The 144,179-nt window shown below is 38.8% G+C and overlaps 2 protein-coding genes and 4 long non-coding RNA genes across 10 annotated transcripts; 2 read left to right on the top strand and 4 right to left on the bottom strand.

Annotated features, from left to right (window-relative positions):
• The first annotated feature begins 21,856 nt into the window (after nucleotides 1–21,856).
• LOC103436095 (uncharacterized) lies at nucleotides 21,857–29,086 on the top strand. Its single transcript, XR_003766853.2, has 4 exons — nucleotides 21,857–22,154; nucleotides 25,328–25,477; nucleotides 28,283–28,463; nucleotides 28,660–29,086. It is a non-coding gene; the product is annotated as an uncharacterized lncRNA (long non-coding RNA).
• Nucleotides 28,898–31,780, bottom strand: LOC139189698 (uncharacterized). Its single transcript, XR_011573552.1, has 6 exons — nucleotides 31,659–31,780; nucleotides 31,288–31,348; nucleotides 30,618–30,712; nucleotides 29,418–29,808; nucleotides 29,211–29,288; nucleotides 28,898–29,023 (listed from the first exon to the last, which is right to left on the bottom strand). It is a non-coding gene; the product is annotated as an uncharacterized lncRNA (long non-coding RNA).
• Nucleotides 31,781–62,132: 30,352 nt separating this feature from the next.
• Nucleotides 62,133–78,344, bottom strand: LOC103436094 (ubiquitin-conjugating enzyme E2 variant 1D-like). 5 transcript variants are annotated; one of them, XM_029088676.2, is made up of 5 exons: nucleotides 78,149–78,344; nucleotides 77,039–77,178; nucleotides 72,748–72,819; nucleotides 63,546–63,672; nucleotides 62,133–62,420 (listed from the first exon to the last, which is right to left on the bottom strand). In XM_029088676.2, exons 1-5 carry the CDS (start codon nucleotides 78,180–78,182, stop codon nucleotides 62,368–62,370), a joined length of 426 nt encoding a protein of 141 aa, XP_028944509.2. In that variant the 5' UTR covers nucleotides 78,183–78,344; the 3' UTR covers nucleotides 62,133–62,367. The 5 variants fall into 5 exon arrangements, with proteins under 5 accessions (XP_028944509.2, XP_070663759.1, XP_070663758.1 ...); XM_070807658.1 differs by having other exon boundaries at nucleotides 62,133–62,416; nucleotides 72,694–72,819; XM_070807657.1 differs by having other exon boundaries at nucleotides 72,694–72,819.
• Nucleotides 75,058–76,867, top strand: LOC139189205 (uncharacterized). The gene is made up of 2 exons (XR_011572867.1): nucleotides 75,058–76,624; nucleotides 76,663–76,867. It is a non-coding gene; the product is annotated as an uncharacterized lncRNA (long non-coding RNA).
• A 38,078-nt stretch (nucleotides 78,345–116,422) lies between the features above and the next one.
• Nucleotides 116,423–117,287, bottom strand: LOC114819559 (uncharacterized). Its single transcript, XR_003766855.2, has 2 exons — nucleotides 117,149–117,287; nucleotides 116,423–117,056 (listed from the first exon to the last, which is right to left on the bottom strand). It is a non-coding gene; the product is annotated as an uncharacterized lncRNA (long non-coding RNA).
• Nucleotides 117,288–130,898: 13,611 nt separating this feature from the next.
• Nucleotides 130,899–132,326, bottom strand: LOC139189463 (uncharacterized). Its single transcript, XM_070808419.1, has 3 exons — nucleotides 131,811–132,326; nucleotides 131,611–131,636; nucleotides 130,899–131,490 (listed from the first exon to the last, which is right to left on the bottom strand). The coding sequence occupies exons 1-3, from the start codon at nucleotides 132,324–132,326 to the stop codon at nucleotides 130,899–130,901; spliced, it is 1,134 nt and encodes a 377-aa protein (XP_070664520.1).
• Nucleotides 132,327–144,179: the final 11,853 nt, after the last annotated feature.

Below are 144,179 nucleotides of genomic sequence, written 5' to 3' on the forward strand. Positions count from 1 at the left end.
CTCTCTTCAATAGTGGTGTTTTGATTCTTTCATACTCTCCTTACTTTCCTTTTTGTCCTCTTATATGTCGATCCTCATATACTCTTCTATTAAGAAAATTCTCTCCAGATTGATGTTCATATATTCCACTGAATTGCAGCAATCAAATAATTGAGAAAAATACGTAGCTTAGATACAATATGGTGTTCTGGTTACGTTTCAAGTTTCACAACCCTTGATGGTTTCAAAATCATCTTTTCTTCCATTGCCCGTTTGCACAGGCTTCCAAGTTTGGAAGCTTGCTGCAGTTGGATTGTAGCACGGTTTTAAGGGGGAGGACTTCCTGCGGGGTTGGGAACAAATCACACAGAAATTGTGTGGTAGAGAAAATAAGAATAAATTGTTACAGTTTTTTTGTTTTCGGTTGTTGGACGTATGGAAAAATAGAAATGTAGCAGTGTTCCAAGGAGGCGGGAATTCCCCAGCAGAGGCTATCAAGCTTTTGAGTAACGAGTTCTTGAAGAATTTCAACAAAAGTCATGAGACTGCAAGAACTCGGAGATGATGAAGAGACAAAAAACAAAGAGAAAATTGCAAACAAAAAAGAAAGGGATCAAGTTGATCATACAACAACAACAACAACAAAGCCTTTTCCCACTAAGTGGGGTCGGCTATATGAATCCTAGAACGCCATTGCGCTCGGTTTTGTGTCATGTCCTCCGTTAGATCCAAGTACTCTAAGTCTTTTCTTAGGGTCTCTTCCAAAGTTTTCCTAGGTCTTCCTTTACCCCTTCGGCCCCGAACCTCTGTTCCGTAGTCACATCTTCGAACTGGAGCGTCAGTAGGCCTTTTTTGCACATGTCCAAACCACCGTAACTGATTTTCTCTCATCTTTCCTTCAACTTCGGCTACTCCTACTTTACCTCGGATATCCTCATTCACAATCTTATCATTTCTCGTGTGCCCACACATCCCACGAAGCATCCTTATCTCCGCTACACCCATTTTGTGTACGTGTTGATGCTTCACCGCCCAACATTCTGTGCCATACAACATCGCTGGCCTTATTGCCGTCCTGTAAAATTTTCCCTTGAGCTTCAGTGACCTACGACAGTCACACAACACGCCGGATGCACTCTTACACTTCATCCATCCAGCTTGTATTCTATGGTTGAGATCTCCATCTAATTCTCCGTTCTCTTACAAGATAGATCCTAGGTAGTGAAAACGGTCGCTTTTTGTGATCTTCGCTAGATTGCTCCGGTCATTAGTGTGGATAAGTATATAAATGGATAGAGATAGGAAAGCAAACACCAGATGTACGTGGTTCACCCATATTGGCTACGTCCACGAAATAGAGGAGTTCTTATTAATTGTGAAGGGTTTACACAAGTACATAGGTTCAAGCTCTCTTTTAGTGAGTACAAGTGAATGATTTAATACAAATGACATTAGGAAATATTGTGGGAGAATGATCTCGTAATCACGAAACTTCTAAGTTCTGGAGTGTGGTATCGTCTTGACTTGCCTTATCTGTCTCGTAGGTAGATGTGGCATCTTCTCTGGAAGTACTCTTCCTCCATCCAGGGGTGGTCTCTTTAACTGGTGGAGATGCACAAGGTAATGTATCAATTTCACTTGAAGCTTACTTGTAGTTTCAAGCTTGGTCAAGTGCGATACAAACCATGTAGTAGGAGTCCTCTAAGTCGCCGAGCTAGGGGATCTGCTGAAAGAGGTGACAGACAAGGTAAGCAATCAGAGCTCTAAGCAATCAGTCCCAGATCAGAACTTTGATTTCGAGTTCCGGCTGATTGTTCACATTCTCCCTATCTTGCAGGCAGCATGAAGGATAAAGAGAAGAAAAATGAGAAGAGATGATATGGGATACTTTTGCTTTTGAAAAAGTAACTTTCCACAGGCTTATTCTTGAACTGGGCTGGAGGGTTTTCTGGTTTCCTCCAGAGTATAAGGCCGACTGAAGAATTTGAGGGTCAAAACAAGTCCATCAAATCTATAGTACGTTCGACCTTGCTGATATGGGATACTTTTGCTTTTGACAGAGTAGTGGATGTATCGGCACGTGTGCTGTTACGCTTGTCTCCACATGCTTCCTTGTATCCTTCTCACTTGCCCTATATGTTCCTCAGGCAGATGTGGTATCTTCCTTGGAAGCATAAGATGTTGAAGATGAGTATTCGAGAGCAATGCCAGGTAAGTAATCAAGTAAGGGGTTCCAGGCAGTCAGTTCCTGACTGGAAGCTTGATTCCAAGTGTTGACTGATTGCTCTCTTTCTCCTTGTCTTGCAGGTAAGAACAAGGCCAAAGGAAAAGACAGGGAAAAAACATGATATGGGATACTCTTGCTTTTAACCCTGATGATATGAGATATTCTTGCTCTAGTATAGCTTGTTTGCAGAGGTATTATCGGGGGGAAAGAAAGCTGAATATTTCGAAAGGCTTCTTTGGGAGTGCCCTCTCAGATATGAGGAAGGGTTGAGCATTTTGCAGGTCTGCCTGTCTGTTGGGGATGGAGGTCAACATATATAGGAGTCTCCCTAACAACAAGTAGTAATGCTATTCCTTTACCCTGCTTGGTCATAACACGGTAGTGGGAGCTGCCAGCTTCACATGTTTTAACTCTGTCAGAGCACTTTGAAAAAGTGGTCTGTGGTATCTGGAAAGCTGATGTTGCGTGTAAAGATTACAGACAAGCTTTATCCAAGGAGATCCGGCTCTTGAAGTTGGGAAAGTGGTGCCTCTTCGGTTTTCGAACAAGCAATCCTGTCGGAGATCTGGCTCTCTAGATTCGGAGAACGATGCCTTTTCGATTTTTGAGAAAGCAATCCTGCTAGGGGTCTGGCTCTCGAGATTCGGAGAGCGGTGTCTCTTCGATTTTTGAGAAAGTAATCATGTTGGGAGTCTGGCTCTCGAGATTCGGAGGGCGGTGCCTCTTCGATTTTGGAGCAAGCAATCTTGTTGGGAGTGTTTTCTTGAATGTGAGAAAGGTTGGGCATGTTTGCTAGTCTATCTTGCCACGAAGCACAGAGGTTGACACACAGGGACTTTCCAATTATCCAGCAGTGGTACTGTTCATTTACCCTTGTGGGTAATAATATGGTAGCTAGACCTTCAAAATTTATGTGTCTAAACTTTGTTAGTGCTGTTTCTTTGCTATTCTTTTACCCTTCTTGGTCAGAGCGGTGTAGTGGTTGCTGCAAGCTTCACGTGTCTCAACTTTGTCAGAGAACTTTGGCAAAGTTATCTGTGGTACCCATGAGCTAATGTTGCGTGTGGGAAGTGGGTGATTGAACAGTAAGATTCATGTGCTTTCTACTTCACCAGAAATCTTCAACATAATGCCCATAATTTCCGCAAAGCTGACAGGTGCTGACAAGGCTGGAAAAGTAGGTGCCTCTTCGATTTCTGAGATCGGCCCTCATGGTCTATGAGCAGCCCAGCTTTTGAGAAAGCAAGCGCCTCTTCGATTTCTGAGATCGGCCTTCGTGGTCTTTGAGCAGCCCAACTTTTGAGAAAGCAAACGTCTCGTGGTCTCTGAGCAGCCCGGCTTTTGAGAAAGCAAACGCCTCTTTGATTTCTGAAGCTCCGTCAAGTGCAGATTTTTATAGAGGCTGGCATTAAGTTCCAAAGCACACTTGAATCTCCAACAGTAGAAGCTCCATTCTTGCACTTCTAAGATCTTGATTTGTCCGACCTTTTCTCTCTTCAACACCTTTGAAAATGTCTGGCCCCTCCGACCGTCGTTTTGACTTGAACCTTGTTGAAGAGGCAGCCACGCCTTTTCCAGACAACATATGGCGCCCATCCTTCGTCTCCCCTACTGGTCCTCTTACCGTTGGGGATTCCATGATGAAGAATGATATGACCGCTGCGGTAGTGGCCAAGAACCTTCTCACTCCCAAAGATAACAGACTACTTTCTAAACGGTCTGATGAGTTGGCTGTTAAGGATTCTCTGGTTCTCAGTGTTCAGTGTGCAGGTTCTGTGTCTAACATGGCCCAACGCCTATTTGCTCGAACCCGCCAAGTTGAATCATTGGCGGCTGAAGTGATGAGTCTCAAACAGGAGATTAGAGGGCTCAAGCATGAGAATAAACAGTTGCACCGGCTCGCACATGACTATGCTACAAACATGAAGAGAAAGCTTGACCAGATGAAGGAATCTGATGGTTAGGTTTTACTTGATCATCAGAGATTTGTGGGTTTGTTCCAAAGGCATTTATTGCCTTCGTCTTCTGGGGCTGTACCGCGTAATGAAGCTCCAAATGATCAACCTCTGCTGCCTCCTCCTTCTAGGGTTCTGTCCAGTACTGAGGCTCCAAATGATCCCTCTCCAGTGCCTGCTCTTTCTGGGGCTCTACCGACTGCTGAGACTTCTCCTAAGTAACCTTTGTAAAGGCTCCCTCTTGTTTGTTTATTTTGACTCATGTATATGTACATATTTGTGACTTATCGGGGATATCAATAAATAGCTTTCCTTCATTTCAACGTATTGTGTTAAATACACTAAAGCCTTCTTCGCTAAGTTCTCTGAATTTTCTTTTGTTGAAGCTTGTATGTTGAAGCTTTGTGAGTGGAGCATGTAGGTTGAGATAGTATTCCCTTAATTTCCCGAGTGAGGAAAACTTCTCGGTTGGAGACTTGGAAAATCCAAGTCACTGAGTGGGATCGGCTATATGAATCTTTGAACGCCATTATGCTCGGTCTGGTGTCATGTCCTCCGTTAGATCCAAGTACTCTAAGTCTTTTCTTAGAGTCTCTTCCAAAGTTTTCCTAGGTCTTCCTCTACCCCTTCGGCCCTGAACCTCTGTCCCATAGTCGCATCTTCTAATCGGAGCGTCAGTAGGCCTTCTTTACACATGTCCAAACCACCGTAACCGATTTTCTCTCATCTTTCCTTCAATTTCGGCTACTCCTACTTTACCCCGGATATCCTCATTCCTAATCTTATCCTTTCTTGTGTGCCCACACATCCAACGAAGCATCCTCATCTCCGCTACACCCATTTTGTGTACGTGTTGATGCTTCACCGCCCAACATTCTGTGCCATACAGCATCGCTGGCCTTATTGCCGTCCTATAAAATTTTCCCTTGAGCTTCAGTGGCATACGGCGGTCACACAACACGCCGGATGCACTCTTCCACTTCATCCATCCAGCTTGTATTCTATGGTTGAGATCTCCATCTAATTCTCCGTTCTTTTGCAAGATAGATCCTAGGTAACGAAAACGATCGCTCTTTGGTATTTCTTGATCTCCGATCCTCACCCCTAACTCGTTTTGGCCTCCATTTGCACTGAACTTGCACTCCATATATTCTGTCTTTGATCGGCTTAGGTGAAGACCTTTAGATTCCAACACTTCTCTCCAAAGGTTAGGCTTTGCATTTACCCCTTCCTGAGTTTCATCTATCAACACTATATCGTCTGCGAAAAGCATACACCAAGGAATATCATCTTGAATATGTCCTGTTAACTCATCCATTACCAACGCAAAAAGGTAAGGACTTAAGGATGAGCCTTGATGTAATCCTACAGTTATGGGAAAGCTTTCGGTTTGTCCTTCATGAGTTCTTACGGCAGTCTTTGCTCCTTGATACATATCCTTTATAGCTTGGATATATGCTACTCGTACTCCTTTCTTCTCTAAAATCCTCCAAAGAATGTCTCTTGGGACCCTATCATACGCTTTTTCCAAATCTATAAAGACCATGTGTAAATCCTTTTTCCCATCTCTATATCTTTCCATCAATCTTCGTAAGAGATAGATTGCCTCCATGGTTGAGCGCCCTAGCATGAACCCGAATTGGTTGTCTGAAACTCGTGTCTCTTGCCTCAATCTATGCTTAATGACTCTCTCCCAGAGCTTCATTGTATGACTCATTAGCTTAATACCCCTATAGTTCATGCAATTTTGTACGTCGCCCTTATTCTTATAGATAGGCACCAAAGTGCTTGTTCGTCACTCATTTGGCATCTTCTTCGTTTTCAAAATCCTATTGAAAAGGTCAGTGAGCCATGTTATACCTGTCTCTCCCAAAACTTTCCACACTTCGATTGGTATATCGTCTGGGCCTACTGCTTTTCTATGCTTCATCTTCTTCAAAGCTACAACCATTTCTTCCTTCCGGATTCGATGATAAAAAGAGTAGTTTCTACACTCTTCTGAGTTACTCAACTCCCCTAAAGAAGCACTCATTTCATGTCCTTCATTGAAAATATTATGAAAATAACCTCTCCATCTATCTTTAACCGCGTTTTCTGTAGCAAGAACCTTTCCATCCTCATCCTTGATGCACCTCACTTGGTTTAGGTCCCTTGTCTTCTTTTCCCTTGCTCTAGCTAGTTTATAGATATCCAACTCTCCTTCTTTGGTATCTAGTCGCTTATACATATCGTCATAAGCCGCTAACTTAGCTTCTCTCACAGCTTTCTTCGCCTCTTGCTTCGCTTTTCTATACCTTTCACCATTTTCATCGGTCCTATCCTTGTATAAGGCTTTACAACATTCCTTCTTAGCCTTCACCTTTGTTTGTACCTCCTCATTCCACCACCAAGATTCCTTTTGGTGTGTGGCAAAGCCCTTAGACTCTCCTAATACCTCTTTTGCTACTTTTCGGATACAACTAGCCATGGAATCCCACATTTAGCTAGCTTCCCCCTCTCTATCCCACACACACTGGGTGATTACTTTCTATTTGAAAATGACTTGTTTTTCTTCTTTTAGATTCCACCATCTAGTCCTTGGGCACTTCCAAGTCTTGTTCTTTTTTCTCACTCTTTTGATATGTACATCCATCACCAACAAGCGATGTTGATTAGCCACGCTCTCTCCTGGTATAACTTTGCAATCCTTACAAGTTATACGATCCCCTTTCCTCATTAGAAGAAAATCTATTTGTGTTTTTTACGACCTACTCTTGTAGGTGATCACATGTTCTTCTCTCTTCTTAAAGAAGGTGTTGGCTAAGAAGAGATCATATGCCATTGCAAAATCCAAGATAGCTTCCCCATCCTCGTTTCTCTCCCCAAAACCATGGCCACCTAAAAACCTCCATAGTTGCCTGTCTCTCTGCCCACGTGTCCATTTAAATCTCCTCCTATAAAGAACTTATCCGTCTGAGCAATTCCTTGCACCAAGTCTCCAAGGTCTTCCCAAAATTTCTCCTTCGAACTCATATCCAACCCTACTTGAGGTGCGTACGCACTAATCACATTGATAAGTTCTTGTCCTATTACAATCTTGATTGCCATGATTCTATCTCCTACCCTCTTGACATCTACAACATCTTGTATCAAGGTCTTGTCCACGATGATGCCAACACCGTTTCTCGTTCTATTTGTGCCCAAGTACCAAAGTTTAAACCCTAAGTTTTCTAGATCCTTTGCCTTAAGACCAACCCACTTAGTTTCTTGTAGGCACATAATATTTATCCTTCTCCTCACCATAACTTCCACTACTTCCATAGATTTTCCCGTTAAGGTTCCTATATTCCACGTTCCTAAACGCATTCTACTCTCCTGAACTCTACCCTTCTGTCCTAGCTTCTTCACCCTCCCCCGTCCAATGGAATCAAAGTACTTCTTTTGTGTGTCCCATGTAAAGTTGATAGGTGCGTATGCTCCCAAACAACTTTGAGTGGAGTCGTTCGAAAAGAAGTTTCTATGGCCCCCTTGCTCATTTAACACTGCATCCGGGTGCCTATGGAGATACAGCGACCCTTGCTCACTTATCACTGTGCTCGGGCCACACAGCGTACCACTTACGGGTGACGCCCTAGCTTTAGCGCGATTTCGTTCTGAATTCATTTTCATAAGGATTCGACGTAACTGTGGAGTGCCGGCTGTCGACTACCTGACGCCCTCCCCCTCATCATATTAAAGGAAATAAGAGTGATTGAAACATAATTAATATAAATAATTAATGACATACAACAAAGAAAAATTGAGAATTCAAGTGAGCCTACCCCCAAGCTCAGATTCCTATTTTTGGGTACGGGAACATAAGTACCATAGCCCCTAAAAGAGAACCTATAGTGTCACCTGTTGTCCCAATTTTAGCAAACATCACTAGTCCAAGTAAGGGTCTGTTGTGCTATGGGAAGGACACCAATGTGGCTTCTGTAAGCAAGCTTCGAGCCCCACAAGATTCTCCTCCTCTGAATGTGATAGAGGCACTAAGAACAGAGCTCTGTAAGCTGATGTTGGAGGAGCCCGTTTCCTCAATGCAAGAAAGACATTTTGCCCTAAACAAGAAAACCTCTAAGGGCTTGGTCGAGATGACCATTCTCGCATCCCTAGCAGGCCAACGCTCTAGATCATGACCCCACTTTCAAAGGCGATCAAAACCATGCCCCTACCAAAAAAGTTCTCCCAACCGCGGTTCAAGTCATTTTGTGGTGATTTTAACCTGAACTACCATATTATGCACTATTAGAATGCATATGGCGTTGTATAGCAACAATGATGCTTGGATATGTAAGGTGTTCCCATCCATCTTGGAGGGACTAGAGTTATTAGCTAGATCCATTGATTGCTTTGAAAGTCTGGCTAACATCTTCACCAACACTTACTCGATGTATCGTGATATGCGCAAACACCACAAGGCCATATGCAGAATGGCTCCTCAATCTAGAGATGAAAGCCTTATAACCTATATGAGGCATTTCCGTGTGCAGCTGGCAGAAGTAAAGAAGCCAGATGATCGATTGCTTACCATGGCATTCAAGCAACGCCTTTACGTCCATTCGCCCCTCTCCGTGAACAAAAGAAAGTATGACTACACCACTCTGGCAGAATGTTTTGATATCGTAGACAATCTATTGAATTGGGATGACAAAACTATTAAGATAACCGCTGAATAGGACTATGCTAAGAGGATTAACAGAAGAATGAATGATAAAGACACTCCTCCCTCTTCCCTACGTCAAGCTGGCAGAGAAGGTTGTTGAGACAAATAAGACAAACCATCAACAACATCAACAACATTCCTTCATGGCATAAAAGACCACCATCAACAACATTCCTTCATGGCATAAAAGACAAACCATGCCTTCGACGCCCAAAGCCATTCCTGAGCATCTAGCGATGAAGAACCGAATAACTATTGCTTATTCCACAAAAGCACTGGTCACGCTACTAGGAACTACCACATGTTGAGGGATTATATTGAAGAACTATTGGATTAAGGACATTGTTGAACGTCAGGAACAAAGCAAGGAAAGAGGGCTTGGTCGAACCCAAAGACAAAGACAAGTTGGACAAGCATACCTATGATGAAGATCAATGCCCGACAAAGAAGCCCACTTTTAACATAAATTGCATCTACAGGAAGACATGGAAACCTGAAAGGTGAAAAAATGACAGAACGGATCACGAGAAATTGAATACTCATCATTCTGAGATAGACCTCATTCCTCCCCCCTCCCCTTACCCGACTAATGCATTTCAATCAAATAGAGAAAGGTAATTCGAACTACATGCAATTTGATTCCCTTTTTGGGATATATAGGTTATCCATTCTAAACTCAATCGCAACACTGTCTCTGCACGAAGATAAGTCCATGGAGAACTTATCTCTCAATGCCCCACCATAGGCATATCGTCAAAATTGATCCTTAATTTAATTCCTACATTACATTATCTTTTTCATAGAACAACGCCAATGATTGATTATCCTTCCCAAAGATATGTAGGCAATCTTTCCCGAATTCAATTGTACCTGCTTGTCAATAAATCCTATTTCCTTTATTAATAAAGAAATTATGAAGTATATTTGTCTTATGTTCAATGTTTTTTTTTTTTTTTGTTTCTCTTCCTTTTTCAGTGATGCAAGGAATACCTCATCTAAACAAAGCATAAACTTTGAAAACTTCACACGATTGCAAGTTAAAAAATTCAAAGTAACATTGTCAAAAGAGTTTCTCTTAGCCCATCTCATATTAGTTGGTTAACAACTTGGGGGACTCGAATCGTAATAAGCGTGGTTACAATTGTCGAGCTACAGGCACGAGTACATGGTGCTTGACCTGTAAGTTCAATGCATCATCTTGCCTCCAGAATGTTTATACAACCAGTAAAGTTATAGGTTGTAACATTCAAACCTGGGCTCTATGCCATTTAAAGGAATAGTTGAAAGGGCGACCTGAAAATCATCCGAGGGTGGTTCTGAACTCTGACCCTGAGTATGACTAGTTCTATCTTGGACCAACATACTAAGTCAAGTATGTTATACAACATCATATGTCAGCAGGTTCGAAGATGGCAACTAGACTGAACAATCCCCAAAAGGAATTTTATCCAATGAAGCTCCAATATGCGAAAATGCTTTGACCAAGATAGTCAAGGTAGTTCGATTAGAAATGCTCAGGTTTGACGCATAAGGTCTGCCAAAAGGATTCAAAAGTGTTTCTAACCCACATGTAGGCAACCAAGTCCCCAAAGAAGTTTTGTTTATGATACCTTCCTTTTGCATCACGTTGCAAGATGTCAAGATCTTTAAACGCGGGCCAAAAAGAATAAACTGGAAGGCATTCTAGATATTAGGCAACATTATCCCAGCATTAATCTGGTCAATGCAAAAATGAAAGTACAGAGCAAGAGGTTTTCCATGGTTTTGATATTTTAATACCTGGTACCAGAGTAAGTTGGTATTTCGGATATTACGATGAATATCTCTATAGACACTAAGCTTGGGAGGTGATTTATTCCCAAATCAACATCACCAAGGGAGGCTTTTAAGCTTTATCCCAAGCCCACATGCTTACTCGTGTTCCGCTCTATCACCTACCACTTCGAAGTTAGTTTACTTCGGAATGATTGTTGGATTAAGATACGTTTTGCGACGAAGAAGCAAGAAATGAAAAAAAAATTCAAACACTCAATTGTTCAGATAAGAATCATTTAGAAAGACAAACGTTATTGGGAAAATTATGCACTGGTAAAAGAAAGCTTTGATGAAGGAAATGCTTAAGGCTCATGACCTAAGGCAAAAAAAGTTCAAGTTACGAATAGGATAGGCTCTCATCCTAGCTAAATAATAGATCGATCAAGAAGAAGAACAGACTGAACAACTACAGCTTGTCATCAGCAACCACATCCGATGCATCCCCAACCAGATTAGCTTTCTTTGATGACTCCTCAGAACCAAATGACGACTTGCTTCCCTTTGATATCGCAAGCTTTGTGCCTCAATCGTAAAAGATGAAAGTATACACAAATCAGCCTCCCAAATCTCTACTAACAAACGAGCAGAGTCCTATTCATTATGGTGATCTTAACCTGTGTAACCAGCGAGGTAGCCCTGATTGTACTTCCGGTTATTCGCCTTTTTATACAAGCTCCCTATCTCCCCAAGATTCGCTTTATTCTGCTGGAGGACTTCCATCTAGAACTTCTCCCTTTGATCCACTTCCCACCAAGTCGCGTCCAAGTCCGATTGAAAGATAAATCGGTTAACATCCCAAGAACTTTACTTGGACACCGATGATCACTCTGCCTACTCCTTAGCTTTTAATGCCTGGACCTTCACCAAATTAGTATCGTCCAAATGCCCCACTAAGGTACCCTTTTTGATGCCTCAGGCTCGTTCGGCGTATAGAAGTTCTTCGAGTTTAGAGCTCTTCTCCTGCAAGTCCCTTTCGAGATTAATCTTGCTACCTAGTTCGCTCATGTAGTCCACTTCGAGTTTGGAGAAGCAAGGCCTCCATCCAAGCATATGTACTAAAGAAGTATAGTTATAAAAAAAATTAAAAAATTAAAAAAATTAAAAAATTAAAAAAAGGAAAAAGAGAGAAACGGTGTTACAAATTGAAGAACGGTATAAAAGCTAGCCGCGTATCTAATGATCGTACACCGAGTAAGGATGAATGTGAATATAAAAATGAGATGGAAAAGCAACTAAATAGTTTAATTAAGAATGATCAAGATTAATTAATTAGTTAATAAATTATATGAAAGGTTCTTATTGGACATTTAAGTTAGTTTCGGGCTTTGAGGCCCAAAAGGGTTTTTGGTCCACAAGGCCCATTATGTTTATGTTCTATGACAACTAAAACAAAATGGGAGATTGGTGCGAAAATTACTTGACACACAAATTAAACCCTATTTGTGACAATTGTAGTAATGATATAAGTAGGGATCGTTCTAACCGGGGATTAACTAGGGGTGCTAAACACTTGACTCAAATAAATAAAACTACCTTTTAAAACACTAAGACAAACCAAAAGACTCAAAACAAGTTCAAAAGACTCCAAATACTTAAAAGCATAAAATAAGATAGATTTGAACGACTAAGACTTTAACAAAATATGGGGAGGGGGAATTGAGTTGTTTTTGACGAGATTAAATTAAATGGACAGATTATAATTAAGGGCAAAATGTAAATATGAATGCGATGAAAAATATGGATGATGGAATAGCTTAAGGGGTTCTTCTCCACACATGTCACACTTGCAATACAAGATCGATTCTCAGTTGGTCTTTCGATAAATTATGAAACTCAACACCCTAGGTTAATTAGGTCCGCTTAAATTAACCGTCAAGTTCTCCTTAAGTTAATGAATTGGATGGGTTTGCGCAACGCAATTCACAACATTCTCCAAAAGTCCTTTACGTGAAAAGCACAATAAAGATACAATCAAAGATCATTAAGCATCATGAAAACTATAAGTGTTGACGAGGCATTCGTTACTATGAAAAGCATGAAACTAGTGCCAAGAATTCATTTAACGCGATTGTTTATAAGCAACCTCCACTACTTGTGAATATAAGTTCATAACGATTAGGTGAAACTCACTTATATTCTAGCGTCATATTTATGCATGAAAATTAAGCGTGCACTCTCAATAAACATACATAAATAAGTTATCAATCAAATGGTTAAACAAATTGAATCCACAACTTATGAAATTCCAACCAAAGGTAATCAATTCATATTGCAAGCATAAACATAGTTTCGAATCACCCCCTAGCTAAAGGGTTTAGTTCCTCATACTTGCAATTAAACAAAAACAATTGATATTAAACATAGAGAAACAAAGTAGAATACACCTAGAATGCTCCAACAACTCCAATGGAATGGCTAGCACAACTCCAAGCACTCCTCCTTCTTTGCAAGCCTTGGAACTAATGGAAATGTGTATGAATTTCTATGTGTCTTCCTTGAAGGCTGAATGGTGTTTATATAGAGGTTGAAAATGAAAAGAATTTCAAGGCAATGGACATGACAACTCACGGCAAAGAAGAAAGGATGCTGCCAGCTTTGTTTTTGCATGTGTGTGTGCTGTTTTTGTGCTCTTTCCACCTAGAAACAATCATTCCAAAGCCACCCAAAGTTATAAGTGGAAGACCAACCAGAAATCCACCTCATAGTGGTCCAATTTCTGCCATTCCTTGCTGTCCATTCACTACCAAAGTTGTAGAAATCTGCCAACTCCATTCCATTGCCGTGTGTGTGTGTTTGTGTTGTCATCATCACTTCCCACTCTTCCATGCTTTAATTTCTGATTCCTTGCTGCCCATGTGGTGTGTGTGTTGCTGTTTTCTTTCCTTCTTGTTGCCCATGTGGTGTTTATACTTGCACATGCATGTTCTTCATCCATTTAGCTAGCAATAAACACATTTTCTGCCATCACATGGCAGCTATGATGTTTGAAGTTGTAGGCCAACACTTTGCACACACACATGTAGATTTCTAGCCCATTGAATCATCAAATTCGTCCATCCTCATGTCTCCATGTTTGCACCATCCAATCTTGGCCCAAAAATGCTCCAAAGTGCTCCAAAATGCACCTTCTTGCATCCTTGGCCCAAAGAACCTACAAACACACAAAAATGGCTTAAACTACTAACATAACTAAGAACTAAGAACATAAATGCACGAAAACAAACATACTAAGTCGCATAAATATGCTCCTATCAAATTCCCCCACACTTAGCTTTTGCTAGTCCTCGAGCAAAACAAAGAAACAAAACATAAGAACAAAACAAAACCTAAACCTTCCAACAATTACCTTAGGGATTTTCAATGCAACATGACATGCAAAAGATCATCATAACCACAGATTTTTGCCTTCCCTACCCTTGAGCACATACTTAATCAAAGTCACCACATACTAGTTCACATATAACCAATTAAAACGATGTTTTGAATGTAGTAACATGCCTTAGAGAATTTGCTCAATTCCTTACAAGATACACTCTTATTTTCACTCTGATTTTCTGACTACTTACCCTACACTAGATGTATGTGAGAAGATTGATGTAAACATGAAAACGAACACTCACATATGTTTATAGCAAAGAAAGAAATTTCTGGAGTTATTAAGCATGTATAGATATGATCTCATGACTGGAATGCTACTACTTAGATGCGAGAACCAGGGACACCATATGCTCGTACCAATCCCAAACTCCACATATTGAAACACATAACACTCAAGATTGAAGTTAAGGGTTGTAACGGGGTTAGGGGTGATTGGCTAACAATGAAAGGTAAGGAAACAAACGTTTTTAAAGCATAATAAGCAAAGTAATGAAATTGATGCTTAGAATTCCCTTTGAATGCAACAACTAACTTTAAACACAATGGGGTTATTCATTCAACTTTTTAGGGCCGATTTCAACTACAAACAACACTTGTGAGCCTTTCCTCACTTATTTCAAACTCTTTTTCTTTTCTTTTTTTTTTTCCTTTTTCTTTTCTAACCCGTGCCTTATTACTTTCTTTTGGCACACAAAACACAAAAATCTCATTCCCCCACACTTGTTTTCTGCATAAGGACAATCAAAAGGAATTCATTTTAAGTCATGCTTCATTATGCTTTAAAAACAAGGGTATGGATAGTCCTAATCTAGGCTAGGTAAGGGAAATGTGGTTTAACAAAGAAAACAGGCTAAACAAGGCTCAACGGGGTTAAACTTAAACAAATATGCACGGGATAAGCTTTTTGGCTCTAGTTCACTATACAACTTCATCTTGAATATGTGTTATGCAAATCAATGTCATGCTTTGAATGGAACGGGCATAAGTTCTAGTATTTGGAACTAAATGATGAAACGCCTTCTAAGTAGCAACCAAGCAAAGAATGATGAGATCATGCAACGACTTTAGAAAACAAAAATGCACAGATTAATAACTCTTCAAAGAACGTATTAGGCTCAAGTCTCTCAAGGTTGTAGTGTTAGTTTGAGTTCCTTCCTTCAAGCATGTTACAAAAACTGATTTTTTTCTTTGTGATTACATGTGAATTCGTAAACTATAACTATAACCAAGCATAAATCAAGAGCATATCAAACTTCCATCCATGTTTATAACTTTCTTTAACAGTCATGCAATTAAAAACCAAATCCTCATTATTTGTGTTGGAAGGTACCCTAAGACACAAACAAACACACAAAAACAACTCTTTTTGGCTTTTTCAAAACAATTTTTTTCAAATTTTTGTCAAATTTTCGGATTTTTATGTCAAAACATACTAACATGCTTAAAAACACACTAAAAACACTTAAAACAGCAAGAAACAACATTGTAAGTGATAGGTGAATAAAATCACACGAAAATCATGCAACAGCAACTTGTTTACCCCCCCACACTTAAATCTAACATTGTCCTCAATGTTTCAAACATAAACTCACACAAAAGCAAACAAACAAACAACGAGGAAACATGATAAACATGGCAAAGTAAAAGCAACAGAGAGGAGGGTTAAAGAACGCAAACACCTGGTTTTGGAGTCGGAAATTCCTAGGTCTTCTTTATTTCCATGGGTTGCCTCCATCACTAATGAGAACTCTAGGCATGCCAAACCTAGCAAAGATATTAGTTTTCACAAAATCTGCAACAACCTTTGAATCGTTAGTCCGGGTGGCTTTGGCTTCCACCCATTTGGAAACATAATCAACAGCTAGCAAGATATAAGTGAAACCAAAAGATGGAGGGAAAGGACCCATGAAATCTATACCCCAATGTCAGAAAACACTATAATGCAAATAAAAATAAAATAAATAAATAATAAGAAACAAAATAAAGCAATTGGACTGAAAACTTCCCTAGTTTGCAGTAAAACCAAGCGATGACCCCCCAAGCTAAAATTCTGCAATCAACTTCAAGGGTGGAAATAACCAAAAGTTCCTACAAAGAAAAGAAATAATTCAGTTTAGTAACACAAGAAAATATAAAAAAAATGCAAACGAAAAATTGAAAATCACGATAAAAGACAATGAATAGAACTAATAAGTGATCATTGGTCGTGCTTGTTGACTTTCCACAGCTTTCCTCTTGAACAGGGTGACACTTAGCTTTTTACTTGCAAGTGATGATTTGATGATATTGTACGGCGAAGCTTTGCTCTTTGGTGATGTTGCAGTTCCTTATTTGTTCTCCAAGCAGATGTGGCAGCTTCTCTAGTTCTTCAGCTCGGACTCCTTCCGCTGGGATGATTGTGCAAGCTGCATTCTTCTCTGCTTGTTTCTTCTGTACGTTGTCTCCACATGCTGTTGGTATCATTTTCGCTTGCCTTATCTGTTCTTCAGGTAGATGTGGCAACTTCTTTGGAAGTACATCAGCAGTGGAAGACGAGTACTCGAGAGCAATTTCTCCATGTCCTGCAGGTTAGAACAAAGACAAGGAAAAGGACATGGAGAATGCATGATATGAGATACTCTTGCTTTCAACCTTTATGATATGAAATACTTTTGCTCTGGATGGGTTGTTTGCAGGGGTATCCCAGGGAATGAGGAATACAGTGTGACTCGAGAGGGTTCTTTGGGAATGCATTCTCGGAGATGAAGAAGTGCTGAGAGGGTGTGCCTTTGCTGTGGAAGGCGAAGGTAAATACTTATAGGACTTTTCTTCACAACCGGAACTATTCTCTCACTCATTGTCGGCAGCCGGTGGATGGATGAATAGTACAAATTACGCGCTTTCTGACAAAGCTGCCCGTAATTTTCGCAAAGCTGCCAGTTGCATGTGACGAGTGACGACACGTCTAGACAAATTGATCTTTTGAAATCCGGGGTTCGGCTCGTGGTTTCTGAGCAAGCCCATTTTTTGAGAAATGAAACGCCTCTTTTGAGAAAAGAATCCGGCTTTTGAGAAAGGAGCCCCGACTCTTCGATTTGCGAGAGGACGCTTCTCTGAGGAGCGCCTATTTGATTTCTTCTTTTTATAGAGGCGTTAATTTTGTTCCACAACACACTTGAGCTCCCTCCTGTAAACACTCCCTCCTGTAAACTTCCAAAATCTTAATCAGTCCGACTCTCTTCTTTCTTCACCACCTTCAGAAAATGTCTGGCCCTTCCGATCGTCGTTTTGACTTGAACATTGGTGAAGAGGCAGCTCCGCCTTCACTAGACAACATATGGCGCCCATCCTTCATATCCCCTACCGGTCCTCTTACCGTTGGGGATTCGGTGATGAAAAATGACATGACCGCTGCGGTGGTGGCCCGGAACCTTGTCACCCCAAGAGATAACAGACTGCTCGCTAGACGGTCTGATGAATTGGCGGTTAAGGAGTCTCTGGCTCTTAGCGTGCAGTGTGCGGGTTCTGTGTCCAACATGGCCCAACGCCTATTTGCTCGAACCCGTCACGTTGAATCGTTGGTGGCTGAAATACAGAGTCTCAAAGAGGAGATTAGAGGACTCAAGCATGAAAATAAACAATTGCACAAACTTGCACACAGTTATGCCACAAACATAAAGAGGAAAATTGACCAGCTGCAGGAAAATGATGGTCAGATTTTACTTGATCACCGGAGGTTTGTGGGTTTGTTCCAACCGCATCTGCCTTCGTCTTCTGGGGCGGCACCGCGTAGTGAAGCTCCAACTGATCAACCTCCGATACCTCCTCCTTCCGTGGCCCCGCCGACTGCTGAAGCTCCGCCGACTACTGAAGCACCACCTGACCAATGAAAGCTATTAGTTTACACATCATTGTAAAATATGGTTACTTTTAATGTATTTTTTTTTTTTTTTTTTTTTTTTTTTGAATCAATGTAAAATATGTAAATCAATGTAAAAAGACTTTGTTTAACCTTCCCCCACACTTAAACTAAATAACACAAACTCACAGAAATCAACCAAATAACACAACTAACTGAACAAAACAAAATGAAAGCAGTAAAGATAAGGGTGTAAGAATGCAAATCTGATTTGGTTAGCGATTCCAAAGTCTCCCTTCGTTGAATGCTTGGGTTGCCTCCCAAGAAGCGCTTGATTTAACGTCTTTAGCCGGACGAATCTTTCCTTTAAACTCCCATCGGCTCCAAAGCATGGAATTTATCTTTTAATGGGAGGTGATACTTGAAATGATTCGGCAATGGTTTAAATTCAAGAGTGGGTGCCTGAATCATCAAAATCAGAAACATGTTAGTATAAGTTAAAATTAAATTTGGAGAAGATGGCTTACTTTCTTTTTCCGACATAAACTCAATGACAAACACCACATTTGTGAACATTTCTGGGACTTTGAACTTGGCCAGGTTTACTATGATGGTTGTGGCGTGTCCCGTGTCATCAAACTCAACTGCTTTGGGCTTGATTGTCTCATGCACAGCCTCTTGGATGTATTCTTGATATGCTTCAACCACTTCATTCTCTTGAATCCCTTTTCTTGGTGTGCAAGGTTCTTTGAACGTTTCAATACCATCGGGAACTTGTTTTGGTGCACCAAGAATTAGGATATCACTTTGCACCTTTGGAAGAGCTTCCACAATGTCTTTTTCACTCTCTTTGATATTTGGAATCAAAAACCTGCAAGGACAAAGGACATTCGGTGGAATAATGTTAGAATGAAGTGAATTAGAACTTCCTCACCTGAGTTGGATGACATAGGGATTTGAGGAGCTTGCAGCAAGAATTCTTCTAAACTGCCCAGGTCGTCCTCCTCCTCTTCTGCTTGCAGCAGCAATTCATCCATGTTCGGGCTGTGTTTGGATGGTTCTGGGACAGCTTCATCCTTCATGTCACCTTCCAAAGTGATAGCTTCATCGATTTCAACTTCTGCCTTTGAATTTGCAATGTTTGAGTTGGAAAGTTCACTTTGATCTCGAATCTATGCCATGAATTCCACAATCTGCCCAACTTGCATTTCCAATTCGTCCACTCTTTTGACTCGGTCTTGCATCTCCTGGTTTTGATTTTCTACTCCCTGATTCAAAGAGGTGAGTAACTTATTAAGTGTATCATTATCCAAGGATGTACCTGAATTGAATTGGGTTGATTGTTGTGGTGGCTGTGACGGTTCATATGGCCACTGATAGAACTCTTCCGATGGCGGCAATTGTTCTTCTTTTCGTAAACCCTGCGCCACAGAAATTAGTCCTTCAAGAGTTTCATTATAATTCATGGGCATACTTTGATTTGATTGGAATTGTTGTGGGGGATGCTGTGGTGGCTGCATAGGTCTTGAATAGAACTCGTCTTGCTGCCAATATCCACCTTGTTGAAATTGTTGAGGTTCATCCCACATATAATCTGAATTACCTCTCCAATCTGAATTGTAAGCGTTGGAAAATATGTTGCCCCTTGATTGGTTATGGCCTTGATATCCCCAAACATCTTCATTTGCATAAAATTGAGGACTTTGATAACCTTGCCCATAGGGCACATCAAATGTAGGGACACTTGGCATTGTGGTCCGTTCGGCATTATGAGTCAATTGAGCAGTGAGCTGTGCCAATTGAGCTTGAATGGTCGCAAGTGCCATATCTCGCTCCATTTGTACCTAAAATCAAAGGAAGAAAAATAAATCAAATATCAAAAGTAACACAAAACAAGGAAAACAAAACTAAGTCAGAAACTAAAACAAAAACAAACTAAACAAAAAGAAAAGAACCAAGGGATTAGCAAAGTTTGCTAATCCCCGGCAACGGCGCCAAAATTTGGTGCGAAAATTACTTGACACACAAATTAAACCCTATTTGTGACAATTGTAGTAATGATATAAGTAGGGATCGTTCTAACCGGGGATTAACTAGGGGTGCTAAACACTTGACTCAAATAAATAAAACTAACTTTTAAAACACTAAGACAAACCAAAAGACTCAAAACAAGTTCAAAAGACTCCAAATACGTAAAAGCATAAAATAAGATAGATTTGAACGACTAAGACTTTAACAAAATATGGGGAGGGGGAATTGAGTTGTTTTTGACGAGATTAAATTAAATGGACAGATTATAATTAAGGGCAAAATGTAAATATGAATGCGATGAAAAATATGGATGATGGAATAGCTTAAGGGGTTCTTCTCCACACATGTCACACTTGCAATACAAGATCGATTCTCAGTTGGTCTTTCGATAAATTATGAAACTCAACACCCTAGGTTAATTAGGTCCGCTTAAATTAACCGTCAAGTTCTCCTTAAGTTAATGAATTGGATGGGTTTGCGCAACGCAATTCACAACATTCTCCAAAAGTCCTTTACGTGAAAAGCACAATAAAGATACAATCAAAGATCATTAAGCATCATGAAAACTATAAGTGTTGACGAGGCATTCGTTACTATGAAAAGCATGAAACTAGTGCCAAGAATTCATTTAACGCGATTGTTTATAAGCAACCTCCACTACTTGTGAATATAAGTTCATAACGATTAGGTGAAACTCACTTATATTCTAGCGTCATATTTATGCATGAAAATTAAGCGTGCACTCTCAATAAACATACATAAATAAGTTATCAATCAAATGGTTAAACAAATTGAATCCACAACTTATGAAATTCCAACCAAAGGTAATCAATTCATATTGCAAGCATAAACATAGTTTCGAATCACCCCCTAGCTAAAGGGTTTAGTTCCTCATACTTGCAATTAAACAAAAACAATTGATATTAAACATAGAGAAACAAAGTAGAATACACCTAGAATGCTCCAACAACTCCAATGGAATGGCTAGCACAACTCCAAGCACTCCTCCTTCTTTGCAAGCCTTGGAACTAATGGAAATGTGTATGAATTTCTGTGTGTCTTCCTTGAAGGCTGAATGGTGTTTATATAGAGGTTGAAAATGAAAAGAATTTCAAGGCAATGGACATGACAACTCACGGCAAAGAAGAAAGGATGCTGCCAGCTTTGTTTTTGCATGTGTGTGTGCTGTTTTTGTGCTCTTTCCACCTAGAAACAATCATTCCAAAGCCACCCAAAGTTATAAGTGGAAGACCAACCAGAAATCCACCTCATAGTGGTCCAATTTCTGCCATTCCTTGCTGTCCATTCACTACCAAAGTTGTAGAAATCTGCCAACTCCATTCCATTGCCGTGTGTGTGTGTTTGTGTTGTCATCATCACTTCCCACTCTTCCATGCTTTAATTTCTGATTCCTTGCTGCCCATGTGGTGTGTGTGTTGCTGTTTTCTTTCCTTCTTGCTGCCCATGTGGTGTTTATACTTGCACATGCATGTTCTTCATCCATTTAGCTAGCAATAAACACATTTTCTGCCATCACATGGTAGCTATGATGTTTGAAGTTGTAGGCCAACACTTTGCACACACACATGTAGATTTCTAGCCCATTGAATCATCAAATTCGTCCATCCTCATGTCTCGATGTTTGCATCATCCAATCTTGGCCCAAAAATGCTCCAAAGTGCTCCAAAATGCACCTTCTTGCATCCTTGGCCCAAAGAACCTACAAACACACAAAAATGGCTTAAACTACTAACATAACTAAGAACTAAGAACATAAATGCACGAAAACAAACATACTAAGTCGCATAAATATGCTCCTATCAGAGATTACCCTAGGGAACTAAGGGAAGGCGGCCTTGGTGAGTTGGTTTGCATAATTTCAAGTTGCCACTCATGTTTGAGGGATTATTAAAAGGAAGTTATATGCAAAAGCTCATTGTTTTCTTTGGAGAAAGGAGAAACATTTCACTCTCTCTTTCTCTACAAGGAGGCCGGCCATACCTAGGAGAGTTTATTAGCATCAAACTTCTCCTAGGTAATCTATCTTATCTTTACACTACATCATTGGTGTAGAGACTTAGAGGCACCAAGCCTTTGGTGCTTTTGGAGTTCATTTCTTCGCATCCTCAAGGAGCAAAGGAGAATCAAGGGAGCAAAAATCACAAAGAAGAACCAAGGAGCTAAGAGGCGACTTAAAGGCCCTCTACTTGGGTGAATCCCTTGTGTAAACAAGGATGAGCTTTAAGGGTAATGAATCTCAAAATCCTTTATTCTCTTTCATATTGTTAAAGAGTCTTGTGGTTCACCATTCACTAGGCTTTGAAAGTCATGGGTTTTAGGATTGTTTTTTAGTGCATACTTACTTTAAAGTGTTATATGTATGCTTGTATGCTCAAATATTCTTGTATGTTTTTAGTTAGGACAAAAGAATTAAATTACGAGTAGTTTGATCAAAGGTTCTTCGTAATATGAGCAAATATTTGTGATATTCTATCTTTTGGTGGTCGAAGTTCCCTATGTGATCATCTTCTTAAAGTTGTAGAGCTTCGCTCTCACTTTCAGACATATTCATACTTTTCACAGCATAGCAGCGAGATATGGCTTGATCACGTTTAATATCCTTTACTTCATCACATGCAGCATATCAAAGTAGCTAGCGGTACAATGATGGAATTTCTCACATCTTGTAAAGCCAATTTTGGCCCAAGATGGCCTTATTCGGAGTCAGATAGTCCATGATATGGAAGTATACTATAATGTTATAGGGTTTCACCTGAACTGCTAGCTTAACTGTCCCGACTAATCGAACTTGAGTACCCACGAACGTATGTAGAGTAATCTTACTTTGATTGATACAATCTAGAATTCTCATCCTCTCTGCTGCTTTTTCAAACATGAGGTTAACTCCATACCCATTATATATTAGCACTTGGTTAACCATCGCACTTGAGATCTGAACCTTTATAACCAGGGTGTTAACATAATGAGAGTGCACATCTTCCAACTATTAATCAGAGAACATCAAAGATATTGGAATAAATCAGGAGTGGTTTGTTGTGTCATTTTCCATACTGCATTCATTATTTTTTTCTGGTGTTGCCTCGATACTTATGTTGCCCATAAATGCAGTTGATATTAAGGGTTAGCTTCTTAGCTAGTTGTCGATCATCTTCCTCGAAGTGAATTCAGAGTTGTCCATCTTAACCCTGTCATTCATTTCAATAGGATCCTCCATCTAGGCCTTTGGTTTCATGAACTCCCAAGAATATCTCTGATCAAGCAGCTCCTCGTTGTGATCGAGAAGCATTCCGAAATTTTGAGTAGTGTGCTCAGAGGATTGGTGGAAAGATTAGTATTCATTACGATTTTACTTGACTAAATGATCAGTAAGAGGTTTGGGCATTTTAAGAAAAGGCTTTTCCTTGATGCTATAAAGGATGTTGTTGACTTTGGTATTCAAAGCAGTGTATTTCTTTGGATGAGACGAAGTTGACCTATCCATACTTCGTCTCTTGTCATTCTAACGGGAAAAAGGAGGCGAAGTCTTCTATTCATCACTTTTTTAAATTGTACCTCCCATCTTGGTTTGAGGCGAATTTTTTTTTTAGCTCTATCATCTCAGTCGAAAATGTCATCAGCTTTTTGGTCGAGTGGAATAATTACATTTCTTCTACCTTTGCAATAGGACAGAGGTGAATGGCTACAACCTTGCTGATCTTGGGGAACACTTTGCTAGAGAGTTGATTTTGAGCGTTAATTGGTGCATCCTTAGGGTTATTACAGTTCAATGGTATGCGCCGCTCTTAGTTTTCAAATGACTCTGGATCGACATTCCTAATAACCACAAGGAAGGCTTTTGCAGTATCCAAGGGATTAAGATTGCATTGAATCCGAATCCCCTTGCAGAGGTATGACTTACAGTCCAACCATGTTGAGTGTGAGCTTGGTGTTGGGGTTAGAACAAGCATCATCATAATAAGTTATTTGTCCGAGGTTATTGTACTCAAGTTACTAAGTCTGAAGAGATGCACTTGGGTTTGGAGAGTGACTCTACGAGCATTATCTAGGGATTTTATGTACCCTTCTTAGTTAACAAAGTGCGAACGGTTCTCAGGGTAAGAAACCTTTGAAATCTTCTAAAGATCAATGATAGAGGCACTAATCTTCATCAGAGTCTCCCAAATCTAGCCCATGGTGTGGGGAGCTTTGCCATCAGGACGTTATTGTTTGTCAAAACGACAGAGGTGTTAAGAGGTTAATTATTTCCACCCTTGGTATGGGCGTTAGAGCTCCTAGAACTATCTTTAGCAGGCATGCCGATTTAGTAGAGTGATTTGGTCGGGAAAATATGAGTTCAGCTCTTAATGAAAGTACTAATTGTTGGAATCAAATTTGCGCACCACCACATATAGATGAGCTACACAAGTCAAGCTAACTGTAAGAAAGAAAGCAACCATGAATTGTCTTAAGGTACAATATGATACCAACCAAAGATTGTTAGATCCCACATCGCCCAAGGGAGTGGATCCTCTATGCCTTATATGTGCATGCTCACTTCCTTTAGCACGAGGCCTTTTGGGAGCTCACTAGCTTCAAGTTCCATCGGAACTTCGAAGTTAAGTGAGAAAAGGGTCAAAGCATTCCCAGGATGGGTGACCCACTGTGAAGTTTTGCTCGCGTGAGTTCTCAAAAATAAAACCGTGAGGGCGTGGTTGGGGCTCAAAGAGGACAATATCGTGCTACATCGGAGTTGAGCCCGAGATGTGGTGGATCTCGAGTTGAGATGTGACAAAGACTCTTCAACGATCAAGGTAGTAAGCAATATTGAGTCTCAAGTCGTGGGCAATACAATAAGCAAGGAGTATGCAAGAATGAATTGCGTTACCAAAGTTATTCCCTAGATGAGAGTATTTATACTAGTCGGGAAATGGACCTTTTAGGATATGGAATCCGTATTAAACTGGGAGAATCCAAGAGGGTATCTAGGATTACATATTATTTTCTCTTAGAAGTGCAATATGAGTAAAGTTGTTGAGTTCATGAACGGACTTCTAAAGTACATGTATTCTGACCTATCTTACTCCAATCTTGAAAAATCATGGTCCCTCATCCCATTAATGACCAATATATACTTTCCAAAAATGTTTGGAGGAAAATGAAAATGAATAAAGGCATTGAATAAATTAGACAGAAATGATTTTTGCACTTATTTTTTTGTTCCTGATTACTTTTTAATTTTATTTTAACCTTTAGATTCAATAAGTAAGGGAATAATTTAGACATAAAAGCAAGGGGATGAGTGGATAGCAAAAAACAGGAGTGCAAAAATCATTTTTTCAAAACTTTATCCAGCCCACAGATTTAAACCCACTGTTTATTTTCAAAACCAGTTCTAAAGAATTCCATTGCATCTATTAAAGGACCGAAGACGCAATTTGTTAGTGCACAATTTCACTGAAAAAAGACGCTACTTATAGAGGCTAATGAAGGGCAAGACGAAACTGCAGATGCTTCTGGTTATCAATTTTCTAGCATACAAATTTCTAAATCGGATTGATGATTTACCAGAGGTACATGTTCAATAATAAAAATATTATCACTCTTTTTTGTTCTTTTTTTAACTTATGGATTAAAATTTTAATAATGTGCATTGTAATGATATTACTTTGTTTCCTGCAATTGCTTTCAACAATTTTATTTTTCTTTTGAACGTGTTTATATTATTGCTTCATGAAGGTGAAATGAAAAAAAATGTATGATTTGAAAACATAGGACTTGTTTGATGTCCATTTTGTCTTTGGTTTTTCATTTTTGTGGTAGAATCAGAGAGGAAATACAATAGAGAATTTGAGTGTATTGTAAATGGCGGTGGTGGTGGTGAGGCTATAGGGCGATGGGGGTTGTGGTGGTGAAGGTGGTGGTGGTGAAATGGCAGGTGGTGAAAGGTGGAGGGTGGAGGTGGAAGTGGTGCAATTGGGTTGAAGGTGTTAAGTTTGTTCTAATAAGGGGCAATTTTTTATTTTATTTTTTATTTTTTGGGAAAGAGGAAAATTGTAAAGTAAAATAAACACAAATAATGTTTTGAATAATAAACGGCATTAGATATGGATATTGATGCCATTTACAAAAAATTAATGACAATGTTAGATGGATTAAAATTTTTATATATCTATATAGAAAAATCAAGAACAACAAGAAACATAAATGTTATTATTATTTTTCATTCTATTGGTATAAGATGAATGTTTTTTTAACTAAAAATAGAAATAAGAGAAATTTTATTTGAACCCATATAACCTTTTTCTGCACCTAACTTACTCTTTGCACCCTTTTGATTTTTAACCAAACTACCAATATCTCTCTAACCCCAAATTTACTGCCTAAAATACCCTCACAAACCCAATTCAACATGTAAATTTATCATTTACACCCACATAATTTTTAATCCTATTACATTATGAAATGTATTGGAGCGGTTCATCCTCAAGTTTCCTCAAGTCCAAAAGCTTAATTTTCTTCTCTTTCCCAGATTTCACCATTAGAGGGCCATTATGGTGGAATGCAATTGCAAAGACGACTCCCTTGTGACACAGAAGTCTAAGTAGAGGACTAGAGCTTGTAGGCTTCCACATGAAAACTGTACCAAGTGATTGACCTATAGGGAAAAAGATTCTCTCCAGATCTCTCCCTCTAAAGCCCATTGATCAAGTGATCCGAGCCTTTAAAATTTGATCAAACGGCTAAAAACAGAGAAGTTAGTAAAAACTTTTAAAAGCTATAATAATTTTTAGTCATTGGATCTAATTTTTAGAGACCTAGATCACTTGATCCGTGATCTTTGGAATGAGAAATCCAGAGAGGATCTCTTTCCGACCCAAAGCAACAAACCCATTATAGGGGTTCGCCTGCATTGCATCGCATCAGTCCATTAGACATACATGTATTCACCACCTCGAATCGCATCCGCATCTCCTTTTCTGTCTTCTTTAGCCTCCTTTTCCCTCTCCTTCCAACTCTCGTACGACTTTGGTGCCAATTGATGTAAATAGAAATTACTAAAGCCCCTTGATATGTTGGATTAATAAGAGTTCAACAATGCCGAAGCCTTGAGAAAATTCTGAAAAAAAATGCCTAAATATTGAAGAATCATAGCCACTAAACTTAACGGATGATATTTTGTGTATATCCGAAAAATTTAGGATGAGGGAGGAAGGAAGAGATGGGAAGGGAACAGATGGCAGCAGCAGAGAAAAAGAATAAAAATATAATATAAAAAGTTTGAAATTTGACCCAAAGAAAAGCAAACTGAATCGAAAAGTCCTTGCAATGTCTAAGTCCTTTTGGTGTTTTGGGTTGCAAAGAGATACCGGGAGAATGTCTGCAACAATTCATTGTTGCATAAAGTTTAACAAACCATGGAAGATTGATTAAAAAAAAATTGAAACCCAAAGACTCATCTTCTAAAATCTAAAAAATTTGAAATCAAATGAATAACAAATCCATAAATCGAGTTATATCTTAGTTGAAGGATTCAAAACTTTAAATCACCATCCATCAATAAAAAAGCTTGCCTTTCTCTATAAGAGGTATTAGGGTTTTAGGCGGAATGAACGTAAGATAAACAATGAGTGATGACAAGGTTTAATTATTATAGTTTGTGGGCTTATTGATAAATTTGAGTTTTATTATTAATTTTATTTTGTACTTAATAGTAATTAAGCAATCGGGTAAAAAAGACAATTAACATTAAAATTTAAGTTAGATGTAGAAAGATATTACATGAGTTTAAATAAAATTTCTCGATGCTAAATGCAGCCTCCAATACTAGTTGGGTCCAAGAGTTTTTATTTTATTTTATTTATTTTATTTTTAATATTTTTCATATATTTCTATTTTTAGTTTTGTACATTTTTTTAATTTTGTTCAAATAATTTTTTTCTTTTAGATTTAATTTCTACCTATGTATTTTAATTTCATTATACGCTAGCTCATGTTTTTAACCTTGATTTGTATTCCATAATTTTAAGTTTTAAGATGTACTCATATTTTTAAATTAGTTTGTACCCACATATACTTGTTGCTTAATGTACTCACGCTAATTATATGTATTTATTTTATGTTTAAAATATATTAATAGTTATTTTAAAAATATTAATAATTGCGTGTACACATTGTTTTTTGCAAGAACTATATATGTATGTGAAGAACATTATTACTCTGTTGTTGATTTTTAAGTAATTATTACAATGATGTTAAGGACTTTCATCAAAATATTTAAACAAACATGATTTTAGTTTAACAACTTAGTTGACCAAGGACCGAAAAGAAGGTTAATTCTATCATTAACAAATTAATGTATCTTGGATTAATTACAGTTAATTACTTTGCCTAGTAAAAGTGAACACCACTCTGGGGACACGGAGGGATCCAAAATGCAGTTTTGCCATCATATTCCAACTGGAAAGCGATTCCGATCACTCAGTGATGCAAAGAAGTGGATGAAAGCACATGAATTAACTTATGCTCAATTTGAGTAATTGCATACCCAGACTTAAGGTAAATGCTTAAAGAGTTTTTCTTAGGCAATCGGGAAGCCTGAAAAAGGTGATTTTCAACCGTTGATGTGTGCGCATAAATTATTTATATGTAGAAGTAATTTGCTGCAAAACATCCATTTACATTGTTGTTGACAATATTCACGTACGTACCTAAATGATTACGATGTTATTGCATGTTTTCACTTGCTTCACAGAGTTCTAAACCCGCACAAAATAGCACTAGAAGAACAAGGAGAAAAGCAATTCAGGTTCCCGATCATATGAAGAATCGATGGCTCGAAACTTTTCTATCTGCGGCAGCTGCCAATCTTCAAAATTTATGAAGCTTGAGAATGATTCTAATCTAGTTCATGGCCCATTAGATGTAGAAGGCGCTCTGGTGGGATCCTCACCTATATCAAAGGTTTAGAAGGCCTTTGTCCTATCTATTAGACAATGGACGCCTTTCATTCCAATCTTCCTATTTGTTGTTCGGAAAAATAGTTGATAACTAGCAATGAATGCCCGCTCAATGCTGTGGGTTTGAAAGAAGAGTGCAATATCTTGAAACAAATGTAACTGCAAAGGAAAATAGCAGTTTGCATCATTGAATTGAACTAAAAACATAGTAATGCCATTAAATCTCTCCTCTCAGAATTACATGGTTCGTTGTAAATAGTAGAATTCAACTAAATACTTTCAATAAGAACAACTGAAGGCATGCATCTAAATGGTAATATTGTTAATTACCAATCAATTTCCTCACATTTATTATCAAATGCAAATGCATCATCATACCACCTCTGTTGTTGCATATCCTCATCACCAGCAAGTTGATCTCCTCCTGGAAACAAAACCCCCCAAATCATTAAAACAAAATTTGCACAGAAAACCAATTTGGAAAATTTACAATCCTAAAGACATAATATTCAAACCAAAAAATGACCAACACAAAATTGGCCAAAAAACTCACCAAGAAACCCAATCTTTTCTAGGAAAAAGATTTTCTTTGAATATGCACCAGATTTGCGGTTTTCAGAAGATTTTCTCGTTAGTAGTTTCTGAGAGAACTGAGCAGCTGTTCAACTGAAGGTTGCAATTCGAAATGGAAGTTGTTTTGAGGGAAATGGAAGGTGAGGTTTCTGTTTTTGTCATGGCCATCTTAATAGTTGGTCCAAAAGATGTAGGCCATGCAATAAGAAACAAGAAAGATACAGATTAACCCTTATGGTGGCTAGAGGCCGCAGTACCTGCGAGTCAAAGATGGGGAACGATGTCTCCATATCGTGTGAATACTTCTTCAAATCCATTACAATGTTGCTCGTCCTCATAGAAGTTGAAGACGTCCTAATCATGTGTAGATGCTGCAAAAATATATATGAAAGTTGTCATTCACTTGATCCAAATGGTAGTTCTACATAGACATAATGTAGAAGACAAAACAGAAGGAAACAAATATTGTAGCAGCATAAGTTCAATAATTGCAGCAAGCAAACAAACAGAAACTTTACTCACTTTCAAAATCCAAATCACAAAATGAAACAAATTGAATGAACTATGAAAGAAAATTTATTCACTGAATTAGAATCAAACTAATGAAATTGAATTGAACAAAACCTTTACTCAAATTTATTGAATGGTGTTTATGAAATGTAAAGAGAATGTTACTCACATAAAATATTAAGCACACGTCCATACACACCATCTTCTCTTGTCTGTCTCAAATCAAGTTCCTTTTTATACAGGTTCTCACCAAATCAAACCCAAAAGCTCCTTTTGTTACATAGACCAATTTCATCCACCAAAAAATTTTGCACCGCCCATGAAAATTAAGCATTGACTCACTAAGAAGAATATGGACAAAGACAGAGGGGATACAGGGTGGATGAGATTAGAAGGAATAGACACGGATAAAAAATTATAAATTTAAAAAATAAAATCATACGAAGAGATCGTCTAACAACTAATGACAAAGGAGGGGAACGGGTTAAGAGCATGTGACCTTTCCTTGGCATAAATTTGTACATGCAAGTTTAATTCCAATGAAACAAATACGTGAGTAAAGCAAAAGACATCAAGGCTCCATGTACTGTTTTATAATTATCACAATCTGCTGATACAATACCTAAGATATTTTAGACATAAAGATTTTCATATAAATAAAGCACCTCACCTAAACAATAACTGAGGTTGTGGTATTTGAACCAAGTAGGTAGATGCTTTGCAAGGTCTTCTTCAATACCATCTCATATTCCCTTTCCATTTTTCCTGTATGATACAATAAATAAAATTAAGGACCCTTTTTAGAGATTAGGAGGGAACAAATAGATATAATGGGACGTAAGAAAGCACAAACTTGTCAAAAATAATTTATTATTTTCAATTTGATTTAACTTTCCAAATGAAGCAAACCCCCAAGATAACCAAGCAATTCAAACAATCCCTATACAATTGACAAAGACAATTTGAAAAGAAAAAATCTATATTAATCAAAAATACAGATGAAAGCATGGTTAAGATGTATTCTATGTCAAAAAACCTTTACTTTCATAATCTAAATCCAAAAAAAAGGTTGCGAGGGATCTATTAGCAATTAACCAGTTTGTTATAGTTTAGTAGAATACAAAAGGAAAATCCTTCTCTTTTGTCTATTATATGAAAAATCTAAATAAGAGATGGCAGAAGCTGACTATAAAAAAAAAAATGTGCGTATGAGGTATGCATCTTGCTTGAATGTTATCCATCAATGGTAATTCTCCAAATTAGAACCCCAAAGCCAAATAGGGCAACTACATATGTATTAAATTCACAATAACAAATAAGTAAAATTGATCAAAATTTACCTCCATCAAGCAAAATTTAGCATCTTCCAACTTCACCATTGCAGGTGGACTCATCAAAACCCTAGTTGAATCAAACCAAAATCAAGATTACCAAAGTTAATTCCAACCGTTAATTTCTATAAACACCTCAAAAGGTAAAACAAAACGAAATTGAAGGGTTTTACATAGATTTGCGAATGCAAGAATTTGAATTTCTAAAAACCCACTACTGTAAAACCCCCCAAATCCTGCGATTTATACCCAAAAAGAAAGAAAATTTCCAAAACATGAAACCGTAAAAACCAAAAACCCATAAATCTGCCCTCCTTGAGGAACCATTCGAGATTCAAATTGGAGAAATCACATAGAAGGGACTGGAGATTATCACATACCGACTTGGAAGAGGCAACCTTCAGGCTAGAAAATCGTGATCTGACAATCGTATCCACCTCCTCTTCCTCGGCTAATGATTTGAATGCTTCGATTTCTGAGCTTCTTCTCATTCTTTGGTTTTTAGGGTTCCTTCGAAGTGGCGTATCAAACTTCGGAGCTTCTTCTTCAATCATCGTGATTCTGCAAGCCGCAATCTCTGATAAGATCCAAATCTCTAGGCCCTTAACCAACCTGCAAGTAACACAGAGGATAGAGATGGAGAGGGAAGGAAGAGAGAGAGAGCAGAGCTCTTGAATTGTTTTTGTTTATATTTCTTTTATGTAAATTCTAATATGATACTTTTGAGGGAGCTGTGCTCCTTTTATACAGCCTCTACACATTTAAATGCCAGTTGGCATATTAACAATTGCTCACAGTAATAAAGCATAAAACTTCAGTAATAACTTGGGTCATAACAATACTTGCCCCTTGAAAATTAGCCTTGTCCACAAGGCTAAAACATTTGGATGTGGGAACTTGTTTGGAAGCAGTAGCACGTTCCCTTGTGATGGTCATGTTCTCAATTCTAGATATGCCCATTGCAATCCCAATATCAGCAAGTTTCAAAACAGGTGCATCATTCAGTTGTTTCAAAGCACTAGTTGACATCTCATGAAGGGCTTGCACGATATAGTTCCTTGAGCTATCATCCAGTGGTACAACAGTGCCATCAAGCAACTAAACCTTAGTGCTTTTCTCAAGCAAATTCTTTACAGCACTCTTCATTAGCAATGACTCTTCCCCTGAAACTGAGTTGACAATTACACCCATGGATTTCTTATTGCGATCATACTCAAGGGTTGCAGTTCGACATTCAAATTCACTCCACTTCTGGCAACAACCAAGAAAATCCCTTCCATTTGATGATTTCGCACCCTTGGACTCTTAAAAAAGGACCATCTTCTCAACTAAAACTTTGGAGCTGCCTGAGTAGGCATTCCATGGGCAACATACTTCTGTTCTGCCTGTTCAATGCTAGCATTATTGTAGACAACAGCTACCTTTGCGATCATTTGAAGATTAGCATCCATTTGACCAGTTGGCTGGTTAAGAATTGCACCATCAAGTGGATTGTATGTAATTCCATCCACCCTAAACTTCAGTAGTATAATAGGCCTAGGACTCTAAGGTACAAATTTTGCCACTACCATTTGGTTTGTAATCATGGTCCCTGTTTTATCATAAGTTCCAATCAACACATTTGCTACTTGAATATCATAGGTTGAGCACTGCCATTCCCTTTCCAAGTAGGAAGCAAAGTGATGTCTCTAAACAATCAGCACAGCATTACCACTACCTTTTTTTTATCAAATTTGAAGGTCCAATCTATTCCTATAAGTTCAGCCTTGTTCACTTCAACCTTTGAAGGCTGAATCTCCTCAAATCTCAAAACAAGCTTTGTTAAAGTGCAAGCCATAATTGACTCAAGAAAAAATTCACAAGAATGTAGACATTGTAAATGTTTCACCTCATGTGATATGTGGCCCTCAAAAGATTGAACTAACTCTGAGCCTTTTTCTCCACCTTCTATGCAGTGCACCATGCTAGCAAGTTCAATGCCGAAAAGGGCTTTAATAGAGTTTGGACTTTCACTAGAACCTGACGATTGTAGAGAATGAGAAATGGTGTATAAAAGCTGTGACCAACATTCTTTCGCATCCTGTTGCATGAAGGTACTATTATACTGCTGACCCAAATGAGGGTACTTGTTGAGCAATACCATCCAAAATTGCATAGGTACCATAGCCTTGATACCTTTATCCAATTCACTAATTAAAGCATAAGCTGTAATAGTCAGCCTATGAGAAGTTTGATCCCTCTCATCATTTCTTTCAAAATGAGAATACTTGATCAAAGCTGATTTCAACTCTGGAACAGAATGCAGAAAATGTATAGTGGAGTTCATATAATAGGTGTTTCCCAAGTAAAATAAACCGACATCATAAACCAAGTTAATAGGTATTTTAACAAGGTTTTCTTCTATGGGTACTTTGCTGCTAGGATCCCCACTCAAATTACCCTGGGCATCTAACTCAATATCATCCAAACCAACAGAGTGTATAGTTTGATTTATGCCAACCACACTTTTAGCTAACTGAAACATCACAATGTCTACAGGGGAAGATTTTTCATCTAAGCCTTTACTTTCAATAATCTTGATCTTAATGTGGGATACATTAGCTTTTTCTTCATAAGAAATTTCTTTAACCATTTGTTTAATCCATATGGCACTAGTAGCAAAACCATGTTTCAGGATCAGCTGCTTCAAATAGGAAAACCAACATTTGTGAGAAACATGCCGGCGAAGTTGCACAGATGCAACCCATTGGTCAGGGATGACCTGAACCCTTGAACATGATTCACACCTATATTCAATTACTGCTCCACTAAGAGTATTCATAATACTGTTATTGATACAGGACCCTGACAAGTTCAGAGCTAAATAACCATATATCAAGAGCTTCAAATATACTGAGGCATTCAGATTGCTCCACAATGACTGAGATGTAACATAGACGTAGAGGGATGGTTCATATATAGTCAACTGGTTTGCACAAGCACTATTGAGATTGGAGGTGATATGACAAGGAATAAGCCTTTGCAGGTGATGTATGAGATAGTAAATGAAATTGAAGAGTGTTCCCATATTTTCATCACCCCGTCTCTTAGACATTTCATCAAACAGGGTAGATGCACACAGATCATTCTTCACAAACTTACCCACAAGATACCAATTAACCCATCCAAATTTATCTTTCAGGTATACACCATAATTATCATTGATAAAAGAATGGAACTTAGCCTCCGGAGTTGCTGAAATGATACTCAAATTAAGAATTACCTCAGGTCCAGTTTTCGTATTATCGGAGAACGAGTGCTTATGGAGTAGCTGTGGAGCAGAGATCATCATCTTCGATTCCGGAAGCAAGATTGTAGGTGCAGCAAACTTGTTCGAGTATGGCTTAACGATTGAATTTGCTAGTGTTTGCAACATCCGTAAATATGAGAGTAATGGCGGAATGGAATGGCCATGGATTGTCAACGGAATTCGGAATGGGTTGCCGTCTCTGTTGTGAGGTTTTTGGTGACCGACCTCGATCGATGCAGCTTCCTCGGAACACATCGAAGCTAGATTAGAATCTCCCTCAACTCCGAGAGCCAAGTTATGGTGTAATTGAGCAAGGTCACTGTGGATTTCGGCGAGTACAGGATTCACAGCCTTGTGAATGGCGGTGAGTGCAAAATCCATAGCTTCGCGGATCGCAGCACGCATCGAAGCTTTAAATGAGTCGATTGCAGCGGAGAGGCGTGCATCCATGGCAAGAAGACGAGTCAGGTGGGCGTGCATAGAAGGGAAACCAGGATTCAAGAAATATGATACCATTGATAAGATCCAAATCTTTAGGCCCTTAATCAACCTGCAAGTAACACATAGGATAAAGATGGAGAAGGAAGGAAGAGAGAGCAAAGCTCTTGAATTGTTTTTGTTTATATTTCTTTTGTGTAAATTATGATCTGATACATTTGAGGGAGCTGCGCTCCTTTTATACAGCCTCTACACTTTTAAATGCCAGCTGGCATATTACCAATTCCTCACAGTAATAAAGCGTAAAACCTCAATAATAACTTGGGTCACAACAAGCTCTCTCTCTCTCTCCCTCCCTCTCTACAAGCCAAAGGCTCTCTCTCGTAACCCGTCCTCTCACCAAATCCCACACAGCCATTGATACCACCGAATGCAAACCCTGTTTGATGGTTGTCCTAACATGTGTATAAGAGGGCACCCAAACCCTATGGATAAATTTACCATCCTATCTTTTAATATTTACCCTCCAATCCAACCCCAAATCAGATGGCTTTGTGGTAAACAGCGTGAAATCAAGTGGCAAAAGTTTGACTGTAGCTTAGCTATAGTCAAATCCCTCCTCAATTTTAGAATAGACAATAATTCATATGAATAACTGGCAAAAGATATATATATCTAGCTTACCCATGTTCTAACTTATGGTAGCCAATTATAAAAATAGAACCTTACTTTTCGAACTTTCAATGGCTCGATCGTTAAATTTTATACTTAAATACGTACCCATATGTTTTTAATTTAGTTTGTACCCATCCTAATTCCATGTATTTAATTCATGTTTTAAAATATATTAATAATTTCTTAAAATATATTAATAATTACGTGGGTACATCAATTTTTTTGCTAGAACTATGTGAGGAACAATATTATACTTTGTTATTGATTCTTAAGTAATTAATATATTGTAAAATAATTATTGAAATTTGTTTAAATTTCATAATTTGTGGGATATTGAATGCATAAATGAAGGAGTTAAATCCTTTAAATGATGATAAGGACCTCGATTAAACTATTTAAATAAATAAGGTTTCATTCTAACATTTAAGTTGGCTAAAGATCGGAAATTACCCTTATTTCTTTGCTAGGACCATGTGAAGAATAATATTATTGTTGTAGTCATATTTAGAATAGGAATGTGAGTGTGTAAATCCTAGGGAATCTGATAATGTATCTTATATTCCTATTAGGAGTAGATTACCTATTAAATGTTGTAATCCTAAAGGGAAAGGTTTTTACCTTTCCGACTAATATAAATAAAGGCACAATGAGGTGAATCAAACACACCTCGTAATTAAATCAATCTCTATTCTCTCTAAGTGTACCCGACCCCCTCTATCTCTCTAAACCCTAGATCGTTCAATTAGATAGGCCTACAACACGTTACTAGCACGCTCTTGCTAGAAGCTGAGGAATTGACGTATCGTAGGAAGAGGCTATCATCCACCAAATTCAAAGGCTTATTCATTTTTTGCTAACCAGGTACACTTAAAATAAAAGAAGATATTTGAAACATCCACAAAGCATGAAAACATTCCCCATGATGCATGAACCCTTCTATGTTTATATTTTCCCTTTGATATATATATTGTATATGTTCATATATTTGTCAATATATATATTTGTTTCATGGATCGCACAATTAAATTGTTATGTGGAATATGTGAGTCAAATTATATAAAATAAATTAGAAGCAAATTTGGGTTTCCTAAACGCTAAGGCAAATTGGACATAGTATGGCACCACCCCTGTGGCACAACATCGACAGCAGCCCACTGGGCTTTGCTGCACCTATTTGGACCCCTAGGGCTTCGGCCTGATTAATTGGCATGGGCCTGAAGCCTCAGTTTTACCTCTAAGGAGGTTTGTAGCCTTTCTGGATTCAGACCAAACCCACTACAAATTTTGCTTGCTGGGTCTTTGTCCCACAAGCACCCAGGCCCATAGACCTGCTCCCTCTGGTGCAAGCCCACTTGATTAGACTTAGTTTTTCTTGTGACTCGCAACACAGGAAGCTAGCCTATGCGGCTGGGCTCCCATACAAACCCACATGCCAGCTCATAAGGCTGGGCTTTGTCCTCCCGTGCCTCACGTCACAGGCCAGCTGTCACTGGGCCTTGACCCACATCCATTCGAAGCCCAAACCTGCAGCTTGGGCTGCTCTTTTTTTTTCCTCACCCAGGCCTGTGGCTTGCAGTCCACCCCCGAGGCCTCAGGGCCATGCCTATGCACGACACCCAACCCAAATATTTTTGGGGTTATATTTTCAATCCAATAATATTATTTTAGTATTATTTTGCTTCTACAATCGACCCCGTATATCCCGATTTATTGAATTAATTAAAAGTGACCTACAGTCCATTAATCTGAGAATGAATCCAAAATTATTGACCTGAAGATCACTTTTGGACATTAACGATTCAATAATTTATTTTTATACTTTGAATCGTCACATACTTTCGTAGTAACGAAGCTCTCACACTTGAGTTCCCGAAAAACCTCAAATCCACTATATTCAAATTAGTATATTGCATTCTATGTTTCTTGCAGGAACCTCTCATTGTGAACTAATTGTTCATAAAACTAAATTGAACCTGTAGTTTCAAATTTAGTGCCTTTGAAACTCAAAGTTTTCATTCAAAACATACCACATGAAACCTGTAGTTTTCATGTATAAATTAAACCAAATATATGTCTATAGAACCTGTATGTTCTGCGATATATGTCTATGGCTTACCATATGACTAATCACGTTTTTCCCTCTGTTTTAGGGACATGTCAAACTTGAACAAGCTCGATTTCTCCGCTATAGAAGTCTCTAGAAGAAACTATTTGAAGTGGGTTTAAGATGTGAAGCTCCATCTGACTACAAAGTGTATTAGAGCCACCATTGAGACACCTATTGCCGACAAGCCTATTGACAAAGCTCAGAAGGCTAATGCAATGATCTTCATTCGAAGACACATCCAAGATTCACTGGAGACTGAGTATCTCACTGAGGAGGACCCACACACCCTCTGGCTAACCATTTCAATCACTAGAAAGACATATACTTGCTTGAAGCAAGACATGACTGGCAGAATCTTCGCTTCCAGGACTTTAGGTCCATGAATGAATACAACTTTGAAGTTTGTAGAATCCGTTCACTGTTGAAATTCTGCAAAGTAGAACTAACCGAATCAGATCTCTTGGAGAAGACCTATTCAACCTTTCATGCCACCAATATTGTCCTGCAGCAATAAATAGGGCACATAAATTCAGCAAGTTTTCGGATTTGATCTTTGTTTTACTTCTCGCTGAAAAGCAAAACTAACGTTTGATGAAGAATCATCAATCACGACCCACTGGTTCGAATGCCGCACCTAAAGCGTTTGCGACCTAGCAGCCATAAACGATAGCTGTGGCAATGGGCGGCAAGCCCAACCACGGGCCCAAGGTCAATAGAGTGCAACACCTAAGGGAAGAAATGTGACCCAACAGCATCCACCACTCGCTCCTAAGGCCTTAAACTTCAAGAACAAGGGCAAAGCTCTCGTTCAGCCTACTTCTACTAAACTAGACATGTGCTATCGATGTGGATCAAAGCATCATTGGTCACAATTATGCCGAGCTTCCCCTAAGGCTATTGCCAAGTATCATTCCCATCGTGACTTTAACTTTGCACATGTGGATCATTCAGAAGATGCAACTACATCAATGGAGATATCATATTTTCAGGAGGCGTCATCGCCTGTGGATGAATAAATTAGACATGTTTTTAGGGTGTTTACCCATAATGGCCGAACCCACTATGAGTGGTTGGCCCTACCCCCCCCCCTATTTTCTAGATTTATGGTTTAATTTTGAACAATTTTTCCAAGTATTTGGAATAATTTGTGTGGTTTTAGTTTGTTTTGAATTATGAATTGTTATTTGAATGGATATTATTTTCTCTAATTGCTTAATTGAATGAATAGACTTATATTTATACATGTGAGCAATTCAATCACTTTATTTCTAAGTATATCTAATGGGGAAGTTAATTGTCTGGCAAATAGTGCCACCACGCTCACCATCTTCAGTGAATGACACTATTTTACTAACTTAATACCCAAGAAAGCTCATTTGATAGCTCTCTCAGGCTCATCCAACTTGATTGAAGGATACGGAAAGGCATGTATCATATTGTTTAATGGTACAATTTTGAACATGAAGGAGGCACTCTATTCTCCATGTTTCGGAAAAACGTTGCTGAGTTTTAGAGATATTTGACATAATCAATATCATCTTGAAACCACTGAAGATAATGATTATGAATTTCTTTGTATCACTTCATATGAATATGGCCAGAAGCATATTCACGAGAAGTTGGAACGTCTGCCGAGTGGGTTGTAGATCATAACCATTCGCGGCATAGAAGCCCACAGTGTGGTCGGCCCTATGCCTAAGTTCCAGGACACTTTGTTGCTTTGGCATCACCATTTGGTACATCCTGGACGTGACATGATGTGTTGTATCCTCAAATCTTCACACGGGCATAAGTTACATCCCTAATCCCTATGTTGGACTCCCGCCATGCAAAGTGTGTTCTTTAAGGAAGTTGAATACTCAACCCTCCCATACAAAGATTATTCATGACCCCCCTAAATTTCTTCAGAGGATTCAATGGGACATTTGTGGACCTATCCAACTAATCCGCGGACCATTTAGATAGATATTTTATGGTGTTGGTTAATGCATCAACAAGATGGTAACATGTTTGCTTGTTGTCCACACGCAAGGCCGTGCTTTCTAAACTCCTAGCTCAAATCATTAAGCTAAGGGCTCACGACCCTGATTATCCGATTAAGTCGATTCGACTAGACAACGCTGGAAAGTTTACGTCATAGACTTTTGACGATTATTGCATGTTAGTAGGGATTGATGTGGAACATCATGTAACCCATGTTCACACCCAAAACGATATGGCAGAAGTTTTCATAATGTGCTTTCAATTGATCTTTCAGACTTTGGTTATGAGAACCAAACTTCCGGTATCTGCTTGGGGCTATGCAATATTGCAAGCAGCTATGTTGGTTCGCCTAAGGCCCACCGATACTCAACCACATTCACCGTTACAGTTGGTCATTGGATACGAGCTGACATCTAGCACTTACAAGTGTTTGGGTGTACCATTTATGTGCCAATAGCACCGATGCTACTTACCAAAATGGGTCCTCAGAGAAAAATGGGAATCTATGTCAGTTATGATTCGCCATCAATTGTTCGCTACTTAGAACCCTTGATAAGAGATATCTTTACTGCACGTTTTTGCGGACTGTCACTTTGATGAGACAGTCTTCCTGTCATTAGGGGGAGATAAGCATGCTAACTTTTCCATAGAATGCCGCGAATTGTTATGGTATGCTCCCATTATGTCTCATTTAGATCCCCGCACTGCCTAGTCTGAAATTGAGGTGCGACAAATTATAGATCTTCAGAGCATTGCGCAAAGCATGCCGGATGCTTTTAATGATCTAGTAAAGGTGACAAGATCACATATACCCGCTGCAAACACACCTGTAAGGATAGATGTACCCCGCGTACATCCATAACCTGCTTGGGAAGGCCGGACTGTCCCTGAAGGTGGGGAGGCCATACCTTCCACGCAGTAAGGTACATTAGCAACTAGCCAATCATCTACTCCAACCCTAAAGCGTGGCAGACGACCATCGATCACTCATCCATTCCAACACATAAGTTTATTCTAGATTACGATGATACTTTAGACGAAACATGTCGGCCTCCCGAGAATCGCGAGATTTTGGTCCACTACGCAGTATTGGATGAGGTTTAGAATAGGAATGAGATGATCATTGGCAATGCATTCACGTACTCAGTAGCTACTGACATCATGCTTAGCGATGACATTGAACCACGTTCCGTTAATGAATGCCGACGTAAAACTGATTGGTCAAATTAGAAACAAGTAAACCAGGTCGAACTCGATTCGCCCGCGAAACGTAAAGTGTTTAGACCTATCGTTCCTACACCACCATGCGTGAAGCCTGTTGGCTACAAGTGGGTTTTCGTGAGGAAGCGTAATGAGAAGAATGAAATAGTACGATACAAAGCACGCCTTGTAGCGCAAGGCTTTTCTTAGCGCCCAGAGATTGATTACGAGGAGATGTATTCCCCCGTAATGGACATTATAACGTTCCGTTACCTAATCAGTTTGGTAGTTTTCAAAAAACTGAATATGCAGCTTATGAACATGATAACCGAGTATCTCTATAGGGATCTAGATATGAAAATTTACATGAAAGTTCCAGAATAAGTTTTATTGACTGGTTCAAATAGTTATAGACTATGGAACACTCTCTCAATTAGGTTAAGGAGGTTACTCTACGAATTGAAACAATCCGGGCGAATGTGGTATAACCGTCTGAGTGAATATTTGACAAATCAGGGTTATGTGAACAACAAATTAAGCCTATACGTGTTCATAAAGAAGTCACATTCCAGATTTGCAATCGTTGCAGTTTATGTCGATGACATGAACCTTATTAGGACTCCTACAGAACTTGAGGAAATTGTTGCACACTTGAAATCGGAATTTAAGATGAAGGATCTTAGGAAAACTCGATACTATCTCGGCCTGGAGATCGAGCATTGTTCGGATGGAATCCTAGTACATCAATCGAACTACACCCAGAAGGTGTTGTGCCATTTGAATGAGGATAAAGCGAAACCTTCGCGTACTCCCATGGTCATTTTGTTGGAAATGTGCCCTAAAGCCAATCATATGATGATACTTTACGGACATTTCACACGTTAAACTAATCTAGTTTAAATATAAAGGGCAAATATTATTGTTTGAGCCGTCTCATATAAATGTTATATGCTTAAACGATAAAGTCCAAGGAATATGTGATTGGGAGAATGCAATCTAATGAAGTTAGATTCATGAGACCATTCTTTCGTAGACACATCCTAAATGTTCCTGATCATAGGATTGTCAATTGGGCATTGACAGTCCGTCAAGATCGGTACGTGCTATGTCTTCTCTCAGGGAGAGTGACTAGTCTCGAGTCATTGGTGTGTGTGACATCAAGACAAGTACGTAGGTGCTCAGTAGAGAATGAGTTCACTGAACGCGATCAACGAAGCGTTCTCATACTCATGTCACATGAGAACTCATGGTTGGGATAATGCAAAGTAGTCGTTTGACCTGAGGCATCACAGTTGTCTTGTGGTTAAGTCCTTGATCTTTGATTATGTCAAACGTCATTCCATTGGAGTGTCCACGGCATCGTTGGAGTTAAGCCACTTAGCCATGGAGGCAAGTGAATGCGCAACAAGGGATCTCTAACCTTCAAACCGTTGGGGGAGAATACTCTATGATATGATTTAGAATCTCTGGCCAGAGTATGAATGAGATTTAGGAATGCGTTCCAAATCACATTCAAGGTAATCATATAAGCACACGAATCACATTGGATAGTAGACATGAATAAATAAACTATCAAACCAAACAATGTGGTCAAGAGTATTGTATTAGAGAAAGACCGTATTGCGTTTGTAATCCCAAACTGAATAGGTTTTCTCTACCTCTTCTGATTAGCTTGGGTAACCATGATATGCTGCAAGGTGTCAGTCATGGTTTGTGGAAGCCCTAAACGTGTGTAATCACTAAAGGGAGAATTGAAAGTAAGTTTCAATTCACAATCGATGTAAAATGGTTTTAATCGCCCACTGCCTCGCTAAAAGGAACCTAATGGATCGCACACCGTGTAAGGTGGAGATTGAAGAAACAATGGAGATGAGTAAGAATGATTAAATGGTTTAATCATTTATTTATGGCAAGGATTAATTAATCAAACGAATAAGTTCGTTAAAGACCTCGGGATAGTTTTGGACCTTAAGGTCCAATGGGCTTCGAACGTCAAGCCCATTAACTTAAGTTGTATGACAACTTAATGAATAATGATTCACAAAGGCCCAATTAGTCCAAAATATCCTAATGGCCGGCCATATTGTTTAGGGTAGTGAACTTGGACTTATTTACAAGTTTGCCACTCAAATGAATAAAGGTATAAATATGACTTTATAGCCAAAATTCATTAAGGGTTTTTGTTTTGGAGAAAATTGGTGAGAACTTGTCTCTCCATTTCTCTCTAAAGAGGCCGGCCACCTTGGGGGGTGCATCTTGCAATCCCACTACTCCAAGGTCACTCATTTCTTCTCCAATCTCTCCTTGGTGAAGAGACTTAGAGGTTCTCAATTTTGGGAACTTGGAGAAACCTATTCTTCCATCCAAATCCATAGATTTAAGATGCAAGGAATGAAGGCCCTCTCTTTGGGTGATTAGCCTTTGCTTATGCAAAGAGGAATCTACAAAGGTATAAATTTCAACTCACTTTGTTTTGAGTTGATTCTTGGTTCACCAATCTACTAGGCTTTGAATTTCTTGGTTAATGTTTTGTCTTTAAGTGCATGCAAGCATGATTCCGCCTTTAATTGTTAATTGCATGCTTATTGATGTTGCTTAAATGAACATGTTTTCACAAAATAATCCTTCAAGTGGTATCAGAGCCTAGGTCTAGTAGTTGGTGAATCCCTTTGGGTTTTGTAGTTCATAGTTTGTGATTTAAAAGTTGTAATTGTTACAAACTTTATTCTTGCTTCTTTGAATGTAAATTTTGGTTGAAAGTTTGCCATCTCAAATGTTGTAGATGTAGTTCATATGAGCATGAATATTGGAGCTAAAATTTGGTGCCATGACTTTGGGAAAATTCGGCCAAATCCAAAGGGTGGATTTTTGGGTTCTTGTTTGACTTGTTAAAAGTATTTTAAGGTGACTTTTGGAACCCCTATGTACCCTAGTTTGGTTAGATGTTATTTCCCTAAAGTTTGAATGGTTTTGGAATGTTTTTGGGTGGAAAAAGTTCATGGAAAAATTTTGGGTTTTTCATGAATGTTCTTCATTGTTCTTGACATTTTTGCCAAGAACAAAAAGGTTTGTGTTTTGATTCAAAGTTTTGATTTATTTCATAAAGTTTATGTTTTATGTTTTGCAAATGATTTATTGCATTAGATATTTATTTGAATGGTGATGGAAATGGTGATGGGTGTGTAAGGATTAATTTCCTTTCACACACACCACTTGCACCACTTGTTGCTTTATGTCAAAACTCACAAATCAACACACACATCACTCCACTTGCACCACTTGTTGCTTTATGTCAAAACTCACAAATCAACACACACATCACTCTAATCCTCTTCCAAAGCCGGCCCTCCCTCAAGTGGGGTGCTTTTGGGGCTTTTATGCAATTACATAAAGTTTTGATACTTTTGTGTATTTGCACTTTGGCCCAAAAGTTTACGTTTTTACGTTTAGGTCCAAAAACGCTAAAGGACAAATTGTTTTGCTCCTTTAATGAAGTTTTTACATTGATTAAATTTTGGGTTCTATTGTAATTACATGAAGTAGTGGACTTTTGTGTCTTTACAAAGTGACCCCAAAAGTTTTGCAATATAGCCCAAAAGTTGAGGTTAATTGCTTTATGGCCCAAATTAGGTAGAGAACAAAATTGTTTTGTCTCTTTAAATGAGAATTGGATTTTCATTTTGTTTAGCTACATTTAAATCAATTTTATGGATACAAAAACCAAATGAAAATGTTGCATTTAATTTAATTAGTTAAAGTGTTAATTAATTAAAGGGTGATTATGAACCTAAGCCTAATATAATTGAGCTATGTGAAAGGCCGTTTCAAATTTGTTTGAACCATGGGAATGTATAGATTAGATTTTGGTTGTAATTTGATTTGATCAAATGTTGTAAAAGGGCATAAGCCCTTCTTTACTTTAAAGTAATTTGTTTTATGCAAACGTTGTAATGAGCATAAGCTCACCTTTACTTTGAAGTACTTCTTTCTTGCTTTATATGATATGCATGAAAATGAAGTAGTTGGGTCCAACGCCCCTAAGACAACACGCCTTAATGTGATTAAACGCGTAACTAAAATCAATCACCATCCCTAGACCGAGATTCAACACAAGGCTCGTGTTGAATCTAAACAAAGGTTCATAGTCATCCTAAGGCCCTAAGGCAACTGTATAGTCCATCAAATGAATGCAAAGGTTATGTTAGTAGTATCATATACTCTTGCTTTAAAAACCGTTTTATAAGCATAGTGGGAGTATTATATACAACTAAAAACAATCATATGGACCAATAGTTGTAATAGGACCAAAATAGTTTTAATAGAGATTAACATGTATGTTTATATGTGATGAGACCTAAAACCCTCAACCAAACCCTTATTAAGTTGATAAGCGTGAGAGTGCTTTGAACACTCTTTCGTGGCCTTCCACCGTGGTGGGCTTCAATCGTTTGTGACTCATACACCGTATTCGTCCAGTTCTGGGGTTGCAAAGTATGTGCTTACATTCAGGAGAAGCCTATAAACATATGATGAAGTGAAAGGTAGGCAACGAGTGTGGTCAATATGATATTCTTCTGAGGCCATTCTTGAACCCCTACTTGAACTAGCATGATGGGAATGACTTAACTAAGTGCAATGGTGCCAATATGATATTCTTCTGAGGCATCATTCTCTAAAGGCCAAACTAGATGGGTACTTGCAAGAGGTTGTTGCAAATGAGTAAGCGTACTCTCTCATTATTATTAACGCTAGCCAATATGATTTTCTTCTGAGGTGGGCTTGGTAATAGTGAGCCTCCCATACCCTACTAGGAGTTTCATCCAAAACTCTCGAATTCCAATGAGGGATATGGAATTTGCCAAAAAAAAGTGGGTGGTCCTATTTGATTTAAAGACCCGAATCAAATGGCTTAAAATCAATCAATTTATATTCGTTATGTATTTGTTTACCAATATATTTGCAAACGTTATCCAAAACTTGACAAAGAAAAGCCGAATGCTTTAGTTTCCGGACTTGGTAACACAATCCCAAAGATTGTCTTAAATGGATTGTATATGTACCTAAGTAGTCTCATCCTCACAATCGTTCTATTGGTAATGTATCATTGAAAGAACATGTTAGATAAGTCTATCATGAAGAGGACCACACAAACAACCAATGCTTAATCCTTTGTTAAATGAACAAAGGAACTTACGAAGATTAGCATAATGACAAGGACAATTTTAGTGTTATTAATTCTTCACTTACAAATCGTTGTATGAAGAAATAATAGTTGCTTTGAACAACCCTTAGTCAATGCAAACACTAGTGCTTGTTTCTTTGTTAAATGAACAAAGAACTTGAGAAGAAAGCACAAAGGCATGGACACTTTATGTGCCATGATTCTTCACTTACAAATTGTTGTATGAAGAAATGAGAGTTGCCTTGTACAACTCTTGAAGGTTTGTAATTATGTTTAGAACATAATGGTTGGTTGACAAAAATAGTCCATTAACATGGACTTATAATGATTTTGAATCATTGAGTGTTGAAGTGATAAACCACTTAATGAGACGAAAACTAGGCAAGGACTTCACCTTTATGTCCCTATACTAATAGTTCACTAAGTTTATTGTAAACTATGTAGTGAACAATAACCACATGCTCTCCAAGAATGTTTGATGTGTATAACACAATTGAAATAAGTTTCAAGAGAGATAGTGGGAGTTTAGGGACCATGACTATTGTAGTCAAAGGAGAAGTCAAATGAAGAAGATTAAATTAACTCCAAGGGAACAAACTTTCTTTATGAAAGGATGGACATTGGAAAGGGTATTTGCAAGAAATGTCTTGCAAGTGTCAAGAACACACATTTCGAAGGTGTTGTAAATTGTTCTTGAATAGTTCAAAACAGTTGGTTCTTCTACTTGAATGCTTGATTCAGTATTAGTAACTATGTTTTACAATTGTTGTAAAAGTGTGACTAATAAGAAGTAGAAGATATATGAGAGAAGAAAAAGGTGCTTCACATTCGGAACGTGAATCAAATATAGATCTCTGCGAAAGCAGATGGTACTTACTTCCTCATATGAACTACCAAAGAAATTGGAAAAACATAGATTGTCTTTATATTCCAATTTTAAGGAACTAAATTCCGTCACTATGTGAAATGGATAAATGTTTTGTTTGACAAAACAATGTTCTTTATTAATCAATGATTGGATTATGGTAATCTAATTGATTGTCTCTATAGTAGAGATGATATGGTAGTGTTAACTGTTTAGAAAATAATGATGCTTAAAACCCAAAAGGTTGCAAGGTAGTGACTAATCCCAACTAAAGTTGTGATACCTCTAAAACATAAATTACGAGTTGGTCATAGATGGACGCTTTGGATCGTTAGATCCGGATCCAATACCTTCTTATTAAAATTGTATGGAGGCGAAATGTTCGAATCTTTATTCTTTTGGAAAGAAGAAAGAATCACAAAGTTGTTGAGGTTAATTCACTTAGATGTTAGTGGCACTTGTCCACAACATAATACTACTCATGTTGGATGACATTCACCGAAGATCACTCTCGGTTGGACTATAGCTTATTTTGAATAAACACAAGTCCGAATACTTTGTAAAATGTTTCAAAGAATTCAAGAAATGTAAGTTGATGAGTAAGACATCTAAAGTATTTACCTCCTTAGATTTGATCCAAGGAAAAGTAACACTTTAGATGAGTTTCCTTGAAAGATATCAAGGAAAATAGCATCATAAGATAATGAATTTCTCCTTTAGGAGAAGAACGAACTCGAATAAGATTTAGTTCGTTAGATGTTATCTATTACCCATATATAGGATATATACTTCTAAAACAATATGATTGTAAATTAGAAGATCTTCCAATATTTTCATGACTCCATAAGATGTAGTTGGAAAGAAAGACAAATCTTAAAACATGTTAAGATTTGGGGTTGTGTGCTAATAAGCAATATTTGTTTGATAACAATCTTGTGGGATATCCTTAAATTAACTTTTGGATATCACTTCTATAAACCAACTAACAAATGTTGTTTTGTTGGGTAGTTCATTGTAATCCTACAATGTGATTTGCCTAAAAGCAAATGAACATGAGATAGAACTCAAAGAATGGGTTCTTTGAGAGACAAGATAGTAATCAACAAATATAACAACCTAGTTCCTATACCAAAAGCTTCAAGGTAGTCAAGAAGGATTTATAAACCGTCTCAGTTGAATGGTTTGAACTTTATGACTATGTCATAGAGTTACACCTCTTAATTCGAAAGAAATAAGAATGAAAATCCTTATGACTACATTGAGTGTGTATATATGATATATACTCAAGGAAATGGTAAAGTACCATTTAACCCGAAATAATGAAACCTTCATAAGCTAATTGGTAGCTTAAGGTGACTACAATCAATGAGAATGGTTGACTTTGAAGGAACCAATTTTGACGTAGTCTAGGTTTCAATTAATTTGAAGATTGCTAGCTACAACTAAATGGTGATTCAATGTTTGGACATAATATAGGTTTCCGAAACCATTATTAAGATAGTCTTGATAATATATGTCTAAAACTATGAATCACAAGACATGTAAGTTGTAAAGATCCATCCATCATGGATCTTAGCAAGCTAGTGGGAGCTATAAGCGTCTTATGAGAGAAATGTCAAATCGTTTGATTTCTCATAAAGATGTAAATGAATCTTTTGTTTACTAGGTTTACAAAAGATTAGTGGGAGTTAATCATATTCCTAAATTTGTATATATATATATATATATAAATATATATGTGATATATATGAATGTATATATGATATATTAATTTTGGAAATGAAAAGAATATTTCTTCGTTAAAGTTATGACTTTAAATATTATATGAAGATAGAATGTATATGGGAGACATAGTCTATATACATGGGATGGAAATCTATATTGATAGATTTCAAGATATAATTTGATTATATCAATCCCTAAATAATAGACAAAAGTTGCTAGGAAGTTTCTCATATGATGATAAACTTCAATTAGAAGGATGACTCTAGTGTGACTAGAAAGTTGCCATTCTCAAAGGGAACGTGCCCTTTTGACTCCCAAAGAAATAATGCGTAAATAGTATCCTTTATGCATACGCATAAAGGTGATTTATGTATTTCATATTGTATGAAAAACATTGATATGAGTTGTACCTAGAACGGTACAAGACGATATCAGTGCAAGCCCAGGATCAGAACCATGGCAACTGTCAAGTGAGTCCTTAAGTATTTAAGAAATACTAAAGGATAAATTCCTCAAAGATCGAGGAAGAATTAGAGTAACGTAATGGAAGCGTAAATGTATTAGATTATAAATCTAATCCATCATTGGATGTTTCTTCATTATGAATGAAGAGATAAACGGATATCTCTTTATTATGACTAAAGAGATATTTGGATGGAAACATTAAAGGAATGGCTTTAGTGTGTTCCATTATGAATGCAGAATATATTGCCATATAGAAGTTTACAACAATGTTGTTTGGATGGGAAAGTTCATTTATGAACTCTCTATTCGGTTCCAACCAGAAAGTGTATGACACTAATGGGGCGATAGCTCAAGCCAGGGAATCAAGGTCTCATTAAGATCCGAACTCATATGAGAGACTGAACCACATGATTAAGAATCATGTATAATGGTGACGTCGTTATTCTCAAGGTTGCTTCTATGGATAACATATAGATATCCATTGTCTAGGCCTACTATTCAGCCATTTATGAAATGACTACAGAAGAGGTATCATCACAGATGATCAAGCTGATTGGCTCTAGTGCAAGTGGGAGATTGTTGGAAATGTGCCCTAAAGCCAATCATATGATGATACTTTACGGACATTTCACACGTTAAACTAATCTAGTTTAAATATAAAGGGCAAATATTATTGTTTGAGCCGTCTCATATAAATGTTATATGCTTAAACGATAAAGTCCAAGGAATATGTGATTGGGAGAATGCAATCTAATGAAGTTAGATTCATGAGACCATTCTTTCGTAGACACATCCTAAATGTTCCTGATCATAGGATTGTCAATTGGGCATTGACAGTCCGTCAAGATCGGTACGTGCTATGTCTTCTCTCAGGGAGAGTGACTAGTCTCGAGTCATTGGTGTGTGTGACATCAAGACAAGTACGTAGGTGCTCAGTAGAGAATGAGTTCAATGAACGCGATCAACGAAGAGTTCTCATACTCATGTCACATGAGAACTCATGGTTGGGATAATGCAAAGTAGTCGTTTGACCTGAGGCATCACAGTTGTCTTGTGGTTAAGTCCTTGATCTTTGATTATGTCAAACGTCATTCCATTGGAGTGTCCACGACATCGTTGGGGTTAAGCCACTTAGCCATGGAGGCAAGTGAATGCGCAACAAGGGATCTCTAACCTTCAAACCGTTGGGGGAGAATACTCTATGATATGATTTAGAATCTCTGGCCAGAGTATGAATGAGATTTAGGAATGCGTTCCAAATCACATTCAAGGTAATCATATAAGCACACGAATCACATTGGATAGTAGACATGAATAAATAAACTATCAAACCAAACAATGTGGTCAAGAGTATTGTATTAGAGAAAGACCGTATTGCATTTGTAATCCCAAACTGAATAGGTTTTCTCTACCTCTTCTGATTAGCTTGGGTAACCATGATATGCTGCAAGGTGTCACTCATGGTTTGTGGAAGCCCTAAACGTGTGTAATCACTAAAGGGAGAATTGAAAGTAAGTTTCAATTCACAATTGATGTAAAATGGTTTTAATCGCCCACTGCCTCGCTAAAAGGAACCTAATGGATCGCACACTGTGTAGGTGGAGATTGAAGAAACAATGGAGATGAGTAAGAATGATTAAATGGTTTAATCATTTATTTATGGCAATGATTAATTAATCAAACGAATAAGTTCGTTAAAGACCTCGGGATAGTTTTGGACCTTAAGGCCCAATGGGCTTCGAACGTCAAGCCCATTAACTTAAGTTGTATGACAACTTAATGAATAATGATTCACAAAGGCCCAATTAGTCCAAAATATCCTAATGGCCGGCCATATTGTTTAGGGTAGTGAACTTGGACTTAGTTACAAGTTTGCCACTCAAATGAATAAAGGTATAAATATGACTTTATAGCCAAAATTCATTAAGGGTTTTTGTTTTGGAGAAAATTGGTGAGAACTTGTCTCTCCATTTCTCTCTAAAGAGGCCGGCTACCTTGGGGGGTGCATCTTGCAATCCCACTACTCCAAGGTCACTCATTTCTTCTCCAATCTCTCCTTGGTGAAGAGACTTAGAGGTTCTCAATTTTGGGAACTTGGAGAAACCTATTCTTCCATCCAAATCCATAGATTTAAGATGCAAGGAATGAAGGCCCTCTCTTTGGGTGATTAGCCTTTGCTTATGCAAAGAGGAATCTACAAAGGTATAAATTTCAACTCACTTTGTTTTGAGTTGATTCTTGGTTCACCAATCTACTAGGCTTTGAATTTCTTGGTTAATGTTTTGTTTTTAAGTGCATGCAAGCATGATTCCGCCTTTAATTGTTAATTGCATGCTTATTGATGTTGCTTAAATGAACATGTTTTCACAAAATAATCCTTCACATTCAGACTCTAGATGCTAAACGAGATCCCTTCCATCCAAAGGAGGATGAGGAAGAGATTTTGGAACTCGAAGTTCCTTACCTAAGTGCAATTAGTGCTCTATTGTACTTGGCTCAGTGCACTAGACTTGACATCTCCTTTACTGTGAATCTTTTGGCAAGATACAGCAATGCGCCCACATGCAGACATTGGAATGGTGTTAAAGACATTTTCTACTACCTCAAAGGTGCAACGGATTTGGGCTTGTTTTATACCCACGAATCTCTGAGTGTTGCCGCCGCCTATGGTCCATGGATTGATTCTCATCTTATTGGTTACCCAGATGCTGGATATCTGTCTGACCCACATAGAGCACATTCTTAAACGGGTTATGTCTTTACCGTTGAAGACACCGCTATATCTTGGAGGTTTACCAAGCAAATGCTACTTGTGACTTCGTCTAACCATGTTGAGATTCTCGCCCTGCATGAAGCATTGCGTGAATGCTTCTGGTTGAGAGAAGTTATGGGAGATATTCGAAGAACTAGTGGTCTTACATCAATCGTTGACCTTTCTACGACGATCTTTGAAGACAATGTGGCTTGTATCGAGTAGTTGAAGAAGGGATACATCAAGGGAGACAACACTAAGCATATAGCGCCGAAGTTCTTTTACTCACACCAGCAGCAACAACATCAGAACATTGAAGTCAAGCAAATTCGTTCCCAGGACAACCTGGCCGATCTCTTCACCAAGTCATTGCCAGAGTCTACATTTCAGAAGCTCGTCCAAGGAATCGATATGCGTAAATTATCTGAGTTGAATCGCTTGTAGTTCTTTTATTTAGAAGTTATGTCTAACGCAAGGGGAGTATCTAGAAGCGTACTCACATGATCTTAATGTACTCTTTTTCCTACGATTAGGAGCATTTTTCCCACTGGGTTTTTGCTACCTAACAAGGTATTAATGAGGCACCCATCCTGGATGATCATACTCTGTTGAGTTCACTACTTTCGTCCAGTTTGACGTTTGTTTTAGACATTATGCATACATTTCACTTTTCACCTTAGTCTATGGGTCTTCTCCAAGCCTTGGGTTTTACCATAGCGAGGTTTTGTGAATTTTACTACAAATGCGTACTTCACTTAAATTTAAGACTCGCAATCCCCCGTTGTGCCGATGACTTCATCAACTATTCTACCTTATCTGCTGAAGATCTGATGCGATGGTTTGTTGAGTATTTACACACTCAAGGGGGAGTGTTGCAGTCATATTTAGAATAGGAATGTGATTGTGTAAATCTTGGGGAATCTGGGAATGTATCTTATATTCCTATTAGGAGTAGATTACCTATTAAATGTTGTACTACTATAAATAAAGGCACAATGGGGTGAATAAAATACACCTCACAATTAAATCAATCTCTCTTCTCCCTAAGTGTAGCCCTCCCTCTCTCTAAACCCTAGATTGTTCAATCTTTTAGAGAAGAAAGGAGTACGAGTAGCATATATCCAAGCTATAAAGGATCTGTATGATGGAGCAAAGATTGCCGTAAGAACTCATGAATGATAAATCAAAAGCTTCCCCATAACTGTAGGGTTACATCAAGGCTCATCCTTAAGTCCTTACCTTTTTGCATTGGTAATGGTTGAGGTAACATGACATATTCAAGATAATATTCCTTGGTGTATGTTTTTCGCAGATAATATAGTGTTGATAGATGAAACTCAGGAAGTGGTAAATGCGAAGCTTAACCTTTGGAGAGAAGTGTTGTAATCTAAAGGTTTTCGCCTAAGCCGATCAAAGACAGAATATATGGAGTGCAAGTTCAGTGCAAATGGCGGCCAAAATGAGTTAGGGGTGAGGATCAGATATCAGGAAGTACTAAAGAGGGACCGCTTTCGCTACCTAGGTTCTATCTTGCAAAAGAAGGGAGAATTAGATGGAGACCTTAACAAAATACAAGCTAGATGGATGAAGTGGAAGAGTGCATCCGGCGTGTTGTGTGATCGTTGTATGCCATTGAAGCTCAAGGAAATTTTTTATAAGACGGCAATAAGGCCGACGATGCTGTATGGCACGAAATGTTGGGGAGTGAAGCATCAACACGTACATAAAATGGGTGTAGCGGAGATGAGGATGCTTCGTTGGATGTGTGGGCACACGAGAAAAGATAAGATTAGGAATGAGGATATCTGACATAAAGTAAGAGTAGTCGAAATTGAAGGAAAGATGAGAGAAAATCGGTTACGGTGGTTTGGACATGTGCAAAGAAGGCCTACTAACGCTCCGGTTAGAAGATGCGACTATGGGATAGAGGTCCAGGGGTGAAGGGGTAAAGGAAGACCTAGGAAAACTTTGGAAGAGACTCTAAGAAAAGACTTAGAGTACTTGGATCTAGCGGAGGACATGACACAGAATCGAGTGCAATGGCGTTCTAGGATCCATATAGCCGACCCCACTTAATGAGAAAAGGCTTTGTTGTTGTTATAAGGGCAAATTCGTGATACCATATTTTTTACACAAGATTTGACACAAGTTTTAGACCATTAGATTAGCCCACTTTTAATGGTTGAGATATCATGGCAATTACTTTTGTTTAAGTATTTAAACAAATATACATTAGAAATTAAAATATGAATTTTTTTAATTACTTAATCCTCTCTCTTCAATACTTAAATTGTATTTTGACTCGCGTTACCTTTCTTTTTTTCCTCTTCTATGTCAATCCTCATATGCTCTTTTATTCAGAAAATTCTCTCCAGATTGATGTTCATATATTCTATTGAATTGCAGCAATCAAATAATTGAGAAAAATACGTAGCTTAGACACTATATGGTGTTTTGGTTATTTTTCAAGTTTCACAACCCTTGATGGTTTCAAAATCATCTTTTCTGCAACTGCCTGTTTGTACAGGCATTCTGGTTTGGAAGCTTGCTGCAGTTGGACTGTAGCACGGTTAGGGGGGAGGACTTCCTGGGAAAAATCACACAGAAATTGTGCGGTAGAGATAATAAAAAAGAATTGTTGCAGTTCTTTTGTTTTTTATTGTTGGAGGTATGGAAAAATAGAAATGCAGCAGTATTCCAAGGAGGCAGGAATTCCCCATCATAGGCTATCAAGCTTTAGAGCAACGAGTTCTTGAAGAATTTCAACAAAAGTCATGAGACTGCAAGAGACTCGGAGATGACGAAGAGACAAAAAACAAAGAGAAAATTGCAAACAAAAAAGAAAGAGATCAAGTAGGTCATATTAAAGGGAAAAAAAAGAATAAAACATAATTAATATAAATAATTAATGATATAGTACATAGAGAAATTATTATTGGAAGCAAATTTGAATCACATTATTGCTAACCCATTGTAAGGCTAAGCTCACTCCCTAACGCCTAGTGTAGATAATATTGCTTATTCCAAAAAAAAAAATTCCAATATGTATTTGTTTGATAAAATTAATAATCAAATTAATTGACATGACAGATTACATCTCAACTATTAAAAGTGAGTTAATCTAATGGTCTAAGGTTTGTGATAAATGTTGTGTTAAAAATTTGGTGCGACGGATCCGCCCCCATAGTTATATTGTTAAATATTATTTAAACTTGTTTAACTTTCATAATTTGTGGGAACTCATATTCCTCTCGACCAAATCACTCTACCACTAACATGTCTGCCGAAGAGCGCTCGATTAATACCGTTAGTCGGGACAACCCACTGTCTGATGTATCCGTTGTTCTAAGAATGGATAACATGCTGCCTAACATCCCCTCCTCCCAGAGCAAGTAATGACCCACATAGAGTCGCAGCTGCACCTGGTAACAACAAGGATCAGATCAACACATCCCCACCTTCTATGGACCAGATTTGGAAGACCTTGATGAAGATCAACACCTTTGTCGACAAGTTGCAGAACCAAGTGGCCTTAAGCTGAAAGCCACGTAAATTTCGTGGATATCAAATAACACATGAAAAACCTAGAGAATTCAAGCGGGACTACCCCCAAGCTTATATTCCTATTTTCAGGTACAGGAACATAATTATCATAACCCTTGAAGGAGAACCTATAGTATCACCCGTTGTTCCAACTTTAGAAAACATCACTAGTCCAAGTAGGGGTCCCTTGCATGACGAACATGTCACTAATGTGGCTTCTGCAAGCAAGCTTTGAGCCCCGCCCCATAGCTTGAGGGTCGACTAGCCTGTATCCTCTGAAAACCATGAGCGACGATGTGCCCTGGACAGGAAAACCCCCAAGGGCTTAGTAAGAAACGACCACCCTTGCATCCCTAGTAGGCCAGTAGTCTGGATCAAAAGCCCACTTTTAATGGTGATCAAAACCATGCCCCCACCAAAAAAGTTCTTCTAGCCACAATTCAAGTCATTTTGTGGTGATTTTAACCCGAACTACCATATTATACACTATCGAAATGCCTATGGCTTTGTACAACAACAATAACAATGCTTGAACCTTCGAGGGACCATCAATGAGGTGGTACTCAGAGTTGTTAGCTAGGTCTGTTGATTGCTTTGAATGTCTGACTAACATCTTCACCAACACTTATCTAGTGTACCGCATTGTGCGTAAACGCCATGAGCACATATGTAGAATGGCTCCTCAATCCAAAGATGAAAGCCTCATAACCTATCTGAAGCACTTCCGTGTGGAGCTGGTAAAAGTAGAGGAGCTAGATGATAAATTGCCCACAATGGCGTTCAAGCAGGTCATTGAAGTCCATTTGCCCCTCTCTAGAAGCTGAACAAAATGAAGTATGACTACGCCTCTCTGGCTGAGTGTTTCAATATCGTAGATGATCTCATGAATTGGGACGACAAAATTATTAGGATAACCGCTAAACCAAACTATGCTAAGAAGATTGATAAAATAATGAACAACAAGGACATTCTTCCTCTTTCCCCAAATCAAACTGGCAATGAAGGTCGTTGAGACAAATAAGCCCCGCCCAAGCCAAACCAGTTCACTACTCTGAACACCACCATCAACAACATCCTCCATAACATAAAAGACAAACCATGCCTCGAGCGCCTAAAGGCATTCCCAGAGCATCTGGCGAAGAAGAACCGAATGACTATTACTCATTCCACAAAAACATCGACCACGCTACTAGGAACTACCACATGTTGAAGGATCATATTGAAGAACTTCTAGATCAAGGACATTCCTAGGAGTTCGTAAGGGACAAAGCAAGGAAAAAAGGCACGGTCAAACCTAAAGATAGGGATAAGTCAGACAAGCATACCAACGATGAAAATCAATGCCCGACAAAAAAGCCCACTCTTAACATAAACTGCATCTACAAAGGACATGGAACCCTGAAAGGTGAAAAGATGAAAGAACAGACCACGAGAAATCCAATACCCATCACTATGAGATCAACCCCTCTTGTTGACACCTTCAGATCAAATAAAGAAGGGTACACTCCGAATTACACATGATTTGATTCCTTTCCCAGGATATGTAGGTTGTCTATTCCAGACTCAACCACAACACTGCCATGTACGCGAAGACAAGTCCATGGACAACTCATCTCCCAATGCCCCACCATAGACTTATTGTTAAACGTGATCCCTGATATAATTCCTTCATTATATCATTATTTTTCTTAAAACAACGTCGATGATTTGATTCTCCTTCACAGAGATATGTAGGCAATCCTTCCCAGATTCAATAGCAACCCTTGTCAATATATCCTTTTTCCTTCATCAATAAAGATATTATGGCGACATTCCATAATTTAGTGGTCGGAGTTCCTTAAGAGATTGTCTCCTTAAAGTTGCAGGGCTCGGCTCTCACTTTCAAACCATATTCATGTTTTTCATAGCATAGTAGCGGGTTATTGCCTGATCACCTTTAATCTGCTTTACTCTGTTACATGCAGGATATTAAAGTAGCTAATGGTATGATGATGGAATTTCTCTTGTCTTGTAAGCCAATTTTGGCCCAAGATGGCCTTATACAGAGTCAGATAGTTCATGGCATAGAAGTATACTAGAATGTTATAGGTTTCGCCTCAACAGCCAGCTTACCTGTCCCGACTATCGGACTTAAGTACCCTCGAACGTATGTAGAGTACTTTTACTCTAATTGATACAATCTAGAATTTTCATCCTCTTCGCTGCTTTTTCAAAGATAATGTTAACTCCTTATCCATTATATATCAACATTTAGTTAACCATCACATTCGAGATCTAAATCTTTATCACCAGAGTGTCATCATGATAGTTCATGATTGGAGAACATCAAAGATATTGGAATAAATCAAGGGTGGTTTGTTGTGCCATTTTGCATGCTACATTCCTTTCTTTTCTGGTGTTGCCTAGATGCTTCTGCTATCCATAAATGCAGTTGATATTAAGGGTTGGCTTCTTAGCTCGTTGCTGATCTTCCTCGTTAGTGAATTTATAGTTATCCACATTACCCCTGTCATTCCTTTAAGTAGGATCCTTCTTTTAGGCCTTTTGTTTCACGAACTCCCAGTAATATCCCTAATCAAGCATCTCCTTGATGTGATCGCGGAGCATTTAGGAATTCCGGGTAGTGTGCTCAATGAATTGGTGGAAAGACCAATATTCATTGGGCTTTAAATGACCAAATGATTACTAAGAGGTTTGGGCATCTTAAGAAAAGGCTTGTCCTTGATGCTATAAAGGATGTTGTGAACTGTGGTATTCAAAGCGATGTATTTATGTGGCTGAGATGAAGTTGACTTGTCCTTGCTTCATCTTTCACTTGGACCTCCTATCTTAATTTTAGCCGGAATTCTTCTTCTGTGCTCTGTCATCTTAGCCGAAAATGTCATCGACTTTTTGCCAAAGAGGAATAATTATATTTCTTCTTGCTTTACTTATGGGATAGAGGTGAATGGCGAAAACCTTGCTGATTTTAGGGAGAACTCTACTAGGGAGTTGATTTCGAGCGTCACTCGATGCATCCTTAAGGTTATTACAGTTCAATGGTCTACACCACTCTTGGTCTTCAAATGACTTTGGATCGAGATTCTTAATTTCCACAAGGAAGGCTGTTGTAGTATCCAAGGGATTAAGATTGCATTGAACCTAAATCCCGTTGCAGAGGTATGACTTGCAGTCTAACATCGTGTTGTTCCGCGTGCAAGTTTAGATCACCAGTTTCTGTTGGGGTCGAAACAGGCATCATCATAATAGGCTGTCTGTCTGGGGTTATGGTACTCAGGTTACAAAGTTCGAAGACATGGACTTGGGTTTGCAAAGTGACTATGCGAGTACTAACTAGGGTTTTCATGTGCCTTGCTTAGTTAACAAAGTTTGAATGGTTCTTAGTGTAAGAAACCTTCGAAGTCTTCTAAAGATCACTGATAAAGGCATTGATCTTCATCAGAGTCTCCCATATTTGGTCAATTGTCGGGGGAACTCTGCCTTCAGGACGTTGTTGCTTGTCGGAGCCCAGATGTGTCAGAGGATTGGTTGTTTCCACCATTCGTGTTGGCATCAGCACCTTAGAACTGTCTTTAGTAGAAATGCTGATTTAGTAGAGTGATTTGGTCAGGAAAATATGAGTTCAGCTCTCAATGAAAATACTAATTGTTGGAATCAAATTCGCACACCACCACAAATGGAAGAGCTACACAAGTCAAGCTAGCTGTAAGAAAACAACCGTGAATTCTCCTAAGGTACAATGTGGTACCAGCCAAAGGCTCTTCAACGGTCAAGGTAGTAAGCAATATTAAGTCTCAAGTAGTGGGCATACAATAAGCAAAGAGTGTGCAAAAGTGAATTGCATGACCAGAGTTATGCCCTAGATGAAGGTATTTATAAACATCAGGTAAGAGACTTTTTAGGATATTGAATCTGTATTGAACTGGGAGAATCCAAGAGGATATTTAGGATTAGATATTATTTTCTCTTAGGAGTGCAATTCAATCGAAGTTGTTGAGTCCATGAATGGACTTCTAAAGTACGCATAATTCGATGCGTCTTACTCTGATCCTCAAAATCATTGTCCCTCATCCCATTAATGACCAAGATATACTTTCCAAAAACATTAGGAGGAAAAGGAGAATAAAATAAAGGTTTGAAGAAATTAGACGGAAATTATTTTTGCACTTTTTTTTGTTCCTTATTACTTTATTTATTTATTTTATTTATTTAGCCTTTCAATTCAATAAGGGAATAATTAAGACATGAAAGCAAAGGATGAGTGGATAAGCAAAAAACAGGAGTGCAAAAATCATTTTTCAAAACTTAATCCTGCTCACAGATTTAAACCCACCGTTTATTTTCAGAACCAGTTCTAGAGAATTCCATTGCATGTATAAAAGGACCCGAAGATGGAGTTTGTTAGAGCACAATTTCACTAAAAAAAATGCTGATTTTAAAGGTCAATGAAGGGCAAGATGAAACCGTAGATGCTTCTGGTTCTCAATTTTTTGGGCATATAAATTTCAAAATCGCATCGATGATTTACCAGAGGTACATGTACATTTTTAATAATAAAAATATTACTATCACTGTTACTTGTTTTTTTTTTTTTTAAATTTATGGATTAGAATTTTAATAGTATGCATTGTAGTGATATTTACTTTGTTTTCTACAATTGCTTTCAACAATTTTATTTTTTCTGTTGAACGGGTTTATATTTTTGCTTCATGTGGGAGAAATGAAGAAAAATGTATGAATTGAAAACGTAGGACTTGTTTGATGTCCATTTTGTTTTTTGTTTTTCATTTTTGCGGTAGAATCAAAGGGGAAATACAATAAAGAATTTGGGTGTGTTGGAAGTGGTAGTGGTGGTGATGAGGTTGTAGGGCGATGGGGGTTGTGGTGGTGATGGTGGTGAAGGTGAAATTACAGGTGATGAAAGATGGAGGGTGGAGGTGAAAGTGGTGCAGCTGGTTTGAAGGTGTTAAGTTTCTTCTAATAAGGGGCATTAGAGATGGATATTGATGTCGTTTTCAAAAAGTTAATGACATTATTACATGTGACAACTCGTCCTTAGTTCTACGATTTTTAAAACTTTTAAAAATGTGGATTGACGAAAATGCCCTAGAGGCAAGATTATTGACTTTCGTTGACCAACGTATAGTGAGACGTACAAAATATTCTTTTAGCGTATTCTTGAAGTACTCAACGGTGCGAACACAAAGACACAGAGGAGAAGGGATTGGGCAAAGCTGCCTAATTGGAGAAGGAGAGAGGGAGGTGAGGAATGAATCAGGAAGGAGAGAAAAGGGGAAGGCCAATAAGAAGGAAAAGAAAAGAGAGAAAGGGAGAGATACAGAGCACCCAACCTGGACCCCTGCAATCCATGACCTAGCCTTCGACCCGAACCTCCCCGAGTTTTTTTCCGACACCATTTCTAGCGTTTCTTCGACGATTCACGACATGGGACCACTTGGAAACAACTTAGCATTAATCTGTCCTCCATATTCACCCAAAAATTGAAGACATTAGTCTCGATTTCGTGAGAACTGCACTGATGGGTGCGAGGGAACTTTGATGGCGATCCACCATTTCTGAAGCGTTTCTCTTCAATTATCATCACCAAAACACTCCTCAAGAGGTCAGGAACAAAGCCCAGTCAATGGTTAGAGTGTTGGAGTTGATTTGAGGACGAATCAAGAACACCAAAATTATAGGATTCCAGGGGGTTCATGGTGATTTGAAGCTTTTTCAGGCCAAATTGAACTTGGCCACAAATATGAAACTTGCTCCACTAATTGAGATCTACATTTTTGTGAAATTCGGTAATTTTTAGAAATAGTGGAATTTTTCAATGCGTTGGGGCGGTCGACCGCCACGTCTGGCGGTGCGTGGGCCGAGGTACCCCCTAACCTTCCTAGGCTAAATTTGATACCCAAAATCCCTATGTGAAGTCCGATTGATGAAATCTCATCATTTGAACATAGCTTTGATAAAGACCGCCACTTGATCCTTATATGAATCGACGATCCGACATTTGGATCGTCACCAAACCTTAATACGTTATAATACATAATATTTGAGGACCATAGGAACTGAAGGATTGGGAATCCGATGTACGGATCTTCCCAAATTGGATTTTTAAGTTTGTAAAATAAAACGTTGACTGCCACTTGAATTTGCAATTGGCAGAGATCCAACCGTTGGATCATAATGAAACTTTAGTATGATGTTCTAGAAGAATAACGTGGATCTTTGGAAGTTACAGATTGGAAATCCAAGGTATTGATCTTACAGATTGAGTTACGTAGGGTTGTGAACCATACCATCTACCTTTGACCGACCGTTGATTTTTGGTCAATGGGTTTCAATTCATTTTAGAACGTCCTTGGGAATGTGTTTTATGTAAGTTACGTGTTCTATCAATAATAATTCTGAGAAGTGATTTGATAATTGTTCTAGATGCCGATCGTTCGAGATGCCTCGATATTCATGCTAGGGAGTTATAGCGCGGACTCCAAGTGAGTAGATCTTTTCCTTTTTATAGTATGTGTGTGTGTGTGTGTGTGTACAAGTTCTTTTGAATTGATTTATGCATATCATGCCATGATTAAATAATGTTATAAGAAATGTTGCACCGTTGTGAGATGCTAAAATAATCCTACGGGATGCGCAGGTATGTTTATTATGCCAATTGCAATTATTGAATCATTATGGCATGCATATATTCATGTAGTGCTCATCATTTATGTACACCGGTGTTAGTGCTCCCGCCCCAGGCCAGGACCAGCCTTCATGATCGTTCATCTCCTGCACCGGGCCAGTCTTCACGCTAATGATGCGGTGAGTTCGGATTTTTCTTTTACTTTGCTACCTTTTCTGATTATCTTATCCATCTGACCTTGGGAGTGGCGTTACATCTGGATTGCCCTCTTCCTCCAAATTCACAGCATTTTAGAGCTATGAGAAGGCATTGCATAATCGACACCTAACCTAACCTAAGCAAAAAGCTACATCTTCACTACTACTTAGGACACAATATTTGTACAAATCTACAATACCATGTTGCATTGCATTCAATCCAGCGTGAAATGAATGGATTGAGATTTAAAGAAACATATATTACACCTTCATCCATCCACTTAATACCCACGTTGCACTTAAAGGAACGGAGTATTGCAGCCACACCCCAAGATTTTGACTATTCTTCAATTTAATTGTGACAATCCATGTTAAGGATAAACTCATGCATCTACATAGGCCTATCATACGATGCTATTCTACACAAGTATCCAATTTAATTGTAAACGATATTAAATAATAAGGCAATGCAACAAATGACCACATTATGAATAACGCAACAGCTTACAAAAGACATGTACAAAAGAAAGTTGAACACATAACCTCGGGTGCAAGCTATACGCTTTTTAACACTTTAGCTACAAAGGTTTAAGAGCAACATTCTTTTCTTGCTTCGACACATAAATGTTTATTCAAACGGACACATTATAGTATCACATACTACCTAAATTGGACGCCAAAAGCAGCAAAAGTATATCTTAATCTCTACAGGTTTTGGTTTTGGTTTTGGTAGTAATTGGTAAACAATTACCTGAATTCCACCACAAGATATAATTTTCGCGGTTGTTTAAGATGCTTTAATCCACATGGATTACCTTCTAATTGAAATATAAATCAATATCCCAAACATTGTATGACTAATCAAGATCCAAATTACCCTCCTAAAAGGAATTAGGAAATGGAACAAGCAAAATCTGCAATCAATCTGAAAAGCTTACTCGCTCACAAATGATTTAAGTGCATTTCAATCAGGACACGGAGAAAAATCTCATTCGAAAAGTTTACAAAAGAAATACCCAAAAGAGAAACACTAGGTAGGGGGGAGAGTGATACTAAAACTCCTTAAGGACCACTTCTTTTTGTTAAACCTACCATTAATGGAAATATTGTACAGGTATACAAGCGATTCAGCTTATGCCAATTCATTTGTTCAACAAATGCAACAAACCATCAAAGTTGCATCCAATTAGTAGTATGTACCTTCTGGTGGTTGGGCAAGCTTCCGGTTGTACGAGGCTGCCATTTCCTTCTTCAGCTGTATCAGTATGTTTTCCATGGTGAACTCCCGCTGCCAATTTGCCAGAATTCCAAACTTCTTTGCTTCAACCTGTTACCAATCACTCAACTCATTAAGCAACGGGAGTCAAACACACAACTCCTGAACAGTAAATTAGGAAATCAGAACGAGAAATTCTGAGAGAAGTTCGGTCAATCACTGCAACAAGATGGAATGTCTGACAGAGATTCAAGGAAACTAAGTGCAAATAATAATTTACATTTTAGTAATGAGCATGAACCTGAAAGTAGTAATTCAAGAGTGCTTTCATGACGAACTGCCTTCCAAATTCTTATGACATACAACCATATAAACCTAAAAGTCATGTTTAGTCTTTTGAAGGAGATTAAAGATATATGAATTTCCTCACCTTGTTTCATTGTGTATATTTTGGAGCAATAATTTATACTAATCTTTTGTTTATCCTCATATCGACCACACCTTTTTTATTTTCAATCATCAAATGTTAAATACAGGGAAAATAAACTTGTCCAACCTAATAACAGAAGCCCAAACAAGGTTTATGCTATAAAAAGAGTACTAATAACATTACAAGGATTCCACAAATGCCTTTATTCTGATCATTCTTTAACCAGGAGTAGATGGTAAGCCCGACATAATAATGGGAGCAAAGCAAAGCCCAGATAAGACACAATCAACAACAACAACAACAACAACAACAAAGCCTTTTCCCACTAAGTGGGGTCGGCTATATGAATCCTAGAACGCCATTGCGCTCGATTTTGTGTCATGTCCTCCGTTAGATCCAAGTACTCTAAGTCTTTTCTTAGAGTCTCTTCCAAAGTTTTCCTAGGTCTTCCTCTACCCCTTCGGCCCTGAACCTCTGTCCCGTAGTCACATCTTCGAACCGGAGCGTCAGACGGCCTTCTTTGCACATGTCCAAATCACCGGAGCCGATTTTCTCTCATCTTTCCTACAATTTCGGCTACTCCTACTTTACCTCGGATATCCTCATTCCCAATCTTATCCTTTCTCATGTGCCCACACATCCCACGAAGCATCCTCATCTCCGCTACACCCATTTTGTGTACGTGTTGATGCTTCACCACCCAACATTCTGTGCCATACAACATCGCTGGCCTTATTGCCGTCCTATAAAATTTTCCCTTGAGCTTCAGTGGCCTACGACGGTCACACAACACGCCGGATGCACTCTTTCCATCCAGCTCGTATTCTATGGTTGAGATCTCCATCTAATTCTCCGTTCTCTTGCAAGATAGATCCTAGGTAGCGAAAACGGTCGCTTTTTGTGATCTTCGCTAGATTGCTCCGGTCATTAGTGTGGATAAGTATATAAATGGATAGAGATAGGAAAGCAAACACAAGATGTACGTGGTTCACCCAGATTGGCTACGTCCACGGAATAGAAGAGTTCTCATTAATTGTGAAGGGTTTACACAAGTACATAGGTTCAAGCTCTCCTTTAGTGAGTACAAGTGAATGATTTAGTACAAATGACATTAGGAAATATTGTGGGAGAATGATCTCGTAATCACGAAACTTCTAAGTATCGGAGTGTGGTGTCGTCTTGACTTGCCTTATCTGTCTCATAGGTAGATGTGGCATCTTCTCTGGAAGTACTCTTCCTCCATCCAGGGGTGGTATCTTTAACTGGTGGAGATGCACAAGGTAATGTATCAATTTCACTTGAAGCTTACTTGTAGTTTCAGGCTTGGTCAAGCGCGATACAAACCATGTAGTAGGAGTCCCCCAAGTCGCCGAGCTAGGGGGTCTGCTGAAAGAGGTGACAGACAAGGTAAGCAATCAGAGCTCCGACTGATTGTTCACCTTCTCCCCATCTTGCAGCAGCATGAAGGATAAAGAGAAGAAAAATGAGAAGAGATGATATGAGATACTTTTGCTTTTGAAGAAGTAACGTTCCACAGGCTTATTCTTGAACTGAGCTGGAGGGTTTTTTGGTTTCCTCCAGAGTATAAGGCCGACTGAAGAATTTGAGGGTCAAAACAAGTCCATCAAATCTAGAGTACGTTCCACCCTGCTGATATGAGATACTTTTGCTTTTGACAGAGTAATGGATGTATCGGCACGTGTGCTGTTACGCTTGTCTCCACATGCTTCCTTGTATCCTTCGCACTTGCCCTATCTGTTCCTCAAGCAGATGCGAAATCTTCCCTGGAAACATAAGATGTTGAAGATGAGTACTCGAGAGCAATGCCAGGTAAGTAATCAGGTAAGGGGTTCCAGGCAGTCAGTTCCTGGCTGGAAGCTTGATTCCAAGTGCTGACTGATTGCTCTCTTTCTCCTTGTCTTGCAGGTAAAAACAAGGCCAAAAGAAAAGACAGGGAAAAAGCATGATATGGGATACTCTTGCTTTTAACCCTGATGATATGAGATATTCTTGCTCTAGTATAGCTTGTTTGCAGAGGTATTATCGGGGGGAAAGAAAGCTGAATATTTCGAAAGGCTTCGTTGGGAGTGCCCTCTCAGATATGATGAAGGGTTGAGCATTTTTGCAAGTCTGCCTGTCCGTTGGGGATGGAGGTCGACATATATAGGAGTCTCCCTAACAACAAGTAGTAATGCTATTCCTTTACCCTGCTTGGTCATAGCACAGTAGTGGGAGCTGCCAGTTTCACATGTTTTAACTCTGTCAGAGCACTTTGAAAAAGTGGTCTGTGGTATATGGCTCTCGAGATTCGGAGAACGATGCCTCTTCGATTTTTGAGAAAGCAATCATGCTGGGGGTCTGACTCTCGAGATTCGGAGAGCAGTGTCTCTTCGATTTTTGAGGAAGTAATCATGTTGGGAGTCTGGCTCTCGAGATTCGGAGGGCGGTGCCTCTTCGATTTTGGAGCAAGCAATCTTGTTGGGAGTGTTGTCTCGAATGTGAGTAAAGGTTGGGCATGTTTGCTAGTCTACCTTGCCACGAAGCACAAAGGTTGACACACAGGGACTTTCCAATTATCCAGCAATGGTACTGTTCCTTTACCCTCTCTTCGATTTTGAGAAAGTAGTCATGTTGGGAGTCTGGCTCTTTAGATTCAGAGGACGGTGCCTCTTCGATTTTGGAGCAAGCAATCTTGTTGGGAGTGTTTTCTCGAATGTGAGTAAAGGTTGGGCATGTTTGCTAGTCTACCTTGCCACGAAGCACAGAGGTTGACACACAGGGACTTTCCAATTATCCAGCAGTGGTACTGTTCCTTTACCCTTGTGGGTAATAATATGGTAACTAGACCTTCAAAATTTATGTGTCTAAACTTTGTTAGTGCTGTTTCTTTGCTATTCTTTTACCTTTCTTGGTCAGAGCGATGTAGTGGGAGCTGCAAGCTTCACGTGCTCAACTTTGGCAGAGAACTTTGGCAAAGTTATCTGTGGTACCCATGAGTTATTGTTGCGTGTGGGAAGTGAGTGATTGAACAGTAAGATTCATGTGCTTTCTACTTCACCAGAAGTCTTCGACAGAATGCCCATAATTTCTGCAAAGCTGAGTGTGTGTGTGACAGGTGCTGACAAGGCTAGAAAAGTAGGTGCCTCTTTGATTTCTGAGATCGGCCCTCGTGGTCTATGAGCAGCCCAGCTTTTGAGAAAACGAGCGCCTCTTCGATTGATTCGGAGAACGATGCCTCATCGATTTTTGAGAAAGCAATCATGCTGGGGGTCTGGCTCTCGAGATTCGGGGAGCAGTGTCTCTTCGATTTTTGAGAAAGTAATCATGTTGGGAGTCTGGCTCTCGAGATTCGGAGAGCGGTGCCTCTTTGATTTTGGAGCAAGCAATCTTGTTGGGAGTGTTTTCTCGAATGTGAGTAAAGGTTGGGCATGTTTGCTAGTCTACCTTGCCACGAAGCACAGAGGTTGACACACAGGGACTTTCCAATTATCCAGCAATGGTACTGTTCCTTTACCCTCTCTTCGATTTTTAAGAAAATAGTCATGTTGGGAGTCTGGCTCTTTAGATTCGGAGGACGGTGCATCTTCGATTTTGGAGCAAGCAATCTTATTGGGAGTGTTTTCTCGAATGTGAGTAAAGGTTGGGCATGTTTGCTAGTCTACCTTGCCACGAAGCACAGAGGTTGACACACAGGGACTTTCCAATTATCCAGCAGTGGTACTGTTCCTTTACCCTTGTGGGTAATAATATGGTAGCTAGACCTTCAAAAATTATGGGTCTAAACTTTGTTAGTGCTGTTTCTTTGCTATTCTTGTACCCTTCTTGGTCAGAGCGATGTAGTGGGAGCTGCAAGCTTCACGTGCTCAACTTTGGCAGAGAACTTTGGCAAAGTTATCTGTGGTACCCATGAGCTATTGTTGCGTGTGGGAAATGGGTGATTGAACAGTAAGATTCATGTGTTTTCTACTTCCCCAGAAGTCTTTGACAGAATGCCCATAATTTCCGCAAAGCTGAGTGTGCGTGTGACAGGTGCTGACAAGGTTGGAAAAGTAGATGCCTCTTCGATTTCTGAGATCGGCCCTCGTGGTCTCTGGGGAGCCCAGCTTTTGAGAAAGCGAGCGCCTCTTCGATTTCTGAGATCGGCCTTCGTGGTCTTTGAGCAGCCCAACTTTTGAGAAAGCAAACACCTCTTCGATTTCTGAGATCAACCCTCGTGATCTCTAAGTAGCCCAACTTTTGAGAAAGCAAACGCCTCTTCGATTTCTGAGCAGGCGCCTCTTCGATTTCTGAAGCTCCGTCGAGTGTAGATTTTTATAGGGGCTGGCATTAAGTTCCAAAGCACACTTGAATCTCCACCAGTAGAAGCTTCATTCTTGCACTTCTAAGATCTTGATTTGTCCGACCTCTTCTCTCTTCAACACCTTTGAAAATGTCTGGCCCCTCCGACCGTCGTTTTGACTTGAACCTTGTTGAAGAGGCAGCCCCGCCTTCTCCAGACAACATATGGCGCCCATCCTTCGTCTCCCCTACTGGTCCTCTTACCGTTGGGGATTCCGTGATGAAGAATGATATGACCGCTGCGGTGGTGGCCAGGAACCTTCTCACTCCCAAAGATAACAGACTACTTTCCAAACGGTCTGATGAGTTAGCTGTTAAGGATTCGCTGGCTCTCAGTGTTCAGTGTGCAGGTTCTGTGTCTAATATGGCCCAACGCCTATTTGCTCGAACCCGCCAAGTTGAATCATTGGCGGCTGAAGTGATGAGTCTCAAACAGGAGATTAGAGGGCTCAAGCATGAGAATAAACAGTTGCACCGGCTCGCACATGACTATGCTACAAACATGAAGAGGAAGCTTGACCAGATGAAGGAAACTGATGGTCAGGTTTTACTTGATCATCAGAGATTTGTGGGTTTGTTCCAAAGGCATTTATTGCCTTCGTCTTCTGGGGCTGTACCGCGTAATGAAGCTCCAAATGATCAACCTCTGATGCCTCCTCCTTCTAGGGTTCTGTCCAGTACTGAGGCTCCAAATGATCCCCCTCCGGTGCCTTCTCTTTCTGGGGCTCTACCGACTGCTGAGACTTCTCCTAAGCAACCTTTGTGAAGGCTCCCTCTTGTGTGTTTATTTTGACTCATGTATATGTACATATTTGTAGCTTATCGGGAATATCAATAAATAAGCTTTCCTTCATTTCAACGTATTGTGTTAAATACACCAAAGCCTTCTTCGCTAAGTTCTTTGAATTTTCTTTTGTTGAAGCTTGTATGTTGAAGCTTGTATGTTGAAGCTTTCTGAGTGGAGCATGTAGGTTGGGGTAGTGTTCCCTTAATTTCCCGAGTGAGGAAAACTTCTCGGTTGGAGACTTGGAAAATCCAAGTCACTGAGTGGGATCGGCTATATGAATCTTAGAACGCCATTGTGCTCGATCCTGTGTCATGTCCTTCGTTAGATCCAAGTACTCTAAGTCTTTTCTTAGAGTCTCTTCCAAAGTTTTCCTAGGTCTTCCTCTACCCCTTCGGCCCTGAACCTCTGTCCCATAGTCGCATCTTCTAATCGGAGCGTCAGTAGGCCTTCTTTGCACATGTCCAAACCACCGTAACCGATTTTCTCTCATCTTTCCTTCAATTTCGGCTACTCCTACTTTACCCCGGATATCCTCATTCCTAATCTTATCCTTTCTCGTGTGCCCACACATCCAACGAAGCATCCTCATCTCCGCTACACCCATTTTGTGTACGTGTTGATGTTTCACCGCCCAACATTCTGTGCCATACAGCATCGCCGGCCTTATTGCCGTCCTATAAAATTTTCCCTTGAGCTTCAGTGGCATACGGCGGTCACACAACACGCCGGATGCACTCTTCCACTTCATCCATCCAGCTTGTATTCTATGGTTGAGATCTCCATCTAATTCTCCGTTCTTTTGCAAGATAGATCCTAGGTAACGAAAACGGTCGCTCTTTGGTATTTCTTGATCTCCGATCCTCACCCCTAACTCGTTTTGGCCTCCATTTGCACTGAACTTGCACTCCATATATTCTGTCTTTGATCGGCTTAGGCGAAGACCTTTAGATTCCAACACTTCTCTCCAAAGGTTAAGCTTTGCATTTACCCCTTCCTGAGTTTCATCTATCAACACTATATCGTCTGCGAAAAGCATACACCAAGGAATATCATCTTGAATATGTCCTGTTAACTCATCCATTACCAACGCAAAAAGGTAAGGACTTAAGGATGAGCCTTGATGTAATCCTACAGTTATGGGAAAGCTTTCGGTTTGTCCTTCATGAGTTCTTACGGCAGTCTTTGCTCCTTCATACATATCCTTTATAGCTTGGATATATGCTACTCGTACTCCTTTCTTCTCTAAAATCCTCCAAAGAATGTCTCTTGGGACCCTATCATACGCTTTTTCCAAATCTATAAAGACCATGTGTAAATCCTTTTTCCCATCTCTATATCTTTCCATCAATCTTCGTAAGAGATAGATTGCCTCCATGGTTGAGCGCCCTGGCATGAACCCGAATTGGTTGTCCGAAACCCGTGTCTCTTGCCTCAATCTATGCTCAATGACTCTCTCCCAGAGCTTCATTGTATGACTCATTAGCTTAATACCCCTATAGTTCATGCAATTTTGTACGTCACCCTTATTCTTGTAGATAGGCACCAAAGTGCTCGTTCGCCACTCATTTGGCATCTTCTTCGTTTTCAAAATCCTATTGAAAAGGTCAGTGAGCCATGTTAATATCGTCTGGGCCTATTGCTTTTTTATGTTTCATCTTCTTCAAAGCTACAACCACTTCTTCCTTCCGGATTCGACGATAAAAAGAGTAGTTTCTACACTCTTCTGAGTTACTCAACTCCCCTAAAGAATCACTCATTTCATGTCCTTCATTGAAAAGATTATGAAAATAACCTCTCCATCTGTCTGTAACCGCGTTCTCTGTAGCAAGAACCTTTCCATCCTCATCCTTGATGCACCTCACTTGGTTTAGGTCCCTTGTCTTCTTTTCCCTTGCTCTAGATAGTTTATAGATATCCAACTCTCCTTCTTTGGTATCTAGTCGTTTATACATATCGTCGTAAGCCGCTAACTTAGCTTCTCTGACAGCTTTCTTCGCCTCTTGCTTCGCTTTTCTATACCTTTCACCATTTTCATCGGTCCTCTCCTTGTATAAGGCTTTACAACATTCCTTCTTAGCCTTCACCTTTGTTTGTACCTCCTCATTCCACCACCAAGATTCCTTTTGGTGTGGGGCAAAGCCCTTGGACTCTCCTAATACCTCTTTTGCTACTTTTCGGATACAACTAGCCATGGAATCCCACATTTGGCTAGCTTCCCCCTCTCTATCCCACACACATTGGGTGATTACCTTCTCTTTGAAAATGACTTGTTTTTCTTCTTTTAGATTCCACCATCTAGTCCTTGGGCACTTCCAAGTATTGTTCTTTTGTCTTACTCTTTTGATATGTACATCCATCACCAACAAGCGATGTTGATTAGCCACGCTCTCTCCTGGTATAACTTTGCAATCCTTACAAGTTATACGATCCCCTTTCCTCATTAGAAGAAAATCTATTTGTGTTTTTGACGACCCACTCTTGTAGGTGATCACATGTTCTTCTCTCTTCTTAAAGAAGGTGTTGGCTAAGAAGAGATCATATGCCATTGCAAAATCCAAGATAGCTTCCCCATCCTCGTTTCTCTCCCCAAAACCATGGCCACCATGAAAACCTCCATAGTTGCCTGTCTCCCTGCCCACGTGTCCATTTAAATCTCCTCCTATAAATAACTTCTCCGTCTGAGCAATTCCTTGCACCAAGTCTCCAAGATCTTCCCAAAATTTCTCCTTCGAACTCGTATCCAACCCTACTTGAGGTGCGTACGCACTAATCACATTGATAAGTTCTTGTCCTATTACAATCTTGATTGCCATGATTCTATCTCCTACCCTCTTGACATCTACAACATCTTGTACCAAGGTCTTGTCCACGATGATGCCAACACCGTTTCTCGTTCTATTTGTGCCCGAATACCAAAGTTTAAACCCTGAGTTTTCTAGATCCTTTGCCTTACTACCAACCCACTTAGTTTCTTGTAGGCACATAATATTTATCCTTCTCCTCACCATAACTTCCACTACTTCCATAGATTTTCCCGTTAAGGTTCCTATATTCCACGTTCCTAAACGCATTTTGCTCTCTTGAACTCTACCCTTCTGTCCTAGCTTCTTCACCCTCCCCTGTCTAATAGGATCAAAGTACTTCTTTTGTGTGTCCCGGGTAAAGTTGATAGGAGCATATGCTCCCAAACAACTTTGAGTGGAGTCGTTCGAAAAGAAGTTTCTATGGCCCCCTTGCTCATTTAACACTGCATCCGGGTGCCGATGGAGATACAGCGACCCTTGCTCACTTATCACTGTGCTCGGGCCACACAGCGCGCCACTTACGGGTGACGCCCTAGCTTTAGCGCGATTTTGTTCTGGATTCATTTTCATAAGGATTCGACGTGATCATGGAGTGCCGGCTGTCGACTACCTGACGCCCTCCCCCTCCTCCTTTATCCGGGCTTGGGACCGGCCATGTAAGACATAGGCGGAGTTCCCAGATAAGACACAATACAAAAGTAAAATTACTTTACAAAATCAACAGATTTATTGGACAATTTGGAGCATTCTAACCGAAAAAATTACAACATTACCACACCAGTTTCATGGTTGACACAAGCCATTTTGATTCGTGTATGAAATCGTACAATTGGTGGCTTCTCAGGATAATCTTTGTCGCAGAAAAGCTTAAGTTGGTATATGCGTCCTTCATGAACAGTCTGAGGTAAAAAATGATCAGAAATAATTTTTTGTTTGACCTTTAGCATATGAACCAGTAAAATACAAAACATGATTACAAATATCAACTTCTCATGACAATAAAAAGGTCGTACCCAGTGCACAAGGCTCCCGCTTTACGCAGGGTCTGGGAGAGGTGAATGTCGACAATACAGAATTAAAATAAGTAAACATTAACATCAGCAAGAAAAATCAACAGTCTAAAGTAAAAACTGCTCACTTCTAACAAGCAGTGACAAACTCCACTACTAAATTAATTGGGTTGAACAAAGCAACTACCTTACCGCAAAGCAACTTACCACTTGTGGCTGAGAAGATGAAATAACTAATATTCAACAATAAATTGATGAAATATTTGCCCAAGAGGAACTCAAGTGCGAGTTTAAAATCCATGATTTTTCTCATTATAACTCTGTGCACCTCACTTGGTTAAAGGGCATGACACCAGAAAACTAAAAAGGCAAAAACTCCATTTTTGTCGGAAGACACCCATCTTTGGGACATTGAACCATCTTGTAAACATTTTAGTAAGGATTTTAGCTCGGGATTGGTCTTATAAGCTGCTTCAATGTCGGTCAAAGCTTTGAGCATGGGACTAGACAAACCCATTATCGTCAAAAGTACATGCTGGTGGAACAAAGCATTGGGCACTTTTTCTGTAATCTACTCTGTTCAACAATGTGCATATATCCAAAAAGTTTGAACAACAATTTATGCCCATCAGAAGTTAAAATGCGCTGATCCAAGAAATGAATAATTTCGTGGTTTGCCAGAATATCAATGGGTTGGTACAGAAGAGGACTCCATTGTTTGCACCACAAACACTACTGGATGGTTAGCCAAACAAGAAAATAGAAAGCCAACTGGAAGGCCCCCCTTCTCAAAGCACTGCACCTATAGCATCACCAAAAGTGTCAATCCACCATTGAAGGATAGGAGAAATCTGGTAAAGCAATAACTAACTTTCCAAGAGCATCCTTTTAACAATAGCATGCCCGAATTCTTTCCAAAAGATTTTCAACTGTGGAGCTACTTAAGAAGGGGCTCCTATTGATAAGTGTAGCTACCTAAGGGGACGGTTACTGTTGAGGAGTGGCACTACCTGAGAAGAGGGCTACATTGATAAGTGAAATTACCTAAGAAAGAAAAAGGCCACCATTTCAAGACTGAAGTTGCCAAAGATATGATGCTAGCATAAATGAATGACACTACATAATAGCAAGGTTTTAAAAGACGATAGGCGCTAGTTGGGCGGCGGGCTAGGGCCTAGCCCCTAAGCGGCTAGGCAGGATTAAGTAAATTTATTATACATCTGTTTGAACCTAAATTTACACCATCAGTCCGTGCAATCAAGGCTGTTAAGTGAGCATAGCTAACTGTTGGATGAAAAAGTGAAGATATTTTTGTTATTGTTAAAGGATAATATTATGGTTTTTATCATAATAATTATCTTTTAATATGAATTATCTGCATCTTCTTAAACCAGATAAATAGGATGCGAATTATATCCCAAGTAAGCAGTACAGTTCAAATTGATTTGGGATATCTGACGGCACTTGGAAGCTAAAAATGAATTTGAAATTCAGTTGATCAGGATGCATGCATGGGATAAAGGTGAAATTGTGAGATGGTGATGTGATATGATTAGGATGGTTATATCTAGATAAAAAAGGAGTAGGCCTCAGCCTATGGATATGATGGAAAAGCTAATTATCAGAAGATAGTGACATGGTAATTTCTTGACCATTGATCATGTGATGATGGGATAAATCCATCATTGTTTGGTCAAATGTGGTGTATTTAAATATTAAAGATTTATGGCGTAAGGAGACTCAAGGATTGCTTCAGTTTGGTAGTCATGATACATTAGAAGACTAAGAGATTATTTTCTAGCAGCCGTGACACATCATCAGACTTAGAGATTTACGGCTTGGCCATCAACGAGAGCAGCATTATAAATATAGGGGCATTGTGCATCATTCAGGCCCCTCCAATTCAACACACAAAAACTGCCTTGCGCAAACCCTCGCTCTACGCAAAACCTCTCAACAACCTTGAGAATTTTATTTTCTTTTTCCGCCAACACATCTTCAATTTGAATAAATAGCACTATGAAGGCAACCAGTGACATCTTCAATTTGGATAAACAGCACTGTTGCCGTAGAATCAGCCGACCGCGAAGCATTTTCAGTTTGGATAAACAACACTGTGTTGAGGCCGACTGGTTATCTATCCAAGTCTCTGTCAAGAAGGATTTTCGAATCCTTATTGGCAGAGGTCATCTCATTACCCTTCTCGGCAAAGTGAGGTGTTACAGGTTACTACATTCGGCACATTGAAAGCCGAATTTGATATTGAACTTCACAGAACTAGCAGCCTTGTCTTCAAGCTCTAAAACCCGAAGGCCGAGATTTGTTCCTTCCTTGGCCGCAATTGCAGGATCAAGAAGTAAGCAGCGCACCCAACGCAACATCAACATATTTTACTCCTCAGTCGAGCTCGGCCGACGAGTTGGCAGACCCGCATACAATCGAAGGACGTAGTTAGCTCATTAGTTACTCGGCCTACGCGCCACGTAGGCTTGGTAGTTTTTAGGGTCAACAATATCATATAAATAAGTGTTTGCTTATACTTAAAAATATATATAATTTCATCATAAACTGCAATATAGAATGACAAACATTATAAAGTATTGAAACATAATGAAAGCATAGGGAACAAGCATATAATGTATGTTCCTCTAAGTATTGAACAAGTCTTTTACAATTTATGGAAAAAAATAACATGCAAAATGAAAGTTATTTATGTTCTATTGTGAATTGCAACCTAGGCAGGTGACTAGGCGGGGCTGGGCAGGTGACTAGACGAGCCTGGGCAGGTGTCTAAGCAGGTCTAGGCACCCTTTCTTAATTTTCAAACACCTAGGGATAAATCTGGGCAAGGCCTAGGCGGTGCTAGGCGGGGGATTTTAGAACAGTGCATAACAGACCTATACCATTGATGAGTGGAGATATCTAAGGAGAGGAGTCGAACTAATAACTGGAGATAACGAACTAGATATCTCCACTCATCTAAGGAGAGCAGTCCCATCTCCACTCCACTTATTTTCACCTCCAATTGTTCTTACACTGAAAATGAATAGATCATAATGTTCTCATAATCCAATATATCTAATTGCACTCACAAAGTAAAAAAGAAAAAAACAATAAGAAATGTTTTGTCAACTAATAAGCTTGTGTAAGCATCATATCGTATATATACTTCTAAATACTACTCAATAATGGTAGATTACTTAGATGTCCCTTCATGAATATGCAAATGTTAAAGAATTGCTTGAGAAGGCCCACGTGCCATTTTCATCCAATAGACTCATCTGCTAAACAACCTACAAAGTGCGTAGATCTAGACTGTAATAATCCAACATATCTAAAATGCACTCGCCAAGTAAAAAAAAAAGGAAAAACAATACGAAATGTTTTTGTCAATAGAATAAACTTTAATTAATCATCGCACATATTTTCTAAAGGTGGTGACTAAATAATCGTAGCTTAATTAGATGTCTCTTCATGAATTAATCACTTCAGAAGGCTCATTTATTATTTTCATACGCAAGACTCATCTACTTGAACAACCTTTCAAGTGCGTAGATCTAGATCGTAAATAACGCAACATATCTAATACATCCGCATAGTAAAAAAGCAAAAGCAATAACATATTTTTATGTCAACAGAATAAACTTGTCTTAATCATCTTACATGTTTTCTAAATGTGACTCAAGAATGGTAGGTTCATAAATGCCTCTAAATGTGACTCAAGAATGGTAGGTTCATAAATGCCTCTTCATGAACAACTGTTAAAGAACTGCTTGAGAAGGCCCATTTGCAAATTTCATGCGGGAGACTCAACTTCTAAAATAACCTCTAGAGTGCACAGATCTAGATTGTAAACAAATTTTGTCTACAATGTCGGATTTGCCTTTCTTACGTTGCACTCATTCAATTACAAACCAAGTGAATGTGAAATTATGGATATGAGATGATCTAGAAATAGCATATCAAAAATTCATCCTAACACACATGATGTAACACATCAAATTCACAAATATTTTACCATTAAATCAAACAGTTTACATAAGAACGATTCAGAGGAGAAGAAACAGGGAGGCAGGGAGGCAGGGGGATTATTGAGGCACTTGCTTACATTGAGTGGACCAATTATGGTACCCGTCCAAGAGCGCATGTAAATGTCATCTCCATCATCCATTCCATAGCTTACAGTTCCATCTCCTATACCCTTCTCTCCACGCTCGAGCTCTTCCAGCAACCTAAAATTTCGCGGCACTACACAACATCAAAAGATATGATTAAGCATCCCATCCTTGCAATATACAAACAACACATTGGATCAAATAAAGTCACTTCAAGGAGGCATTGACAGATTTCAGATTTAGTAGGCTTTACTACTTGTATGGGTGTCCAAATGTCAACAGCAGTCTAACGGAAATTAGCGTTCTGGTGTTATACATCAAATGAATTGTACCAAACACATATATCTTGTTTGACTCTAATAAAAAGCTAGAATAAGAAACCAACTTAAGGATGTAATCTTGGATCATTCTATTAAGGACAAGGAATAGAACACTTTCTCACCGTGTAAAGATATATCCGAAAACGGTACCTCCTTAAGTTGCCTTTTTATTTAGCCCTTACAATGTACACACATAATTCTATAAATACACAAAAAAAATATTCTCAACTAAAGTATTCAAATGAGGTTATTGATGAGACTTGTCTTTAACTATTAGATCGACCAAAATGGATTGAAACCCATCTTACCCATGATGCATCTTAGCCTTTCATATCAGATTTACACCGTTACGAAAGAATTTCCATTTTTAAGGAAGTCATTACAGACCACATAAGCATAATAACTAATCTTCATCATTTAGATAACATTTGATGCCGGAGTGTTTCAATCTTCAATCTTCAATTCAGCAATCGAAGAGCAACTATCTGTTCTATCTACTTATGTCAACTACTTACCATAGATCCTTACAACCCAACAAGTCAACAGAAATAAATCTATTAATCCCTTTATGAAAAACCCATTTACATCAAACATCTAATTCAGAACAGATTAACCAAACAAGCAAACCAATCTGAGTGATCAAATTGCAAATAACAAATTCAATTGCAATAAAAAGCAATCACAACAAATTTCAATAAAATTTAAAGGAAAAGCAAAATTTAAAGACGAAAGCAAAATTTAAAGACGAACACAACAAATTAAAGAGAGGGACCATTGATATACCAACGATGCTGGATCCGGCAGAACCAATCGTCATGGAAGAGGAGAAGGAATTGAGAGATGGGTAGGGGTTTTGGGAGGGTAGGGAATATTTGTTGAGAAAAAGCAGAGAGAATGATGGACGAGAACGCGGGTGTAAAGGGGGACGACGACTAACGACTCGGGACTGGCAGCAAAAGTGTAGTTAAACTTAAAGCCCTACTTATTTTCTTAGTCATAGTTTAATTCAATTTTTAATCTCAAAAACATTTTTCAAGTCACGTATTTGAAATTTGTTTGGTAAGATTATTTTGAAAAACTGAACTTAAAAATAATTTAAGAAATAACGTATTTTTTAAAAACACATGTTGAGGCTCAAAAATGTCACATACAAGCCTAATCAAGTCTTAAAGCCCGATTATCATAAAAGCCCCAAGTTGAGCTTAAGCACATGCGAAGGTGCAAAATCGAGAAAGGAAAACGCTCACGATCATACCTCGCCATTAAAATAATGATAAACAAATTAGATGTTTGCATAATCACACCATGCCCATACATATTCATCACGCCAAGCTCTACCACACTAACTACTATTCATGCTAAAATAAGTCTAAGCCACGTACCAGGGCTTGGCAAGTGAATCGTGGTGTTGATGGTAATGGAAGTTTATTTGGCCTAGGCAGAGTCAAGATTATGGAAGACTTTGGACTACTTAAGAACCCAAAGATCCAAGTCCACAATTTTTAAAGTCCACACAAGTAAGTTTAAGAGAGCACAAACTCAGTTTTCCCTTTTTTCCTAGTAAGTCAACTTAGCCAGTTAGAAAGGAACAAGACTCAAGGTTTCAAGTTCACGTAAAAGCCCAAAAGAGCCTGCATTTAATGAAGCGAGAGGCATGCTTTTCATTCCTAACTCACATAGAAAAACGATGAAAGAAGGCCAGGAGACGCGTTATTGGAATTAACGTCTGTGGAAGCTAACATGGGGAATGAAGGCTCTAGGAAGGGTGCGTGATGCAGTCTTCAGTAGGGTAACGGCGTTTATCTATCCTAAATAAAAAAGGAAGGTCATAGTTGTGCTAGGAGAAAGGGGAAAGAAGACTTAGTTATAATTAGAGATTCCTTAGGAGGCCTGAAAGGAGAATCATTCACTTACAAAAGAGAGGTCAGAAGTCTTGAATAGAAGAGGTTCAACCCAATACAAAGAGAACAAGACAGAACGTGAGGGAGAAAGTTTTTGAAGGTGTACTGCACCAAGCAACGGAAATCACTTTTTAAGTGCAAACAATCTTGAATCTTTAAGAAGGTCACCTTCCTGCAACCTTAGTGGTTTCTTTAAACTTCCTTCAATCCTTTCAATCAATAGGAGCCTTCTTATAACCTTAGGAAGCCCAGATCACCCAACTCAAAAACATCATGCAACCATACAAAGTTCTCTTTCAATTTAAACAGGTAAACTTCTAGCTTCCACACTACGTCTCACTTAAGCAAGCCATTATTTGCTTAACCATGCTATCTTTGAGTCATTGATCAAACTGGGATATTTCCTAAGATGTACTAAGTCTTTCGAGATATTCTAAGACTTAGTATGAAAGGGAACCATGGAAGCAAAAGGGTACTCGCAAAGCCTATGTCCAATTGGCTACTCTATTAGTGACCAAGTCACAATCTTAATCAATGGCTCTAAGATCTAGAAGAAACACTACCAGGAGTGGTAATGACTCAGAGGCAAGCAAAGACGCTTCCCGATTGGATGAATCTCAACGCGAAGAACAACACCATGAGAGCCAAGAATATTTGGGAGAGTACGCCATGTCACATGTCCTCACAGCCATTCATGCTTTAGGTGAAGCAAAAAAGAAATCGTGGTTGTGAAGGAGTTGAAAAACTCGATACCAAAACTGAGCGAGATGGCAAGTAACAAGAATTGCACACACATGGAAAAGACTTCTCAAGATGAGTCAGCTGCTGCTACTGGCAAATGTTCTAAGAAATGACCATCTTTTATCATTCAGGAAGACGTTATAGCCATAATAAAGAAGGAGTTGCACAAGAGCTCGGAAGACTAGAAGTATGTTCTTAAGTCGCCATACCCAGTCAACCTTTTCCACATGCCATATCCCAAAAACTATGAAACTCCTAACTTTATCCTCTTTGATGGAAGGAAGGGTAGCCCTAAGGAACATATAAGTCATTTCATTGACACTTTGGGTCCTCATGTCGACAACTATAACCTTCTTCTCAAGGAATTCTAAAAAAATCTAATTGACCATGCCTATGATTGGTATTACCCTCGAGCCTAGTTCCATCTGAACTGGGAAGAATTAGCAAGTGTTGGAACCAAATTCGCGTATCGTCGTGAGTGCTGAAGATGCACAATCCGAGCAACCTGTAAAAGAGAAAACAACCATGAGCAAGCCTTAGACCGAGGGGTGTGCCGGTCAAAAGCTTTCTAACAGTCAAGTTAGTAAGCAAGTATATGACTAAAACAGTGGGTAAGAGAATCAGAGTGCATAGATTACGTTACCAGAGACAAACCTTAGATAGGTGCATTTATACCAATTAGAAGAAAGACATTTTTTTAGGATAAAATCCTTGTTCTAATCCTAGAAAATCCTAAAGGATATCTAGAAGTAGATATTGGACCCTCTAATGAGTTATGATTGCTTGCGCTAGTAGGAACTCCAAGAGTTATCAAGATCTGGTTGATTCCATACTAGATCAGGTCTCGTGTCATGCAGAACAAGCATGGTCATTCCAGCGAAGTCGCTTGGACTTTGTCTATTGCCCAAGGACAACGTGATGCTGGCAATATTGCTCCATTTGATCCAGCACTGCTCGGAGTTGTTGAGTCCATGATCGGACTTCTGAGGTAGCGATATTCGGATCAACCTTACTTCGGCCCAAGAAAATCATGGTCCCACATTGCCCCTAACTATATATCTGAAAGAAACTTGTTCCCTTGAGGATGGACAGTTATCCAAAGACCATGCCTTTTGGAGTAAGCTGGAGTACATACCGTTTAGCCTTTTGTCTTCACATGGTGATTTGGTTCTTTGTGGAGTAGTGGAGATACGACGAATTCAGACATGTGGCCTCGAACATCGTGCTACAAAGATCATAATGATTATGAGTATTGCATGGCACATTTTGAAAGAAACGGTCATTCATTTCTCCGACTAGCCTTGATCTCTATATCTGTTAATCTCGAGGCAAAGCCAACTTGTATCCAATTGTAAGATTGCTTGCTACCTTGTCTTTAAATAGCCCCTTCATGGTTGAGACTCTTCATATTTTCCTTATTTCTTCCATTCAGTTTGTATCATGGAGCCTTGTCGTTTGCTTCATGATCTTCTTTTCAAACTAGTCCTATTTTTGAACCTTCGATGTCTAAAATCCTTAACCCAGGAACTTACTTTCACCTATTAATCATTGCCAAGCAAGGTTAAGTAAGCCAAAATTAAGCTACAATCTCATAATAGTCTCTCATGCTTCTTGCAGCTTGTTCCATAACATTGATCCTATGCGACATCCTTCTCGCCATTATCGTGGACAAGTTTAATCTTAACAAAGTATTGAGATTTTTCAGAGGGTTCTTCATTGGTGCTCTCTTCGCCTCATTTAGGAGTAGACGCCAATGACGATTGATCCTCATCATAGTTGATGATCCTGGCCAAGTCTACTTCGTGGTCTTCTTAGGAGAATTTGCATGCTAGGGGTAATGTTTGTCTCCCCTAAGCAGTTGTACCTTTTTCATGCCCCTTTCATGGGACTTTGACAATAAACATGTGTTTGCATGAATCTTTTTCTTTTTCCCATCCCTTACTTCCTTTATTCAAGAAATAAAATTTAATCCGATAAATATTTCCAAAGTAAACGAACTTGTAGAGAAAATGAGTAACAAAGCGAAACACAAGTAAGGTTAATCACCCATGAAAGGGCCTTCAATCCTCTGCATCCTTGGTCATTGGCTCCATGGATAAGGATGAAACAACTTTGCTTCTCGGCTCCTTGTCTTCTTGGATTTGGATGGAAGAATAGAGTCTTCAAAAAGCACCAAAGTTGGAGGCCTCCAAGTTTTGACACCAAGGATGATGGAAGGAAGAAGATGAGAGATATGAGAGGAAGGAAATGCTAGCTTCCTTCTCCCATATGGCCAACCTCTGTAGAGAGAAAAAGAAGGCTTGTGTTTCCTCATCTTTCCTCAAAGAAACCCTAAAGAGGTTAAAGCTATAAAGCTATTTTTAAGCCTCTTTTTAAGTGAGTGGCAAACTTGTAATTACCCCACCATCACACTCCTCTAGCATGGATGGTTTTGAGATTATTTTGGGGTTAATTCTCCTTTAATATTAGTTGTCATACAACTTAAAATAAATGGGCCTTGTGGACCAAAACCATGGCCCCAAAACCTGAAACTAACTTAAAGCCCAATACGAACCTTTCATATTATTAATTAACATATTAATTAATCCTTGCCATATTAAACTATTTAATTGTCCTTATTCATCTTCATTATTTCAGTCATTACCTTACACGGTGTATGATCCATTAGTTTCCTTTTTGCGAGGTAGTGGGAGATTAGAACTATTACTAATCGATTGTGAATTGAAACTTACTTTCAATTCTCCATTCAGTGATTAATCATCTTCAAGACTTCCACAAGCCATGATTGACACCTAGCAATTTGTCATGGCTACCCAAGCTAATCATAAAAGATTGGAGAACCTATTCAGTTTGAGATTACAATGCAACACAACCCTTCTCTAAATCTAGTACTCTTGATCACATTGTTGAGTGATAGTTCATTCATATATACTATCCAATGTGATTATCTTGTTTATATGATTACCTTGAATGTGATTGGAACAACTTCCTAAATCTCATTCACACTCTAGCCAAAGATTCTTAATCATATCATAAAGTATTCTCCCTTAACAATTTGGAGGTTAGAGATCCCTTATTGTACATTCATATGCCTACATGATTAAGGCCCCGTTTGGTGTTGCTTTTTTTCATTAAAAACTGCTTAACTTTAAAGTTAAGCAATGAAAAAGCATTTGGTAAAAATAAAATATCCTGCTTATTTTAAAAGTTATGGGCTCCAGACAATAGCTTTTAAAAGCAACATGTAGGTTACTTTTAAAAGCTACTTTAATAAAAAGCAGAGTTCGGTCTTTGATAAATATTTTCAATTGTTGTAATACCTTCATTAACTTTTTTTAAATGACATTATTTAGCTTTCCACACACATTTTATCCCTTAGAGAACAAAGTAAACGCTACCACTTACCACTACAAATACTAACCTTACAGCATCACCGCTATTACAACCACCATTTTTTGCCACCACACTGCCATAACCACAATTTTCACCACTGTCACCACTACCACCATTGTCACCACCATCATTACCGCTACTACCACCATTGCCACCATCACCACCACTACCATTACCACCATTGCTACCACCATCGGCTATCTTTACCACCACCGGCTATCTTTACCACCACCATTACTACAATCGCCATCACTGCCACCACAACCACGATTTCCACTACCACCACCATAATTGTAACTACCGCCACTGCCACCACAACCAGTACTACCATGACACGCCCCGATCCTGATATTACTCGAATACCAGGATAGGCACGTGCTGGCCGACACCCGAGGGTGACGAAAGCCATTTATTGAGTGCAAATGCTGAGAATAAAGGAATAAATAAGACTTATAAATATAAAAGAATAAAGAATATGCATTTAAGGAACGTGTTTAGAGCATACAACTAACTATAACACTAAAAGAAATAATATAAAAATTGAATGAATAAAGTAATGGGTCCTACATCGAGAAGATTCGAAGATGCCGATGCGGAAGTGCCTGGACGTCGGGATTGTATGCCTCGATTTTAAGTCCTAAAGGGGGCGTAAAACAAACATGAGTGGACCAAGTTGATATATATATATAATAAAATAGTTATCAACGTACTAACCCCCAGGTTTATATAAAGAAAACTACTAGCATAATAAGTGATAGGTTTATTGAAAACCCTAGCATGCCAAAAACATCTTAGAAGACATATCGCGGAAAAACATCACAGAAATCAAAATATCAATCGTCTCACAGATCGTCTCGTAAGCGTGGTGTGCTGCTAGTAAAATCATTGAACAAATATAACTCCCGGCCCTATGCCAGCACCGTGGTCTTTGCGCCCGTAGCCAGAGATTACCAACTCCCGGCCCAATGCCAGCTCCGTATCCCTCAGCCTGTAACTTAGGATTATTTCTCACGGCCTAACTGCCAACACCAGATCCTCGCCCCAGGCGGCATAGTGTCCACTAGATACGCACAAATAGTTACGCCTTTCAAATATAACCATTTCATATTATAAAGCCATCCATCGTCTATACTATAAAGAAGGGTTTGGAAAACATGTTATAGCATCCTATCGTCATCCATTAGATAGTCTACCAGTTCATGGTTTTTATAGAAAATACGATATATTAAAATATAGCTCAATATAGGCCAACAATTAATTCCTTACAAAATAACGAGACGATAATCAACATTTCAATAAACATGCTTAACATAAAATCAGTTCATAAACTCGTAAGGCATGCATTTCATTTATGAAATTAAACTATAAAATTATACAAATTTTAGAAGGGGTACACTCACAGTATTTCACCGCCGAAGAGTCACGCAGCTAGCAAAGACAGAAACGTCACTATAATTGCCCCTAAGCATATAATGAGTTCAATTAATAAAACTATATAATAGCAATTGAATTTGGGAAAACGGACATTGGAAACGGATTCAGAACGTCGAATTACCCTAAGAAGGGTCTTGTTTAAATTTGGTAAAAGTCGATAGATTATTCCTAGAATATTCCTTGACGGAATATTCCCTAACGGAATATTTCCCATAAAGGGTTAGAACAGATTAGGGTAATGGGGTTTAAAGGGTTGGCTTAGGATGCATGGGCCTAAGGCCCTAAAGGAAAATGGCCTAAAGGCCTTTTGAGTTTTTAAAAAGAAAAGGGTTTAAGGAAAAATGGGTTAGGCTTTAAAATAAATGGGTTGGGGTTTTAAGGAGTGGTCTTAAGGCCAAGCGCCTGAGACTTAAGGAATGGCCCAAAGGGCCTTTAGTTTAGTAAATAAAAATAAAAACAACTTAAAGTAAAGGGTTTTAAGGAGGACGGGCCGAAGACCCTGATTTAAAATGGCCCAAGGGCCTTTTACATTAAAACAATAAATAAAATAAATAATAAAAGCTGAAATGGGTTTTGGGTTGTGCTCGGCAGGAAAGGCCCAAAGGCCTTGGGATTTCTGGGTTGCCGGATTCAAAGGAAGGAGAAGGTTGGAAAACTACACCAACTTTAAACGGCCATAACTTTGTCAAAACTTAACGAAATCAAGTGATTCAAAAACGAAAGTTGTAGTTCTCGGCCGTCGAACTCGTCGGAAACTGGATAAGATTCAAATGAGTATAACTTCTTCAATACTTAATGAAATTAGGTGAAACAAAAAGGAAAATTGTAGTACTCAGCGAGACGAAGAGATTGATACCTTGCAAGCCGACCAACTCACCGTGGTTTGGCCGAAAATTGCCTCGAAAGGGGTGGTACTCGCCCAAAAACTAGGTTAAAAACCCTCGATTTTCATCTCCAAAGTAACTTAAACAACTCGCAATAACTCACTAGGACAAGGATGCAACTCGAAACACATCGACTCACCTCGGGTTCGTTGGATTCCGAGTTAAATCGCCGGTGTTCCACCCTGCACGCACAATTGTAGTGTTGACAGAGACGAGAGGAGTGATGGTCTAGAATTCTTAGGCTCTTGAGTCTTAGTGGTCTCAGAGAGGGAGTTGCAGAGAGATGTACGAAGGGATAAAGAGAGACAAAGATAGAGATCGAGAGAGTTTCAGGGAGAGAGGGAAGAGAGAACCGAGAGAGAGAAAATAGTGGGAGGAATTGCCATGTGGCAAACTAAGAAAGGGGGCCGGGGACAACCAGAACAGGGGTGGGCCCCTTGGGCACACCATTTAACACCAAAAATCAATTTTTTTTTTATAAAACGGGGGTGAGTGTAACATACCATCGGCCTAACCACCATTGTTACCTCCCCACCCCAACCAACATATCCCACTATTAGCACCACCACCACACCTCTACCGTAACCACTATTACCATCATTACCGTTGTCGCCCTCACTCATACTACTATGTCCATTTATCGTTGTATACAATTATATCACTTTTTACATTACATTTTACCAAACGCTTTTACGCTGCTTTTCATAGTCACAACACTTTTAAAATTAAGCTAACCAAAAGCTCATCAGCTTTATTTTACAACTGATTATTCTTAAAGCACAGAAGAAGCAATATTTTTTTTTTAAAGTACAGTAATCCCAAACTAGCATTAAGTAGCTTAACCCCAACTATGATATGAACATTCTCAAGTGGAATGTCATTAACACAGTTAAAGACTAAGGACCTAACCATAACACAACTATAATGTCTCAGGTCAAAGGACTACTTTGCATTATCCCAACTATGAGTTCTCATGTGACACAAGATCATATACTGTTACCACAGAAGTCCAGTCATGGACTCAATAGCTCCGAGTGGAGGTGGATTAACGGAGCAGTGGTGCCACCATTATCCTATTCTGGAACAATGGGTGAAATTTGAGCGACTTCATTGAGAATGACCTTGGTTGTTCCTCAGGACACAAGGATCTGATCTAGCATAGAATCATTCAGATCCTCTATATGTCTTGGAGTTCCTACAATTTAGGAATTGGTGTGTGCTGCAAGTAATCATACTCTTAAAGATGATGTAATACCTACTTCTAGATATCCTTTAGGATTCTCCCAGCTTAACATAAGGATTTTATCCTAAAAAGGTTTCTCTCGATTGGTATAAATACACCCATCTAGGGTTCACTCTAGTAACGCAATCATTGCACTCTAATTCTCTTGCCCACTACTGAATCTTGTATTTGCTTACTAACTTGACGTTGGAGAGACTTTGATGGGCACCCCCTTAAGGTTTGCTCATGGTTGTTTACTGATTTACAGGTTATTCAGATTTTTTTCCTCCATCATCCACAACGGTGAGTGAATTTGATTCCAACATAAAGCTAGTAATCTTTTCCTCTTGTATCACTCATCTTCTTCATTCCTTCATCTTTGGTGTGGAAACTTAGAGGTCAACAATTTTGGAGACTTCTGGAGAATCATTCATGCATCCAAATCCAAGAGTCTACGGGAGCAACATAATAAAGGTGAAGGTCATGAAGTTCAACACAAGGCGAGGAATGAAGGGTCTTACACTGGTGATAAGCCACTACTTGGAACTTTAAAGGTATAAAAAATTATGAACTCTTTCTCTTTAAATTTGAGTTAAGTCTTGGAACATAACTATTAGGCTTTGAATTTAATGGTGTTAGAACCAAAGTTGAGCATTCTTGTGGATGGTGGAGGTACAAACTCAAGCAACTTGTAAAACATAGAACAATTATAAGCAAGCCTAAGACCAGATGGGGTGATGCTAGGAACTGCAAGAATTACTTGCGTGTACACCTATTTATATATTGTAAGAACTCTAAGAATTATAAGGATCCAATTAAGTCCATATCCAGATCATATTGTGTATCTTTTGAACAAGCATGATCATCCAGCAGAGTCACTCAAACTTCAACAATTACTCTGGAATAGAGTGATGGTGGCATCGTTGCTCCATCTGATCCAGCTCCGCTTGAAGTTGTGGAGTCCATGACCGGACTTCTGATGTAACAGTATTCGAATCATCCTTACTTCGGCCCTGGAAAATCATGGTCCCACAATTACCCTTAACTATGCATAAAAAAGATAACCTGTTCCCTTAAGGATGGATAGTTATCTAAAGAACATGCATTTCGTAGTAAATTGGAATACGTACCATTTAGTCTTCTATCTTCATGCTATGATTCAACCTTTACTGACAAAGTGGAAATGCTTCAAATCTAGACGTGCGCTCTTGAATATCGTGCCAGAAAGTTTGTAATGATGGAACTTTGTGTTTGCTACGTGTGCACGAAAAATAAGAAATTATCTCTAATGTTCTTTACTGGTTTTAACCATCATTGATCCCAAGTGAGTAAGTTTGTATTCAATGGTTAGATGATTCCACTGTGCTACGTATATAATCTTGAACTTTTCCCTTTCATCTCATAAAAAAACACCATATTATTCAAAGAAGAAAAGTCTCCAATCAATGGCATCCTCAAGCAAGACCTCTAAATCCGCTAAAGTCTCACCTTACAACCTTCCACTAATGAGCGCTTACAACCGGGAAGAATGTCATGCCTTTATCGAAATTCGTCGAGATGTTCTAAGTCAATGTAGGGTTTGGTAAGAACCAGGACAAGACAACCATGCTAAGATTCCTGCATCGTTTGTGCCACAATGTCTATGCACCAGGATCTATCCTTGGTTCTTAAATTTAGGTTTGCGCTTTCTTCTCCCTGATTTTCTAAACAACATTATGTTGTGCTATGACATGGTCATCTGCATTCTTTCTCTTGCTGCCTTCAAACTTATCACCTGTTTCGAGTTGCTCAATTAGTGGTATAGGGCTAAGATGGGTATCTAAGAATTCAGAGCGCTGTATGTCATCAGGAAAGGCTTCAATAACCATTATTATTTAACGACTAAACTCAACCTCATCTGGAAGCTGTACATCTTAGATGTTCCTTGGCACGACATGGACATGTTCAAGAACATTCTGGTGGTTGATAGAGATTGGGAAAAGAGACATCGATGGAGTTAAAGTTAAAGCTATCATTTTTCCTAATCCCAAATTCAGCAACAAATTGTAGGACATTGGGGTTGTGTCGACCAGAGTTAATTAGTCGGGTAATGTGGATTCCTGCTAAGCATTGCCATTAGGAGTGGTTGTTTTCTCCTAATCGCTTTATTGGTCAATTGAAAAAATTTGCCGCTAACCACTGCTCTAAGTTTCCTATCTTGAAGCCAAAGTGGGTCAAAGCTAAGAATGTCCACAAAAGGACTCACTTCCTCAAGTCCAAAGTATTTCCAACTCTGGAGCTGAAAAAGTAGAAACGATCTGGTAGCTCTTCCTCCTCGTGATTGGTTGATCTTCCTTAACCATGTTGCTGATTACAGATGTAATGTATAGAGGACTCAAAGAAGAAGAACAAATTTCATTGAAAAGAAAAAGGCATACTGCCCATTCGACGTCTATGAACCTTGAGACGCTTGCCCTGCTGCCTCTATCTAGTGGACCACAAACTTCGTCCCTTCCACTTTTGGAGCCAGCGCCATAGCAACCAATCAAGCCTAAACTTGAGTCTCTTCATTCAATGCTTCAACCAACTCCGCATATATAAATGTGACTACCGATTACTTATGTAATGTTTAGAGGCCTCAAACAAGAAGAAGAAATTTCATTGAAAAGAAAAAGGCATATTGCCCATCCAACGTCTATGAACCTTGAGACGCTTATCCCACTGTCTCTTGCATCTCCTCCATCTATTTTCATCTATTAGGCCTTTCCAGGCGTTTTCCCGGTCTACCGTTCCTTTACAGATACCTTCAACCGGGTTCAGAGGGACGACACAATCTCTACTTGTGATCAGGCCTTCAATGAATCATATTGCCTTTCCAGCAGATGGCAGCTATCTTCAGAACGTGGATTATGCTTGGGCTCTTCTCGATGCCATAATTGCCTCTATGGACTACAAAGAAGTCTGAACATCTTTTGAGGATGTCATGATGTGGTGTTACGAAAGCCGTTATGAGGTAACCTTTGGTCATTTTTTTGTGAATTTATTTTAGTGCTTCTATCATTCCTTCTTACTTTTGTTAAGTAGATTAATGTATGGACCAAGATGGCAATATTCTGCCAAACAGGGCTGATCCACGAACTTGAGTGGGTGTCCTCGCAATAATCGAAAGGTGAGGGTAGAGCTAGAACAACAGCTGCTAGCTCAATCAGAGGAATTCTGAAAAATTCAAGCTAAGCAGTAAGCTCTTAAAGACCCCTACAAGGTGGAAATACACAAATATATCGATGTTGCCGTACTTGAGGAGATAAAGGCAAACGATTACTAAGAAAATCTCTTGAAAGCAAAGGAATAGTTGAGGCAAGAATGTCGAGCTAGAGTTGAAGCAGATCAAGCCTTGGCAAACCTGAAGACTGAGTCGGAATGAGAATTATCTTTAGAGCGGGGCACCTAGGAGGTGGAACGAGTTGCCTTCCGACCGAAGGTAGAAGGGCTTTGCCTAGAGATGGACTAAAAAGATAACGCCTGCATAACGGACCTTCAACAGCTCACAGATGTGCATAAGTTTGAGTTGTGAGCCCTTCGTGAAGCCTACAAGAAGACAATTGTATACTAGTATACTGAAGGGTATAATCTTAGGTTCCTTACAGGTTATGCTCGGAGATACCATATCGGAGGCTAGGATGTCCATATAATTTAAAAAAAATCGAGAATATTGACTTTCCCATTCCGGACCATCATTTGAGCAGGAAAAAGAGTCCAGCTTTAGTGGTGACTCAACGCTTGACAAGTTTACAGGTCCTTCTACATCTGTCAAGGAAAAAGAAGTGGCAAAAGGATATTAACTTTAAATGCCTGGCCAGGATGGGTGCATGTCCTTTCTATAATCCAAATTTACATGCCGAAATTTTGGCTCTTGGTTCCTTTATTTTCTTTGCCTTATTTATGAATGAACCTCTTTTTGATTGGTACTCATCCTTCTAAAAAGCGTTGAGGATTTTACCTTATTCATTTCTATGTTGTAGTATATGTGTTAATCCAGCACTCTTTCTGAAGTAAGCAAACTCCAGAGTAATAAGCGACAGGCAGAACACGAGTAAGCTTATGGGTCTGTGATAGAGCTCAAATGCTTCTTTGGTGTTTTTGATTTAGAAAAAAATCACCTCCCAAGCTTAGTGTTCATAAAGATTCCCATCGTGATATCTTGAATACCACCTAACTTTGGTACCAGGTATTAAAGTATTAAACCCATGGAGAATATTGTGTTTTGCATTTTTCTTGATGCATTGACTAAATTAAAAATGGGAAAGTGTCTTCATATGTTTGGAATGGCCTCTAGTCTTTGTCTTGTTTATTCTTTTGCCTCTGCTTTAAGGGTCTCGACATCTCGCAACATGATGTTAAATGAGTGTTTTAATTAGCTCGTGTTGCTTGCCTTTCCCTAGTGAACCGTAAACGAAAGTTCATTGGGGACTTAGTCGCCTACATGTGGTCCAAAACATTTTTTGAATCCTTTTGACGGACCCTATGTGTTGGACCTAAGTGTTTCCAACCAGACTACCTTGATTGACTTGGTCAAAGCATTTCCGCATATCGGATCTCCATTGGAATAAAATTCTTTTTGGGATTGCTTAGTCTGGATGCCCCATTCAAACCTGTTAACACATGATGTTGTAGAACATCCTCGACTTAGTAAGTTGGTCCGGGGTAGAAGTAGTCATACTTAGGGTTGGAGTTCAGAGCCGTCCTCAAAAGATTTTTAGATCGCCTTTTACGACTATTCCCTTGAATGGCTTAGAGTCAGGGTTTAAATGTTATAACCCACAACCTTAATAGTTGTATGAACTTTCCGAAAGCTGAACGGTGAACTGGACTTTGAGGTCAGGGCGCCATGTGCTCGTGCCCGTAGCCCGCCAATCATGACCGCATTTATTACAGTTCGAGTTTCTTAAGCTGTTAACCATATTGTATTGGATAGGCTAAAGGAAACTACTTTCACAATGTCACTTTGAATTTTTAGACTTGCAGTCGTGCAAAGTTTTTAAAGTTTATGCTTGGCTCGAATGAGTGAGGTATTCCTTGCATCACCAAAAACGAAAAGAAAGAGACATATATGAAACAGATTAACTTCATTACTTCTTTACTGATGGATAAAACATGGTTGATTGGTAAGGGGGTGTGATTGAATCCAAAAAGGATTGTCTACATATCTTCGGGAAAGAGAATCAAATCACTAGTTTAATTCTAAGAAAAAATGATATAATGCAAGAACTACATCAGGGATCACTTTTGGCTATAAGCCTTGTGGATGCAAATTTCCGCCGGCTTCTCCTTTGAAGAAAATGCACCAGCAAAATAATAACACCCAAGATTAAGGCCAAAAGCCTCATGCGCCCATGATGAATTTTTTGGGGGGGGGCTTTGGCCGAAGAATCTCCGATGCCAAAGTTAGAATTTGAGAGAGAAAGTGTTCATCAATTTCTTGGGAGAGAATAACCTAACATTTTAGTGGGAAAACATGACTATTTATAGGGGAGTGACCGGCCCTATTTGGAGAATAGGGGCAGACCATATATGGTCAAATTGTGAGTGTAATTGCAAGACATTATGTGAAATAATATCTTGCAATTAACTTGGCAATTAATCCTAAATTGAATAGGAAAATTGGGAGTTACCTTTTGAGTGAGGATTTGATGAGGAGTGATGAAAGGGCTTTGAATAAATACCATTTTGATCACCTTTGACTCTTCCTTGATTGAATCGTTATTGTCCATTGCATGCGCGTAGAAATCCCGGTGTGCCTCGAGGGTATTTTTATCCTTTTTACCCAAAAGTACATGTGTCGCCTCCATAATTTTCTTGATTAGTTTTGGCTCTATAAATGCCCTCACACTTGTTGGGCTGCTCGCAAGAAAGGGCAGCAGGTGTAGAGATCTCCAACTTTGATGCATATTCCGACTTGGACTTAGAATTAGATTCTTCTAGGAAAGGGAAATAAATCGCCTCCAAAGCTTATTTAAGCCTACCTTAAGTAAGGGATTAAATTAACTGATAGGAGCATATTCATGCGACTTAATTGGCTTGTTCTCGTGCATTTATGTTATGTTTCGTTAGCTATTTTAGTGTTTAAAGTTACTTTTGTGTGTTTTCAGATTCCAAAGTCGAAGTGTGCAAAATGATGTAATTTGGAGCCTTTTGGAGCAAAAGGAATGGATGAATTGAAGACTTGAAGAAATTAAGATTCCTAATCAACCAAGGATTCCTAATTGACGAAGGATTCCTAATTGACGAAGGATTCCTAATTGATGAAGGATTCCTAATTGAAGATGGATTCCTAGAAGAACAAGGATTCCTACTCCAACAAGGATTCCTACTTGAAGTAGGAAAGTTAAGCCAAGGTTTCCTATTTTGGTTTGACCTTTCCTAATTCTAAAAGTACTCATGTTCCAGCCACTTTGAGGACACATATGCATTTGAGGACACAAAACAAAGGCCTTAGACCTTTCCTATACCTTTGCCGCACCTTGTGAAGGTTCCTTACCCTTTCCTCTTCCTTGCCATGCAAGGGAGAGGGGTCTTTCCTGATTTTAGGTATTTAAACACATTCCTAATGTGTTTCAAGGTGTAGCCGCACCTCCTAGCCTAATTCCCTTAAGTTTCTGATTTTAATTTCCTATTTCTAGAAGCTTTTGACTTGATTTCTGTTTACCAAAATAGTCTAGGGTTTTTAATTTCCTAATCCCTTTAAATAAACATCCTAGTGCAGCCACAAACATACCCATTCATCTAGAAAATAATCATTCACGCCAGAAACAAAACTCCATCTTCAACAGCCCCATTCCTTCACCATTCACCCAAATTTCTGCCACAAAACCACCCTAGCCGCACCACCCATCAACCCTAAACACTTCCATACATCCTCCATCCATTCTACATCATCCAAGAACCCAAGAACCTGCCCATAGTCCCTGTGCCACAGCAAAGGAGAGGAAGAAGAAGTACTTGGAGATTCTAGCCGTTCAACATCGAATCGTTGGAATATTTAGGTGTTCTTTTTCTTATATTTACAATGTATGAATCTGTTTTCCTTTGTTTTGTGAACATGAGGAACTAAGCCTTTTGGCTAGGGGGTTATTCAATACCATGATTATGCTTGCAAGATGAATTGATTACATCTAATTGTTATTTCATGAATTGTGAATGCAATTTGCTTAACCGTTTGATTGATGACATATTTTTGTGTGTTAATTAAGATGGCCAACTTAGTTTTCATGCAGGAATTTGAAGCTAAAACATAAGGAAGTTTCACCTAATAGTTACAACTTTATGTTTGCAAGTAGTGGAGGTCGCTTATAAACGATCGCGTTAAGTGAATTCTTGGCAAACGTTTCATGCTTTTCATAGTAACAATTGCCTCGTCAATGCTTATAGTTTTCATGAAGCTTAATGATCTTTGATTGTATCTTTATTGTGCTTTTCACGTAAGGAACTTTTAGATAATGTTTTGAGTTGTTGCATGTGCATTCCCATCCAATTCACTAACTTTAGGAAAACTTGAAGGTTAAAAAAGTGCTATCACAGTTAACCTAGGGCGTTGAGATTCATAATTCATTGAAAGAAACAATTGGAAATCAAAGTTGAATGCAAGTGTATCATGTGTGGAGAAGAACCCTCTAGTTGATCTATCACCCATCAATTTACTTAACTTTGTCTTAAAATCTGTTTACTTTGTTCTTTCTTTGTTTTAATTAATTTCGTCCAAAATCAAACCCACCTTATTTCTTTGAGTCATATTACTTAGAACTTGTCTTAGAATATGTTTTTAGGTGTTTTAGGTCATTAGGAAACCAAAATTCGTCCAAGTTGTGTTAGAGTCCCAAAACTGCCCAAAAAGTGGTTTTTAGGCAGTTTTGAGTGTTTGGTTGCTGTTTTGATTCTTTTGGTTCGTTTTAGTGTTTTAGAGTTTAGTTTTGCATTCTTTGAGTCTAGTTTCGTATTTTAAACTTTGTTTTACAGATTTGAGTCAGTTTAGAGCGTTTTAGCAATCCTTGGTTTAAGAACGATCCCTACTTATCCATACTACAATTGTCAACAAGAGGGTTAATTTGTGTGTTTAGTTAATTTACGCATCATTAACTTCGGAGGGCAATTATTTATCCTTACAAGAAAGAGAGAAAGCTAGAGGATATTTGTTCCCCTTCCCCTAGCACTTTTTTTTTACTAGTAAGGGCTGCTAACAAAAGCCTTGTCTTTTGCTACGTCATTAGATGCTTTGAAATTTGGAATGCCATAGGCTTGGTCAGCGTGAGCCACCTAGTAAGATCGGCACGTCTGGGAGTCACGGTGCAAGATCGACATGGTTAGGAGCTATGATGGAAAATCAAGGGATGCTGGGAGCCGTGGAGTAGGTAGACACAGTTGTGTGCACATAGCTAGGGCTGGCTTGGGCCAAGTTGTGTGCAGCTGGAGGAATTGGGCCACTAGGTTCGTGATGCTCGGCTACTGGTGATGTGCTGCTTCGGTATTGAATCATTTGGAGTGTTAAAAACAAGACCTGTCTTCAGTTCTTAGTTATTGGGCTGGTGTGTCATTCGGTACTCATCTGCCCCCAATGCACCACTAGGCTATGCTGCTGCTTTTTTTGAAATAGAAGTAATCTTTGTATCCGACAATCTATGTAGGATAGTCCTATCTGCTCGATCTTGTCAACGAAAGGTGACCCACTTATGTTGGCCATGTCTCGTTAGTAGCTTCGTTGCGTTGAAAACCGTGCAATCATTTGTTTAGGAGCCTCTTAACTTCTTTCTGAATTTTCCTCTAATGGGCCAGCAGAGAATTTGGCAGCCCCTCGGTCGTGACCTATTGGTCTAGGTTTCTCTTCCATGTGCTCGGCTCATCTATGCCGTGGTTTCAGTGCATATGGTGCATTCCTAGCAGATGAGCGAGTTACTCGCAGACTGCCAGTTGATCTTAAGCCTAATTAAGTGACTGTTTTTCTCCGTCTGTTCTGAGGTGGAGAATGTTTTTTACGGGCTTAGCCGTGAATGAACACTTCGCCTAGAAGGTTGCTCATGTAGATTATCAGAGTGTGGCCCCAACCATGAATGTATGCTCGTCCGTGAGCCTAACCAAAAGTGCATGCTCCTCCCCTTGCTAAGAAGAGAGTATAAGTTATCTCAGGGGCTTAGTCGGGAGTGTACACTGTTAGAACTCTCGATTCATAACTGTCGAGTAGCTGCTTGCAAGGACACTGCTAGAGAGGTTCGTCATCTGCCATTATCCTACTTCGGGACACCTCGTTTGGGGCACATCGCATTTCAGTATGCTATAAGAGCTGATTCACCAAGTTAGTTTGCTACGCGAGGGTGCTTGTCAACTCTATGGCTTGTCGAGACAAGTGTTGTTCACCATTTGGGGTGGAAAAGCTTGGATGGTATACGTCTCCTTGAGTAATGGAAGTGTAATGGACTCTGGGTGCGAGATTTGATTGGGATATGTCAAATCTGTGAAGAAATAGGGTGAAAATACCCCCGTTGGTCCAAAAATCTGAAGCTGGGACGGTTAAATCGGTTTTGGATCAGTTGGGATTGCTTGGTGAGCCATGCGAATGGGCTGGACCGTGAAAATGAGTCGAGTAGCAAGAGGTGGCCGAATCATTGGCGTGGGATGGGCCGAGGAAGAGCGCGTGCACTAAGCCTCCTTTCTCCTCGGTGGTGCTTAGGCTGGCTACTATGGGGTACGGATTGGGCTTGGTGCTTCAAAATGAGGTAGGCCTAGGTGTGGTGCTGTTTTTCATTGGCTTGGGAGTGCCAGACTGATGTTGCTGGCGTTTGGGCTTGGGCTGCTGAAGTGGCAGCAAGCTGGGTTACCTCCAAGGCTTGCGTCTCAGGCCGTGGCCTGATGGTCCTGCTACCATGGAATTGGCCCACTCTCCATTGCCATGGTGGTCCCCGTGGCTGCCATGGTGGTAGTGCTCCGTGGTGGCAAAGTTGCTCATCCTGCCATCGCATTGAGCCTCGTGGATCGTCGTGGTAGAGCTATGTCTCGTCCTCCATCATTTGATCCAGATCTTTGAACATAGGAAGTTTTGTTCATCATGGTTTTTGAATTTCCCGTTGTTGTATTTTTCCTTTACCTCTATTCAAAGAATTAAAAAATTTTAGGGATAAGAAAGTATGAAAAATTTACGAATGAATGAGAAATGAGAAACTTTGAATGCAAGAGTCTTCTTCGAGCGTGTGAATCAAACTCTCAATGAAAGCACCAGTTTATGGATGCAAATATCCGCCGTCTTCTCTTTTGACGAAAATGCACCTGCAAATTGATAACACCTAAGATTAAGGCCAAAAGCCTCACACGGCCACGATGAATAGGGGGCTTTGGCCAAAGAATCTCTGATGCCAAAGTTAGAATTTGAGAGAGAAAGTGTTTAGGAATTTTTAGGGAGAGAATGACCTAGCATTTTAGTGGGAAAATATGGTTATTTATAGGGGAGTGACCGACCTTATTTGGAGAATAGGGGCCAGCCACATATGGTCAAATTGTGAGTTTAATTGCAAGATATTATGTGAAATAATATCTTGCAATTAACTTGGCAATTAATCCCAAATTGAATAGGAAAATTAGGAGTTACCTTTTGAGTGAGGATTTGATAAGGAGTGATGAGAGGGTTTTGAATAAGTACCATTTTGATCATCTTTGACTCTTCCTTGATTAAACCGTTATTGTCCGTTGCATGTGTGTGGGAATCCCGGTGTGCCTCGAGGGTAATTTTATCATTTTCACCCAAAAGTACACATGTCGCCTCCATAATTTTCTGGATTATTTTTTGCTCCACAAGCCCATATTGGGGCATGAGAAGATGAGTTCTCCATGGACTTGTTTTACGCAGACAACGGCTTTGTGATTGAGTGCAGAATGGACTGCCTACGTATCCTGAGAAAGAAATCAAACCACGTGTAGTTCGGATGCTAGGTCACTTTAGCCGATCTGGAGACATCTACGGTGGTCTTTTTTTTTTAGGAGTGGGTTTTCTTGTCTAATATAGGCTCTTCGGTTTTCCTTGTGTTCAACCTTTTTTGGAGTATCATTGAATGACAGGGTAGTTGGTGGTCAATTGTTGAAGTAGACCCCATGCTTTGTAGCCAATATCGGCCAAGGATGGCGTTGTAAAAAGACAAACAGTTCATAACATGAAAAGTTATCAGGTGGTTGTATGGTTCTGCCCTTACCGCAAGCTATATTGTTCCAGGGTGTAGAGTGGAATCCCATTGAAAGTTTGGATAGTTGCTCTTCTATTCTTAACCCTACTGAGGATACCCATTCTTTAAGTTGAGCCCCTGAAGAGGATGCATACCTGTGACCCGTTATCTATCAGAATTCCATCGACCATGGCATTAGGGATTTGCAACTTAATGACGAGGATGCCATCGTGAGGGGAGCAACAGCCCCAGAAGCCTACTTGAAGAGCATCAGAATGTTGGGGCATGTAGGCATTTTTTTCTTTCCCTTTGTTCTTTCGAAGCGTTCCTACTTCCCACCTAAGTGGTTGATTATGGGGAATAGTTTTCCCCCCAAGTATCGAATCGGGAGTAGATTTTGGTTTTTTCGAGGCTTCCAATGACGTGCCTTGGGAGCAAGTATTTCGGGATGGCATACCTAGATCCTGATCAGTCATCCTTGCTGAAGTTTGGATAGATGATTCTACGGAACGGACAACGGTATTTTGATTTCTTTCATTCGCGTTTCAAGCCTGGAAAATCTTGCTCATTCTTCGGATTGTAAACTTCTTAGAGGTATTTCATCGACACACATATCTTTAGCACGTTGTCCCAAACTTGATCTATGAAAGAGGCATCTTTATTAGATGTGACGACGTCACGTTGCTGAGTGATCGTCTAGGAAAGGTTTCCATAAAGGCTGAGTGATTTGGTCAAGAGGAATATGAGTACTTTCTCAATAAAAGCACCAATAGTTTGAACTAAATTTACGCACCGCCGTGGATGGTGGAGGCACAACTCGAGCAACCTATAAAATCGAGAACAACCATAAGCAAGCCTAAGGCTGGGGAAGGGGTATGTGTCGGTCAAAGGCTTTCCAACAATCAAGTTTGTAATCAGTTTTTAGACTCAAGTAGTGGACAAGAGAATTAGAGCATTGAGATTGCGTTACCAGAGACGAACTCTAGATGGTTGTATTTATATCGTGGGGAGAGAGATATTTTAAGGATAAAATCCTTGTTCTAAGTCGGGGAATCCTTGAGGATATCTAGAAGTAGATATTGCACCATCTTATGAGTTGTGATTACTTGTGGCGCACGTCAATTCCCAAATTGTAGGAACTCCAAGACTTATAAGGATATGATTGAGTCCATATCTAGACCACATCGATTGTTGGTCAAATGAACGTAGGTTATACTAAATTTTTTAACAACAAAGCCAATATGCTTGGTCTCGAGCCGTGTCATGGGACTGAGATGCTTGGTTTCGAGTCTGAGGTGACATAAGGCCGAGATGCTTGTCCTTGGCTTGAGTAAACTTGCATCAATTTTAGTGTATTATGCCCTATCATTAATTTGACACCAAGTCGAGTGAACTCTCTTTGTTAAGCCAGGTCTGGCTCTAATGAGAGTCACCTTCCCATTCTAGGCTGTGACCAACCTCAAGGTTGAGATAACTATAGCAGCCACGTTTTAATATCTTATTGGTTGCAAGGAAAACGCAAGTAATAAACATAAACTGAGACATGCATACACGCTCACGGGCCCTGAATTCCGTTCGTTTATAAAAAATTTGGCAATAGAAAGTTCTCGAGAATGAATCCTATATTATTGAGAGGAGGGATTTTACATGTGCTTATAAGTAGGTGGGGTACTTCTCATATTGCCAATTGGTTTTATGATGGAACCTCAACTTTCTTTTTGGTGTTAGAGTAGGTTGTCTCACGTGTGAAGTCCAACGGGCCATACACGCTTCACATCTCTCCGTTCCACATGTTAGGGACCTTGCATGTGCTTATAAGTAGTTAAGATGCTCCCTATATTGCCAATTGGTTTTATGATGGAACTTCAACCTTTTTCAATTCTGTCGTTGCCATTTTTGGGTTATAGCTAGTGTAGTTATTGTAAAATTTTGCAACAAAGGGTCTGCATCTGCATTGTGCTGTCCTGAAACACGGTGAAATATTTCAAATTGTTTCCGGAAGTGTATTACATAATGAGCTTCAATTGAGAATTCTTCAAATAAGTAGCGCCTACTCCACGTTGTCGTTTGAGAATCGTCTGTTTTTATACATTTCCTTATAAATCATTTTTGTAAAATAATACTTAAATCCGTAACTATTTAACCAATCTAACACTTTAGTGTTTTCTTCACTAAGAGTAGATGTCTTAACGAGGGTCTAATATGTTGGGACAAGGATTGTCTGCCCTTCCACTTCCAGTGCCCTCCCATGCCCTCTTGTTTGTGTGGTCACGGTTAAGCCACGTCAACATTTTATATTACTATTCATTTTTGTCTTATTATCTCTATAAAAAAACAATATAAAATGCTGACGTGGCTTAACTATGACCAGTGGCGAAGCCACGTGAGGGCGAGGAGTGGCGCCCGCCACTCCCCTCGTCGGAAAACACAGCCCCAGCGCAGGTTCAGCCCTTCCCTTCCCGGAAAACCCAACCCCTCCATGGTTGTTCTACCTCCGCCACTGTGGTGCACCACAGACCTGTCCTCGGTTCGAGTTCTTGCTTGGGAGGGTCCTAGGGTGTGCGTGTGTATAAGATTGTGGGTATGGATGTTGCTCACAGGTAGAGAGGGAGAGGGTGAGGGCGACTTGAGGGAGAGAGAGCTCGGGGAGCTTCGAAGAGCAGAAGAGGGAGTAAGGGGAGAAAGGAAGAGAGATGAGAGAGGGAGTACGGGAGAAAGGGACAGATATCAGGGGTGGGCCCTTGGGCTCACCAATTAAGACCCCAAAACTATTTTTAATTAGGAGTGGGGTGTGACATCACGTATAGGCTTGTTTGTATTAATACATTATGAACGACAACAGTTGTAACTTGTTTGTATTAGTATATATCGAACGACACTTAAACTTTTTACTATATAAAAGGATTTTGTTGTCTACATATTTTTTGGAATTTTGTACGCTTTTAAATTTCGCCCCTCCCCTTGAAAATTTCTAGCTTCGCCATTGACTGTGACCATACAAAACAGGAGGGCACAGGAAGTGGGAGGGCAGACAATCCTTGTCCAATATGTTGTTAAGTATATGGCCTAAAGACGGTACCAAATTTTGAAGAGAAATTAACGGGTTCCACAAGTTAAGAACCCTCAGTAGAAGGGAATGGGACTGTTTTCACTCTTCAGCTAAGAATATATTAAAAGCAAAATACACTATTAAACTGAAAAAATGAGGTAAATATAAAACTTTCATACCGTTATTTTACACATTACAGCACTTGCCAGAAGCAAATTTCAATGTATTGAGTAAATGATAGCTCCATAAGTAGCACTCTCGCAACATACAACTTTGTTTTAGGCGTTTGAGTTATTAAATAGTTGTTCTGGAATTTAAAAAAGGTAAATTACATTCTACGTCCTTAAGTTTTGGTGCAATTCAAATCTCATACAACATCTTTCAAACATTTCAATTTCATACATCAATTAGAAAACCTGTTAAGTTAACCATTAAGTGATGATGTGGAAAATATAAGGTCCTTATTTATGTTGACATGACCGTTAAACTTGTGCCAAATGGCTAAACAATTAGTAAAAAACTTAAAATTTAATTAAAATATTAAAAATTAATTAAAGAAAAATAAAAAAATCACAAATTTTTCATCGTCCCCTCCCGAGCCACCGCTTCCACATCAATTACGCACCTCCTTCTCTAACTAAAAATCTTAAATTCCTCAATTCCGCATCCAAATTTATCCGTATGCCACATTTGTGATTAAACCCTAGATCCAAAATCCAAGTAATTCAATTGGATGATGGGTTCTCAGTGAAACCTCCACGCCGTAGTCGTCTTCAGTGAAGTCGAAAGCACCTAATGGTTTTTCAGAGAAATCAAGCCTACCCTGATTTATGGTTTTTGAAAGCCATCCGCCATTTTTGCATCCTGTCACCTTTATTCGCAATCCAAACCAAGAGGCTATTGAAGAATAAATCGAAGGATTAGGTATTGAGGAAGAGGCATTGTTCATAGTTTTCATCCCTTTGGGTGATACCTTTATAAAAATTGAGATGCCCAGTGTACATGAAAGCATTACCAAAACGCATCGTGGGAGGCCGTGGAAAGCTAAGTCCTCGATCTCCAAAACAGTGTCATCCATGAGCGTATTTATGTAGTACTCAACGATACAAACGTGAAGGGTGATTTGGTAATTTCATGTTTAGAGATATTTTGTGGATTGTTTTATGAGCTACGTGGGGCCCACACCTCACATCTACCCTGTCCCGTGTCCTCTCTTTCCAGAAATTTTGGTCTCTCTTTATAACTCTCTCATTTTTCAACCTCTCCCTCTCTCACTAAAACTCTCTTATCTTCTCTCTCGTATTTCACTCCCATTTTCTCCCTTATTTCTTTGTTTTGCACAGTAAACGCAACCACTCGCCCACTCCAGTGAGCTCCCCTATCACAGAACTACCACCGCCGACTACCATGATTTGCTTCCTCTCTTTAACTTTCTAAAACTCTCTCATCTCAAACTCTCTATGCACTCTCCGTGCACAATACACTGAGCCACCACCACTCATTTACTCCGACGAGCCAGACCATCAGACCACCTCCACGCCTTTGTCCTTCCCTGGCTCTGTTAAGCTTATACTGAACATTGGACTTAGACTAAAACATTACACCACATTGTAGCACCATCACTGTTCAAGGCATTTTTCGGATGAGTTTTCACCGTTTCCGACTAGGTAAGTCTCAGGAACTCACTCCCTCTTTCCTTTTCATGGTCTGTAACAATCTTAAGGTTAAAACTTACTCTAGTAGGGTGTGAAGGAGGATAGAACGCGTGGAAAGAAATTCCCCAATTTTCTGGCAGAGGAAACCATGACCATTGGGCTACTTTCAGGCCATTTTTCCAGCCAACTCCAACTATGACTCAGCCTAAATTAGGTGTAGATCATGTTCTGGCAGGAAATTTGGCTAGTGGGCATTCCTGGCTCGAGCACACAGCTCCTTGAGGAGTTGGCACTTTGGTTAATTGTTGGGCTCCTGCTTGTCACAATACTGCAAGAGGAGAACAAAGTTAGTTCTGAAATGTGCCTTTATGGGGCCTTAGGTGTAGGCCTTGTGGCTAGCAATCAAAACCAACTAAGTGCTTAGGCGTGTCACTGCCATCTATGTATGGCAGATGTAGAATAAGTGTGTTTAAGCTGATTACTTACGCCCCAAGTTATTTCTGACTTCTTGTTTATCAAAGGATTGTTGTAGATGGGTTAAGTCTACATTAAGTTATTTTCTATGCCATGAGATCAAGGACTTTTAGTTATCTTGTATGCTCGAGGGGTGAAAGACCAGATCTGATCAAGGCATCAGTTTAATTCATTCTAATCTTGATAAAACCACTAAGTGAACCAAATTTGAGAACTGATGGGGGTTTGAGTCATTAAAGCATTGGAAATAACTTGAATATAAACTAGGGAATACATTATAACACCAGATCTGTTAATTGAAAGACAAAAACAAAGAGAGTCGGGCAAGATTTCACCTTGTCGGGCAAGGTTAAACGTCTTGCGGTCTCTTCTCTTTGCAGTTTACAAAAGATTGAATACTAAAGGGGATGACTAGAAAAGATTTTATACAAAAGGGATCCATACTACAACATTTAGGAAAAGGTAGCAGAGCTTTTACATAGACAAAAGATGTCTTTCTACGGAAATCTAGGCTAAAAGGGTGTAGAGTCTAGACAAAGCATGACTTTCTGGGTATTTGCTTGGCTGAGAGATAGGTTTTATGTTTGTTTGTTTGATTGGTTGAGTGTATTTGTCTTTGGGCCCTCTTCCTCCTTTTATAGATGAATTAACTTGACTCGTACTATTTCTATTCTTGCCCGAAAGCAATTTGGAGGGTAGGGAACCATCAGTAATTTACATGCTATGCCATTCGTAAAGTGATTTTGGGCAGAGAGTTGGTGGATTTCGATCGGTTGTCACTTCCTTTGTAAGCACCTAATCTTTGCATTAAAGGGGGAGCGCTAATTGGTCTTGAGATGGACAGTCTGGGCTTGGTGCTAGGCTTTGAGAAAGCTTCCTTTCTTTAGTCTTTTTGGGCTCTCCTTCCTTTCGACCCAAAGTTCAAATGTTAACCCAAACAATGCCGCCTTTAATGATTGTTAAGTCAGCACCTTAAGACGCTAATAATGATTAAATCGGCGTGCGTTTTCCTCAGAACTTTCATTAATTAAAACAGCCATTACACTTCCAGACCTTTGCGCTAACCCCCGAATCCTATCTCTGAGTTGATTGTCCACTATAAATTTCCTTCTCGACTACTTGGTTAAACACCTTAATAATTTCAAGCTTTTAATTTCCTAATCTTCTCAGCATTTTCAGATCCTTCATGTTTTCCAGAAAATCCTCCCTTGTTTTCACAGCTCTTGATAGTATCTTGAGTTTGAACTCTTGGTGAGGAGATTTCCACCATGTGCCACTTGTCATGCGACCCTCACCACTTTTGGTCTGACCTACGTACTGGGTTTTTCTTTGATGTAGGATGAGTGCTTTCTTTAGGACCTGCATGGATATCTCAGGCATTAGTAGCTGCAAAAAGTGACATGCTTAAGACTAATCCTAGCTTCTGCATTCTTGGTCACTTCATTATCATAGGTATATGCTTTGGGATCAATATCAAAGTTTTTGGGAGGACCATCATCAGCCCGAGCCTTCTTCTTTTCGAGTGTCAAAGTATCCATCAGCTTCTCATTGATTTGAATAACGGGTACAACCATGAGATTGGTAATGGGCCTCAACCTCAGTATCTGCCCCTAAATTTTCTATTCCACAGAAAGGCTTTAGTGCACCCACATAGCCTCATGGGTCCTTTAAGCATGGATGCAGAGTCTATTGCTTCAGATGAGCTAAGTAGAATCTCTATGTAACTTCATCATTTAATGAAATGAAAATGTCTTCTTTTCTTTACTTTACCTTGTACTCAACTGTGATGAAGATGTTAATTGTCTTTAGATCTCTCAAATCATTTAAACTTCTTCGACGTAACAATCCTTAACATCCCATAAGGTTGGATGATAATTCTTCAGAAATTTAGTATTAACTGGATGTTTCCCTCTAAATCGGCCAAATAATAACCCCCATATCCAGTGCTTAATGAATAATGAAAAGACCTTCCCAAGTCGAACTCCATTTCCCGAAGCCTCTTACTTGGGCTCCCAAGGGCAAGACTGCCTTCCATACTAAGCCTCATTCCTCAAAAGTCTTCAATTTTACCCCTTTGTTATATGCTCAAGCAGCAACTCTCTTTCCTTCTTGAATCTTGTCTAAGGCTTCAATTCGGGCTGCATCTAAATCTTCAATTCCTTGACATATAGCCTCAATGTATTCTTCACTGTGTAGCCCAAACTGGTTCTGAATTCTGACCGAGCTCACATTAATCTCCATGGGAATCACGGCATCTTGCCTGAAGGTTAGAGCGTAAGGTGTAGTCCCAGTTCCTGCCCTCTTGGAAGTTCTACAAGCCCACAATGTGTCTCCTAACATCTCGTGCCACTTCTCTAGACTATCTGCCACCATTCTTTTGATAATGTTAACCAAGATCTTATTGCTGGCTTATGCTTGACCATTTGACTAGGGTAGTAAGGACTAGACTGAATAATCTTTATCTTTAACTTACTTGCGAACTTTTCTACCTCTCTTGAAATAAAAGATGGTCCTCAGTCTGTGACAATTGTCTTGGGCACCTCAAATTTATGTAAGATCTTGGTTTCAATGAACTTTTTAACAGTAGCTGAGGTTATGATTTTTACTGCTGAAGCTTCTACCCATTTGGTGAAGTAATTTGTTGCCACAATTATGAATATGTGTCCTTTGTTAGAAGCAGGATGAACTTGCCTAATGAAGTCCATTGCCCATCCTTTGAAGGACCAAGGTTTGACTATGAGGTTCAATGACACTGAGGGCACATGTTGGAGTGGCCCATGTCTCTGGCATTCTTCACATCCTCGGGCATAAGCTTTGCAATCTTTTTCCATCTCGGGCCAAAAATAGCCATATCTTCTTAGTAACCACCTCATCTTGGTTCCGGCTTGGTATGCTCCATAGATCCCCTTATGCATTTCGGCCATGACTATCATAGACTCCTCTTGGCCTAAACATTTCAGCAACAACCCATCCAAAGTCTTTCTTAGCAGATTCTTTTCCTACAACACATATCTAGTGGCTTGTTGTCTGTTCTTCTTACTTGTGGGAAAAGCGGGATCTTCCAAGTATTGAATAATGAGTGACCTCCAATCCTCTATCTTAGGCTCTTTGGTCATTACATCCAAGTTGAATCCTCTATCAAAGATAGAAGGGAGATTTTTCTTTTGCACTTCTACTTTTATCTCAAACCTTCTTTCTTGGATCTGCACTCTAGCAGCCAACTGAGCCATTTCATTGGCTATTGTATTTGATTCTCTGAGGATATGGCTAACTGCAATTTCATCACCCCAATATCTCAATAATTGCGTGTTCGCCAAGTAATAACCAGCCATAGCAATGTGTCTGCATCTGTATTCTTTATTTAGCTGGTTGATTACCAATTTTGAGTTGCCAAATACTTCAACCTCGGTTGCCCCCAACTCCATTAGAATTTCTAAGCCAATTATCAGTCATATTCTGCTCGATTATTGGTAATCTCTTGATAATCCAAGAGGAATGAATAACAATGGTGAGAGCCTTTAGGATTGATGATGACAATCCCAGCTCCTGCAATATTCTGAGTGCAAGATCCATCAAAATATAGTCTCCAAGAAGTGATCCAGAGGTTAGTTATTCTTTTTACTTCTTGCTGGATCCATTCTTCCTTGCCCGAACAAGCTCTGTTTGGCAAGATCCATACACTTGCCACTTCCAGAGTTCCTGAGATGCTAATCATTTCCTCTTAAGACTTTTGATGCTTAGCTAAGAAGTCTGAAATTGCCTACCCCTTGACTGCCCTTTGAGACACATATTGAAAGCTGAATTCGGACAGTGCCATAATCCATTTTCCAATTCTTCCTGTCAACATTGGTTTTGACAGCATATATTTGATCACGTCGGTCTTGGCAATGATATGGATGTGGCAAGGCAACATGTAATGCCTTAACTTGCAAGCAGTAAAGTACAAAGCCAAACATAGTTTATCCACTGAGGTATATCTTGTCTCCGCCTTAGTAAGGATTCTACTAAGGTAGTATATGGCTAGTTCCTTTCCTCCTTCATTGTTTTGGGCCAGCAGGCTCCCAATTGACCTTTTTGAGGCAAAGATATAAAACTTCAACGACTTCCCCCTCTGAGGTGGCATGAGCACTGGTGGAGAGGCTAAGTAAGCTTTAATACTGTCGAAAGCCTCTTGGTGTGGTTAGCCCATTCAAAGTTTTCCTTGTCTTTTTACCTGAGTAAATAGGTTATCAGCTGATTCTTGCCCACTAAATTCGCGATGAACCTTCTCTAGAAGTTGATTTTTCCCAGCAGCCTTTGTAGTTGTACCTTATTGGTGAGGGGAGGCATTTCCATGATTGCCTGAGCTTTGTTCTTATCAACCTCCACTCCTCTTTGATGTATGAAGAATCCCAAAAAGTTGCCCGATCTTACTCCAAAAGCAAACTTCTTTGGGTTCATTTTTAGCTTATGGATCCTCATTCTTGTCAAGGCTTGCCTGAGATCCATCAAATGCTGCTCTTCAGTTTTGGATTTTACCATGATGTCATCAATGTACACTTCCAAACTATGCCCGATTAAGTCATGAAAAATGGCATTCATTGCTCTTTGATATGTTGCACCGGCAATTTTTAGCCCAAATGACATTACTAAATATTCATATGCTCCTATATGGCCTGGGCACCTAAAAGTTGTTTTATGTATATCTTCTTTAGCCATTTTTATCTGATTGTATCTCGCATTCCCATCCATAAAAGATAGAACTTTGTGCTTGGCCACTGCATCTATAAATAGGTCAGCCATGGGCATGGGGTATTCGCCTTTAGGTATAGCTCCATTAATGTTTCTATAGTCAACACAACATCTAACTGCCTTAGTTAAAGCTTTTAAAACAGGTACAATGTTGGCCAACCATTCAACATATTTGGCAGGCCTAATAAATCCGGCCTTTACCAGCCTTTCGATCTCTTCCTTGACTTTCTCTTCAATTTCTTTGGAAATCCTCCGTGGTGCTTGTTTGACAAGTTTAAACCCCTCCTTAATAGGCATTCTATGTTCTACCAAGGTTGGATCTAAACCTAGCATCTAGGTGTAATGCCAAGCAAAACAATTTTTGAATTTATGTAGAAGGTTAACAATCCTTGCCTGGTCCTCGATTTCCAACAAACCACTGATGTGTATTGGTCTTGGATTCTCCTTAGGTCCTAATCAATGGTCTCCAAGGGGTCTTGTACTTATGGAGTTGGTTTGTCTGGTTCTACACACAAAAACTCAACCAATTTTAGATTCTCGGGACAATCCTTTAGTCCCTCTAAGTCATATATACATTCAGCCATTTGGATGGCTATTTCTAACTCTTCCTAAAAAAACTCTACTTCTATGTTCTGGCTACTTGAAGCATCTCCGCTCCACTGTTCTTTTTCCATGGCTAAGTTATCCCTTTCTTGTCTTTTCTCTCTCCCATACACCAACAGTCTTTTTATTAAGGACCTAATTGCAACCACTTGATCCTTCATTTTCTATTCTGACATTAATGGTGTTGAGGGGGATGATATAGGGCCGATCTCATTCTTCCCTCGTAAGGGATAACCCTTGTTCTAGAAGCTTTTAGGCCGTCACTTTAGTTGGACGGCCGTTCTTATCAGTTCTTGAACACTGAAGAATCCTAATACAAGGATCATAGAAGTTGGCTTCTACGATGTTGGCTGTGGGTAAGAATGGTCTTGATTCGACTTCCACCATTTCTTGAAACTCAGGTCATGTTTCTCTTTCTTCATGGTAGACATCGACTTGTTGATGTAAAGTAGATGGCACAGACAGACTTTAGTGAATCCAATCTCTGCCCAGTAAAGCTCCATAAGTGGAAGTATTGTCTACAACAAAAAAAGGCCAGCATGATTTGTTTTGAACCCAAATCAACCTCTAATGGCAGTATTCCATGAGTCCGGGTGATGGCTCCTAAGAAACTAGAAACTGTAAGATCCATAGGAATAAGATATTCCTCACTTCTGCATATTCTCTTCATCTACTTGTAGGGTAACACATTGATCGTGGCCCCTTCATCGATCAAGACCCTTTTGAAAGGTATTCCTTCCAGGTGAGCAGTTACGTATATGGGTTTGAGATGATTGGCTAGGGTTAAACTCGGTCGAACAAAAACCATTTTGTCATAGTATATTCTCTCAACCTTCATTCCTGATTGCTCAGGCACGCTTGTTTGGTGGTACTCTCATTGTCCAGCTTTTTCGATACTAACATGTGCCATCATTAGTTCTGCTGTCAAGTAATCACCTTCCATTGTGGGAGGTTGATTGTGTTTGGCGTGAAACATGGCTGATAAAATATATGTCATGTTTACGTGGAAGTTGCTGGGTCCAGGTAGATCTTTCCCCTTGCCCCCAGTGTTGTCTATAAACTCCTCCAACCAAGCTTGTGACTCCTTGGGTAACATTAGCTCGACAACCCTTCTCCCTTGGTTATGCCAAAGTTTGGTAGTTGTTCTGGAACTTCGCAAATAATATCTATCAACAACAGTGCAGGTAACCCTCTCTCGAGTGAAATAGTTCCAAAGCAGATCGATTATGGGCTTCATCTTAGGGTAGGCATCATCATCGTGTCCTCTTGAGCTCTTATCAAGATTCTATATTTCTCGGGATGGGGATTTGGTGGCACATGGTCTTCTTCCCCTTCATTTTTGCTGTTTGCCTTCTTCACCTCTTTCTTACTCCTCCAATGTGGTTGATTTGTTCCTTCATGAGGAACATTTTTTAGCTTTACATTCTTCGAGGTTTCCAAAGCAGTAGGAACCTTCAGTGAGTTCATATAGGCCTTATGCTGCCTTTGGACCCTCATAATCATGAAGCTTCCCATCTCTTTAATAGGTTTCTCATCCTTTCCGATTATGTACCACTTCCACCCAAGTCGGGCAAGATTCTTCTTTGTGACTGGGTTTATAGTCCTTCCTTTCATTCTGATATCTCTGCCGGTATAAATGGGCTAGGATGACCTTGCATCCACCTATCTTGGTATCTTGGCCTTCTTATCCTCTACTTCTTCTGAAGCTTCAAAGTTCCTAAACGCTTCTGACAGGTTTTTAGGCTGGGAGTCTCATCCCAACCTCTGAAAGACATTCTTAAAGGTTTCCTTCTTAACTGCCCACATGATTCTCATGTGGTTTTCATGTTCTTCCTCTTTTCTTCTTTTAATCAGTTCCTGATCAATGATAGCTCCAACTGTTGTACCTCTAGTTCACATTTACCTTGACACTTGTTGCATAACATCACTCTTTTAACTATTGACTGGTCTTATTTCGGCCTTGACCTCCCACGTGGCCTTTCCTTTCCCTTTCTCTACCCATGTTAGGTTGATCATGTCTATTGGGACTTGTAGAAAAGGATCAGCATTAGTCATTGTATCAGTTTGTGGTTCTCCCAATATCTGTTTTACTTCTAGCCCGCATTGTCCCTTGCTATCTAATGAAAACAACAAGGGATCGGGCAACTTTGGTCTCCTGACTTTTTTCAACACTGGCTTATCTACTTCAGATCTTTCCTTGCTCTTTTCTTTATTCCCCTTTTCCTAAAGTAAAGGAAATAGAAGAATAACTGACTCCTTCATAGGGCTGGTTTCTTTCCTCACCCCTTTAGCATAATCATTTTCTAGAGCAGGGTACTTCAGATCCAGCCTTCTTTGTCTATGTTCTGTTAAGGAACAGAGTCTGCTTACTTCTTCTCTTGTTTGTAGAGAATTTGTCTCCATGCTTTTTATAACAGACATCATGGTGGCCTGGAGGTCTTCATTTGTGATCTTTCCTCCTGATTTCTTAGAAGGAATCGGGCTTTCCGTCAAGGTGGATCCTTGCAAGTCTTCCAGGAGATTTGCCATGCTAGATCTTGGTGTGTACTGGGGTGTTTTTTGTTTTAATTCCCATTTGAAGGTTTGTTCCTTCTTTTATCTTCTTGGCATACAAGATTTGTAATCCCACCGGGCATGCAAAAACTATGTTCGGGTAGGAAATCTGGCTGGTGGGTGTTCCTGGCTCTAGCACACAGCTCCCCGAGGAGTTGGCACTTTGGTTGATTGTCAAGCTTCTGCTTGTCACAATACTACAAGAGGAAAACAAAGTTAGTTATGAAATGTGTCGTTGTAGGGCCTTAGGTGTAGACCTTAAGGCTTGCAATCAAAACCAACTAGATGCTTAGGCGTGCCACTGCCATCTCTATATGGCAGATATAGAACAAGTATGTTTTAAGCCAATTACTTATGCCCCAAGTTATTTCTGACATCTTGTTTATCAAAGGATTGTTGTAGATGAGTTAAGTCTACATTAAGTTCTTTTCTATGCCTTGAGATTAAGGACTTTTAGTTATCTTGTATGCTCGAGGGGTAAAAGTCCATTCTGATCAAGGCATCAATTTAATTCATTCCAATCTTGATAAAACCACTAAGTGAACCAGATCTGAGAACTGATGGGGGTTTTAGTCATCAAAGGACTGGAAATAACTTGAATATAAACTAGAGAATACATTATAACACCAGATCTGTTAATTAAAAGACAAAAACAAAGAGAGTCGAGCAAGATTTGACCTTGTCGGGCAAGGTTAAACATCTTGCGATTTCTTGTCTTTGCAATTTATAAAGGATTGAACACTAAAGGGGACGACTAGAAAAGAGTTTATACAAGAGGGATCGATACTACAACATTTAGGAAAAGGTAGGAGAGCTTTTACATAGACAAAAGATGTCTTTCTAAGGAAATCTAAGGCTAAAAAGGTGCAGAGTATGGACAAAGCACGGCTTTCTGGATATTTGCGTGGCTGAGAGATAAGTTGTATGTTTGTTTGTTTGATTAGTTGAGTGTCTTTGTCTCTGGGCCCTCTTCCTCCTTTTATAGATGAATTAACTTGACTTGGCTGTTTTTATTCTTGCCCGAAAGCAATTTGGAGGGTAGGGAACCATCAGTAATTTACATGCTATGCCATTCGTAAAGTGCTTTTGGGCCGAAAGTTGGTGGATTTACATCTGTTGTCACTTCCTTTGTAAGTACCTAATCTATGCATTAATAGGGGAGCGCCAATTGGTCTTGAGATGGACGGTCTGGGCTTCGTGCTAGGCTTTGAGCAAGCTTCATTTCTTTAGTCTTTTTGGGCCCTCCTTCCTTTCGGCCCAAAGTTCAAATGTTAACCCAAACAGATCGATTCCCTATATTCCTAAATTTATTTTGGTAGTTGAGACGTTGATTTTGATGGTGATTTGAGCTCGGAATAAGCTTTGGAAAACTGGACCACAACTAACTATTTTCCAAGCAAAACGAAGAAGGCAAGTATAGCGGTACTCGCAAGTGTGTAGGGGTTCTCTTGCGCTTGATGTGTGGAGGAACCCGAGCTCCTTACTTAGATTTCTCGATGTGCCAAACCCGAATCCGCCATCCATTTTCCGAAATTCGACCGTTTTAAAATAGTTTCATTATTAGTCGTACATTGTACAAAAACGTGTATATGCATTAGTACGTTATATATTTTTGTAAATGGTTTCATTTCTAGGTGAAACACATCATAAGGAGCTTTGATGCCCGCGAAGCAGGTTTGATCCAACGACATGATTTGTGAATGGGTCTTTGCTTTTAAATATTATATACTTATTTAGTTTCCACATATATATTTTATAAATAATTTTTCTACGTATGCCTAGATTAGACTAATGTATCTAAGAAAATAATGAAATGATGAAATTCACGAAACTATGCTAAATCCTCTAGGATGCACAAGTATGCGTACTATTATGGGATTTTATTTACGGCTATGATTAATATTTTATTGAATGGCATTAAGTCGACTAGAGTTATCGATTTACCTATTGTATGACCATATTTACATTATCTGCTCATCATGTGCTACACTGGTGCTAGTACTCGTCTGGACCAGGGTCAGGCTTCATGTGTATGCTCAAATTGCACCACACACTCACTTTGGATCCATTGTAGGTGACAATTCTGTCCTAGATTGCTATAGGCAATTAGGACTCGTATGTGGTTCGCATAGCGCCAGTCTTCACGTAATTGTAGTACTATAGCGTAAATCATTATTACAACCAGTCTTGTTCATGTTAGAATGCCTTTGCATGAACTCGTGTGTCAGCATATGCCAATGAGCACTCGATATGTTATGTTTGTTTATGTGAGATTATGTGATTACCAGACCTTAGGTGTTTATTTATGGAATATTAAATTCTTGAGAAATTGTAAGCTACGGTAAGTATTTTCATACTATATGTAGTATTTATATTTTGGAAACTATACTTGTTTTACGGCGATGAATTATTATGTTTTTGAAAAACTTTTATAAAACTTTATTTTTAGGCCCACTTACCTTTTTTTTTCGCCCCTCCAGGTTTTAGTGGCAGAGCTTTCGTGTCGATGAGAATTCTTGGCAAATCTTGGTATAGGTGATTACCTTCAATAGTAAAATTCTTATCCTACCTTTACTGTACTTTACTTATGCTCTGACATCACGTGTGAATTGGATTCAATCTCGCTCACATGCACACTCTTTCATTTAGGCACTTTTAGATTTAAATTTATTCACATGTTCTACCTTACTACATTTTATGGCTTCGTCACCTTTCGGGTGTCGGCCAGTGCAACTCGATTCGAAGTCCAGATGGACATTCTGGGTCGAGGTGTATCATTAGGCACCAGGTGCCCGAGTCGAGCTCATCTCGGATTGCATGGCAGCAGAATCATCGAACCTGTTCCAGTCGTGTGAGTAATTTGGGATTGAGTTAGTAGTGGGGAACAAGTCGTCTGATGAAGTAGGGGTGTTTAGGTCGTCATCTTGTGTGAGAACAAGGACAAAGCGATGGGCAGAGAGCGAGTAAGAGCTATTTGCTGGCATAGGAGACGGGGGTGGAGGCACGACTTGAAAGAAGAAATCAGCAAGGGTCTGAGGTGGTAAGAAAGGTGGGGGCAAAATACATGGTGAGGCCTTGGGGGTTTTTGGGTTATTCAGGCTATGCGGATGAGGAAATTGATGGTGGTGGTGTTAGAAGAAGAAGCTTGTTAGTGTGGAAGTGATAGGGGAAAGGGGTGGTGATGGAGGAGGGGTGGCTCGGGTGGGGAAGATGAAGAATATGTGATTTTTTTTTAATTAATTATTTTAATGTTTTAATATCTAATAAACTTTAATTTTTATATTAATTGTTTGGCCTCGTGGCACAAGTTTGGCAGCCACGTCAGCATAAATGAGAACTTCATATTTGCTTGGTCATCACTTAGCAAGTTAATTTAACAGATGTTTGAAATTGAAATGAAATCATAGTAAATGTATGAGATTGAAATGTTTTAAGATGTTGTATGAGATTGCAATTGACCGACACTTGAGGGAGCAAAATGTAATTTACCCTAGAAGACAAAGTTTAAGTTAAGAGTAGCTGAAGTTAGGTTTTGGAAGTACGACTAATATTAGAGAAGTTAGCTCAACTACCATTGTAAACATTGACATTGATGAGAGGGTGCTTGAAATGGAAATGCTCCTGCCCTATTTACTCCAAACTGAAAATTTAATGAGAAATCATTATTTGATGTATCTATTTCAGCAATCACAATGACACTGGATCTTCATTTTTTCATGGTTTTAAATTTCAATTTGACTTTTCTTTAATTTCATGTATGTCAAGAAACCTGATAATACATGATAATAATATGTTAGAGAAATTTCATTTTTGTAAGACATTCTAATATCTTATGATATGCTTGTCGTGTTAATTGGTGATTATATTCCTTTACATTTCTGTTCTGCACATCATGTCAAGGGGCGTGTGCATAGAGCCCTCGTTTTTCTGGGCTCCTAAATTTTAATAATCTTTGTAATGTATACTTATACAATAAAATATAGTTAACAAAGCTATTACAGTGGAGTTGGGAAACGCTGGTTCTTCCATTTTCGTATTTATGGGTTTGGTTCGAGTCCCAACCCAGTCATTTTTTTTTATGAATTTTTTTCAGCTATGCTAGGGTTTCTTTCGTATTGGGCATGTGCGAGGTCTGACCTTTTAAGCTACACTAATTTTTTATTGTTTTAAATATATGTAGTTAGTGTATTTCTTTTCACTTGAAAGTGAGAGATTTTAAGTTCGAATCTCGTGAATGGTGAATTTGATATCAAATTAGACTGCTTATTGTGTGGCTTTGCCGAACTTCTCTTCCCCTTAGTGTAAAATGATGGATGTACTTAAATATATATATACACACATACATGTAGTTAATTTTTTTCATAATAAATGATTACTTTTGTTAATAAATCTATTACTAGGAATATCATAATAAATTAAAATCCTTGAAAGTTTGAAGATACAATCTCTAAAAGCCTCCCGTTTTCTTATATGAATCATTTAATCATTTATTTTTTAGTCACTGTTTAAACATCATCTAATTCATTCCATTTGAAAACGATTTAATTATTCGTATATTAACAAGAAAATTGTAGTGGGTTAATTTGGTTTAATTGATTCAAGGCACAAATCCTGAAATTTTAACTAATCTAATGACAATCAATTGGGGGAGGGTGAGAATCATCCTTTAGGAGTGAGCAAAAATGCACTAAAAAACTAACAGTTCGTCAAAAAAATGTTATTAATATCATAATCAATGATTTATTTAACACATAATTTTTTCTTGACCAGTCTCAACCTTCTTTTTCTTCCCATATTATTTTGAGAATTATATTTCGATATTAAAGTGACACTGTATAGAAACCCACCGCATAAGTAATTGAATAGAGGTTGGATCTATCATTCAAGATAATAAAAAAGAAAAGATAGGACTCAATAGCATCATTTTTGGTCCTTTGGAACGAGAATTTTTGCCTGTTTAAATATTTTTAGAGTAGCTAAAGACGATTTCAGATAAAGTTGAAAGATCATTTCTTTAATTGGTTAAAGTTGAGAGACAATTTCTACAGTTTTCTCGTTTAGTTTCTCATATTTGCCCCTTGATTCAGTCTCATGTACGTGAAACGTAACCCATTTTGATGGAAGTTTTAATGGAGTTGACAAAAATGACCATAATTGTAGGTTTTGATGAGTTAAGGTACCAATAGTCATGAATTTTTAGTTGAGAGACCATTAATCCAATTGGGTTAAGATTGAGGGACTATTGCTACAATTTTCTCTATTAAATTAGGATCCATGCACATAGAAGAGGAAAAGTACGTAGCTAGAAAATGAAATTTCCACAATCTTACAATAAACAACCTAACAACTCTACAAGCTACTCGAAGCTAAAGGCAATCAACTCAACGGGGCAAAAACAACATAAAATTGTTTCTAAGGAAGAAGAAAAAGGCATATCCCGAAAACCCAAAGCCTCAGTATGCAGGTACCCAAAGCCTCAGTAGGCCATATATGTTCCTGATCACATTCCTTTCCTCTTGGTGCTTTCTTCGTTAAGGAAATCGAGCAAGACAGAGCTTTTGCATTTTGGGCAGTTTGGATCCAATTCAGATAGCATGACATACATGAGGCACCGAGGACACCCTGCAAGCACCCTCGCCTTGGCTTCGGGCCTGCTCAGGCAATGCATCGTCTCATCGTCTGGTTCTGACGACACGTATGAGCTGCGGTCGATTAACATGTCCGAGGATGACTCGGAGGCATTTGAGGTGTCAATTGGTGATGAGTTAGCACTTGGAGGAGACAGATTTAGCTTCAATTCAAGCTTTGGACTACTACTTCCTCTTCTGCTCATCTTTGTCTCTCTCCTTTTTTAATATCTGAAAACCTCCCCACCTGTCGAAAACCCTAAGAAATTAGTATACAAAGACACTAATCAGCCCATAAATTATTAACATATAGATGTACATAATAAATAAACGTCTTACCTGGAGAAAGATAAAGAAAATTAGAAAAATTTAGGGAGTCACTACAATGGTTTGGAGAAGATATGGTGAAGGTAAAACCAGCTATATATAGTAGTTTAAGAGGGAGGGAAGACTTCGGGTGAACAATCAACAAACATATGTGGTTGGTGTTCTACAATTGGACCTCTAAGGCCAAGCATTTAAGAGGGACGGAAGACTTTGGGGCCAACTGTAATGGTTAATTAGTTTTTTTTTTTTTTTTGGAAATTAAGGAACGGAGAATAAAGTGAATGAGTGGAAGAGAGTATACAGAAAATTAAAATACACTTGTTTGAATACAGAAATTGGTATAATATATGAATTGCATTTAAAAAACATAAAGATAGATACCTACATGTTTGCTGGAAGGAAGTGAATTGCCAGCATATAATGTGTATTCTCAATTATCTAGGCTGGTGGGATTTGGTGTGTGTATTTAAAAGGGAACTTTAACGAAAAGCACCCGGTACTGTTCACTTTAACGAAAAACCATATTTTTACACTAAAAAGTCAATCCTGGTACTATTCACTTTACCCTTTATTTTGTCCTTATCATTAAAACTCAAAGTTTTCAAACCCTTTTCATTAGTTTTCCTTATTTAAAATCACAGGAAAAAAACATAATTAAAATAAATTCATACCTATCCATATATTCTTTCTCGTACCTACAGCTTCTTCAATTGTTTTTAATCTATATTTGGAGGGAAATTAAAAAATTTGGATTAATATTTTAACACATTAGAGAATGCTTTTTAAAAAAAAAAAATAAAAGAATTAAAAAAATAAAAAAAAACACACATCGATATTTATGATGAAGAATTCCAGTATCAAGCAAAAGATGGAATCTAAAATTCCCGTACAGTTTAAGGATTAACCGAAAAAAGCTACACGCAAGGGCTTGATCATCGGGTATTAAAAAAGAGAATGTTTATAATTAGATTGTTGCAATCCTTGATTAATTAGTAACGTGGTTGTATAAATCTTTATATGATTTTATAATATTTTTTAGATGTCGTGGCTTATTTTAATTTGACAGGGGAGAGAGGGGGCGCACGGCAAAGAGAGAGTAGGGAGAGAGAGATGTGTTCGTAGGATTGTGTAGAGGATGTGTTTTTCCTCTAAAAAGTGTCTTTATTTATAGTAATAAGGGAGGTCATAATCCTTCTCCTCTAAGGAATACAAGTCCTAATAGGGAAGAATAACTAGTATTAAATCTAATATAGGATTTACACAATCACACTTAAATACAATGTTTATAACACTCCCCTTAAGTGTGTAAATACTCGAGTAGATTTTGCATCATGTAGAGTTAAGGAAGTCGACTCATTGACACTGATTTTAGGAACAAGTTAGTCTCAAAGTAAAGTAGGAACTTGCATATCGAACTAAGTCTCACAAAAAACCAATGGCTATGCTAAAACCCGAGTAGGGACAAAAACCCATAGGCTAAGGAAAAATGCATGAGAAATGCAAAGTCAAATGAAACGTCTACGGGACGTCATCAGGGATATGATCAACTCAAGGTGGGTGCCTCGTTAAAACCTCGTTAGGTAGAAAAACCCAAAGGGAAAAATGCTCCTAATCGTAGGGAAAAATAGTACATTAAGATCAAGCAAGTACACTTCAGGATACTCCCCCTGAGTTCGACATAATTTCAAAGAGAACTAACAATGTTACAACTTATAAAGTTTACGCATACTTATTCCTTGAACAAGCATCTGAAACGTCGCCTTCGGTAATGATTTGTTGGAGAGGTCGGCCTAATTGTCTTATGAATGGATTTGCATGACTTTAATCTTCTGATGCTCTTGCTGTTGATGTGAGAATAAGAACTTCAGCACAATGTGCTTGGTGTTGTCTCCTTTGATGTAACCCTGCTTAAGTTGTTCGACGCATACTGCGTTTTTCTTCATAGGACATCGTCAAGAAGTCAACGATGGGGTAAAGATTGTAGGAGCTTCGAATATGGCCCATAATTGCTCTTAGTTAGAAGCATTCTCGAGTTTCTTCGTGTAAGGCAAGAATTTCAGCATGGTTAGAGAAAGTGGCAACTAAGATCTGTTTAGTTCACCTCTAAGATATTGTGGTGCCTCAAACAGTAAAGACATAACCCGTTTGAGAGCGCGTTTTGTGCGGGTCAGATAAGTAACTTGGATCAGCATAACCAACAAGGTAAGAATCAACTCGAGATAAGGGGGTGCGGTATCACTCGAGGATTCGTAGGGATAAAACAAGCCCAGATTCGTAGTACCCTTAAGGTAACGGAAGATGTCTTTTAACACCAGTCTAGTGTCTGAGTGTCGGTGCATTACTGTATCTTGCCAAAAGATTAACAGCGAAGGAGATTTCGGGTCTTGTGCATTAAACTAAGTACAATAATGCACCTATCGCACTTAGATAAGGAACTTTTGGTTCTAAAATCTCTTCATCATCCTCTTTCGAACAGAATGGATCTCGTTTTGCATCTAACAGTCAAGCGACCATAGGAGTACTAAAAGGCTTCACTTTATCCTCGTTAAAGCAGCACAACACCTTGTGGGTGTAGTTCGATTAATGTACAAAGATTCCATCCAAATGGTGTTCTATCTCAAGACCGAGATAGTATCGAGTCTTTCCTAGATCTTTCATCTCAAATTCCAACTTCAGGTGCGCATCAGTTCTCTCAAGCTCTTCAGGAGTTCCGATGAGGTTCATGTCGTCGACATAAACTGCAACTATCGCTACACCATAGTGTGAATTCTTAATAAACACTCAAGGGCATAGTTCATTGTTCATATATCCCTGACTAGTCAAATGCTCACTTAGACGGTTATACAACTTTCTTCTGGATTGCTTCAAACCGTAGAGTGAACGCCTCAACCGAATTGAGAGCGTGTTCTGAGGTTTGGAAATTTTTGATCTAGTCAATGTAAGTCCTATGTCCAACGGCTACATACTCTGTCGAATCCGGCTTTTTGTTTTGATTATTAGTCTTTCAAAAACAACCAAATTGATAAGGCAACGAAAAGTAATCACATCCATAATAGGTGAATAAGCTTTGTCATAGTCAATCCCGGGGCATTATGAGAAGCCTTGTGCAATAAGATGAGCTTTGTAATACATAATTTTGTTCTTCTAATTACGTTTTGCAAGCGAATCGAGTTCGACTTAGATTGCTTGTTTCCAGTTTGACTAATCAGTTCTACGCCAACATTCATCAACGGAACGAAGTTCAATGTCATCGCTTAACATGATCTTAATAGCTATTGCATATGCTAATGCATCTTCGGTGATCATCTCATTTCTACAAGCATCATCCAAGCTAACATAATGGACCGAAATCTCTTGATTCTCGGGAGGTGGATTCGTCTATTTAAGGACACTTCCGTAATCTAGAATTTCCTTATGAGTTAGATAGAATGAGTAGGTGACAGTCGGATTCACGATATGCTTAATAGCATGTGCCATGGTTTTCCTCTTTCGGGGGTGTGAATCATTTGAACTAAGTGGTATGCCACACTTTTTTGTAAGGGCAGAGAATTGGCTAGCCGCTAATGTACATCATAGGCCATTAAGGCATCCCTGGCTTCCAAGAGGGAAGCCCGTCATACATTTGGTGCATCCATCTTTGCAGGCACATTTGCAGCTGGAATATGTGATCTTGTCACTCGCGCTAGATTCGTGAAAGCTTTTGGCATGCTCTGAGTTACGCTATGAAGATCTAATATGCTGCATTTTAGTTTTAGACTGAGCAATGTGGGGATCTAAATGAGACAACGTGAGAGTCATCCATGATAATTCATGTCATTTTTTTAGGACTGGTGACATTTTTATTTCCCTCTAACGAAGGAAAGATTATCTCATAGAAGTGACAATCCACAAAACGAGTGGTAAACAGATTGCCTATCAAAGGTCTATGTAACGAATAATTGAAGGATAATCATATCTGACATGTATTCCCATCATCCACTGAGGCCCCATTTTTGTACGTAAGAGCGGCGAAATTGACACATAGACTACACAACCAAAAATGCACAGATGTTATATGGTTAGGTCACAACAGGCCTCAGGTGGACCAACATGGTTGCGTGCAATAATGCATAGCCCCAAGCAACGATCGGGAGCTTGGAATGTATGACCAACGATCGAGCAATCATTTGTAAACGTTTAATGAATGCCTCTGCCAAGCCATTCTAGGTGTGAATATGGGGTATTGGATGTTCAACTTCAACCCCAACCGACATGAAATAGTCATCAAAAGTTTTAGATGTGAATTCTCCAACAATATCCAATTAAATAGATTTGATTGAATAATAAGGGTGGTGATAACCTGAGCCAACAGTTTGGAGAATGCAACATTCCTTGTGGACAACAAGCACACGTGTGACCAATATGTGGAAGCGTCAACCAAAACCATAAAATATCTAAATAGTCTGCAGGGAAGGTGAATCGGTTAACAAATGTCCCCCTGAATCCTTTGTAGAAAAATAGGAGGATTTGAACGAATCTTGTCATAAGAAGACTTAATAATAAGCTTTCCCATAGAGCAAGTTTGACATGCAATTCCTTGAATCAAACCTAAACTTCATGTTAGTGGATGCTTGTGTGAGGATTTGAGGATACGGTGCATCGCTGTTCATCCAGGGTGTCCCAAACAATTATGCGAAAGTGTGATTTCGTACATGGTCCCTGAGGTAGGGTTGGCCACATACTTGCTCTTTATAGGGCGTATGGTTGTAGTATACACACCACTCGGGATATACTCCATCATCTCTAGAATACGCTTCTGGCCATATTCCTAAGAAGTGATTCACAGAAATTCAACTACATTTTATACATAGGTTTTAGCATGGTAATTATTATCTCAAATGTCCTTAGAACTCAACAACGTTCTTCCGGAACGTGGAGAATAAAGTGCCTCTTAAATGGTCAAGATTGTACTATTGGACAACATTATACGTGCCTTATCGTATCCTTCGATCAGGTTGGATGGGCCTGAGATGGTTGTTAGAGGTGCATTCTTAGGTAAGAAGTTAGTGAAATAGATGAGTTCAAGCAAAATGGTGTGTGTGGTTGCACTATCTACCAAACTACTAACTTTCCCACTAGTTATACATAGAAATAAAATTTAATTTGAATTGGTCACATGCATAAAAGTTTGAAAAACAAATATCCATTCAAAATAATTTATGTATTCAAGGATGGCAATTAAAAAACAATATATCCAAAAAACAAATCACCAACAAATAATCCAAACATAAAGGAAAATTATTCGAACTTAAACCAAAAAACAAAGGGCGAGGTTCGACCACTAGGTGGAATTCGGCCTTAGGTGTTCTAAAATCAAACAAAAATAGTTCATGTCTAAGATTCTAATCTTCCATAGGGGTAATAGCCTCTTGAATTAGAAACCTCCATCTTAGTACTCTTCGGTTCATCCACTTGCACAAAGTTTGATTCAAACTTCTTACGACGAGAATGATATTTAACTACAACCTTTGGGGGAGCACAGCAAGCACAGAACCGATGGTCTTTTGAACCACAGCAATAGCACATGTCTGCATTCATGGTGTCAGGTGCTTTGCCTTTATTCTTGAAGTTTGAGGCCTTGTGAGCGAGGTTAGAACACTTCTAGGTTCAGTTTCTTCCTTTAGATGGGCATTGGCTCTGTTGACCTTGACGGAGTGGCTTCTGGCCACCCTACCATGCCTATGTTGGCGATTTGGGAGTTGGTTTGTGCTATAATGTGTTTTAGGCACAACAGTCGCCCCAGTAGGCCAAGCTTGATGATTTTCCATCAATAGTTGATTCTGTTTTTCAGTAAGAAGTAAAACAGAGATCAAATCCAAAAGCTTAGTGAACTTCTGAGCCCTATATAGTTGCTGCAGGACAATATTAGTAGCAGATAAGGTTAAACAGGTATTCTCTAAGATATCTTCTTCGATCAAGTTCTCGTTACAGAACTTTAGAAGTGATCAAATTCGACAAACTTCAAAATTATATTCATTCACAGACTTAAAGTCTTGGAAGCGTAAATATTGCCAGTCATGTCTAGCTTCATGCAATACGATGTCCTTATGGTGATCGAAGCCATCAGCCAAAGCAACCCAAAGTGCTCGTGGATCTTCCTCAACAAGTTACTCGATTTGCAGTGCATCATGAATGTGTCTTCGGATGAAGATCATGGCAGTGACTTTCTCAACTTTGCCAACCAGGTTGTCCGCCTTATCTTCAATGGCGGGATGCAGATTTTTTGCAGTGAGGTGGAGCTTCACATCTTGGACCCACTTGAGGTAGTTTCTTCCAAAGACTTCTAAAGGGGTGAAGTCGAGTTTGTTTAAATTAGTCAAGTCCCTATCACAAAATAAATGGACAAGAATGTGGTTAGTGTAAGGGAGAAAAAATCAATCCATTCATATAAGAGTAGAACATTTCAGATTCTAATAGACATTTATTGATTTAAAGTTACATGAAAAAACTTCGGGTTTTCATGGGTGATATTTTTAAAGAAAACTTCAGGTTTTCAAATAAGGCATGTTTCTATAAACTTCAGGTTTTGAAAGAATTAGGAACTTCAGGTTCATATGTTCCTGCAGACAAACACAAATATAGATACAGAAATATGCAACAAGAAAATATTGAAATAGATCCTTAGGGTCTATAATTGAAAAATTATAAAACCCAAATTGTCTAAAGAAAAATTATTAAGAATTAAGCACGGGGCCAAAACATAATAAGCCAAAGGGTGGGCTAAACAGATTTAGATTGTGCGGCCTAGGCCCAAAAACATAGGTTGGGTTGCTATGGGTAACAGACCCAAGAACAGAGGCCCAAAAAGAGCTTTGATTTGGTGTGGCGAGGAGCAAGCTAGAGTTGCAGACCCTATTCGGAGGTATGCTCTGGTACTTCGCAGTGTACGTGTACCCAAGAGATGTAATCCTAAATGTCGTAACACATGGGAACATCACAACCTTGGGGGGCTATGATCAGGTGTTTCATGTTACAGGTGCACAGACTCAGCAGCTATGGGCCAGGATCTAGTATGGTTTTGTGCACAGGGACACCATAGCCCTATGGATTGGTGTCACATGGGTCGAGTATGGGTTGCAATGTGCAAGCCCAAAACTAATAGTTGGTCTTAGCTTTACGCTGAGATGAACCAAGCCCTAACTGGGTTTCGTTATGAACCAAAAACACCACAGTCGTAGCGGGGTACGCTTGCCAGGGAAGATGACCGGTGTTGCCGCTTCAGGCGGCCATGTTTTAGGGTAAAAAATCTAAGGGCGAGTTTGTGAAACAACGGGGATCACGAATATGAATGAAGATAGAAAAATCTCAATGTTTCAACCAAAACCCTAGACATTCAAATCAAAATTTTGAAAAAAAAATCGATGAGATTCGAAGGAATCTCTAGTAAAACTCGCAAGGGACGTTTGTTAGACTTAGGGTCAAGGTTAGGTTGCAGTCCCACCTGCGATGGTAAAGATGCCATTGAAGGCATTTGGTTTTGTTGGGTTTCAAACCAGGAGCCTATGGCTCCAGCTTGTGGTCTCGGCACAACCACACAGGCTACAGACCTAGTGTTGGTGGTGCAACGCGATGGGGTTGGAAGCCAGCGGCTCGCGGCATGGTGGTTGATAGCGATTTTACGACTTGTAAAACAAAGGGTTAAACCATAAAAAATTCTTGCAAGAGAACAAGTGTTTGTAGTATAGAATGGCTCAAGCAAGGTCGATCTCCTCATGGACTGATATAAACAATTTACGAGTTTTTGTGTATTTAACTCTAAGAACTACACTAATTTGACGAAACTAAATACTACTGGATGTGACTTAAACAATTATCTAAAATGGGAATTGGCTTATAGGAATAGTGATTCAACTAAACAAAACAAGTAAATGAGGAAATTCAAGATAAAATAAATGATTGAAGAAAAATAGATTGACAATATGCTAGAGTTCAACCTTTACCAACAACACTCCTACGTAGCTATTCCAATTGCTTAAATAATTGAAAACACACATGCTTTGAAGGTTGGATTTTCCTTGTGTATGTTTTACTTGTGACATTCAAGCTAAAACGCATACCACTACATGCAACTTATCCATGACATTTGGATTAAATATAAACATGAGTGATTCATTAATCTTGGTGAAAATCATTTTGTTAAACCATGTAATCCCTAAGAGCATGATATTTACCTTAGGAGAGTACAATCCTCAATCACAAGAAGCACAACCAATTTTAACGTGACATTCGTTCAAAATTGCATCCGATAACTTTTCTAAGCATCCTAATGGTGATCAAGCATCGAGGTACATAGATAGTTTAATTCAGTGATTGAAAATATCAAAGCAAGCATGTAACAACACTTAAGCAATTGACAGATAAATCTACGTATTCATGTTGCGGCTCATGGCCTCACTCTAGCGAAAAGAAATTAGTTACACATACTTGTATTTGAATACATAAGAAATTATCCATGAAGAATCAAAGAAAGAGACAACCCTTTTTTTACAAAGAAGCTATCTGCCTTTCTCCTCCTTCCATGTGGAGCTGCGGCTCCCTTATGTTTCTGCCATCTTCTTCTCCCTGCAACTCTCTCCTTTTTCCTCTCCTTCTTTTCTGCTCTCTTTTATCTGTGTTCCCCCCCTCTCTTCTCCCTGTCTTCTGTCCTTTCAGCCAAAATCAGCTATATGCTTTTATTTTTTCACCAGCAACAAAAGCCCAATGGAAGACAAGTCAAATTTCCACTTCGGTAGTGGGATTGGCAAGGCAAAGCACAAAGTGCCATGTCTCTTTCTTTTTTCTCCACTTGCCGTGTCCCGTCTTGCTTTTATTCTTTTTTTATTATTTTTTTTTCTTCTCTTTCTTTCCCACTTTTTGTTCCACTTCCGTGTGCCATCTCCTTTATCTTTCTTTCTTGCTGTCTGTTGCCTTAAACAATAAGGCAATGATTTTTCAAAACACCACCCGTGGAGACAAGCTCCACTTCCATTTCTTTTGTTTGTTTTTATTATTTCCTTTTCTCCATTTTGCTTGAAATTGATCCTAAAGCAAATTTAACAGCACACTAACACAAGATAAGGTAAAATGCAACCATTTTAACACAAAAACATCACAAAGACTTTAGAAATGGATGGTATAAATGCATGAAATATATGAGTGATCAAATACCCCCAAACTCATTTTTGCTAGTCCTCTAGCAAAACAAAACACAAAACAAAACCACTCAACTAAAACTAGACTCAACAACTTAGTAGGCAACTTCTCAAATTCGATTTCAGAGATAAGTGCCAACCATGAAATACACTGTCAAGAAGTAAGTAACAAGTGCTCAATACATCATCCAATAGTTAACCAAATTTCCTTCAAACAAAACTTGAAATGTCATGTGTGAGCTAGTCTAGTCAATGCAATTCCAAGCTCCTTTAAATCATCATATGCAAACATGTGAGCTTCTCACAAGACATACGCTCATTCACTCATAAGTTTTGGTTAATGTGTTTCACTCAAGTGATCTCATTGTACATGCCGCCATATGCTTGCTTGTCCACCTAACTCGCTATCAATATTTAAGTAATACCTTGGATCAATAGGACTTTATTACGGTTGTAATGGGGCTAAAGGTGATAGGCTAATGAAAGAGAGGATATGGAAAAAATTTTTTTTTGAGAAAGTACACTTTAGTAGTTTTCCAACACCTCAATATCACACCACCTCAAATTGAAAGAAAAATAATAAAACTTCAACTTCAAAAGGAAATTTATACTCTGCAGACACATTTTCAACAAATCAACACTCTCCAATTTTTTTTTCTTTTTTTACATAATTTTTTTTTAAAGAAACAAATCTGCAAAAGCTACATCACCCATCAAATTCACATTTCATTGTAATACACATGCTCCAGCCATCTTTCTACATAAATGAAACCTCCAAGAGCACAACCCATGTAATACTTTCTCAAAACAATAAGGAATCGATTTCTGTGTATGGGCTCAACTCCAATATCGGAGCATGGTAAAGAGATGTGGCTAACAAAGAAATGGCTTAGTTAAAGGCTCAACGGGCTACTATGGACACACATAGCATGTAAGGTAGGCATGAAAGGCTCAAACGATCCAAAGATGACCTATATCACTTCCAAGTTATTACATGAATTGATTAATGAATCGAGAAGTATAAAGCAAGTTCTAGAGATACATGTACAGTGAGATCATACGCACAAGAAGGAATGAGATTGATGCATAATGGTTCAATCATGTAAATGCTCAAAAGCTCACAAGGTTTACATAATCTCACATGATTCACATATGAAACGCTAAATCATGCTCAAGTTTCACATTGACAAGACTAGGCACATTTATTTTTCAAGTTGATTGCTGGAAATCACAGTTAACACAAAGACAACGAAAATAACTTAGACTTCTTGGAAGTAAGAAGGAAATTAAGATCAAATCTCATCATTGAATTGAGAAGTACCTACAAACAACAACAAAAATACAATTTTTTTTTTAATTAATTTTTTTTTCTCTTTTTTTTTTTAAACAAGAAGTAAACTAATGAAATATATTTCCACCCCCAAACTTAATTATAGCATTGTCCCCAATGATAATGAAAGGAATTTTTAACAATAAGACATAAAAATGGAAGGAAAGAAATACAAAATGAAATCAATACACATAAAGAAAAAGAAAGAACACACCAATTTGTGTAGGCGAGGAGAGCAGCAGTAAAGATGCATTTTTGTTCCATGGTAGAATTCCAAATCATCCCCAAACTTGTTTCAACACGTCCCATTATGCATAACAAATGTGTGAGTAACCTGTGGGATTAAGAAACTATGCAAGAAGTTGTGGTAGAGATTGCAAAATCATTACTTGCATAAGGGAGCAAAAGTAGGATTTAAACACACAAACCAGAAAACCAGAGAAAAACAGAACAAGAACATTTAAAATTATTCAAAATAAAGATGAAAGATAGAAAGCTTGGGTTGCCTCCCAAGAAGTGCTTTAGTTACTGTCTAGAGCTAGACATTTTGTTGGCAGTTTGATTCAAATAACAGGTTCCTTCAAAGTGATGGAATCCTTGGCAAGATCATATGGAGACTCTTTGTATAACTTCAAGCGATGCCCATTAACTTTGAAGACAAAACCAGTTTGCATGTTTTGGATATCCACAGCCCCATGAAGATGGACCTGTACAACACGATATGGACCATTCCAACGTGATTTGAGCTTTCCTGGGAATAATTTCAGTCTCGAATTAAAACACAAAACCTTCTGACCTGGTTGAAACTCTTTACGAAGGATGTGAGCATCATGAAATTTCTTGGTCTTATCCTTGTAAATCTTTGCATTCTCATAAGCATCATTCCTTATTTCTTCCAGTTCATTCAACTGCAGCTTCTGCTTCTCTCCCGCTGCTTGGTAGTCAAAATTTAGGTGCTTAATAGCCCAATATGCCTTGTGCTCAAGTTCCATAGGTAGATGGCAAGCTTTCCCATACACCAAAAGAAAAGGAGACATCTCAATTGGTGTCTTATAAGCTGTCCTATATGCCCACAAAGCATCAGTAAGCTTTAAACTCCAATCCTTTCGAGATGAACTGACAGTTTTCTCAAGAATCCTCTTGAGCTCACGATTAGATACTTCAACTTGTCCAGATGTCTGTGGATGGTATGGAGTGGCTATGCGATGGTGAATATGATACTTGGCACAAAGGGCAGCCATGGTGCGGTTTAAGAAATACGTACCTTCGTCACTGATGATAGCACGAGGTACTCCAAATCGGTGAAAAATAGTATTCTGCAAGAAACCTAACACCACAGAACTTTTGCATGTTGGAGAAGCTATTGCCTCCACCCACTTAGAGACATAATCAACCGCCACCAAGATGTAGAGATTGCCATGTGAAGAAGGGAAAGGTCCCATGAAGTCTATACCCCAAACATCAAATAGTTCAATCACCAAAATACTTTGTTGGGGCATCTTATTTCTCTGAGAAAGATTTCCAACTCTTTGACACTTATCACAAGCCTGGCAGCATAGGTATGCATCTTTGAATAAAGATGGCCAAAAGAAACCACTCTGTAAGATCTTGGCCGCAGTCCTTCTTGGTCCAAAATGACCACCACATGCATAGTGGTGAGCAAACTTCAAAATGCTTTCTTGTTCTTCTAAGGGGACACACCGACGAATGATTTGATCTTGGCAATGCTTGAAAAGGTATGGCTCATCCCAAAAGTAGTGTTTTACAGTGGAGAGGAACTTCTTCCATTGTTGGTAACTGAACTCTGATGGTATTTCTCCAGATGCCAAATAATTTGCAATGTCAGCATACCATGGTACTTGATGAGTAACCGCTAGAAGTTGCTCGTCTGGAAAGCTCTCTTGCAGGGGCAATGAATCTACCTCATCAGTGCTTGCATTTACTAATCTCAAGAGATGATCCGCCACAACATTCTCACGTCCCTTTTTATCTAGGATCTCCAAATCAAACTCTTGCAAGAGAAGGACCCATCAAATCAATCTTGGTTTGGCCTATTTTTTAGACAATAAGTACTGGAGAGCAGAATGATCAGAATACATAATGACTTTAGCACCAATTAAGTACGATCGAAACTTTTCAAGAGCAAATACCACTGCAAGTAATTCTTTTTCCGTAGTGGCATAATTCAGCTGAGCATCATTCAAAGTGCGGCTGGCATAATATATAACATGGGGGAGCTTGTCACGTCGCTGACCAAGGACAGCACCCACAGCGTAATCGGAAGCATCGCACATGAGCTCAAAAGGAAGGGTCCAATCTGGAGCTGTTATAATTAGGGCTGATGTGAGAAGATCCTTCAATTTGTTGAAAGCATCATGACAATCTGCATTAAAATCAAAACAAGCATCTTTAGCAAGTAAATTACAAAGAGGACGACTAGTTTTGGAAAAATCCTTGATGAATCTTTGATAAAAACCAGCATGTCTCAAGAAAGATCTCACATTCTTCACAGAAGTTGGTGGTGGTAATTTGGCGATCACCTCAATCTTTGCCTTGTCGACCTCTATTCCTTTGCTTGAAATTAGATGTCCTAGCACAATGTCATGCTTAACCATAAAATGGCATTTCTCCCAATTTAACACAAGATTAGTCTCCTTGCATCTTTCTAAAACCAAAGACAAGTTATCCAAACATATATCGAAAGAATTACCAAAAACAGAAAAGTCATCCATAAAAACCTCAACAATATTTTCAACCGTTCCAGAAAAAATACTCATCATGCATCGTTGGAAAGTGGCAGGGGCATTGCACAATCCAAATGGCATTCGTCTGTATGCAAACGTACCAAAAGGACATGTAAACGTTGTCTTCTCTTGATCCTCAGGGGTAATTGGAACTTGGTTGTACCCTGAATAACCATATAAGAAACAATAGAAAGAATGACCAGCTAGTCTCTCGAGCATCTGATCAATGAATGGCAGCGGAAAATGATCATTTCTAGTGCTGTCATTGGGCTTTTTATAGTCAACACACATTCGCCATCTGGTGGTCATCCTTGTGGGTACAAGCTCGTTGTTATCATTCTTCACCACAATAATACCAGTTTTCTTTGGAACCACCTGAGTCGGGCTCACCCATTTGCTATCCAAGATTGGATAATTGATACCTGCATCAATTAACTTCATCACCTCAACTCTTACAACTTCCTTCATGATCGGATTTAGACGTCTTTGAGCTTCAATAGTTGGTTTAGTCCCAGCCTCTATAAAAATCCTATGCATGCACAAAGCTTTATGTCAGTAAGTGTCCACCCCAGAGCATCTTGATACTTGCGAAGAACTCTTAGTAATTTGTCTTCCTTCGTGTCATTAAGATCAGCAGCAATAATAACAGGCAAGGTCTCGTTCACCCCGAGATGAGCATACTTGAGGTGGCTCGGCTGTAGCTTGAGCTCTAACTTCGGAGCTTGCTCACTTGAAGGAAGAAGGGGCTGCTTAGGCACTCCAAGGCTTTCATAAAAATGTCGCCACTTTGGATTATGAATTGGTGCACTATCCAATGCAGCAATGACGTCCACCACATTTTCTTCCATAGATAAAGTAGCATCATGGTTGGTGAGGCAAGTTAACAGCTCATCGTTAGATGATCGTGAGGCAAAGTTTGCATGCACAATTCCATCCAAAACATCAACACGAAAACACTCTTCAAGTTCGAGAGGACGCTTGATAGCTTCAAAGAGTTTGAATACAACTGATTCTCCTTGCACTCTTAAGGTTAAAGTACCTGCTTCCACATCAATAAGTTCCGGGCGGTGGCCATGAACGGTTGGCCTAAAATGAGAGGCATTTCCTTGTCTTCCTCCATGTCAAGTACAATGAAATCAAGTGGGAGATAGAATTTATCCACTTTAATAATCACATCTTCCAGAATACCCAAAGGATGGTCACGGACCTATCTGCCAATTGAAGACTCACATATGTGGGCTTGAGTTCTCCTTCACCTAATTTTGAAAAACAGAATAAGGCATAAGGTTAACACTTGCTCCTAAATCAATCAATACTTTATGAAAATCAAGACTACCAATAGTACAAGAGATAGTGAAACTCCCCAGATCTTTCTTCTTGGGTGGTAGCTTATGTAAGAGGACAGCACTGCATTGCTCAGTTAAAATCACCTTATCGTATTCCAAGAACTTTTTCTTTTTAGAACATAGCTCCTTAAAAAATTTGGCATATGATGGGATCTGTTTAATAGCATCTAATAGAGGTAAATTAATTTGAACCTTAGCCAACGTCTTCATGAATTCAATGCATTGTTGATCCTTGGAACGTTGTTGCTGCCTTTGTGGAAATGGCAAATGTGGCTTGTATAGTGGCTTGTCAGAAGGTGCAAATAAACTACCAAGGCCTTTTTCCTTGTTTGCATCAAAGTTGGGTCGAGATTGCACTTTGTCACTTGCACTAGGATCTGGAATACCTGCTGCAGAAATAGCCTCTGACCGAGACTTTGTAGCTAATGGTGCACTTTCAGTAAGCTCTTCTTCTTCCACCTCAGCTTCATGGTGCACCACTTCTCTGTTGTCATAGCTCTTGCCACTTCTCAATGTCCGTATTACTTTGCAATGCTCCATCCTTCTTGGATTTTGCTCAAATTGGCTCGGGAACTTTCCTTTCTCCCTTTCATTGAACATGGTAGCAAGCTGTCCAACTTAAGTCTCCAAATTCCCCACTGATGCCGTGAGATTCTGAATGCTAGTTTGTGTGGATTGGACAAAATTGTTGGTGCTATTAGAGAGAGCAGAAATATGTTGAGCTAGCTGTGACATTTGGTCTTCAAGAGATGGTTTCTTAGTCTCACTAGTTGATTGGTAAGACTGTTGGTATTGACGTGGCTGTTGGTTGCCACCCCAACTAAGATTGGGATGGTTCTTCCACCCAGGATTATATGTATTGGAATAAGGGTCACTTCTGGGTCTAATGAAATTATTCACCATATTCACATGCTCTTGCACAAGCTCAGGGTAGCTATCCTTGTTGGGGCATTGAGTGATGTCATGAGTTGTCTCACTACAAATGATGCAAGCTTCTTGGGCATTGGGCATGGAAGAGACCTGCATTAAGGCAACAAACTTGGCATTAAAATTCTTTTCCATTTTAGCAATTTGAGCAGAAACTTTAGGAGAACTCTGAGAAATCTCAAAAACTCCCTTCTTTTGTGTTTGTTTTTCTGTCCATTGTTGGGATTCAGAAGCCATCATATCAAACAACTCAAATGCTTCCCTTGCAGATTTCGACATTAACGACCCTCCAGCAGATGCATTCACTTGACTCTTGGTGGTGGCATTGAGACCATCATAAAATATGTTCATTTGAAGGTTAGAATCAAACCCAGCATAAGGACATTTTGTGTACATCTCATTATACCGTTCCCAAGCTTCATGGAAAGACTCGTTTGGCTTTTATGTTGGAAGTATGCCCACAAAGCCACTCATTTGATGTAATAGCTTTTGGAATACTTAATGTATTAAACTATTATATGTTTAATGAAGGGCAAAGCTTATTGTTAATCACTATTTATTGTATCATGTGTTTAAGCAATATGGGAATCCAAGGAATGTATTTGATCTAAGAGAGAAGTGATTTAAGTAAGTTAGATTAATGAGACCTTTCTCTTATGTTCATTCCTAAAACGTTCCTAGCCATAGGATTGTCAATTGGGCATTGACAATCCGCTAAGGTTAGTATGTGTTATGTCAACTCAAGTATGAGTATGACTAGTCTCAAGTCATTTAGTGTTTGACACTAAGACAAACACATAGGTGCTTGAAAGAGTAATCGAGTACACTGAACAATGATCAAAAGAGAGTTCGAACATACAAGTCACGTAAGAACTCGTTAGTTGCAATATGCAAAATAGTCATTTGACCTGAGGCATCATAGATGTCTAATGGTTAGGTCCTTGATCTTTGATCATGTCAAAGGCATTCCATCGAGAGTGTCCACGACATTGTTGGGGTCAAGCTATCTAGTCATGTAGGCATATGAATGCACAACAAGGGATCTCTAACCTTCCATGGTGGAAGGAGAATACTCAAGATATGATTCGGGAGTCTTTGGCCAAAGCATATGAATATGACTTAGGAAGTTTGTTCCAAATCATATTCAATTGAATCATACAGAGAAGTATCACATTGGATAGTAGACATGAAACAAACTATCATTCAAACAATGTGATTAAGAGTATTGTATTAGAGAAGGACCGTATTGCGTTGTAGTTATAACTGGATAGGTTCTTCAACCACTTCTACTTATCTTGGGTAACCATGACATACTGCTAGGTGTCACTCATGGTTTGTGGAAGCCCTGAAGATTAGCAAACACTAATCTTCAACAAAGGGAGAATTGAAATGTTGTTTCAATTCACAATCGATCGTTAAGAGTAACAATCGCCCACTGCCTCGCTAATTGGAACCTAATGGATTGTACACCGAGTAGGGATGAAAGTGAAGAAATATAAATGAGATGGATAAGCAATTAAATGGTTTAATTGAGAATGGTCAAGATTAATTAATTACTTAATTAATTTTACGAAAGGTTCGTATTGGGCTTTTAAGTTGGTTTTGGGTTTCGGGGCCCAAAAGTGTTTTGGCCCACAAAGCCCATTATGTTTAATTTGTATGACAACTAAAACAAAATGGGCAATTAGCCCAATAACAAAGACAAGGCCGGCCATAAGGGTGAGTGGATGCAAACTTGAATTAATTACAAGTTTGCCACTCAAATGTGATGTAGTATAAAGTTAACTTTATAGCTATTTTCTCATTAGGGTTTTTCTTTGAGGTAAAGAGGTGAAACTTTTTCTCTCTTTCTCTACAAGGAGGCCGGCCACATAGGGAAGAAAGGGCTAGCAATCTTTTTCTTCTCTAAGTCATCCATTTCATCTTCACACCTCATCCTTGGTGTGGAGACTTAGAGACATCAAACCTTTGGTGTTTTGGAGATCCTTTCCTTACATCCTCAAGGAGCAAAGGAGCACAAAAAGGGAAGGAAATCACAAGGAAGATCCAAGGAACTAGGAGGTGACTTGAAGGCCCTCCACTTGGGTGAATCCCTTGTGTAAACAAGGATGAGCTTCAAGGGTAATAAATCTCTAAATCTTACCTTCTCTTTAATGTTGTTAAAGAGTCTTATGGTTTACCATTCACTAGGCTTTGAAAGTCATGGGTTTTAGAATTGTTTTTGAATGCATGCCTACTTTAATGTGTTAATAGTTTGCATATGTGTTCAAATATTCTCACATGTTCTTAGCTAGGACAAATTTTTTCCTTCAAGTGGTATCAAAGCCTAGGCCTAGTTTATGGTGAATCCTTTTGGGTTTTGTGATTTTCATGATTTGTGATTGAAATGTTGTAAATGTTACAAGCTTTGTTCTTGCTTTTGAATATAAATTTTGCTTGAAAATTTAGCATCTCAAATGTTGTAGATGTAGTTCATTAAAGCATGAATATTGGAACTAAAATTTGGTGCCATGTATGTAGGGAAATTCGGCCAAATCCAAAGGGTGGATTTTTTGGTTCATGTTTGTCTTGTTAAAAGAGTTTTAAAGTGACTTTTGGAACCCCTAAGTACCCTAGGATATTAACCCTCTTTTATGTTGTGAAAATTTGAGTTTTAATGAGTGAAAACATTCATGGAGCTCTTATGAGTTTTCATGTGTGTTCTTCAATGTTCTTGAGTTTCTTACCAAGAACAAAAAGGTTTGGAGTTTTGATTCAAAGTGTTTGGTGTTTTTCATAAAGTTTTGGTTTATTTTTTTATGGGTGATGGATTATTGGTGAGGGATGATAAATGCTATTAACGTTTCACAAAACATTTTTCTTACAACCCATCCCATTCACCTTTATCCTCACCCACCAATCCACTTGCATAAACCACTTGCATAAAACTCTTTCAAGTTTTGATTTATCTCCAAAAACCTTTTCACACTCCTTTTACCTCTAAAAACCGGCCACCCCTAGTGGGGGGTAATTTTGGGTCTTTTATGCAATTACATAAAGTTTTGATACTTTTGTGTTTTTGTATTTTGGCCCAAAAGTTTACGATTTTACGTTAAGGCCCAAAAACTCTAAAGGACAAATTGTTTTGCTCCTTTATTGATGTTTTTATTATTGTTAAAATTTTGGGTTCTAGTTGTAATTACATGAAGTTGTGGACTCTTGTGTTTTTACAAAGTGACCCCAAAAGTTTATGTTTATTAAATAATGGCCCAATTGTTGAGGTCATTGTTTTTGGCCCAAATAAAATGAGAACAAAATGGTTTTGTCTCTTTAATGAGAATTGGATTTTCATTTCAATTAGTTCCATTTAAATCAATTCTATGAATCCGAAAACCAATTGTTTAAGTTGCTTTCTTAGTTAATGTGATTGATTAAGAAAAGGGTGATTATGAACCAAAGGCCTCGATAATTGAGCTATGTGATTGGCCGCTTTACATTATGAATGTTTGGGTTTAGTAGTTTAGATTTGAATGTAATTTGATTAGTTCAAATTTGTTGTAAATGGACATAAGTCCACCCTATGTGTTGTAAAAGGGCATAAGCCCTTCTCTTTATTTCATGTATTCCCTTTTGTTTATATGTATGCAAATTGGAATAGTTGGGTCCAACGCCCAATAGGAAATAATGGTTTAATTAGATTAAACGTGTAACTAAAATCAACAACTATCTACCTTAAACCCAAGGTCCAACACAAGGCTCGTGTTGGATCAAATCAAACGGTTCATAATCATCCTAAGACCTAATATGACTATATAGTCCATATGAGGATGCTAAGCATTCGTTAGTAGTTCCATATAGTCTCGCTTGTTTCATCGAAATAGTGGGAGTATTATATACTACTAAGTCATATTAACTTGGACCAATGGTTGTGATAGACCCAAGTTCTTTTAATAAGATTAAAATAAAATTGATGTAACCCAACACTACTCCTTCAACAAAACAAATATTAAGTTGATAAGCGAGAGATGCTTTGAACATCTCTTCGTAGGCCTTCCACCATGATGGGCTCCAATCGTTTGTGACTCCTACAACGGTTTCACCCTATCATGGGGGAGTTCAAAGTATGTGCTTACATTCAGGAGGAGTCCATATATACATACATGATGTAGTGAGGTAGGCAACGAGGATGCCCGACATCATATCATTGTGAGGCTATTCTTGAACCCCTACACGAACTAGCATGGTGGGAATAACTTAACTAAGTGCAATGATGCCGACATCATATCATTGTGAGGCATCATTCTCTAGAGGCCAAACTAGATGGGTAATTACAAGAGTTGTAAATGATTAAAGCGTTATTCTCTCATCATTATTTTTGCTAACCAACATCGTATCATCGTGAGGTGGGCTTGGTAATGGTGAGTCTCCCATACCCCGCTAAGAGTTCAACACAACTCTCGAATTCCATTGAGGGATGTGGAATTTGCCAAAAATAGTGGGTGGTACTATTTGATTTAAGACCCAATCAAGTAGTTTTAAAATCAACAATCTAATACGATTTCTATGAGTTCAAATATTCTCACATGTTCTTAGCTAGGACAAATTTTTTTCCTTCATTTTGAGCGAAAGCCAATATCTCTTTCTTGAGTGCAAGAGTCTTGGAAGAAGGAAAAAACTTATTGAGAATTTTTTCTTGCAATTCTATCCATGTTGTAATGCTATTGGCAGGCAGAGAATGCAACCACTCCTTGGCTTTGTCCTTCAAAGAGAACAGGAACAAGCGTAACTTGATAGCTTCAGAAGAGAAACCTCTGATTATGGTGTTGTCACATGCCTCAATAAAATCAGCCAAATGCATGTTGGGATTACTGTTTGGCAACCCATGAAAGGATGGCAATATGTTGAGGATGTGAGGTTTGATTTCAAAGGTTGTCCCATCTTCCACATCTGGATATATAATGCACCTTGGCACTGCATTGATTCTCGCCGCCAATGAATTTCTTAAAGGTTGACCTGCTGTAGGTAAGGCTAGGGCCATGTGTGCAACTAGTGCCAAAGGTTGGAAAATAGATGTGCTGCTCTCAGGATCACGGAACAAATCCTTAATAAAAGTATCACCAAGGTTGGAATCTTGTGCTAAATATTTTTCTCTAGCTAACTTCCGGGCATTTCTCTCTGGTTCAGGGTCGTAAGGAATAAGCACTTGATTCTTGGACCTTGTTCCAATCACCATATACTACACTTGAATAAACAACAGAAATATTAAGCCACAATAAAAATAAAAGTAAAATAAAATAAAACTTAACAGAAACTAACTAAACAACAAAAAGGAAAAGAAAGTAAGTAAACCTAGATGAATCAAAAGCACAATTTATGCAAATTGGCAACCACTAGTTAGTTAAACAAAGACAAAAATCTCACACCACACATCCACTGCACTTAATCAAAGATCAAAACTCAACTAAATTAATTGCTATTTTTTTTTAATTTAATGATTAATAAAAATAAGACATAAACAATAGCATAAGAAAAATAAACACAAAAGCTTGGGAAATGTTGACACAGTCCCCGACAACGGCACCAATTTCTTGATAGCGATTTTACCACTTGTAAAACAAAGGGTTAAACCATAGAAAATTCTTGCAAAAGAACAAGTGTTTGTAGTATAGAATGGCTCAAGCAAGGTCGATCTCCTCAGGGACTGATATAAACAATTTACGAGTTTTTGTGTATTTAACTCTAAGAACTACACTAATTTGACGAAACTAAATACTACTGGATGTGACTTAAACAATTATCTAAAATGGGAATTGGCTTATAGGAATAGTGATTCAACTAAACAAAACAAGTAAATGAGGAAATTCAAGATAAAATAAATGATTGAAGAAAAATAGATTGACAATATGCTAGAGTTCAACCTTTACCAACAACACTCCTACGTAGCTATTCCAATTGCTTAAATAATTGAAAACACACATGCTTTGAAGGTTGGATTTTCCTTGTGTATGTTTTACTTGTGACATTCAAGCTAAAACGCATACCACTACATGCAACTTATCCATGACATTTGGATTAAATATAAACATGAGTGATTCATTAATCTTGGTGAAATTCCTTTTGTTAAACCATGTAATCCCTAAGAGCATGATATTTACCTTAGGAGAGTACAATCCTCAATCACAAGAAGCGCAACCAATTTTAACGTGACATTCGTTCAAAATTGCATCCGATAACTTTTCTAAGCATCCTAATGGTGATCAAGCATCAAGGTACATAGATAGTTTAATTCAATGATTGAAAATATCAAAGCAAGCATGTAACAACACTTAAGCAATTGAAAAATAAATCTACGTATTCATGTTGCGGCTCATGGCCTCACTCTAGTGAAAAGAAATTAGTTACACATACTTGTATTTGAATACATAAGAAATTATCTATGAAGAATCAAAGAAAGAGACAACCCTTTTTTTACAAAGAAGCTATCTGCCCTTCTCCTCCTTCCATGTGGAGCTGCGGCTCCCTTATGTTTCTGCCATCTTCTTCTCCCTGCAACTCTCTCCTTTTTCCTCTCATTCTTTTCTGCTCTCTTCTGTCCGTGTTCCCCCCTCTCTTCTCTCTGTCTTCTGTCCTTTCAACCAAAATCAGCTATATGCTTTTTTTTCCCCAGCCACAAAAGCCCAATGGAAGACAAGTCAAATTTCCATTTCGGTAGTGGGATTGGCCCAAGGCAAAGCACAAAGTGCCATGTCTCTTTCTTTTTTCTCCACTTGCCGTGTCCCCTCTTGCTTTTATTCTTTTTTTATTATTTTTTTTCTTCTCTTTCTTTCCCACTTTTTTTTCCACTTATGTGTGCCATCTCCTTTATCTTTCTTTCTTGCTCTCTGTTGCCTTAAACAATAAGGCAATGATTTTTCAAAACACCACTCGTGAAGACAAGCTCCACTTCCATTTCTTTTGTTTGTTTTTATTATTTCCTTTTCTCCATTTTGCTTGAAATTGATCCTAAAGCAAATTTAACTGCACACTAACACAAGGTAAGGTAAAATGCAACCATTTTAACACAAAAACATCACAAAGACTTTAGAAATGGATGGTATAAATGCATGAAATATATGAGTGATCAGTGGTGACGTGATGGTTTTCTTTAAAAAAACCTTAATTTTAATTTTTTTTGTTTCAAATTTCCAGATTATAATTTAATGCATATTATTCAATGCATAGACATATATTTGATGCAATTCATGGCCATATCAATTCACATAATTCAACAATTATGGATATAATGCGTATACAATTTATGTAGAATTTAAAATTCGAAAACGTAAAGTTGGGTTATGCATTACAGTGAATGTTCATGTTATCAGGGCTACAAAAATATCAAGATAAAAATCGTTGCTTTGGAAGAACCTGATTGCGTGATGATATTGATGAATTAGTTGATGCTGAAAAACTTCCACGTCAGATTCCTAAGCATAATGGTATGAGCGTTCTAATAACCTGTTGTGGTTTATTTCAATATGACAGGGGAGAGAGGGGGCGCACGGTAGAGGGAGAAAGTAGGGAGAGATAGATGTGTTTGTAGGGTTGTGTAAAGGATGTGTTATTCCCCCTACGCATTGCCTTTATTTATAGTAATAAGGGAGGGAAGAATCCTTCTCCTCCAAGGAGTACAAGTCCTAATAGGGAAGAATAACTAGTATCAAATCTAATCTAGGATTTACACAATCACACTTAAATACAATGGTTATAACATTAGCTAGTTTCTTAGTTGTAATGCATTACTTGAAAAGCTAGGATTCTCCCTTCCTCATTACTAAACAAAGGCATAGTGGGGTGAGATAATAGATACCGCAAAATTCACCAATTCTCTAATCTCTCTTGTCGCCGGCCTCCCACCCTCTCTTTATAATAACTTACTAAAATAGGCCTACAACACGCTATTAGTACGCTCTAGCTACTGCTAAGGAACTGAAGGTTCTTGGAAGAGGTTCTTCTACAACTAGTATTCATGGGCTTTCTTTCATTTCCATTAAATCAGGTTATTCTAAAAGATAGGATCAATATTTCATAAGCCTTGATAGCATGAAAATATTCATCATAATGCATAAATCCCCAATTTATATATGTATTATCTATTCTCTTGTACTTCATATATTGTTCTATTTTTTCTATATTTTGTTCATGCATACACAATATTATTATGTTTATTTTGCATACGCAATATAATGTTTTATTATGCTATATTGTTATGCTGAATTGTTTGAGTCGAAGAAAAACAAGAAAATAGAAGCAACAACTAGGGTTTTCAAAAACCTAACTGATAAAAAAATAATAAAAAAAAGGGAAAAACATTGCCCAAAGCCGCACTACCTTGAGCCATTTTGGCATCTGCTGTGCAGCCCCCATTTTTAGGTTTGCTGTGCGCGCTAACCCAAGCCCATTCCATTGGGCTTTTAACATGCAACTTACAACTACCTTGTTGGGCTCTAATTCACGACTAGGTTATTCGACAGCACCCAGCCTTTGACGGGCTACTCCTTTTCTCGGCCCAAAGCCAAATGTGGCTTGTCTTCCATGTTGGGTGCCAATTTTGGGCTATTTTCCAATTGTTTAACTCGCTGCCATCCAGACTCAAATAACCCCAACATCTATATTTCTTGCTTCCACGATTCACTCGTTTGGTCTCCGTCTATTGAATTAATTTAGTAATCCGAAGTCTATTAATTTGAATTTTTTTTTGTCAATTAATGATTTAATATTTTATTATTTTTATTTGAACCGTTGACATCTTTTCATCGACCCAAATATACTCAAATTAGGTTCCCGAAGCAACCAAAAATTCACTATACTAGGCTATATGTTGTATTTTGTGTTTTTTTAAGTACCCTTTTAATGAACTAGAATTTCATCTATAATCGAATTTTTAGTTTCGAATTTAGTACCGTTGAAACCTGAAGTTTTCATACAAAACATACACCCATGAAACTTGAAGTTTTTTTTTCATGAAAATTAAACCAAAACATGTCTACAGAACCTGAATATGCTACTTTATATCTATGGATCCTTACTTCTCCATAAGACTAACCACAATCATGTTCCCTCCATTGCATCGACATGTCAAACTTGAACAAACTTGACTTTACTGCTCTAAAAGTCTTTGCAGAAACTACATGAAGTGGGTTCAAGAAGTGAAGTTGTATATCACCACCAAAAGTCTTAGAGCCACCATTAAAGAGGCTACAGATGAACCAGCTGTTAAAGCTGACAAAGCAAACAATATATCTTCATTCGAAGACATATGCATGACGCACTGCAAACTGAATACCTCACTAAAAAGAATCCACGCACTCACTGGCTTGCTCTAGAATAGTGCTTTGGTCACTAGAAATTTATCTTATTGTCTAAAGAAAGACACGACTGGCATCACTTACGCTTCCAAGATTCAAGTCTGTGGATGAGTACAATTTTGAAGTTTCTCAAATCTGACCACTTTCAAGTTCTATAATGAGGACTTGATTGAACAGGATTTCTTATAGAACATCTATTCAACTTTTCATGCCACCAATATTTTCCTGCAGCAGTAATATAGGACACATAAATTTCCTAAGTTTTTCGATTTGATTTTTGCCTTATTACTTACTAAAAAGCAAAACTGATCATCAAGCCAGACCTACTAGCTCGAACGTTGCGCCTGCGATGGATGCAACCACTTCTCAAGGTCACAAGGGACGCGAGATGCATTATGGCTATGGAAAAGGTTTTAACCCTTAGCCATAGGCCCAAGGTTGACATAGCATAGGCCCACCAACCATGAAGCGCGATTCCCTAGGTCTCAAAGCTTCTAACTTTAAAACTAAGGGCAAAGCCCAAACCAATCAAGCTTCTATTGCTTGATATGTGTTATCATTGTGGTTCTAAAGAACATTCATTTTGCATTTGTCGAGCTTCCCCCAACACTATTACTAAGTACATAATCGGAAGATTGAGACAAATTTTGCACAAATGGATAATCTTAAAGATACCACCATGGAGATTTCTGATTTTCAAGAGGCATTAGCTTCGGTGGAAGATTAGATTAAGTTTTTTTTTTTAGACATGTTGGCCGAGTTCATACCTAATCGTGGAACCTACTAGTGGCTGAAACAACACCCCTCCCCCCTCCGAATTTTTATGATTTAATTTTTCCAAAACATTTGTATGTATTTGGACTATTTGTTTGGACTTTTGTTTTAAACTTTTCGGATAATTACATTATGGATATTATTCTCGAATAATTGATTGAATGAATGGAATTTGAATTTTACCTTTTACATGCTATCAATTCAATTAATTTATTTCTAGGTATGTTGTCGGGAAGTTAGTTTTAGCAGATAGTGGAACTATGCACACTATTTTGAGTGAACGCCACTATTTTACTAATTTTGTTTCCAAAAATTCACCTTGACAACCTTTTCAGGCTCATCCAACCTGATTGAAGGGTACAACACTTGTCGTATCATGTTGTCTAATGGTACTGAATTAACCAAGAAAGAGGCCCTTTACTCACCCTCTTATGAAAAAACATTGTTGAGCTTTAAGGATATTCGAGAAGATAATTATCATCCCGAAACTGCTGAATAGAGTGGTTTGGAATATCTTTGTATCACTTCATACGAATATGGCCAAAATCATATTCATGAGAAGATGAAACTCCTTATGAGTGGGATTGTATATTACAACCATACGAGCCGTGGAGGCCTACCACGTGGCCAACTAGAAGTCTGGGTTTCAGAGCACATTCTTGCTTTGGCACAATTGTTATTCTGTTACTAGAATTTTGAAACTCATTCCTAGAACACACCATGTAAAGCTTTGCTCTTTCAGAAAATTGTTAACTTAACCCTCAAATACAAAGATCACCCGTGACCCCCTCCCAAAGTTTCTTAAAAGGATTGAAGGGGATATTTGCGGACCTATTCAACCAACATATGGACCTTTTAAATATTTTATGGTGTTGGTTGATGCATCGACACACTAGTCACATGTTTGCCTACTGTCCACACGCAATCCTGCATTTGTGAAACTCGTAGCACAAATTATTAAGTTTACGGCTCACCACCCTAATTATCCTATTGAGTTGATTTGACTGGATAATGTTGGAGACTTTGCGTTATAGACTTTCGACAATAATTACATGTCAGTTAAGATTGAAGTTGAAAAATCTAGTACCCCATGTTTACACCATGTTTATTAAGTTTCTTCAAGTGATCGCTCGGACCTTGGTCATGCACAGCAAGCTTCCGGTCTCTGCTTAGGGCTAAGCAATTCTGCATGTAGCTATGCTGGTCCATCTAAGACCTACCGCTACTTAATAATTTTCACTGTGATAGTTTGTTACCAAATACGAGCCTTATGGTTCGCACTTATGTCTGTTTGTGTGCATAGTTTATGTGAAAATCCCACCACCACTATGTTCCAAAATGAATCCTAAATTAATTAGTAATGTGATTGTGTAAATCCATATACGATTCAATAGTATTTTTTAGATAGTTTCCTAGTTGTAATGTA

This window comes from Malus domestica, chromosome 11 (assembly GCF_042453785.1).
Source record: "Malus domestica chromosome 11, GDT2T_hap1".
NCBI lineage: Eukaryota > Viridiplantae > Streptophyta > Magnoliopsida > Rosales > Rosaceae > Malus > Malus domestica.

Coding starts and splice junctions, on each gene's coding strand:
- LOC103436094 (XM_070807657.1), bottom strand. CDS start 78,182: ATGACGATTGGTTCTGCCGGATCCAGCATCGTTG. Junction 77,179..78,148: donor TGCCGGATCCAGCATCGTTG/GTATATCAATGG, acceptor GATGTTGTGTAG/TGCCGCGAAATTTTAGGTTG. Junction 72,820..77,038: donor CCATAATTGGTCCACTCAAT/GTAAGCAAGTGC, acceptor TTTTTACCTCAG/ACTGTTCATGAAGGACGCAT.
- LOC139189463 (XM_070808419.1), bottom strand. CDS start 132,326: ATGTTCAATGAAAGGGAGAAAGGAAAGTTCCCGAGCCAATTTGAGCAA. Junction 131,637..131,810: donor AGTTCTTGGAATACGATAAG/GTGATTTTAACT, acceptor TTTCAAAATTAG/GTGAAGGAGAACTCAAGCCC. Junction 131,491..131,610: donor GAGAACTCAAGCCCACATAT/GTGAGTCTTCAA, acceptor ACATGGAGGAAG/ACAAGGAAATGCCTCTCATT.